We start from the raw sequence: 104,871 nt of genomic DNA, 5'->3' as shown, positions 1-104,871 counted from the left end.
ACTATCTCTGGCTACCTTATATGCCCTTGCCTTCAGCCGAATACTATCCTTTATAGTTTTACTGAGCCATGGCTGACTGTTCTTACCCATACCCCTTTTTTTCTTCATAGGAATACATTTTTCTTGAAGGTTATACAGTAGATCCTTAAACGTACACCACTGCTCATGTACCGTCTTATTCTTGAGTCTGCTATCCCAGTCAACTTTGATCAGCTCAGTCCTCATACCTTCATAATCCCCCTTATTTAGACTAAGCACCCTAGCCTGAGTTTCAACCTGCTCCCCTTCTATTTGAATATGGAATTCGACCATATTGTGGTCACTTGTTCCCAACGAGTCCCTAACTATGACATTTTTAATTAATCCTGCTTCATTACACAGGACCAGATCCAAGATTGCCTCCCCCCTTGTCGGTTCTGCGACATACTGTTCTAGGAACCCGTCTCTAATACATTCTATAAACTCTTCCTCTAGTCTACCCTGCCCAGTTTGGTTTGCCCAATTAATATGAAAATTGAAGTCCCCCATGATTACAGCAGTTCCCTTTTTACATGCGTCAACTATTTGCAGATTTATGTTCTGACTAACAGCGTCACAGCTATTTGGAGGTCTATAAATTACACCCACTAGTGTTTTTTTCCCCTTGTTATTCTCTATCTGTACCCAAGCTGTTTCACTATCCTGATCCTTCAACGCAATATCCTTCCTCTCTATTGCCGTTATTCCCTCCCTTATTAAAAGGGCCACCCCTCCTCCCTTTCTTTCCTGTCTATCTTTTCTAATTGTCGAGTACCCCTCTATATTTAACTCCCAGTCCTGATCCCCTTGCAGCCATGTCTCCGTAATGGCCACGATATCATAACTATATATACTTAATTGCACCGTTAATTCATTTATCTTATTTCGAATACTCCGTGCATTTAGATAAAGCACTTTCAGATGATTTTTACTACCCTTCCTTTCCGTTTTTGCCCCTTTTACATCTAGAGCTTTATCTTCACACATTCTGGATCCTCCTGTCACATTTTGATTTTCCGCTTCCCCACTGATACCCTGCTCTATTTCCTCTACCCCTGCCGTTATTACCCCCCTTGATACCTCCCCCCCGCTACTTAGTTTAAAGACCTCTCTACTGCCCTAGTTATATGATTTGCCAGGACCCCAGTCCCAGCACCGTTCAGGTGAAGTCCGTCCTTACAGAACAGATCCCCCCTGTCCCAGTACTGGTGCCAGTGGCCCAAGAAACCAAACCCATTTTTCCCACACCAGTCTTTGAGCCACGCATTCAGCTTTTTAATTTTACGTACCCTCGCCGATTTGGCCCGTGGCTCAGGTAGCAATCCGGAGATCAGTACCCTCGAGGTTCTGCTTTTTAATTTATTCCCTAACTGCTCAAACTCCTTCAGCAGATCCTCCTTCCTCGTCCTTCCTATGTCATTGGTCCCCACATGGACCACGACCACTGGATCCTCCCCCTCCTTCTGCAAATTTCTCTCCAGCACCGCAGAGATATCCTTAACCCTAGCACCGGGTAGGCAACACAGCCTTCGGGACATGTTCTGCTGGCCGCAGAGAACCTTATCTACCCCCCGAATAATACTATCCCCTATCACAACGGCATTTCTTCTAACTCCCCCCTCTTGAATGGCCCCCTGATCCACGGTGCTGCAGCCAGGTTGCTCATCCCTCCCACAGCCCCCGATCCCGTCCTCACATTGAGTAAGAGCTTCGGTCATGCTCGTCAGGGACAAGGGCTGTGGCTCCTGCCGCATCTCCTCCTGGTTCCCCCTACCTGCCTCGCTTATGGCCACACCTTCCTTTCCTTGCTCATTAACTACTGAATTAGTTAAACTGGTCGGTGTGACCATCCCCTGGCACCAAACATCCAGGTAATACTCCCCCTCCCTGATGTTCCGCAGCGTATGAAGTTGGGTCTCCAGCTCATCAATGCGGAGCTCGAGTTCCGCTAGCCTCAAACACTTACTGCAGCTGTAGGGATTATCTACATCAATGGTGTCGACAAATTCCCACATCTCACAGTATTGGCACATCTCCTGGCCGCCCATCTTATATAAGTAATTAACTGGTCCTATTTAAGAATCCCCTACCCGGATTACTGTATTGATACACCCCTTATTTATATAATCCTACCTCCTATAAATGGGAAAGTACTCACCCCAGCCGTAAATTACCTACTGGTTTGGCTGTCTGTAGTAATGCCGTGGTAATTCCGTCCGCTCTTCCTGTCTGGTCCACTGCTCCCTTGCAGTGCGTGGCAACCTGTGACCTGTGGCACCGCGGTCGTGACGTCCCTTCCGGCGGTCGTGACGCGTATGACAATTGGTCTTGCTCTCCTCATGGCATCGCGTCTCCTGTTTCCCGGGTTTTATTTCTTTTTCTGAGTTTTATTTATTTCTCTGAGTTTTGCCTTCACTGACCATGGCATCCTCGTGCCGAAAGCCTGCGCCCCTCATCTTTGATTCTGACATCGCAGAGCGCTGGGCTACCTTCGAGTTGGATTTCAGCCACTACATCAACATCGCACAACGAGCCCGATGCGGTCAAAGCCTCTCTACTTCTCAACCTTGCCGGCCCCGATGCCATGAGGAGAGCAAGAACCTTCACCTACGACCCGCCGGTTTTGGGTCCCGATGATCAGGTACAGATACCTCGAGACTGCTGACGACCCGGTATGCCTGCTGCGCAAGTTCAGGGAGATTTGCGACCTGCCCTCGAACCGAGGGCGCGGTTTTTCACCAGAAAGCAGCAGCCGGAGGAACCTGTTGAATGTTTCATTGCTGACCTGCGATACCTAGCCTATAGGTGCCGTTTCGGTGCAATGACAGACCAGCTTACCAGGGACATTTTAGTGACGGGGATGCTCGATCAGAGGTTAAGATCGGAGCTCCTCAGGAAACCAGATCTGACTTTGAGCGAAGCCATGCACGCCTGCAGAATGGCTGAGGTCGTTGACCCGCAGATTACGGAATTACCACGGCATTACTACAGACAGCCAAACCAGTAGGTAATTTACGGCCAGCGGGGGTCGGACACAAAATCGATCAATCTGACCGGGTTTAACAGACCGCGTCCTTGGATGGATAACACGAAATTTGTGCCACGGGCCAGCTACGGCCCCGGCGGGGTGCCCCCCAGTAAGTGCCCCATTGCAACTACATGCATCAAAAGCAGTCGCCGTGCCCAGCTTACGGCAAATCCTGCAACTTTTGTAAGGAGTTAAATCATTTCTTGCCGCTCCCGTGGGAAAGTTCCACAAGCTTCTAGACCTAACTTAAACATGCTGATGCAAATTGATAACCAGTATGGTTCCCAGTCCTCGCTAGACACGGCCCACAATTCTGATCCAATTAATTCTCAAGGGGAGGCGAGTGTGTTTTCACTCCTCCAAGCACCTGGCCGACTACCCGATCCGACTGTTCTGGTTACTGTCAACAATTGCAGTTTCCATGCTAAGCTCGACACGGGTGCCAAGGTCAACATAATGTCAACAAGCCTGTTCAAGAAGATTAGAAACAATGAGCTCCTAACTGCAGACCGCTCCACTCTGCATGCTTACGGGGGCGAAGTGCTGAGACCGATGGGAAAGGCAACCTTCAATTGCGTGCTGAAGAAAACATCGCGGGCCCTTACGTTTTATGTCTTGAACTCTGACTGTGTGACTCTGTTGGGCAACCAGACATGCCAGGACCTGGGACTGGTGTCGTTCGACCGAACGGTCCACAAAGTGCTGATTTCGCTGGATCCGATATCGGAATACCCCGACCTGTTTAACGATGAGCTGGGCAAGCTGCCCATCACCTACAAAATTGCCATTGACCCGAAGGTGGCGGCCGTGGTCCGCGCACCGCAGAGTGTCCCACGCCATGAAAGACAAAGTTGAGTCGATGTTGAATGACATGGTCGCCATGGGAGTGCTGGAGGCGGTCAGCGAGCCCACCGAGTGGGTCTCCACCATGGTTGCCACCCTGAAAAAGGACAGAAACAAAATATGGGTGTGCATCAAACCGAAGGATTTAAACCTCGCAATCAGGCGCCCCCACTACCCCATGAGGACCGTGGAAGACGTTGCAGCCCAAGTCGGACAGGCCACTGTTTTCTCAGTCCTCGACGCGAAGAGTTCCTTTTGGCAAATACCACTGGACAAGGGCTCCTCCGACCTGACGACGTTCTCGACACTGGCAGATTTAAGTTTCTGCGGATGCCATTCGGCATCAATTCTGCAAGCGAGGTGTTTCAGAGGGCAATGGAACAGTTGTTCTCCGGCCTGCCGTGCGCCATCATCGTGGATGACATCCTGGTTTATGGAAAGGATGTTGCCGAGCACGACATGAACCTCCGCTGCATCCTGAATCGGGCTCGGCGGATCAACCTGAAGCTGAACTCTAAAAAGTGCAGGTTCCGGGTCTCGGAGGTCACGTACGTCGGGCATGTCTTCACTTCGGACGGACTAAAGCCCGACCCATTGAAGGCTGCCGCAATCACCGAGATGCCGGCTCCCACCGATGTGCTCGGTCTGCAACGATTCCTGGGTATGGTGAACAGACACATTTATCTGTTTTGTAGTAAATGCCTACTATTTTCTGTGTGCTTAAGCAAAGCAAGAATTTCATTGTCCTATACAGGGACACATGACAATAAACTCACTTGAAGTTTATACCCAATCTCAGCGAGCTGAGCTCGTCCCAGCGGCAACTGACCAGAAAGGACACCGTTTGGTCCTGGTTCCCGCAACTCCAGCAGGCGTTCGACTGTCTGAAGTCCAAGCTGATCAGCACCCCGACACTAAGGTTTTTCGACCTACGGCGCCCGATCACTGTCACCTGCGACGCCTCCAGGTTCGGGCTCGGTGCGGCCTGCCTACAGTCCTCGGATGATGGATCGCTGTATCCTGTCTCATACGCCTCCCGCACCATGACCGACACCGAACAACGGTATGCTCAGATCGAAAAAGAGCTGACCGCGGTTGTGTTCGCCTGCTCCAAATTCAAGGACTTTCTTTTTGGCAGCCGTTTTACGGTCGAGACTGACCACCAGCCGCTAGTGACCATTTTAAACAAGCCGATCCATGTTGCTCCTGCCAGGCTGCAGCGCATGATGTTGCAGTTACAGCGCTTTGACTTTAAACTAGTCTACAAGAAGGGCACGGAGTTGCACGTTGCCGACACTCTCTCTCGCGCCCCACGGGCTTCCTGCGACCGCCATCCCTACGAACAAGAGGATCTACTTGTGCTCGGCGTTAACTTTGTTCCCGCTAAGCAGCTCCAGTGCCTGGCCGAGCACACCGCTGCTGATCCCGCTCTGCAGCGACTTTCTTCCGTGATCAAACGTGGCTGGCCAAGCAAGCGCGCCAGCTGAGGCTCAACCCTTCTTCCTGGTCCGCGACGAGCTGGTGATCCAGGACGGCATCATAGTTAAGGGTCACAAGGTCGTGGTCCCTTCCTCCCTGTACGACCAGTACTTCAACGTGGCCCACAGCGGGCACCCTGGGGCTGACGCGACGATTGCCCACGCTCAGTGCCAATTCTACTGGCCTGGCATGGCCAAGTACATCCGAGACCGCATCTCGTCCTGCTCTACCTGCAACAACCTTGCGCCCCACCAGCAACGGCAGCCACTTTTACAGCAACCGGCGCCTGCCATGGCCTGGACTTCGCTGGATGCTGACATCTTCGAATGGCGTGGCAAACAATATATCGTCCTGGCCGACTCATACTCGAACTGGTTTGAGGTGGACCTCCTTACTTCCCTCACGTCTGAGATGGTTATCCGCAAGCTGCGAAGACATTTCTCCACTTTCGGCTCCCCGGTCCGTTTGCAGACCGACAACGGCAGGCAGTTCACAAGCAACGAGTTCAAGGCATTCGCCAGCAAATGGAACTTCCACCATTTCACCAGTAGCCCGGAGTACCCACAGAGCAACGGTCTTGCGGAGCGGGCTGTCCGAAGTGCCAAACTTTTAATGGAGCAATCGTGCCTGACAAACTCCGATTTTTACCTGGACCTCCTGAACCTCAGAAATATCTCCAGAGACCCGACTATGGGTTCACCTGCCCAGCGCCTGATGTCCAGGACAACCAGGCCACCGATCCCGATTGCTCAACACAAGCTGCTGCCTCAAGTGTTGGAGCCTGCCTCCGTCCAGAAGCGCATACAGGAAAGACATGACGTCCAACGGCGGTCCCACGACAGGTCGTGCAAACCTCTTAAGCCTTTGCTGCCAGGACAGGTCGTTCGGCTGCAGACTGCCAGCGGCTATTCCCGTCTCGCAACAGTGGTTGGCGTGTCCGAGTCTCCCCGCTCCTACCTGGTTGACTTTGAAGGAACTGTTTATCGCAGGAGCCGTCAGCATCTGCTTGCCGTGAACCAGCCGAGACTGCCGCCTGAGGGTCCATACGCTCCGCCGCTGCTGTTCCAGCCACCGACAGCCGTCCCGGCTGACCCCTGCATGCCCCAGACCCCTCGCGTGCTGCGATCTCCTCCGCATGGGTCGCCCTGTGCCGACTGCGTTTTCACCCCTCCTGCATGTCGGTCCCCCCTACCGTTCTCGGTTTCCCCTTCGCCGTCTCCAGCTCTCGCTGATTCCTCTGTTCTTTCCGATGAAGGGGGGGGAAGGCATGGTCCGTACGCGCTCGGGTCGTGTTAGTAAGCCGCCTGTTCGTTACGCCAATTTTGTTTAACTCTGTTGCCATGGTTCCATGCCATGTTTGATTTTCTAAGGGGAAGGATGTAGATGGTTTATGCATGCAACCAATAATATAGCTACCTCAATACCACTAGCCACGCCTTAGTTACCAATTATAATAACGCCTTCTTCTCCTTCTGCGCGGTACAGTAGCAGACTGGAGACAGTGACTGCTGATGTGTGTTTAATCCTGTGTTCTCATTAAAGACTAGTGTAAAGTACAAGTGTGTTTGATCACCTATTTACACCATCCAAGTTGGGTTTTCGTAGCATACGGTCCATCCCCTTGGCTCCTAATAATCTGTACAGGTTCAAATGCTCTCAGAGCATTCTTTCCAATAAGTAAGTCAATATCAGAATTTATTTCAGATATCTTGACATCCTTCAGGTAAGGCCATTGATGTAAGTCTTCACATCTGGGTACATTTTGACGACCAACAGGCATTGTTTCATGTGTATAAACTTCTGAAATTGAAATTAAATTATCTTCATCCAAACTGGATATCTCCATACTCGTAATGCAATGACTCATGCTCTCTTCATCTTTATTCATGGTACGTAATCGAATTTTAGTCTCTTCTCTGATATTCAGCCTTCTCGTCAGGCTAAGGTAGTCGAACTTCCATGATCCAGAAAAGCATATGTCTGCAACACTGCATTCGTCTAGCTGTTCCTTACTTGCACTGGTAATATAGAAAAATTACAAGTTTCAACCCCGGCCCCAATATGAGCAGATAGTTGAGGCGAGGTGGTAGCATTTCTAGTAGTTGGCTTCTTCTTCTTCTTCTTGAGGAGGAGGAGGAGGAGGAGGAGGCGGAGGAGGAGGAGGCGGAGGAGGAGGAGGAGGAGGAGGAGGAGGAGGAGGAGGCAGGAGGAGGAGGAGGAGGAGGCGGAGGAGGAGGAGGAGGAGGAGGAGGAGGAGGATGGAGGAGGAGGAGGAGGTATGAGGAGGGAGGGAGGCGGAGGAGGAGGAGGAGGAGGAGGAGGAGAGGAGGAGGGAGGAGGAGGAGGAGGAGAGGAGGAGGAGGAGTAGGAGGAGGAGGGAGGAGGAGGAGGGGAGGAGGGAGGGAGGAGGAGGAGGAGGGAGGAGGAGGAGGAGGCGGAGGGAGGAGGAGGAGGAAGAGGAGGAGAGGAGGAGGAGGAGGAGGAGGAGTGAGGAGGAGGAGGAGGAGGAGGAGGAGGAGGCGGAGGAGGAGGAGGAGGAGGAGGAGGAGGAGGAGGAGGAGGAGGAGGAGGAGGAGGGAGGAGGGAGGAGGAGGAGGAGGAGGATGGGAGGAGGAGGAGGAGGAGGCGGAGGAGGAGGAGGAGGAGGAGGAGGGAGGAGGAGGAGGAGGAGGAGGAGGAGGAGGAGGAGGAGGAGGAGGAGGAGGAGGAGGAGGAGGAGGAGGAGGAGGAGGAGGAGGAGGAGGAGGAGGAGGAGGAGGAGGAGGAGGAGGAGGAGGCGGAGGAGGAGGAGGAGGAGGAGGAGGAGGCGGAGGAGGAGGAGGAGGAGGAGGAGGAGGAGGAGGAGGAGGAGGAGGAGGAGGAGGAGGAGGAGGAGGAGGAGGAGGAGGAGGAGGAGGAGGAGGAGGAGGAGGAGGAGGAGGAGGAGGAGGAGGAGGAGGAGGAGGAGGAGGAGGAGGAGGAGGAGGAGGAGGAGGAGGAGGAGGAGGAGGAGGAGGAGGAGGAGGAGGAGGAGGAGGAGGCGGAGGAGGAGGAGGAGGAGGAGGAGGAGGAGGAGGAGGAGGAGGAGGAGGAGGAGGAGGAGGAGGAGGAGGAGGAGGAGGAGGAGGAGGAGGAGGAGGAGGAGGAGGAGGAGGAGGAGGAGGAGGAGGAGGAGGAGGAGGAGGAGGAGGAGGCGGAGGAGGAGGAGGCGGAGGAGGCGGAGGAGGAGGAGGAGGAGGAGGCGGAGGAGGAGGTGGAGGAGGAGGAGGCGGAGGCGGAGGAGGAGGAGGAGGAGGAGGAGGAGGAGGAGGAGGAGGCGGAGGAGGATGGAGGAGGAGGAGGAGGAGGCGGAGGAGGAGGAGGAGGAGGAGGAGGAGGAGGAGGAGGAGGAGGAGGAGGAGGAGGAGGAGGAGGAGGAGGAGGAGGAGGAGGAGGAGGCGGAGGAGGAGGAGGAGGCGGAGGAGGAGGAGGAGGAGGAGGAGGCGGAGGAGGAGGAGGAGGAGGAGGAGGAGGAGGAGGAGGAGGCGGAGGAGAGGAGGGGAGGAGGAGGAGGAGGAGGCGGAGGAGGAGGAGGAGGAGGCGGAGGAGGAGGAGGAGGAGGAGGAGGAGGAGGAGGAGGAGGAGGAGGAGGAGGAGGCGGAGGAGGAGGAGGAGGCTGAGGAGGGGGAGGCGGAGGAGGAGGAGGAGGAGGAGGAGGAGGAGGAGGAGGAGGAGGAGGAGGAGGAGGAGGAGGAGGAGGAGGAGGAGGAGGAGGAGGCGGAGGAGGAGGAGGAGGAGGAGGAGGAGGAGGAGGAGGAGGAGGAGGAGGAGGAGGAGGAGGAGGAGGAGGAGAGGAGGCGGAGGAGGAGGAGGAGGGGAGGAGGAGGAGGCGGAGGAGGAGGGGAGGAGGAGGAGGAGGAGGAGGCGGAGGAGGAGGAGGAGGAGGAGAGAGGAGGAGGGGAGGAGGAGGGGAGGAGGAGGAGGAGGAGGAGGAGGAGGAGGAGGCGGAGGAGGAGGAGGGATGGGAGGAGGAGGAGGAGGAGGCGGGAGAGGAGCTGAGGAGGAGGAGTGAGGAGGCGGCTGAGGAGCTGGATTATGAGGAGGAGGATCGGAGGATTAGGCGTCTTGGTCTTCTTCTTCTTCTGCTCGCTTCTTCGTCTTCTTCTTATTAGTCTATTCTATTATTCTTCTTCTTCTTCTTCTTCTTCTTCTTCTTCTTCTTCTTCTTCTTCTTCTTCTTCTTCTTCTTCTTCTTCTTCTTCTTCTTCTTCTTCTTTCCAAAACAGATTCCCTTCTCTTTTAAGAAATCCATCTTGTCTTCATATTCTTTCATCTTGAATCTACGACACCATCTTATGGTGTGACCAACTTCATCACATAACAAACAAAATACTATTTGCTTGCTAGTAGACACCTTTCTTTTTCTTTCATCTGTCTTTTCCACAGACACGGCCGTGATAGCAAAACTACTTGGCTTAGGTTGAGATCTTTCTTCGGCTTTGGTAAAAGTAGAACCTTTATAAGTTGCAAGTGCTTTGAGATCTTCAATAATCCCGTTGCATGAGTCTGACATGTACCGTACTGCTCTTTCTAAATATTCCACCAGGTCTGGTAGCCTGGCTACTTGTTTGCTCTTATCTCGTATTTCACCTGCCTTATCTCTCCACTTTTCTCTCATTCTTCTGGGCAACTTGTTAATGATGATTCTCATATTACTTGCAAGATTCATTTCCTCCATGTAGCCAAGATTTTTCATCGAGCTGCAACATCTTCTCAGAAATATTGCATATTCACTCAATTTTTCCACATCTTCTGGCTTGATTTCTTTCCAAGCATGGGCCTTTTCAATGTATGCATTCGCTATCCTCTGTTCATCACCAAAACGTTCCTTTCTTGCCTTTTTATAGCCCTGGTTGCTTGGCTCCATCTGACAACTTTCTACAAGCACCTTCACACTTCCTTTTGTGTACTTCACCAGAAATCGTAAGTGCTCTTTTTCATCCTTAACCTTCGTCTCTAATACCTCCTTTAGTACCCTTACGGAAGTTTCATACCCCAAAGGATCTCCACCATACGTAGGAATTTCAACTGGTGGCAGAATGAGAGAGTTATTTTGTCGAGCTATAATCTCGTTGAATTCAGATTGCCTATTCAACAGTGCCAATAATCCATCCTGAAAACTCTGTCTTGGCTCCACCTGTCCATAAACAGGTCTTGGCTCAAACAGACTTGTTCGAGCCCGTGCCCTAGGCCTTGGAAATGCGTGATCCACTGGTCCATCACGAATTTGTACGGATGCTCCCATAGTAGCTAGTTTCGTTCTAGCACTCATTTGCTGAGATTAAGTTTTACCCATCTTCCTCTGTTCCAATGGGTTTACAAAGCCTAGAAATCCGATGGACCTCGATTGTGGAATTGATCCAACTGCCAATTCATTTGGCTCAGTTTTTCTTCTTGGTCCAGAGCTCATCGTCCTTGACGATCTAGAGCTGCATCTAGACCCTTGACTTTCCAGTATGTCCTTCCTGGCTTTGGCCACCGCCATCTTTGTATCTAATTCCAGTTTACCTGACATTGCGCCATCTCTTCTTGCTGTCGCTTTATCTGTCGCATCTTCTCTTCTTGCTGTCGGGCCATCTCATCTTGCTGTCGGGCCATCTGTTGCATCATCTCTTCTTGCTGTCGGGCTATCTCATGTTTTTTCTTCATGGCATCCGCTTCTATTGAGAGCGCAGCTAAATCAGCTTCTGCTCCCAATTGAGCAGAAGCCCTCGAAACCGAACTGGCTGAGCAACCAGATTTACGGCCTGATCTTCGTGAAGATACATTTGAGATACTATCTCCCGGTTCTATATCATCACCTTCTTCTTCTTCTTCTTGCTTAGTATCTTCTTTTCTGCTACATTTACTTTTGTCAAGTTGCGCTAACCATGCTTCTGCAACATCCATGGATTCATCATAATACTCCGTATTTTCTGAATCCCACTTATAATGTCTTTCACGTTCCTCTTGAGAACGCTCTGCTTCCAGCAGTGTGTCCTGCTTCTCTTTCAGCTCCTGGCTAAGGCTACATATCAGGCGTAATTTATCCTTTACCTTCTCCTGGTTAGCTTCTGATTCCATGAGTATCTTCACACTTTCAAATAGCCTTCTAATCCTCTTCCACAACTTGTTCCTATCCAATTCAGTCTCCTTGAGAACATGAATTTGACTTTTCTCAGTGAGTTTAACTTATCTGGCTGGTCTTTCTCCACCATGTGCTTCAAGCACCAAGCTATCTCGTTGTCTAAATTCATCTTCCATTCTGGCACCTTGTTGCTTCGCACTTCCAGCTACTAAGCTCGTCACTTGTGACATAATTTCAGATAACCACTTCTCTGCCTTTTTCTTGAAACCATTGAATATCTTCTTCGTGTATTCATCCCACTGGGTATGTCTTCTGCGTTCTTCCCAAGACAGCACTGAACACAGCAGTACATTCTGTTTCTTGCCAACCTCCTGGTAGAGGTTCCATAGTTGGCTCATATTAGATTTCACCTTGATCACGTTCTGTTCTGATTCCATTAGTTTTTTCTGTGTATCAATTAATCTGGTCATCTGCAACCATAATTCATTTCTCTTTCTCGGTTTCTTTCTTCACCACCACGTGGTTCTTCTGGCATAGCTCTGCCTTCATCTTTTTCTAAATTCATGATTTAAAAGAGGTCTTGGCAGATTGCCAAGTCTTTAAATTAGTCGAAAAAGTCTCTGCTTCTCAGTGGCTTTGTTTTTATCAACAATTTCTTCCAAAACTAAAAACATACTGGTAATGTAAAGAACATCTCTCTAACACCAGGTGCAAAATGAATGATGCTAATTCAAATGGAATGCTGGCTTATCACAAGAGATTCAAAACAATCCAAGGTCGGTCTGCTTTCCCCAGACACGCTGGAGAAACAGCTTCTGAGTTCTGTTACAGAAGTCTTTTAATTAAAGCCGTGCATTTAATTCAAAGAGTAATAATCGATTCGTACTCACAAATCCAGTGATACGTCTTCAGATACGTCCCGATGCTGTTGATAGACCTGAAGGCTTTATCTAGCCGAGATCTTTATCTTCTGTTCCACGACTGGAACCAATCTTCTTTGGCTATGCCTCTCCGAGGTCTTAGCCTTGACGTCCTTCTCTGGCTGTGCCTCTCCGAGGTCTTAGCCTGGTTGTCCTCTCTGGCTGTGCCTCTCCGAGGTCTTAGCCTTCTTATCTTCGATTAAATCTTCTGTCCCACTCTCTGGGACTGGTATTTCTTCTTCAGTTCCACAACTGGAACCAGTCTTCTTTGGCTGTGCCTCTCCGAGGTCTTAGCCTCTCCGAGGTCTTAGCTTGGTCGTCCTTCTATGGCTGTGCCTCTCCGAGGTCTTAGCCTTTTTATCTTCAATTAAATCTTCTGTCCCTATCTCAGGGACTGGTATTTACCCCCGCCGGAGGTTCGCTTCTATTATCTCCTCTGTCCCACTCTCTGGGACTGGTATTTAACCCCCCTGCCGGAGGTATCCTTCGACTTAATGTAGCGGAAGATTTTTCATATATTTCAGGTAATTAGCACCCTAGCCACTAATTGGATGAGAATGGATAAGATCTTCGGTACGCATGCAAGCTGCCTCAGAGACCTTCAGAGCTTCTCCATTCATAAAGCTTCAGCACACAGTCTTTTAATTAATATTTTCTTTATTGTAGATAGAAAACAGTAAGACACATCCAAGGTTTTTCTGACTTGTTACGGCAATCTTCTTCGAACTCCAGCTTATTACTTCAGATATTAGAAAGCTCCTCATGTCTCCGTAACAATGACATGCCGTGACATGCTCGACATGGTCGAAGGGTTAACCTTCTCCATTGTCTCTCCAAAACGAATCTAAAAACTAAACTTCTGCGCAAGCAGTTAAGCTGCAAAAACGCCCAAAGACACGTCATAAATCCCACCCACATTATAACGGGCAGTCTAAAATTTAAAGGCACATGCCATCCACAATGACATGCAAAACAGGCCAAATGGCCACTACACTGTGTTCTTGTTTTCTGCAATGAACATTAACATTCAACTGAAATGACAGTACAGTAGTTGGAAGAGATGTTCTTTAATATCTCCCAAAGACTTTATTGAACATATTAATGGTCCTTGACAACCAAGTCAGTTCATTACTAGATTTTACTGGTGCTTAATGTATGCATTCAACATTAGATTCACCAATGCTACAGTTATGTACCAAGGGTAATTGGATTAGTATTAATCTACCCAGCTATTTCTGTGTAGGAAGGAACTGGTTTAAATCAAAGATAGAGACAAAATGCTGGAGTAACGCAGTGGAACAGGCAGCATCTCTGGAGAGAAGGAATGGGTGATATTTTTAGTCGAGACCCTTCTTCACTGATATCAGGGGAGAGGGGGAGACATAAATAATGAAGTGTAAGTTGTGAAAACAGGACAAAGGGAATGGAGATCAAGGAGAATGTAGAATAGATCCTTCTTTGCTGGGAAAAGGTAACAACAAAGCAACCAAGAGAAAATGTGGTCAGAGACAGCAAGACTGGTGGGAGACCTGGGAAGAGGGATGGAGAGGGAAAGCAAGACTTACTTGAAGTTAGAGAAGTCAATGTTCATACCACTGGGGTGTTAGCTGCCCAAGCGAAATATGAGGTGCTGTTCCTCCAATTTGTGCTGGGCCTCACTCTGACAATGGAGGCCCAGGACAAAGGCCAGTGTGGGAATGGGAGGGAGAGTTAAAGTGTTTAACAACCGGGAGACACGTCATAGGTTTAGGTGTTCAGTGAAACAATCGCCGTGTCTGCGCTTGCTCTTATCAGGTCTCTTCCCAACTATGCATCCTGATGTTTTGGGTTTTTCCAGCATTTTCTGTTTTTATTTTGGATTTCCAGCATCTGCATTTATTATTTTCATTTGAAGTTTAAAACCATCTCCTAGAACAATGAACAAGGCTTCTGAATGCAATGCCAGTAACTTGAGCAATATGATAACAGACCGTACGCAAATGCATTTGTTCACATTGCATCTTTGGGTATAAACCTTTAAGTCTTGAGTTGAATACTTTTCAACAAGCAACATTCGTTCATGCAGTTGTGATATCCATGTTTTTGCCCATCTCTCTTGTCTTGCCCATTCTTATGACCTTTCCATGACCACACCATGATCATGTAGAAAGTCATTTTAATTCTTATTTACCTCACCAAATTGTGTGTTCTTATGCAGCTTGACGTTTTTAATTTAAGTCCTCCACTGTGTTCACTCTGTGGCTGTGTGGATTTCTGAGCAAGATTGAAGATGGGAACCCTTGTTCGTTCTATATTTCCAGTGCAGTTAGTCAGATAAATTCCTCTAAGGGTCTGTCCTGCCTATGTGACTTAGGCACTTTCCTTTGATTTCCTTATATTCTCATCCATAATCATTCACTCTGAACAATTTGAAGTCACGGGTAGGATGCCTGTTTTATTGCTTTCCTATTTCTGTTGGTACTGCATAGTTTACATTTATTTTAAAGGTTGCTCCCTTCCTCATCTGCAAAGTCTGCTGTTCCTTTTTTCCCCACATGGTAATAGAGAAGTTACATTATTTCTTCAGACTATGATCAATGTGAGCTGGCTCGAAGGGCCGAATGGCCTACTTCTGCACCTATTGTCTACTGACATTTGTTAGAAATGTTAATTGCTTCTATAACTGCTGTAATAAGTAAAGAATTTAAAGAGCATTCAAGATCAAAAGGGTGGGAGCTTAAAAAATACATTTCCAGCAAAATTGTGGCTCATGGTAAAAAATATTCTTTATTGTGCTTCAAGCTATAATCTATGACTTTTCCATGCTTAATTGTTTTCTTAAATGGGCCCAAGATTTTGGCAGAACTAATAATCATAAAAATGCTTGTAATAAGTGTGCTTTATTTAATTAATTATTGTAAGTCATTTTAAAATAAGTAGTAAATTTCCATTAGATAACTTTTCTACAATTTGCAATTTTAACAATGCAATTGAAAAATATTGCACTTTGTTTCAGTCTAATTTGTACAACTTAACAGCAATGACAATGGACTTCACAGTTTACAGTTAAATAAAGTTACATGCATTAGAAAGGACATGTAAACACTATCTCCTGAGTACATTAAATGCCCAATTACATAATCAAATTTATGCTGCCATAAAGCAGTTTACTACATATGGCCTTTAAATAAAAGTAAAACAATTGACAAGACATCCAACAAATAATTCAAATAAACTGATAATTGATTCAGCAATTACAAAAATCCACATCACCAGTACTGCTTATCTAGCAACTGTTTTTGATCTGAGAACTGATCATAAAAAGGAAAGAAAGTACTTGGTTTTATGATATACCTGTTTGCACCTCATGTCCAAAGTTGCTTAATATAATATTTCATTGTTTAAGTAGCATTGCAATATCTCAAATACTAATGGATGGGACTGGGGAAATGTTTGGAAGTGGGGGTTGAGGGAACATTGAAGAATGTTAGCTCAGTAGGCAAGTCAAAGACTTGGCATTTACTTCTTAGCTCATTAATGACATAGATCAAGAACTCTGTTGATGTACTGTAATTTTTATTGACTGGCCTCTAGCTACAAACATTGGAAAATTATTTTTTTATAATTTAAACTCCATTTTAGTTATACCTCAAGCAGTTAAATGGTCAGTCGATACAGTGTTTATTATGCCAGCAAAAATCAAAATACAACAATTATTAAATTCATCCACAATTAATGTAATTATTTGGTTCAAGTATCAGTAGTACCAAAAGATTTGGTTATATATCGTATCCATTCATGGTAGTATTAAAGCAAAATGAAGATTAAATACTGCTGAATGCATAGGTGGTTTGTTTAGATGGTTTCCACGTGTTTGTAGTGTTAAAGAGCATCTTTGCGTTCCCAGGTGAATACCTATTTCGGTTTTCTGCAATGTACAACAGAAATTAGAAAAGTTAATTCCACTTGCAGTCATTTCTATGGCAGGCATAGACCAAATAAACTTATTTTAAATTACCTCTTCCTCCTTTGAAAATAAAAGTGGACCAAGAGCTGCACAATGAAAGGCCAAAGAATTGCAAAAGCTATAGTGCGACCGGACACATCGAAAGGCCACCAGACTGGACGCTGGATTGGAACAACAAACACATTGCATTTTTAAGCATGAAACAATTCCAGCTCTCCATTTCGAAACAGAAATGTATTAATATTTAATTTAAATAAAATGTATTTGTAAACATATTTACAAATAATGCCCAACCTTTGAAATAATCTGACCAGTTTAACTTAAAAAATGAAAAATTAAGCAAAGATCCTTCATGGTTATGAAAAACATGTCTTGGAACAAAATAATTGCGTCGTCAAAAAACTACAAACCTAGCAGTACCACTTCAAAAAGTTCTCATTAATCTCATCACCTTAAAATCATGATAATTGAACATATTAATTACCTTAGCATTTCTACATTGGGCAGAATCTGGCTGGGCATTTTCTGACTTGGCCTGCAATAAGAGCAAACTTAGTTCCTCTAAATGATCACAGTAAAGTAAAGGTTGTACAAATAAATTAACAGCTGCCAATTGTTGTAACATTTCTGATAATTCTTCTTACATCATGTCAAATTTGGCCCAAGTCAGTTGATAATCAAAGAAATTCCCTTGACCTTTTTCCATTCATCACATTTTCAGTAACATTTTACATTTCTACCCAAACATCACTGCAGCTTCTGCCATTGCTGTTATTGTAATTCACCTATACTTTTCCCCCCATTCCAAATAGAAAAACATTTCCACAGGCATCAGTTCCACTGAAAGCTGATTAGATTTTCAGTTGAAGCCTGTTGCTTCAAATTCATGCCCTACCATCTTTCCCTTAGTTCACCAGAATACAGTATGAACATCTAGAGGGCTGCACCATAAGATCCTGCAATATGTGACCCTAAATCATGAATAGTGGACACATGATCAGCACAGTTTGTAGGGTACTATTATTACCTATTCGGTTTACCAATTAATTCTTACCCTAGCAGCTGCTGCTGTTTCCAAAATATGAAGGCGTTCCAACACATTCTGCATATCTTCCTGCAGCCTGACGACCGCTACTGCAATCTGTTCGTTTACATTGCCTTTTTCTATCTGCTCCGACCCTTTTCGCTCCTGGTCACCGCCGTTGCCGAACTGTGAGAGCCGAAAACCCTCCCCCAATTGTTGACTTCTGTTTCCTGCAAGGTGAAATGGAATGTCATTTATGTCTCAAGTTGAAACAAGGAACTGCAAATGCTGGCTTACAAAAAGAGACAGAAAGGCTGGAGTAACTCAGCAGGTCAAATAGCATCTCTAAAGAACATGGATAGGTACATTCTGAAACCATAACATCCTGCTCACCAGACTCAAAGACCTCGGCATTGAAGGCTCTGCACTCAGCTGGCTCCGTTCCTACCTTTCCAACAGATCCCACTTCATCTCTCTCCACAACCACACCTCTGCTACAGCCACAGTCACTCAAGGCGTTCCCCAAGGCTCCGTACTCGGCCCCCTCCTCTTCATCATCTACATCCTCCCCCCTTGGTCAGATACTCCGCCACTTCAACCTGGACTTCCACTGTTACGCCGATGACACCCAGATCTACCTCGGCACCAAATCCTCTCCCATATCAACTCCTGTTTGTCAGCTATAAAAACCTGGATGCAACATAACTTCCTCAAACTCAACAGCGATAAGACAGAATTCCTCCTCATAGGCTCCAAAGCCACACTCAGCAAAATCAATAACCCCACTCTCACCATCGACAGCACCACTGTCTCCCCATCTCCCCAGGCACTTCTGTCCATAAATGCTGCCTCACCCGCTGAGTTTCTCCAGCATTTTTGTCTACCTTTGATTTTTCCAGCATCTGCAGTTCTTTCTTAAACAATTTTTTAACTAAGATCACTGGTGACAAATACTTAAGAAATGTCAATTCAATGGTAAAGTATCAGACCCAAAGATGTTCACGAGCCGACTTGCACGTTGTCAATAAGATTAGGGAGAATTATGATAGAAAAAAAATCACAATTTAGTTTACCAGTCATATTTATATTTGCAGAGTTTAAAAGGAATGGAGGGTTATGGTCTGAGTGCAGGTAGATGGGACTAGGGGAAAATAAGTGTTTGGCATGGACTAGAAGGGCCGAGATGGCCTGTTTCCGTGCTGTAATTATTATATGGTTATTATATGGTTAATAAGGTAATCAGGAAATAAATTGTTATGGACAGCAGGTAAAATGTGCTATGAACAGTTGTTGAAGCTTCTTGTCCCAACTTCTATACTCAAAACTGACTGATGAAGGCCAATGTGCCAAATGCCTTTTTGACCACCCTATTTTAAGAATAAGGGGTAAGCCATTTAGGACGGAGATGAGGAAACACTTTTTCTCAGAGTTGTCAGTCTGTGGAATTCGCAGCCTCAGAGGACGGTGGAGGCCGGTCTCTGGATACTTTCAAGAGAGAGCTAGATAGGGCTCTTAAAGATGGCGGAGTCAGGGGATATGGGGAGAAGACAGGAACGGGGTACTGATTGGGGCTCAAAGGGCCAACTCCTGAACCTATTGTCTATTGTCTATCTACCTGCGACTCCATTTTCAATGAACCATGCACCTGCACTCCTAGATCCCTCTGCTCCACAACATTCCCCAGAGCCCTACCATTCACTGTGTGGGTCCAGCCCATGTTAGACTTCCCAAAATGCAACACCTCACATTTCACTGTATTTCCTCAAGAAAACAAAATCCTTGATATATTTTTGGGGGAAACACTTCAAGCAAAGTAAATGAAACACATACCTCGACCTCTGCTGGACATATGAAACTCAGGTCTTTTGCTAGTTACTTTGTCTCTCTGATGACCACTTCCACTTGATTTTGTATCTTCACCCCCGTGGGTAACACCACCTTTTCCCAAATCTTGTGGCATTTTTACTCCAGGATTCCTGTGAGATTTTACAGAACATTCCAAATCTGTTTTGCAACTGCTTTGGTTGTTTAAAAACTGACTCTGTTCAAATGTTGAGATAATCTGAGAATTGTTCAAATTTTCATGGACTCTGCAGTCAACTCCCAAAATCTAAAAAAAGTAAAATCATGCTTTTATTTAATTATTACTTATGCAATATTCATAGTGGAGTCAAAGTGAAATGATACTGTAATATAAAACCAAGATTCTAATTAAAATATACATTTTTTCATTCAAATGATGCGGGACCTGTTGACTGAGTCAGCATTCGATTAAACCAAGTGTCCTGCTTACCTGTTTCAGACAGCATCCAAAAGGCATCAACATCATTATGGATCTGTGATCACATGTGGGCCAAACCAAGGAATTATGCATTTCCTTCCCTCAAGAATATTGGTGAACATGAAACTTTCTTCCTGAAATCAGTGATGCAGAACATCTGACCCACTGCCCATACTCACAGCCCCAATAATGTCCCATTGGGCTGATTACTCTAGCTATTACCCCATGGACCTGCCAGAAGTCTTCACTAATCCTTAGAGCAGCCTTAAAAAGGAATGCCCAATGATGAGTGAAGACCCGAAGGAGCACATTGAAGGAAGGTTGCAGCTGAAAACCTAATGTAGGACACAGCTCCCTCCCCTTTGCCAACCAACCCCCACCTCACCACCACTTTTGAACACTGGGATGAAAATATCCAGGGACTAAAGATGGAGGAACCATATCAGACCACAGGACTGGACCCAGAGTCTTGAGCCAGACAGCACTCGGCTCTTAACCCATATCAAAGTAATTGTTACCAAAGTAATCGGTGCCACATTAGCTGCTTCAAAAGCTGATTACAAATTTCTATCTCTCAAAGGAACCAAAAGTCACAAGGCCAATGAAAGGTCATATATTGTATGTCTCTAATACTCCATTGTTACTTTGATTACTACAATGGCACCTGGCCAATGTAAAGGTATATTCATTATGTTATCAATTAACACAATTCCATTTGAATTGCACCTTCTCCAAAGCAAAGATCATAGAGGAGCAAGATAGACCACTCCTCGAAAAACGCGTAGTATGACGCGTGTGATTGTCGACGCCATTTTTTGAGGCATTTTGTTGGGCTTCCCCCCACACTGTCATGGCGTCCTTATCTAAATCTTCACATCACTGCTCTGCTATCAATTGTTCTAATCGTAAATCTAAACGACCCGACCTGTCAATCTTTAGGTTCCCCAATAAAAAAGAAAGGTGAGAAAATATTATTATTATTTTCAGTCGATATTCTGTCGTGAAAATGTTATTTTCTGTTCTCCCATCAACGGCCATTGGGAAACTAGGTTTGTCGGTACATTAGAAAGTTATTAGACTTATTTTTAATAGATCTTTACTTACCATAATAATAAAGACAATTTTAACACTTCTGTACGTTTTTGGTTTTGTTCTTGTAAGGGATTGGTCTCCAAAATATGGCCCGCGGGACACATTGGGTGCAATGGTGGGCCGGGGGGTTCGGCGGCGGCCGCATTCAAAGATAGGAGAGGAGATCTGCTCTATAATCTTTGGTCGGAATGGGATGCTGCGCGTTATAATGTGTTATCGTTCCACTCCCTCTTCCCCTTCTCCCTGTCCCCCTTCTCCCTCTCCCCCCTTTTCCCCTTCTCCCTCACCCCCTTCTTCCTCTCCCCCCATCTCCCTCTCCCCCTTCTCCCTCTCTTCTCTCGATCTCTCTCTCCCCTCTCTTCTCTCGATCTCTCTCTCTCTCCCTCTCTTCTCTCTCCCTCTCTTCTCCTTCTCTCCCTCCCTCCCTTCCCTCTCTCCCTCCATTACCTCTTCGTGAGAGTTGGCAGCTCTGCTATGCCTTGGGTCCAAAAGAGGATAGAAAGAAAATACTTAATGGTCTTTGTAAGAAGATTTTAATAAGCTCTTCTACATTTAAGATAAATTGACATATTAGAGGCAAAAAGCATCTTCAACATACAGGTCTCTCCACACAACTGAAAACAATTGCATTTAAGTGACATATCATCCATTGTTCAGGCATGTAGTTATGATCATCTTTTTTCTTATTAGTTAATCCAAATGATATCTCCTGTAATTTCAGATGTCAACAGTGGGTCCAGAATATTCGTCGACAAGATCTCCTGCACCGAACTGCAGAGTATTTGTCAAATAACTGCTGTCTTATGTACATTGTGTGAAATTATGATTTGTTAACTGCACAAAACTAATGCAAATGGCGATATATTTATTATTGTATCTACGTTGGACATTTTGCTCTTTGGTGTCAGAACGCGGGGTGGGAGATTGCAACCTTCACGTGGTCCGCCCTGTTTCGACAAATCCAATCAACCTGGTGTGCACAGTCAAATAAGATCAAATAGAACAAGTTGTCCTACAACTTTAGGCTGTGCACGCTATACGCAAGAAGAAGAAGTGTCAGAACGCAGTATGAAGAAGGCTTCCGACCTACAACGTCACCTATTCCTTTTCTCCAGAGATGCTGCCTGACCCACTGAGTTACTCCAGCATTTTGTGTCTATCTCTGTTTAGATTGGGCTCGTGGGTGGAGATTGCGGTTGGTCTGGTGATCTAGAACGAGGGCCAAAGTCTCAGAATATGGGTCATGATATTTAGTAATGAGACAAGGAGCAGTTTCTTCACTCAAGGGCTGGGAATCTTGGAATTCTTTGTCGCGTGAGATGGTGGAAGTCGAGTCCTTGAAAGGAGAGATATTTTTTTTCAAATACGAAAAGGATGAAGGATAATGGAGAGAATGTGGGAATAAGGTGTTGAGTTGCAGGATCAACAATAATCTTACTGATGGTGGTGTGAACTTAGATGGCTTATCCTTGCTTCTATTTCTTAGAGATACAGCGCGGAAACAGGCCCTTTGGCCCACCGCGTCCGCATTGACCAGCGATCCCCGCACACTAACACCATCCTACACACACTAGGGACAATTTACACTTATACCAAGCCTACAAACCTGTATGTATTTGGAGTGTGGGAAGAAACCGAAGATCTCGGAGAACACCCATTCAGTACAGACAGCACCCACTGTAAGGCAGCAACTTTACCGCTGCACCACCATTCCGCCCTTAATCCACTAGGGCACTAGGTTACAATAAACTTCCTACATATTCCAGGAATGCATCTCATAAAAATGGGAGAGGTTTAAATGCATTGTAAAATCTGCTCTCAGTTTCCTAGATCGGTATTGCTCTAATGGCCTCTTTGTATCATTTTCTTTGATTTAAACCATCCATTATTCTGCATTTAGATTTTATTTTTTCCCCTGTGGATCACAAGGCACTGTTTGTTTCAGGGGTGACTAATCTCCAGCGTAATTTGACAAGACAGCCAAGAGGGCAAACACAGGCAGTTCAGAGCTGCTGCCTGTATCGCATGAGAGAACAAGAATGAGACCAACTTGTTTTTTGCAGATCATCAACCCCTGACTGATGTTATCAATGCCGATGGTGACTCAAGGAGACTCAACCAGGTGGTGGTTTACAAAGGTCCATGCCCATTGTTCCTCATGGCATACCACCAGCCTCAACAGATCACCTAGTCATAGAGTCTCACAGCGTAGAAGCAGGCCCTTCAGCTCAACTTGCCCACGCTGGCCAACATGTCCCATCTACACTAGTCCCACATGCCTGCATTTGGCCCATACCCCTCTAAACCTGTCCTAACCATCAAATAACCTAAAAGAACTGTCATATGAGGAAAGATTTAAAAGACTAGGCTTGTATTCACTGGAGTTTAGAAGGATGAGGGGGATCTTATCATATTGTTTACAGTGTACTATGTTTACAGATTCTGTTGTGCTGCTGAAAGTAAGAATTTAATTGTTCTATCTGGGACAAGCTAGATGCAGGAAATTGTTCTACATGACGATAAAACACTCTTGTTAGATGCAAGGGGATCTTATAGAAACATATAAATGAATAAAAAGACTGAACAAGCTAGATACAGGAAAAATGTTCCCAATGTTGGGCGAGTCCAGAACCAGGGGCCACAGTCTTAGAACAAAGGGGAGGCCATTTAAGACACGTGAGAAAAAACTTTTTCACCCAGAGAGTTGTGAATTTGTGGAATTCCCTGCCACAGAGGGCAGTGGAGGCCAAATCACTGGGTGGATTTAAGAGAGAGTTAGATAGATCTCTAGGGGCTAGTGGAATCAAGGGATATGGGGAGAAGGCAGGCACGGGTTATCGATTACGGCTGATCAGCCATGATCACAATGAATGGCGGTGCTGGCTCGAAGGGCCAAATGGCCTCCTCCTGCACCTATTTTCTATGTTTCTAGAACACTCATCCAGCAATCCTCGAGCCCACCAGCTCATCCCGTAGTCAATTCATCAGTTTTTCCATAAGAACTTCCATCAGTTCTTCCAAAAGAATGACAATCATACAATCTCGATTACCCTCAGCCCATCAAGCAGCCCCTTAATTCACCCAGAAGTCTGAACTATTGAATGCTCACTGCATCTCTTTCCATGTCGGCAAGTTAATATCCAGCTGCATGAACCATGTGAAAAGGGAATAAATAGATGCATGTGGTGCAGTGATTTGTGCAGCACTATAGGCCTGGAGACCAAGAGGAGTTCACCATTGAACGGGGGGCTTGAGGCCCCTGACCGAGGAAGAACAAAAGGAAGGGACTTGAACTTTATTTTGCCTTCCATCACAGTGAGGAATGTGGAGGAGTCACTGGTGAATGTCCGTATTAAAATGTGTTTTTGAGTGCTGTTGCTTTTAATTGTATGACTGACCTGGCCAATGAAATTCCTCGTATGTTGCAAAACATACTTGGCAAATAAAATCTGATTATGATTCTGAAAAGCCTTTCCCTTCCATACTCTTTCCTCTCTTTGATCTTTTTGCAGTTGACTGCCTTTCTGTACTTGTTGCAAGAGATTGTTGCGGCATCCAGCATCCTCGGAGAATGTAGAATTAAAGGCAGAGGCAATGCCAGTTTTAAAGATGGTTATTTGCCTCAAGATTGGATTATTGTATCTCCAGAACCTCCCCAGAGGCTCTGGGAGACACAAAGTTCAAGAGGGAACACAAAAAGCCTAATTAGGAAGAATATTAAGAGTAAGATTTTCAATTAAAATACTGTAATTGATGGAACCTTGCCTTTAAATTGGTTCTTGGATGAAACCCTGATGGGTCTCACATTGTCTCTAAATTTACTCTCCTTTTCACACTTGCATTAAAACACACAGCCACCGCCATTCACAGTGATACTGCCCGGCAGTCTCATAATTACAGTCAACACAGCCACCTTGACAGCCACACAAAATGATGTAAATAAAAATTGTTTTCCTTGTTTAAGAAGTTCAATTTAGAATTATTTGAAATTGTGGGGTTTGGTACAAAATACTGCTGACCCACAAATGTGTTGCTATGAGACATTCACATTTAAAAAATCCATGTCTCAAAAAAAGCAAGAAGGTGCCCATGTTATTTGACCAACTTATCAGATGAATTTAAATATGTAGGTATGTATGCATTAGTTTTGCTCCTAATTCCCTTTTCCAAATCATTAATATATATGGTAAACAGTTGTGGCCCCAACACCAAGCCTTGCGGCAAAAAAATCCAGAAGATTAGTCAAACATGATTTCCCTTTCATAAATCCATGTTGACTTGGACTAATTCTTTTACTGCTATCCAAATGCCCCATTATTACATCTTTAATAATTGACTCCAGCATCTTTCACACCACCAAAGTCGGGCTAACTGGTCTGTAATTCCCTGTTTTCTCTCACGCTCCTTTCTTGAAAAGTGGGATAGCATTAGCTATCCTCCAATCCACAGGAACTGATCGTAAATCTATTGATCGTTGGAAAATTATCATATGTATAAATATATATGTATGTGTATATATGCATGTATGTGTATATATGCATGTATATGTATATGTGTGTATATATGTATGTATATATATGTTTATATGTGTGTATGTATGCATATAAATGTATCCATATGTATGTGTGCATATGTATGTGTATACGTATGTATGTGTATATATGTATGTGTATATATATGTATGTGTATAAATATATATATATGCATATATTTATTATTACTATATAATTATATATATAATTGCCTTTATGGTTTATGTATATCATCTTACAAGACAAATGAATTAATAGTGATTATTTAAATCAAAGTTGCTTCTGATCCATGAGAATAAACTTTATTATCTCTAACTTGCCTCTCACACACAGACACGCATTCATATAAATATATAAAATATAGATACGTTAAATTTAATTTTGTGCAGTGTGTGTTAAAGCAATACAAGGGAAACTGCGCAATACAATGCAAGGGAAACTACGCAAAGGAGGGGGCTGTTCCCGCTACAAGATACTCGAGGATCTTTGCTTTGGATCAAAGATTACAGAGGAGCTCTATAATCTTTGCTTTGGATCTCAGCGGGTGGCATACCGGAAGTCGCGTGTCGCATTAAGAAATGGCGGCCGTGACGTTCCGTCACGTACTACACGTCAGTCCATTGGATTTCGGAGGAGTGGTCTATCTTGCTCCTCTATGATCTTTGATCCAAAGGACAACATTCCACATGCAAAGCAACATGTGTAAGAAGGAACTGCAGATATTGATTTAAACCGAAGATGGCAATATAAATGCTATACAACAGCAAGGCTATACACATTGTTGCTTTCTATTCTCAATGTTGCGATTTACCTCATCAATGCCCAGCTGTTCCATTGAATCACAAAAAACCTCACTATCTGAATCACTTGCCAGGTGCTGAGTTCCTGAATGCTCATCACATTGGTCCTCCACACCATCTGCAATAAAACAACAAATGAAGTGTGATCAACAGCAGTCAATATGATCTAATTGAACCAGGCAAGCAATACATGTTAGTAAACACAAACCAAACACTAGCAATAAAGTTGAAACTGCAGGCCAGTATTTGTATTTACATTTGTATTGAGAAAACCAGTAGAAACATCAATTGGGGTCAAAACTAATTCCATTGCATGGATCATTAAAATACAACCCAAAGAGACTAATCAAAGACAACCTTGCAGCCCCGAGTTCCTTTGATGGTGGCAACACAAGTAAATAGGGTGGCAAATAAGATGTATAATATGCTTGCCTTGATTGCTAGGGGCACTGAGTATAAGTCAGGAAGTTATGCAGCTCAAAAAGACTTTAGTTTGGCCACATTTTAGTATTGAGTGCAGTTCTAGTTGCCTCATTATAGGAAAGATGTGGAGCTCAGGAGAAGGTACAGAGGGGGTTTACCAGAATGCTGCCTGGATTAGAGGGTTTCAGCTACAGGGAGAGGTTGGATAGGCATTGTTTTCTTTGCAACGTCGGAGGTTGAGGGAAGACTTAATAGAGGTATATAAAATGATGAGAGGCATAGATAGGATAGACAGTCAGAACCTTTTCCCAGGGTGGAATGTCCAACTCTAGAGGGCACAGCTACAAGTTGAGAAGGGGAAAGTTTAATGGAAAGGTGAGGGGCAATTAAAAAATATATAAACACAGAGAGTGGTGGGGGCCTGGACTGCGTTGCCAAGAGTGGTGGTGTAGACATTTAAAAGGCACATGGAAGAACAAGGAATAGAGGAATATAGATAATTTACAGGCAGACAAGATCAGTTTACCTAGGCATCATGTTCTGCACATTGTGGGCCGAACAGCCTGTCCTTCTGCTGTAATGTCCTGTGTTCTATATCAAAATATTGTGGATTATATCGGAAACGGTAAAGTGGGATGGAGAGACAAGGAAACCAAATTAAGTAAATAAATGTATAGTACAAAGGATGTGGAGAAAAAATATTTAGAAAAATAATTAGAAAAAATGTATTTAGAATTTAATATTTGAAGGCAAAGGCAACTGGAATACTGTACACTAAAAACTAGCAAAGAGAAAGATGGAAGAATCATAGTAAATCACTGAAGAAAAAAAGGCTGTAATAAATAAGTATGATGATAAGAGAAGCAGCAAACAGCTGACCATTTTAATCATTTCCTCTCCATGAAAAGAGATTGAAAAAAAGTTACCTTTTTTGTACTTGGAACTTTACAGAGGGACTAGTGTTTTTATCTTATTATCTCTTTTAACTTAGTTCTGTGGGTTTGCATGCCAACCTATGTTTAAGGCAAGGTTTATATAAGCAAAAATACAGCTACGCAAACACTGCATCTCGGTACGCATATCAATAATAATCCAATATATTTAACTTGTCAAGATCAATTAAGGTGGAAAGAGCCATTTCATCAATCCAACAAGTAACAGATACAAAACCAAATGAAACTGAGATGCTAGACAAAGCTTCACCCAATATTCATGATGAAATATAATAACTCTATGAATTTGTGGAATGCAAAAGGACAAAGGGCAAAGGATATTTATTGTCACAAACACCAATTGGTGCAATGAAATTTGAGTTACCATGCAGCACACAAATAAGATAAACACAACACTTTAGAATTTAACATAAAACATAAAAAGCATCCCCCCACAGTGGAATCAACGTTTCCCACTGTGGGGGAAGGCACCAAAGTTCAGTCCTCTTCCTCTGTTCACCCGTGGTCCGGGCCTATTGAGGCCTCCGCATTCACCCCAACAACGGCCTGATGTTTCAGGCCCTCGAACGGAAGAACGCTCTCAGAGGCCCGGAGCCTCCGAATCGGCCGCTTCCTACTGTACACCGCGGCATCCGAAGTCCACAGGCTGAGCTGGGTGGAGATTCAATGCTGGCAACCTCGGCGAGAGGTCCCAGGCTCCGTGATGTCAAAGTCAGCGCCGCCAGCGGCTGGAAGCTCCGCAGACCACAGCTCCACGGTGTTCAAAGTCGGCAGTCCCAGCACTCTGGAGCTCCAACATGGCGATTCCCGGTACGGTATCGCTCGCTCCACGATGGAATCCAGTGCTGAAGCTGAAGCTCTGGCCGGTCTCCGGCAGGAAAGGTCGCGCCAATCCAGATGGTAGGCCGCGAGGTGGGGGCGAAGATGCAGCTCGGAGAATAGTCGCATCCTCGACCAGGAAGTGACTAAGAAAAATAGTTTCCCCTTCCCCCGCTCCCTTCACATAAAAAAAGACTAAAAGACCTCCAAAAACAAACTTGAAAACAGACTAAAAATAACAAAAAAAGAATGAAAGTACAGACAGCTGCAGGCGAGGCAGCCACACTCGATGGCGCCAACACTCACCACTTCATTAAGGATAGAATGGGAAATTCTTTAGAGGAAAATGGTGGAGCTTAGAATTCTAAGGATGCTTAATAAGCGTTAGTGGAGAATATACAAATAATGTAGCATTGATAAAGAAAGAGACACATTCCAATACAATTTATTATGTTCACAAATGGCTCACATAGAAAATAGGTGCAGGAGTAGGCCATTCGGCCCTTCGAGCCTGCACCGCCATTCAATATGATCATGGCTGATCATCCAACTCAGTATCCTGTACCTGCCTTCTCTCCATACCCCCTGATCCCTTTAGCCACAAGGGCTACATCTAACTCCCTCTTAAATATAGCCAATGAACTGGCCTCAACTACCTTCTGTGGCAGAGAATTTCAGAGATTCGTCACTCTCTGTGTGAAAAATGTTTTCCTCATCTCGGTCCAAAAAGATTTCCCCCTTATCCTGAAACTGTGACCCCTTGTTCTGGACTTCCCCAACATCGGGAACAATCTTCCTGCATCTAGCCTGTCCAAACCCTTAAGAATTTTGTAAGTTTCTATAAGATCTCACGATCAGGCATGAGCTGGCATTCACATCCAATAATACTTCCCTTCAAACATTTGTCAGTCGGATGAATCACCTGATTAATAGCTAGTGCCTGTGGATTTCCTTTGTTATCAAACAGGACATAAAAAGAAAAAACACTCAAGTTTATATTTCCTGAAATTAAATTGGTTAAATATTCAGTTCAAAACCATGTGTCAGAAACATGTGAACATCTGATATTAGGTTAGCATAATTTATCCAATTGATATTATCAAAAAGGTAATGGACTATTTAAAAATAAATATAAATGTAATGGGCTTTGAGAATTTTAATGTTTTCATGATTGAGGAAGTAGATTATATTTCTTTCTCCATTGAAACGCAAATTAAACCATATATTCCACATAAAATATCAACAAATGTTATGTACAATAGGCATGAAAAACATACAATTCACTCTTTTTCGATCAGTTATGTCAAATAACAACGTTTCAGAACAAACTGCTTTCTTGGTGCAACAAATAAACCTGTGTACTAATTTGATCGTTTCATATGGGGAGAAGGCAGGCACGGGTTATTGATAGGGGACGATCAGCCATGATCACAATGAATGGCGGTGCTGGCTCGAAGGGCCGAATGGCCTCCTCCTGCACCTATTTTCTATGTTTCTATAATGCACAGAAAAACACAATTGTTTTGAGTCACCTATTTCGCCATTCATTGCCAGCTGTTGTATGCTATCAACTATTATTTCCTTTTCTTCCTCTCCATCCTCTGGTTTTAGAGTAGACTTGGGATCTGGAAACCCATTTTGGACACACACATTTGCTAGCTCGATGTTTTGGAAGGTTACAGGTTCTGGTTTCACATCTTCTAATTTCACATCTGCTGTTTCCTGTGTTATGGTTGTCAGTTTCACCACTTCATTTACCACTACAAGAAAACAACAGAAACAAAAAAATAGTATTTTAACCAGTGGATTTAAATGAACAATTTTAAAACAATATCTGTCAACAGCTAAAAACAAGTAAGGGATCCACATGAGATGCCACGCAACCTTCTCCCATTTATATATCAACCCATTTCCATAAAATGTGGAGCAGTAGCAACATCTCATTTGATATCCAACAAAAATCAGAGGCGTTGTGACACACATAGCAATATCTGAAGACAAAAGCTGGCAACTAGAAGAGTAAGATATTGTTATTTGTCTTTCTGTCAAAAATATAAATTAAAGTAGAAACTAAAGAGACAAGCAAGAAAAACATTTATATATTTAGTCCAAAAATGTGTCAGGCAGCATCAATGGAGGACATAGATACACTGCCCTCCATAATGTTTGGGACAAAGAACCATCATTTATTTATTTACCTCTCTCTGTACTACACGATTTGAGATTTGTAATAGAAAAAAAAATCACATGTGGTTAAAGTGCACATTGTCAGATTTTATTCATTGTGGTATTTTTATACATTTTGGTTTCAGCATGTAGAAATTACAGCAGTGTTTATACATAGTCCCCTCATTTCAGGGCACCATAATGTTTGGGACACATGGCTTCACAGGCATTTATAATTGCTCAGCTGTGTTTAATTGCCTCCTTAATACAGGTATAAGAGAGCTCTCAACACCGAGTCTTTCCTCCAGTCTTTCCATCACCTTCGGAAACTTTTATTGCTGTTTATCAACATGAGGACCAAAGTTTGTCAATGAAAGTCAAAGAAGCCATTATGAGACTGAGAAACAAGAATAAAACTGTTCGAGACATCAGCCAAACCTCAGGTTTACCAAAATCAACTGTTTGGAACATAATTAAGAAGAAAGAGCATTGGTGAGCTTACTAATCGCAAACGGTCTGATTAGTAAGATCAAAGCTAAAAAATTGTAAATTCTTCAGTGGCCAAGTCAATCACCCGATCTGAAGCATGCCTTTTGTATGCTGAAGAGAAGCTTGAAGGGGACTAGCCCCCAAAACAAGTATAAGCTAAGGATGGCTGGCCTGGCACAGCATCACCAGAGAAGTCTCCCGACAACTGGTGATGTCCATGAATCACAGACTTCAAGCAGTCATTGCATGCAAAGGACATGCAACAAAATACTAAACGATGACTTTAATTTACATGACATTGCTGTGTCCCAAACATTATGATGCCCTGAAATGGGGGGGGACAATGTACAAACACTGCTGTAATTTCTTCATGGTGAAACCAAAATGTATAAAAATGGTCTTTATTAAAATCTGACAATGTGCACTTTAACCACTTTAATCAGCGGGTGAGGCAGCATCTATGGAGCGAAGGAAATAGGCAAATTTTCGGGCCAAAACCCTTCTTCAGAATAAATAAATAAATAAATAAATAAATGGCGGGTCTTTGTCCCAAACATGATGGAGGGCACTGTAGCAGGTCAAGATTCTTCTTCAGACTAATTATAGGAAGGAGGAGAAAGCTGGAAAAGATGTGGGGCTGGACAAAGTTTACCAAGTGATTGGTGGATACACTGGAGAGAGGGTTTTACTTGGCACATGTGTGGGCAAAGGTTAGAAATAAAAGAGAGACAAAAGGACTCTGCAGCTTCCCAACCAAACCACCCCCTACTCAGATACGTTTTCCATCCAACTGCTGATGTTTCACCTGTCCCGACACTACCTCCCTCACATCCGTCCACGGACCCCAGCAGCCCTTCAAGGTGTGGCAGAAATACACCTGCATCTCCTTCAATTTCATCTACTGCATTTGGTGCTCCCAACGTGACCTTATTTACATCTGCAAGATAAAGCAAAGACAAGGCGACCGTTTTGCCGAACACTGTGTTCAGTCCACCTAGGCCTGCTAGATCTTCCAGTTGTGAACCATTTTAGCTCCTGGTCCCATTCCTAAAGTGACCTTTCTGTCTTGCGCCCCCTCCATTGCCCGAGTGAGACCACACACAAACTGGAAGAACACAACGTCATATTCCACCTGGGTAGCCTGCATGAACATTGAATTAACCAATTTTACATATCACATCCCTTCCCATTTTCTCTCTCCCCTTTCTTCCCTGTGCCCCATCAGGGTGCACACTCATGTCTCCTACTATCCCTCCCACCTATATCCCTTCCTCTGGCTTCACATTTCATTCATCTTCGCTCATTATCTTAGCCACGTTTATCTCCTTTTTATCTCTAGCCTTTGCTCATGTACCTGCCAATCCAAACCCCCTTCACCTGTCACTTGCCAGGCTTGTCCCGCCTCCAGCTCTTTTCTAGTTTTTTTCCCCGTACTACAATCTGTCTGAAGAAGAGTCCCGACCCAAAATGTCACTTCTCCCTGCTCTCCAGAGATGCTGCCTGCCCCGCTGAGTTACTCCAGCACTTAGTGTTGTTTTTTTGTAAATCAGTATCTACAGTTCTTTGTCTTTATATTTAATCAGGTGGGTGAAGTAACCAGATGGATATTTATAGTTTACATACTGTACCTATTCATATTGTGGATTTGATGTTTAATGTTTAAATCATGCAGATGAACATTTTCTATTGTATCTAATAATCTGTATTATTTATAATCATTTTATTACCACCATGTCATATATTTTAATTATTTCAAATTAATGGAACCTCATTATTAAAAATCCATTCTGCCCATGTTTGAAACAACAACGACATTCGTAGGATTTCATTAAGGTCCTTTCTGAACTTCAACAAATTTAATTTCCTCAAGGGGGAGCAATTACTTCATTTAAAAAACAGCTTATGAAAAGCCATTGGATTGAAAATTAATTCAGGATATGTTGCAGCTATAGCTGATGAGCCTTTACTCTGGACAATCAAGTGGATCATCAAATCTTGCAAACTATTTGACTTTATTTGGAAAAAAAAATGTTCTGGAAAAGTACTAGTAAATACATCCATTTTGTCTATCAAGGATCATGCCTTCACAAACATAATATCCCATTCCTTTTAAGTGATTCTAAAATTCCACACCTGAAATACAGTTTTTGCTACTAAGTTTGTCTCTTGAATCTAACTTTGTGTTTAACTTGATGCAATCTAATTGACTTGATGCAATCTAATTAAGATAGTTATGGATCGGGACGGAGATGGTCCACGTGTTAAAATGCTCAACTGGGGTAAGGCCAACTTTGAGGGTATGAGAGAAGGTCTGACTCAAATTGACTGGAGCAGGTTACTTGAGGGAAAAGGAACATCGGCCAAGTGGGATGTTTTTTTAAAAAGTGTACCGAAGAGAGGTCAGGATGTGTACGTCCCCGTTAGATTGAAAGGCAAAGCATGCAAGCGTAAGGAAGCTTGGCCGACGAGGGAAATTGAGACGTTAGTCAAAAACAAGAAGTATTCATGGGACAGGTATAGGCAGCTGGAATCTAGTGCATCCCTGGAGGAGTTTCGGGAACTAGGGAGCAAACTAAAAAAGGAAATCGGAAGGGCAAAAAGGGGCCAGGAGATAGCTCTGGCGGGTAGCATAAAAGACAATCCTAAAAGATTTTATAAATACATTAGGGGGAAAAGGGCAACTAGAGAGATAGTGGGACCTCTCAGGTATAAAAGGGGTCACCTCTGTGTGGAGCCACTGGAGATGGGGAATGAGTATTTCTCCTCTGTATTTACCAAGGAGAAAGACAGTAGGTCGGAGGAAATTGGAGCAGTCACTGGAAGTGTCATGAGAGCAGTCAGGGTTACCGTCGAGGAAGTACTGAAGGTACTGTCATGTTTGAAGGTAGACAAATCTCCGGGGCCTGATCAGACATATCCGAGGACATTGCAGGAAGCTAGAGAGGAAATTGCGGGAGCACTGGTTGAAATTTATGAGTCATCCTTAAATACAGGAGAGGTGCCAGATGATTGGAGGATGGCAAATGTGGCGACCAGAACTCACACAATATTCCAAATGCGTCCTCACCAAATTTCGATTAAGTTGCAATATGAATTCCGGACTCTTCATGTTCAATGCCCGACCGATGAAGGCAAGCATACACCTTGCATGCATATGCCTTCATTACCACTCTATCTACTTGTGTTGCCACTTTCAGGGAGTTAAGTATGGACCCCAAGATCCCTCTGTACATCAATGCTGTTAAGGCTCATGCAACAACAAATTTAGTTAAATATCATGACATTTGCATATATAGGTCTAATAGGCTTGAGGCAATCAGTTTAAAAGGTCAAACCACAAGGTGTAAAATAACAGCTTGCCAGCTTGAATTGGCATGCAAATATCTAACAATTGCAAATGGAGGTTCGATGAGCATCTTCTACTCCACACAGGCATAATGATGTCAACCAGAAACCTTCATGCCTCTCAGGCAATAGGTTTCCGATAACGTTCGTAATAACAACTTGATTAGTCAACATTTGCTTGACTAATATTTGGGCATCTGAGTCACCTATATTTTTGTGTAATCTTTGGCGAGAATTCATCTGGTAGAATTAACCAATTGTGCGAACTGAGTTTCAAATGAAAATTGACAAAGAGGATATAGGAGTGTATAAGAATTGGATATGCTGGAGATACTAGCTATAAACAAAAATAAATTGGAAAATTGTTTAACATTGAGCATATCAGGTCACATTTCTGGAGAAAACAGGAGGCCTAAAGATGAGGGAGGTGGAGAAAAGCAGAGCTTTTTAAAAGTATGCAATTAAAAAAGTCTGTTCTTAAAACATGAGCTCTGGTAAATTTACCATTTCGGAAAGATGAGACTGTTGTTTTGTGTATATACATAACATAGGAATCATGTGGTGAAGAATTTCACACACTCAAAACAATTACCCTCGCCAAACATGAACTGCAAAAAGTAAAAAAATCCCAAATTTGATTAAAAGCCTTCTTATAAAATTAGTTCTGCGATCCAATGTAAAATATTAAAGACAAGTAAACAACTTAGAATCCACCCCATAATATTGTCTTGTCTATTATGTTACTCAACACCAAATTATATGTACAGTAATTTTGTTAACAAGTGGTTATTAATCTCATGAACTCTTTGTAGTTTGGATTTGGGACAGACGGGTGGAGGTAAAAAAAAAAATCCTGGCAAGGACACATGATAAGCGATTACTTCCTCCCCACCCCATCCAATTCAACACACACTTTGCTTCTATCTCCATTTCAATGGTCTTTTACTCAGAAGGCATTTTCCATGTTTATCACATTCATTCACATGTAATTCTAAAAAGGACAAACAGCCTCATCACTCATTTCAAACATTTCTATTTTGGGTGTTTTTCCTTTCTTCTCTCGAGATAGTGTTTCTACATAAAGTATCTGTGCTGCACAGCAGTTTCGCTTCTGTACAAATTATTTGCCAAACTTTTTTTTTTGTTGCACATCATAAAATATCGTTTTCAAACAGACTGAAAGCAGGAAACAGATGTGTCCAAATCTTGCCACCAAATGAAGTCATGTATAAGGAGTCAACAACAAATGTATTTATAGAAGTCCTGAATCTTATGTCCATTGTGAAGATTTCATCTTACTGCTTTCATTTCCTGCATTTGAAAATCAATCATGAAGGAAAAAAAAAAAACTTTGGGATATTAAGATCTTCAAAAATGACCGGAAAATTACAAAAATAATGGAATGTTTTTAAATAGACACAATTACTGCATCTCAAAGGAGGTGATTGACCATCTAAAGCACAATGGGTTAAATTCAGGAAGAACAAAGGATGCAAGACTCTGTTTGTAGCTGTTTACATGTCTCTAGAAGCATTGTTTACATGTCTCTCAAAGAGAACAAGGAAATTTGTCCTAATGGGAGACTACATTTGCACGAGTTTGGGAAAAGCAACTAATGCTAGCAATAAACCCAATGAGTTTGTTCTAATGTGTTCCGCACCGTTTGTAACAATGGAAAGTGGACAAGCATACTGGACTGAGAAATGAATTTCCCTAACAATCTGACATTTAAGGGAGTATCTTTCAAATTATGATTGATTTGGATATATGGCTCGCAAGAAAGGAAAAACAAACATGAGATTCAAAAGGGACTAGAAATTAAATGAAAATAGTAAACTGAGCTGAATAATGTGCGAAGTATTGCATATAAAATAAAACCAGCACACAACTAATTACAAAGAGAATGTTGAAACATAACCCACAAATAAGGCAAGAGATTAAAAAATAATCAAGGTTCAAATGTAAATTTTCAGAAACGGAAAAGTAAAAATCCAATTATGAGGAAGAGCCTTAAAAAAAGTTGCTTGGCACACCAAAACTAACAGATCTTTTCTAAATATATAGAGGGTGATAAAGAAGAATGTTGATCTAATAAAAAATGAAGCAACCAAAACTTTGCAAGCCTTCTTAAACAGCGAAGAAACACATATATAGACATTGCTGAAGAAATAGTCAAGAGTCTTACAGCATGGAAACAGGCCGTTCGGTCCAACATGCCCACACCGGCCATCATGCCTCATCTACACTAATCCCACCTGCCTGCATTTGGCCCATATCCCTCTAAACCTGTCCTATTCATGTACCTGTCTAAATGTTTCTTAAACGTTGTGATAGTACCTGCCTCTACTACCTCCTCTGGCAGCTCGTTCCATACACTTACCACACTTTGCATGAAAAACTTACCCCTCAGGTTCCTATTCAATCTTCCCCCCCTCACCTTAAACCTGTGTCCTCTGGTTCTCGATTCCTCTACTCTGGGCAAGAGACTGTGCGTCTAGCCGACCTATTACTTGCATGATTTTGTACCTCTATAAGATCCGAAAAATGTCTAGAAAAGGAATAGTGGGTCTCGACCCGAAACATCACCTATCCATGTTCTCCAGTGATGCTGCCTGACCTGCCGAGTTACTCCAGCACATTATGTTGTTTTGTGTATTAACCAGCATCTGCAGTTCTTTGTTTCTACTCAAAATAGTGTATTTAATGCAAATTTTAAATAAATATCTGGAAAAAGTTAATGGGACATGATGGTTAAAAAACTGATATATCTCAAAAATATCCAAAACTCATGTTAGATTGGGGAGCTGCAAATGTCATTGCCATGCTTTTGAGAAGGACATATCTTAATAACCACAAGCCTATCAGTTTAACATGAATTAGGGGAAGATGCTGGAATTGATCAGTGGCAAGTGTAACAAAGCTTGAAAATACATCAGATGATCAAAGAGAGTTGGCAAGTATATGGACATTATTGCTTGGGCCTAATTCTGCTCCTATGTCTAATGGCCTTATAGATTGTTGTAGTAACTGCATGCTGTATGTCCCAGGAATTCTGTTGCATTGATTGTCCATGAAACATCATTTTGTAAGAGGAATAGGTTTAAGGTGAAGGGGAAAATATTTAATAGGAATCTGAGGGGTAACCTTTTCACACAAAGGGTGGTGGGCATATGGAACAAGCTGCCAGAGGAGGTAGTTGAGGCTGGGACTATCCCAACATTTAAGAAACAGTTAGACAGGTACATGGATATGACAGATTTGGAGGGATATGGACCAAATGCTGGCAGGTGGGACTAGTGTAGCTGGGACATGTTGGCCGGTGTAATCAAGTTAGGCCGAAGGCCCTGTTTCCACGCTGTATCACTCTAGGACTCCATGAATATAAACGTTTGTATAGCACATAACTGAGAATAGCTTTCTACTTCTCCGGGTCCAGTTCCCTATATTTATGGTCAATTAAAAGTAAATGTAGGAATTCCCTTGTTACTTAGTATGTCAACTCTAATTCGTTGTCATCTAAATTCCATTTCTGTAAAAGATAACTCAAATGTATGGGCAAATGTGACCTACCCTTGACATATCCTTGCCAACTCTCTTTGATCACCGGATATATTTTCCCGCTTTGTCATTCTTGCTTCAGATCAATTTCAGCATCTCCCTCTAATTCATGTTAAACTGATGGGTTAGTAGTTATTAAGATATATCCCTTGTTCTCAAAAGCATGGGGATGAAATTTGCAGTTTCCCTGTCTAACATGGGCATTTAGGATTTTGACAAATATATCGACTTTTTAAATCTTAGTGTGTAAACAATGTTTTGACCATCTGTGTCCCATTAATGTTTACTTACATCTTATTTATTCACAACGTATTAAATCCATTATTCATGGAGGAAATGGTGTAAAACCTGTAGTATTTTATAATTATAAATAAATTGTAAGTGTATGGGAGATGGGAATAGTGGAGGGGGTGTAGATGATTGGCAGGTGGAATGAGTGGGCAGATGCTCTGGGTGTTGGTGGGAAAGATGGGCAGATCAGGGTAGATTTGTGGGAGGATCAGGGTAGATTTAATAAAAGGAGGGAGAAAGGGACTGAGGGGAAAGCAGGTTAATTGAAATGAGAGAATGCAATGTTCATGCTGTTGCATTGTTGACTAACCAGCATAATACAAGATAATGCTTCTCCAGTTTGCGTCTGGCCTCACACTGGCAGTGGAGGCAGCCAAGGACAGACAAGTTAGTGTGGGAACGGAAATGGATAGCGACAGAGAACTGCATGTGTTTGGCAAAGCAATTGACCAGTTTGTGCTTGGTCTCAGTGATGAAGCAGCCACACTGAGAGGCAGGGTGACAGCAGGAATGCAGGGTGGAATGGGGCAGGAATGGGGGGGGGGGGGGGGGGGGGGGGATGGGGAGGGAAGCTCAGTTTCCTGAAAAAGGCCAACTCCGATGTCCTAGAATGGATGGTCACATCTCAGGAACAGATGGGGTAAAGTGGAGATACTGAGAGAACGGTATAACGTCCTTACAATAGACAGAGTTACAATAGATAGAGCATAGTCTAGGTGGCTGTGGGAGTCGGTGGGTTTGTAGTAAAAAATGCCAGTGGATAGTTTGTATACCGAGATGGAAACAGAGATCGAGAAAGGGGAGCAAAGTGTCAGAAATGGTCCACGTGATTCTGAGGGCAGTGATGAAATTGACAAGTTCTGCCCGGGTGCAGGAGGTAGTACCTATGTAGTTGTCAATTCAATTCAATGACAAATAAAGGATTCAATTCAATGTAGCAGAGAAAGAATTAATTTGCAGCACCAGCGTAGGTTTGGAACAAATTACGCACAATGTAACCAACAAAGAGGCGGGTGTGGCTGGGGTCCAGGTGATTGCCCATGGCTACGCCGTTAATTTGTGTATGTCATGAGCGGTCGTTACAGGTAAGCACAAGTTCCACCAGATGGAGAAGAATGTTAGTAGAAAGAACGTTTCTAGTTCCCCTTTGTACTGTGTTCTAGAAAGAAATGGAAAGCCCCAGGGCCTTCCTTATGAAGAGTGGAAGTTTATAGGGACATCCATGGTAAAGGTGAGGTTGTGAGATCTAGGGAATTGGAAGTTGTTGAAAGAGTGGAGAGCATGCAAGGTGACCCAAATGTATGTGGGAAGAGACTGGGCAAGCAGGAGAAGACAATCAAGACATAAGATGTACACAAAATGCAGGAATAACTCAACGTGACCGGCAGCATCTTTGGAGAGAGGGAATGGGTGATGTTTCGGATCAAGACACTTTTTCACTGATGTCAGGGGAGAGGGAAATACATAGATAAGGAGGTGTAAGGTGTGAAAATAGGTCAAGGGAATGGAGATCAAGGAAAATGTAGAATAATAATAATAATAATAAATTTTATTTATGGGCGCCTTTCAAGAGTCTCAAGGACACCTTACAAAAATTGAGCATGTAGAGGAAAAACATGTAAGGGGAATGAAATAAATAGTAGAGACATGACTAGTACACAAAGTAAAGACAGAATTCAATCCAAAACACAGTATGAGGCAATTAATGCACAGATGAAAAGGGACATTGTTAGCTGAGAGAAATAGATCATTGTTAGCTGAGAGAAGGCAACAACAAAGCAAACAGAGATAAAATGTAGTTGGAGACAGTAAGACTGATCGGTGAACTGGGAAGGGGGAAGAATGGAGAGGGAAAGCAAGGGTTACTTGAAGTTAGAGAAGACAATGTTTATACCACTGGGGTGTAAGCTGCCCAAGTGAAATGTGAGGTGCTGTTCCTCCAATTTGCGCTGGGCTTCACTCTGACAATGGAGGAGGCCCAGGATATACAGTGCAAGAGCAGATGGAAACAATGGCAGGGGAAAGGGTCAAAGGGAGTAAGAACATTGCCAAAGAAAGTGGTATGGAGGCAGAGGCGATAGATGGGCTCAACAACATGGAGGGCCAGGAACTCGGTGAGGACTGGGTGCAGGGTTGGGTTACAAAGGTAATAGCCCTGTCCCACGGTACGAGTTCATTCCAAGAGCTCTCCCGAGTTTAAAAAAAATCAAACTCGTGGTAAGCACGGAGAATGAACGTAGCGGGTACGTCAGATCTCGGGGATGTCTCTTAGCGGCTCTTAATGCTAACGGCAGGTACTCGGGAAGACTCGCTAACGGCAGGTAAGCACAGGAAGACTCGTGAAGATTTTTCAACATGTTGAAAAATGTCCACGAGAGCCCCGAGTACCGACGAGTGGCCATTACCGTAAATCTCAGAGTTCGAATCAGGGCAAACTCGGAAGAGCTCTTGGAATGAACTCGTACCGTGACACAGGGCTTTAAGGCCTCTGCTGAGGGCAGATTGCTCAGTATCAGAGAGGTGGAGGTCAGGGGTTGGTGAAGACACAACAGCTTTTGGAGCTAGGACCAGATGCTGGTTCAGAGAGGGCAGTCAGGGGAGTGTGGTTGGGGAGAGAAGGGGACGCAGAGGACAGAGGACAGGTAGAGGATCCAGGATGGGGTATGAGGTGACGTGGACGGAGGGTCTGGTGTGTTCAGTGGCAGAGGATGAGAGGCAGGATCCAGCGACATTGGCATCAGGGACCCCTGTGTGAAAGTGGCAGGGGAGCGGCAGGATCCAGCGGCTTTGACGTCAGCGACTCTGTCCGGAGGCGGCGAGCTTATGATCCTTGTGGACGTCAGGAAAGATAAATAACACTGGCTGAAAATGTGAATCCGGTGAGGATGAAGAGTTGTGGTCCATGGCACTTTTGGGAGATCGGGACAAGGAAAACACATTAAGTTGTGTGGATGAGAAAAGGGATAGCGACAGACTAAATGAATTAAGATGGAGCCCAATGGACAATCTGGGAAAAATGCAAGATAATCAAATGGTGTGAGATTTTGGTTTCATTTTGTCTACATTATTCAAACAATTAAAGCACCAGGAAAAAACTTAAAAGGGCTAAATTATTAAAAAAAGATGTATTGCAAGGGCAGATGGCCTAATCTTAGTTTGCATTCTGTGTTCAGAAGAATGGAGATTTTAATTTATCAAAGTACTTCACAATTATTGAGAACGATCCAATTAGATACCTTTAGAGAGACTACTTCCTCTTATTGGAGTATGCAAATCAAGACATTTTGGCATTTGGAAGTTAAATTATTCTGCAAATTTTTCACACAAGGGCGTGGAGAGCTGTAAGATAAATTCCTAAAAGACTAATTACCAAATTAACTAGGTTTACAAGACAAGGATTTTGCATAGGTTGGGTTCCCAAGGACTTTGGAATAAGGAGATAAGAGTTGTGATACTGAGCAAACATGTGCTAAGGAGTTTGCAGTCATGACGGACATGTTCTATTATAACATGGATAAACTTGTGATCCGCTTTCTGCCGAGAGGATATGAGTCATTCTTAACACTTGCTCAATTAACTCATCCGGCTCTTTACTATGAGAAGAGTTTAAAGTGTTAGAGGCCATTTGAGACTTTTGTTAATATTTAATAAATGATGCATTCCACTGAGATTTAATGAAAATAATTACATTATTTCTTCAGTTCCTCCCAACTGTACCACCAATCACTGAGATCGGAGCTGAGAAACTAATGCCATACAGGAAAGAAAAAAAAAACAAGACTATCTTTAGTTTTATCTGCAGCAGGCAAGAAAAATATGCTGCAATCATTTGGTATCAATACAGATGACTCCAGCCTATGATTAAAAACAGCTGATAAAAGGATAAAACTATTAAAAAGATATCTGGATTGAATGTTGAAACAATTGACATTTTGTTCAGTTTTCAATGTGACAATAGCTAGTGATGGAGTTAGATTTTTCAATGACTGGAAATATTATTCACAATTTTATTTTGATTTTATGGTAGTCATGGTTCAGTGTTAGTGTTTGACACAAGTGAATATGATTGTGCTGTTTGACAATTTAACTAAAAGAATATGTACAGGGATGCATTAACAAAGTAAATGTATGTACAATAAACACATTAATTTCAGGCAATGTTAATCACAAGCCCATAAACAAAACTTTAATTATGCATCAATTGCAAATTAAATTATATTAATGCTACATAAATTGCTTTTAGCAAACAAGTTATTTTACACAGATATTAACCTTGTAGTTCACGACCCCATGTTAGAATTCACAATTCCACTAAAAAATATATTCAGATGCTACAATATCCGGCTGTAGCACACTGAGTATTCAACTTCAGCTGGCTTTGGTATGCACCATATCACAGACATTTCCTCCATAGTCTGCTACTCCTCCCACATCCTGCAATTTAAAACACATTTATTTTCTCACTTTTTAGTACTGACAAAGTCATTGACTGGAAAAGCTGATTCTGTCGCTTTTTTCGTGGAGCTGCCCAGCCTATGAATGCTTATAGCATTTTGTTTTGCTTCCATAATACTAGTCAATGTGCCAAACTGGACACGATTTTGAACAAACAGCAAGGAATATCCTAATAGACTAAACCTCTGCCTTGGGCCATAGTTACTAAAAACTGTTATGGATGAGTAGATAGATCATCTGTGCTACTTTGAATTTAATATAAGTTTTTGAATAAGCGAATTCCCAATTTTAAACGGACGCTAAATATCATATATTTCTGTCTTTAGTCAGAGGGTGGTGAATCTGTGGTATTCTTTGCCACATAAGGCTGCCACAGGAGGCCAAGTCAATTGATATTTTTAAGGCAGAGATAGATTTTTCATTAGTACGGGTGTCAGGGATGATGGGGAGAGGGCAGGAGAATGGGGTTTCGGAGGGAGAGATAGATCAGCCATCATTGAATAGTGTAGACGTGATGGGCCGAATGGCCTAATTCTGTTCCTATCACTTCTGACCTTATGATTTCACACAATTCATTTCAGACTGTGAAGTTGCTTTTAACTGCAGGATATTTTTAATGGGATAATGAAAAAAAATGATATACCACCATATTTACCATTGTCAGCTTCAAGATCATTATCTGTTTCATCTTCATCATCTTCCCCCTGTTCCGATTCTGCGCCACTATCATTGCCTTCAACTTTTCCATTCATTTTATTACAATTCTTTGGTGAACTAAGAACATTGCCAAGATCTAAATATTTAAAGGAAAAAGTAGAATAGTCAAAACCTCAACATCACTAATTGGCCTGAGAACAAATTATTCAGGCTATATTTACAACAACAAAAAATCCAACTTTTAGATTATACACCATTCCTAAACAAAAAGATTTAAAACATTCAATTTGTAAATCACAGCAATCTTCCATAATATTTAAATGGCAGAAGTGTAAATCCTTAAATTAGAGAAATGCTATTGATCTTTGTTGACACAGTGGTGACATACTCCCTTCAAGCACAGAATAGACAATAGACAATAGGTGCAGGGGTAGGCCATTCTATGTTTCTATTTGGCCATTCAATGTGATCATGGCTGACCATCCACAATCAGTACCCCATTCCTGCCTTCTCCCCATATCCCCTGACTCCGCAATCTTTAAGAGCCCTATCTAGCTCTCTCTTGAAAGTATCCAGAGAACTGGCCTCCACCGCCCTCTCAGGCAGAGAATTCCACAGACTCACAACTCTCTGTGAGAAAAAGTATTTCCTCGCCTCCGTTCTAAATGGCTTACCCCTTATTCTTAAACTGTGGCCCCTGGTTCTGGACTCCCCCTGCATCGGGAACATGTTTCCTGCCTCTAGCGTGTTCAAATCTTAAGGGGCTGTCCCACTTGGGCGACCTAATTGGCGACCTTAGAAGAGTTTAAAAAAATGACATGTTGAAGACCTCCTTCGACCTCCTTCGACTATGTTGAAGACCAGCTTCGACTAGCTAGGACTAACTTCGGGAAAATTGGACACCTAATAGTGGAGAGTGAAGACGACCTCCTTCGATCTCCTTTCGACCTCCCTTCGACTATGATGAAGACTATCTACGACTACCTTCGATTACCCTAGATTACCTACAACTAACATGCCGACCTACATCCCAGGGTCTTCAGGGAGGTGGCTCTAGAAATAGTGGACGCTTCGGTGATCATTTTCCAATGTTCAATAGATTCAGGATCAGTTCCTGTGGATTGGAGGATAGCTAATGTTATCCCACTTTTCAAAAAAGGAGCGAGAGAGAAAACAGGGAATTACAGACCAGTTAGCCTGACTTCGGTGGTGGGAAAGATGCTGGAGTCAATTATTAAAGAGGTTATAATGGGGCATTTGGATAGCAGTAAAAGGATTAGTCCAAGTCAACATGGATTTATGAAAGGTAAATCATGCGTGACTAATCTTCTGGAATTTTTTGAGGATGTGACAAGTAAAATGGCGGCCAAAACAAGGGGGCAGATTATTATCTCAATGGGGTTAGGTTAGGTAAGGGGGAGGTACAGCGAGACCTGGGTGTCCTTGTATACCGGTCACTAAAAGTTGGCGTGCAGGTACAGCAGGCAGTGAAGAAAGCTAATGGAATGTTGGCCTTCATAACAAGAAGATTTCAGTATAGGAGTAAAGAGGTTCTTCTGCAGTTGTATAGGGCTCCGGTGAGACCACATCTGGACTATTGTGTACAGTTTTGGTCTCCTAATTTGAGGAAGGACATCCTTGCGATTGAAGCAGTACAGCGTAGGTTCACGAGATTGATCCCTGGGATGGCGGGACTGTCAAGGAAAGATTGAAAAGACTAGGCTTGTATTCACTGGAGTGTAGAAGGATGAGGGGGCATCTTATAGAAACATAAAATTATAAAAGGACTGGACAAGCTAGATGCAGGAAAAATGTTCCCAATGTTGGGTGAGTCCAGAACTAGGGGCCACAGTCTTAGAATAAAGACATTTAAGACAGAGGTGAGAAAAAAAAATTTCACCCAGGGAGTTGTGAATTTATGGAATCCCCATGCCACAGAGGGCAGTGGAGGCAATTGGATTTAAGAGAGAGTTAGATAGAGCTCTAGGGGCTAGTGGAGTCAAGGGATATGGGGAGAAGGCAGGCACGGGTTATCGATAGGGGATGATCAGCCATGATCACAATGAATGGCGGTGCTGGCTCGAAGGGCCGAATGACCTCCTCCTGCACCTATTTTCTATGTAACTCAAGAGTTGCCAGGACTAGAGGGACTGTGCTATAGGGAGAAGCTGGGTAGGATAGGACTTTATTCCTTGCAGCGCCAAAGGCTGAGGAGTGATTTTAGAGGTGTTTGAGATCATGAATGGAATGATAGGATGAATGCCCAGTCTTTTACCCAAGGAAGGAGACCAAAAAACAGAGGACAAAGGTTTACGGTGAGAGGGCAAGATTCAATATGAACCCAAGGGGCAACTTCCTCCACTCAGACAGTGATGAATATATGTAGCGAACAGCCAGGGAAAATAGTTGAGGCAGGTACTTGAACAACATTTAAAAGGCTCTTGCACAGGTACATGGTAGGAAAGGTTCAGAGGGATATGGGCCAAATACAAGCAAATGGGAATAGCTTAGATGGGGCATCTTGGTCAGTAAGGACGAGTTAGGCCAATGGGTCTTATTCCGTGCTCTATGACTATGAATGTGCTACCAAAGCACTATCGATACATCTCCTGTCCCACTCGAGGCCCCAACACCTTCGACCACTGTTACACAACCCACTAGAGGCCCCAATACCTTTAACTATTACAACCTCTCTAAACATCTCCATATCCCACATACATTTTGGAAATCTGATCATCAGGCGGTGCTCCTGCTCACAGACATAAACTGAAGCGCAAGGATCTAGTACAGAAAACCGTGTAGTGCTGATCAGAGGAAACAGACAAGTTCTGACGTGACTGCTTTCAATCAGTGGACTGGTCCATATTAAATGACTCCACTGCCAGCACAGACTTCATAAGTACAGAGGACTCAGAATGATCCCTAACCAGAAAAGATGGATAAACGGTGAGGACCTTCCCAGGCAAAGTCCAAGAGTACAGCATTCAAGTTGCAAGCACGTCCAGTCCAAGTACAGATTTTGTAGCCTTTGCAAAGCCATCGGAATGCCAAGAGGGAATTTTATAATCGCATGTACACCCATTATTGTGGCAAGACTTGTATGCTATAACTGGCTACAAAGTGAAGTCGGGCAATAAGGCTGTCAATTACATGTCCCTCCGAAAAGTTAAATGAATTCTATGCTTGCTTTGAATAAAAGGTCAGGGCAATGCTGTCGTCCAAGGTACACAAAAATGGTGGAGAAACTCAGCGGGTGCAGCAGCATCTATGGAGCAAAGGAAATAGGCAACGTTTCGGGCCGAAACCCTTCTTCAGACTGATAGGGGGTGGCGGGGAGAAGGAAGGAAAAAGGAGGAGGAGGAGCCCGAGGGCTGAGGGATGGGAGGAGACAGCCGAGGGCTGAGGAAAGGGAGGAGACAGCAAGGGCTAACAAAATTGGGAGAATTCAATGTTCATGCCCGCAGGACGCAGACTCCCCAAGTGGAATATGAGGTGCTGTTCCTCCAATTTCCGGTGTTGCTCACTCTGGCCATGGAGGAGTCCCAGGACAGAGAGGTCGGACGGGGAATGGGAGGGGGAGTTGAAGTGCTGAGCCACCGGGAGGTCAGGCGGACCGAGCAGAGGTGTTCGGCGAAACGATCGCCCAGCCTCTGCTTAGTCTCACCGATGTAGATCAACTGACATCTAGAGCAGCGGATGCAATAGATGAGGTTGGAGGAGATACAGGTGAACCTCTGTCGCACCTGGAACGACTGCTTGGGTCTTTGAATGGAGTCGAGGGGGAAGGTAAAGGGACAGGTGTTGCATCTCTTGCGGTTTCAACGGAAAGTGCCCGGGGAGGGGGTGCTACGGGAGGGAAGGGAAGAATTGACAAGGAAGTTACGGAGAGAGCGGTCTTTGCGGAAGGCAGACATGGGGGGAGATGGGAAGATGTGGCGAGTGGTGGGGTCACGTTGGAGGTGGCGAAACTGACGGAGGATTATTTGTTGTATGTGACGGCTGGTGGGGTGAAAGGTGAGGACTAGGGGGACTCTGCCCTTGTTGCGAGTGCGGGGATGGGGAGAGAGAGCAGTGTTGCGGGGTATGGAAGAGACCCTGGTGCGAGCCAGTTGTGTGTGGGTGCAGGAGGTAGCACCAAAGCAGTCGTCGATGTAACGGAGGTAGAGGTCGGGGATGGGGCCCTGGTACGTATTGAACAAGGATTGTTCGACGTACCCGACAAAGAGAGTTGGCGCGTGGCCTCAGCTTTGTAGAGATCGACGGCCTGACTGTCTCGGCACTTGTATTTGGAGGAAATGGGAGGAGTCAAACGCGAAGTTATTGAGGGTAAGGACCAGCTCCGCTAGGCGGAGGAGAGTGTCAGTGGCCGGGTATAGGTTGCTTCTCTGGTCGAGGAAGAACCGGAGGGCTTTGAGACCATCCTGGTGGGGGATGGATGTGTAGAGTGACTGGACGTCCATGGTGAAGATGAGGGGGTGAGGGCCTAGAGAATGGAATGCGCGGAGACGGCGGAGAGTGTCTGAGGTGTCTTGAACATAGGTAGGAAGGGATTTAACCAAGGGGGATAGGATGGAGTCAAAGTATGTGGAGATGAGTTCGGTGGGGCCCGAACAGGCAGAGACAATGGGTCTACCAGGGCAGTCAGGGTTGTGGATTTTGGGGAGAAGGTAAAATCGGGCCGTGCGGGGCTGGGGAATGATGAGGTCGGAGGCTCGGTCGGGCAGGGCGTGGGAGTTGATGAAGTCGGTGATGGTGCTAGAGATGGTGGCCTGGTGCTCGTCAGTGGGGTCATGGTCCAGGGGTAAGTAGGAGGAGGTGTCCGAGAGTTGGCGCGTGGCCTCAGCTTTGTACAGATCGACGGCCTGACTGTCTCGGCACTGTAGCCAGAGTCACTGTTGCCGACGTCACATCGGCCTCACGGGGAACGATTCTGTGGAAAGCAACTGGACTGGACAGATTCCCCATCAAGTCCATCCACACTTTATGCCGCCAAAGCAAAGCAGCCAACATAATCAAAGATCACCAACACCCCAGTCATTGTCTCTGCTTCCCTCTCACATCCAGCTGAAGATGGGCTTACAGACACGCACCCCAGGATACGAGAACAGCTTCTTCCCTGCTGTTATCATACACTTGAAATTACCTCTCATATGCTAGGGATGAATTTCCGATCATCCAATCTACCACAATGTGGTCTTAGCAATTTTTTTTAACCTGGATTTCTCTGTGTCTGTAACACTATATGCTGCACTACCTGTTGTAACGTGTATGACGAGTTTCCTGGATAGCAGACAAAATAAAGTTTATCATTGCATCTTGGTGCAAGTAACAATAATAAACTAATACTTATGTCTCTTACCAATGAAAGGTTTTCACAAAATAATACTACTAGTTTTATTGCAGTGCACAAAACCGACATTTTTTAATATGAAGGTCATTTGCAAGCAATGATTTCAGTGTTGATTTTTGAACAAATATCCAAGCATCAACACATACTTCTGACATTAAAACTAAATAATCAACAGTAAAGCTACGCATACATGGATTTGAATTCATTCCTACCTTCAAGTGACTTAACCACTTTTTCCAAACGGCCTGCAAATCAGCACAGGATGCAAAAGGCAGAATAGCAAGACACATTATTTAAATAACTTTCATGTAAAGGTACAGTGATGGGCATAAATAAGGTGCTCAAAAGAGTTAAATAAAAAATATCATGGATATACCACTTGACTTTCAGTAAGTTCTAACCTGCCGAGATTGCATATGGTGATTGTGATTTTTTCTTGTCATCCACAAGTTCATAGAAAGGTCCAATAACGCAAAGTAGTTCTTCTACTTCCTCAGTCATCGGCATAGATTCAAGTATCTACAAAACAAAAATAAATCTCAAAACCAATATTTAAAAGCACAGATGTAAGCTCTGTTCCTACCATAAGAGATTACTCTGATTTGACCAAAAGGAAATAGATTGACATAGGGGGCTTTTTGAACTAGTCATTAACTTGTTTATGACCAATCCAAGTGACATGACTGAAATGATCATAATGGTAAACATCATGAAAGCCTGTATAAACCATCTTGTTGCAAAGGATGCAATTCATCTTTTATTACATTTTATCAAATTCTTTTTAGAAATTCTTTTGAGAATCCTCAAATTAAATTTTACAGGTTCAGTAATTTGCAGTTCATGCTTAATTCAAGTGACTTCCTTAGATAAGAATTAATCCCAGTAGGAAACAAGTACTATTGAAATAATCTATAATTCAGCATATTAAAATAAAAATGCATTAAAATGTATTTTAGGTGCTATTGTAGCGTGACGATAATCCCGAAAAGAAGGCAAGAAGCCAGGTGTTTTGGGAGGTATTTTTAAATCGCTGTTCTTCTCCTGACCGGACTCATCCATTCCCGTGCCAAGGGGTTTGATAGTGGGGATGGCCCGATCCTCGGGAGTTGCCACAGGACCTCCCTCCTCCCCCCCCCCCCCCCCGAGAACAGGAGGCATGAAACGCACCGGCGAGCGTACAACCCAAGCAGAAGTCGGCCGACCGAGGGACAGGTGGAGGGAGCCGCAAAGGGGGGGCGACCTCGCGACCAAGGCTGGTCAATGTCCAAATGAGCCAGCTACAACCGGTCAATCGACACGGCGTCCGGCTGGCCCCACATGTCCAACAACAGGTTGTCTGTCCATGCGCCAACACCCAGAACAGGCCCTCTGGAGCTGCATCCGGTGCACAGGAAAACACAGGGGCAGTCCCAGAGGGTCGATGGCATGTGCTGGTGGAATGTCCCATGGCGGGATGTCGGCACGGGCGAGAGCCTGCCAACTCGCTCGTGAAGGCGCTGTAGAGTGGACGAGGGCGTTCCCGGCTGCCCCGGTGCCGACGGCACGAACTCCCTGGGCACCGTGAGTGGCGACCCGTAAACAAGCTCCGATGAAGATAAGGCCAAGTCCTCCTTAGGCGCAGTTCAGATGCCCAGCAAGACCCACGGCAGTTCGTCCATCCAGTCCGGGCCGGAGAGTCGCGCCTTCAGCGCTGCCTTGAGCTGCCAGTGGAACCTCTCCACCAGGCAGTTTGCCTGCGAGTGATAGGCTGTGGTGTGGTGCAGCTGCACACCCAACAAGTGAGCCATGGCAGACCACAGCTCGGAGGTGAACTGTGGCCCTCGGTCTGAGGAGATGTCTGCCGGCACCCCAAAGCGAGCAATCCAGTGGGCGGACAACGCACAAGCGCACGTAGCCGTTGAAGTATCGGCCAGTGGTATGGCCTCCAGCCACCGAGTGAAGCGTCCATCATCGTGAGGAGCAAACTCGAGGGTGCGACACACCTCGTCCATCAATCGTTGGAATGCCTGCGCGGCGTTCTTAAGGCCGAACGGCATCCGCACGAATTCATACAGCCCGAACGGCGTGAGGATTGCAGTCTTGGGCACATCCTCCGGGTGGACCGGGATCTGTTTATAACCCCGAACCAGATCCACTTTGGAGAAAATAGCAGCCCCGGCCAAATGACCATTGAAGTCCTGGATGTGGGGTACGGGGTATCGGTCTGCGGTGGTAGCGGCATTCAGCCGCCGATAATCCCCGCAAGGTCATCAGCCCCCGCTTGCCTTAGGGACCATGTGGAGTGGGGACGCCCATGGGCTGTTCGAAGGGCGGACGATCCCCAAGGACTCCATCGTGCGGAACTCTTGCCGTGCCAGACGTAGCTTATCTGGCGGCAGTCGGCGTGCTCGTGCTTGGAGAGGTGGGCCGGTAGTCGGTATGAAATGAACCACCCTGTGCTTGGGGGTCGACGACCGGAACTGAGGGGTCAGGATGTCTAGGAACGTGGCCAAGACCCAAGCAAAGCAGGAATCCACGGATGACAGGAGGCGTCCAACCGGCTCACCCAAACGCAGCGTGATCGGCTCCATCGTGGCGGCGTGGACCAAGCGCTGATGCCTGACGTCCACCAGCAACGAGTGAGCCCGGAGGAAGTTGGCACCGAGCAGCAGTTGGGAGACATCAGCGATGGTAAACCGAGAAATGGCAGGTGCCGAACATGATCGGGTCCGTGCGAACCCCATACGTGCGGATGGAGCTGCCATTCGCCGCGGTGAGGACGGGCCCCCGTTTACCGGAACGAATATCCGCCAGTGAAGGGGGCAGGACGCTCAGCTCTGCCCCGGTATCCACAAGAAACAGACTCCCGGAATGCCGATCCCAGAAGAGGCGGTGAATCTGGCCGGCCGTGCGGGGACTGTTGGCAGCCGACCCTGGCATTTCCCGGGAACGCGCAAGGCTGACGGCATTGCCGTGCTGCAGCACCCCAGCGCTGGTGGTAATAGCACCAGCGCCTCCTGCTGGAGCCGCATGGAGCTCCTTAAGGCCGAGGTATTTGTCGGTGGCCGGGGGGGGTCTGCGAGGAACTGTGTGACCTCTCCGGCCCTGTCCTGGTTGAGGGCCCCCACCAGGTAGTAGTAGCGGGTGTCATCCGCTGTAACACCCCGCAGCTGGAATTGGGCCTCCGCCTGCTGAAACCAGATGTGAGACCGGGTGGTCCAGAAGGTGGGTAACTTCACAGAGACCGCGTCGAGAGACAGGGTCGGCCTGTGAGGTGGACAGACGGGCAGTTCTGTCTTCTGCCTCCACCATGACAACAATGGAGCGTCAGGGGTCACCAATGTAGCGCTACGTCGATCCCAAAATGAAGGCGAGGAGCCAGGCGTTTTGGGAGTTATTTTTTAAATCGCTGCCCTTCTCCTCGACCAGATGAGTCTGCAAGAGAAAGATGGCACCTAAACCCCTGCCCTTTAAGCTAAGGGCTGCCCCCGGATTCATCCATTCCTGTGCCGAGCGGTTTGATAATGGAGATGGCGCGATCCTTGGGAGCCGCCACACTATCGTGGATAGTTAAAAGGGTTGTCTAGGATTATAACAGAATTTGGATGAACTGGAGAAGTGGGTCAAAGAATGGTAGATGGAATTTAACTCAAACAAGTGCGAGGTGTTACATTTTAGTAAGTTAAACCAGGGCAGGACTTGCACAGTTAATGGTAGGGCCCTGGAGAATGTTTTTTTGAACAGAGACACCAAGGTGTACAAGGCCATAGTTCCTGAAAAGTTGCAACACAGGTCGGCAGGGTGGTTGAGAAAGTGTTTGGCAAACTTGGACAAGGTAGAGGAGTTGAGACATCATGTTACAAATGTACATTCATTGGTGCGACCGCACTTGCAATATTATTTCCAGTTGTGGTTGCCCAGCTATAGCTGGATGTCATAAATCTGGAAAGGGTACAGAAAAGATTCATGAGGATGCCATCAGAATTGGAGGGCTTTAGTTGCAAGGAGAGGCTTGATAGGCATTATACCACCTCATTGATTTATATAAAATAAATTTAATAAGGGACATCATATCAAAAATAATGCACAAAACATGCACTAAATATTGACAATTTGCAGTTCACTTTACGAAGGAAATTATTCCGAAGAAGTTTGTGGCAAAATGATCAAATCAAACTAATCAGACATTCATATATATTAAGAGCATGTTATTAAGAGCTAGCCTGACGTCCTATTGGAAAGTAAGGCTAGGTAGGTAGGTGACTGAAGTGATAGTGGGGAGCACTGAGGAACCAGCGACCATAATTCTTTTAGCTTTAAAATAGTTATGAAAAGGATAGGACCCATAAATTAAACTTCTAAATTGGGCCGTCAATTTTGATGGTATTAGGCATGGACATTTGGAAATGATTTGGGTGAAGTAAGGGATGTCCTTTAAGTCAGAGGCTTCTATACATGAGATAGCAAGAATTGAGAGCTATTCCTGGTAGAGTGAAGGGCAAGGTTGACAGGAGTAAGGCACAATGGACAAGAAATATTGAGGCTCTGGTCAAGAAAAAGTAGGATGCATATGTCAGATATAGGCAGCTGGGACCAAATTAATCCTCTGAAGATTATAGGGATGTGGAGATTTTTTTTTTCCTTTTAAATGGCGTGGCCCTGTCCAGTCGCCGTCGTGGCAGCTCCGCGAAAACTGTGCGTATTTTTAACTTTCAAGTTCCTTTTTAACGTATTTCTAAGTTCCAACTCCCTAGTACTAATGAAGTATGGCAGGGAAACCCTCTTAAATCTAAACTCTAGCGTAAACGGAGACTTTTTAAATGCCGTACTTACTGATCCAACGTGGCCAGCAGAGATCAACAGAGAGCGCCGCGGCAACAACAATGGGAGCGCGGCTGCGAGGAAAACCCGGAGAAAACATCGGGTTCCCAAGCCTTTCGTCCCCCTCTGCCCAGCATTCTTCTGGCGAACATCCAGTCCCTGGAAAACGAGCTGGATGACCTCAGGGCAAGGGTCAGATTCCAGCGGGACATAAGGGACTATGGCCGATAAATCCCCAGGGCCAGATAGGCTGCATCCCAGAGTACTTAAGGAAGTAGCTCCAGAAATAGTGGATGCATTAGTAATAATCTTTCAAAACTCTTTAGATTCTGGAGTAGTTCCTGAGGATTGGTGGGTAGCAAACGTAACCCCACTTTTTAAGAAGGGAGGGAGAGAGAAAACGGGGAATTACAGACCAGTTAGTCTAACATCGGTAGTGGGGAAACTGCTAGAGTCAGTTATTAAAGATGGGATAGCAGCACATTTGGAAAGTGGTGAAATCATTGGACAAAGTCAGCATGGATTTACAAAAGGTAAATCATGTCTGACGAATCTTATAGAATTTTTCGAGGATGTAACTAGTAGCGTGGATAGGGGAGAACCAGTGGATGTGGTGTATCTGGACTTCCAGAAGGCTTTCGACAAGGTCCCACATAAGAGATTAGTTCACAAACTTAAAGCATACGGCATTGGGGGTTCAGTATTGATGTGGATAGAGAACTGGCTGGCAAACAGGAAGCAAAGAGTAGGAGTAAACGGGTCCTTTTCACAATGGCAGGCAGTGACCAGTGGGGTACCGCAAGGCTCAGTGCTGGGACCCCAGCTATTTACAATATATATTAATGATCTGGATGAGGGAATTGAAGGCAATATCTCCAAGTTTGCGGATGACATTAAGCTGGGGGGCAGTGTTAGCTGTGAGGAGGATGCTAGGAGACTGCAAGGTGACTTGGATACGCTAGGTGAGTGGGCAAATGTTTGGCTGATGCAGTATAATGTGGATAAATGTGAGGTTATCCATTTTGGTGGCAAAAACAGGAAAGCAGACTATTATCTAAATGGTGGCCGACTAGGAAAAGGGGAGATGCAGCGAGACCTGGGTGTCTTGGTACACCAGTCATTGAAAGTGGGCATGCAGGTGCAGCAGGCAGTGAAGAAAGCGAATGGTATGTTAGCTTTCATAGCAAAAGGATTTGAGTATAGGAGCAGGGAGGTTCTACTGCAGTTGTACAGGGTCTTGGTGAGACCACACCTGGAGTATTGCGTACAGTTTTGGTCTCCAAATCTGAGGAAGGACATTATTGCCATAGAGGGAGTGCAGAGAAGGTTCACCAGACTGATTCCTGGTGAACCTTCGCTAGAATTTAGAAGATTGAGGGGGGATCTTATAGAAACTTACAAAATTCTTAAGGGGTTGGACAGGCTAGATGCAGGAAGATTGCTCCCGATGTTGGGGAAGTCCAGGACAAGGGGTCACAGCTTAAGGATAAGGGGGAAATCCTTTAAAACCGAGATGAGAAGAACTTTTTTCACACAGAGAGTGGTGAATCTCTGGAACTCCCTGCCACAGAGGGTAGTCGAGGCCAGTTCATTGGCTATATTTAAGAGGGAGTTAGATGTGGCCCTTGTGGCTAAGGGGATCAGAGGGTATGGAGAGAAGGCAGGTACGGGATACTGAGTTGGATGATCAGCCATGATCATATTGAATGGCGGTGCAGGATCGAAGGGCCGAATGGCCTACTCCTGCACCTAATTTCTATGTTTCTATGTTTCTATCCTCTGCCTGACTGAAACATGGCTGACCTCGCTGGTAATCTGCCCAACCGAGCCCTTCACTGTTCACCGTGCTGACAGACAGAAGAATCTGGGAAATCCAAGGGTGGAGGATTCTGCTTCATAACCAATAACAACTGGTGCAACCCTGGAAATATCAAGATGCTTTCCCGTTCCTGCTCGCCGGACCTGGAACACCTGACGATCTCGTGCCGCCCATTCTAACTTCCCCGGGAGTTCGGCTCAGTGATCGTCACAGCCGTCTACATTCCACCGCATGCGGACACCGACGTGGTACTATCGGCCCTACACGATGTGCTATGTCGACATGAATACAAGAACCCGGATGCGGCTATGGTGGTGGCTGGAGATTTTAATAAATCAAATCTCAAGAAGGTCATGCCGAACTTCTACCAACACATCACGTGTGCCACCAGGGGGGAAAGAACATTGGACCATCGCTATAGGCCGTTCCGGAAGGGCTACAAGGCCGTTTCACTCCCTCCCTTAGCAAAATATGGACGTCTACAAGGTAGAGTCCTACCGACTGTGAAGGGCGGTGAAGGACGCAAAAAGGAGGTACAGGGACAAGATAGAGTCACAGATGGAGCAGCAGGACTCCAGACGCCTGTGGCAGGGGCTACGGACCGTAACCAACTACCGGAGCACCCCCTCCCCCCCCTCAACCGGAAGTGCTGACACCTCCCTAGCTGATGATCTGAACTCCTTTTACGCTCATTTCGAGACGGGCAACATCACCCCAGGTCTGCCGACAAACGACAATACCACCAGCGTGCTGGCTATCGAAGCTGAGGGGAGGAATGTGCACACATTCTTGTTGTCCGAGCACGATGTGAGGAGGGCTCTGACACGGGTGAAACCGAGGAAAGCTGCAGGCCCAGATGGCATCTCGGGGCGAGTACTTCAGTCCTGTGCTACGCAGCTAGCTCCGGTGCTCACTATTCAACCTCTCCCTGGACAAGTCCGTGGTCCCTGCCTACTTCAAAAGATCCATCATTGTACCAGTACCTAAAAATGCCTCCCCAGCCTGTCTGAATGACTACCGTCCGGTGGCCCTCACCTTGATAGTCATGAAATGCTTTGACAGGCTGGTCAAGAAACACATCTGCGCCTTCCTCCCTCGCAACATGGACCCACTAAAATTCGCATATCGTCCGAACAGATCCATGGACGATGTGGTCTCCCAGGTTCTGCACACCATTCTCTCTCATCTTGACAGCCAGAAGGGGGGCTACGTGAGGATGCTGTTCATAGACTTCAGTTCAGCCTTCAACACGGTAGTCCCCACCAGACTGGCCGAGTAGCTGCTGGAATTGGGGCTCAACACCCCCCTGTGTGCCTGGGTCCTGGACTTTCTCTCCACGAGGCCTCAGGTAGTCAAGATGGGGGGAAATACATCAAAGTCCCTCACCCTGAGCACAGGATCTCCCCAGGGTTGCGTCCTCAGCCCCCTACTGTACTCCCTGTACACACATGACTGTGTGGCTAGGTTTAGCTCCAACTCGATGATCAAGTTTGCTGATGACACTGTGGTGGTGGGCCTGATCTCAGACAACGATGAGAAGGCCTACCGGGTGGAGGTGGCTGATCTGGCACTCTGGTGTCAGGACAACAGCCTCCTCTTGAACATCAGAAAAACTAAGGAGCTGATCGTGGACTTTAGGAGGGCACATCATCCGAGGACGCACACACCATTGAAGATAAATGGGGATCCTGTGGATAGGGTGAGCTGTTTTAAATATCTGGGAGTCCACATCTCTGAGGATATGACATAGACATCACACGCCGCAGCACTCGTGAGTAAGGCAAGGCAGTGCCTTTACCACCTCAGGCAATTGAGGAAATTCAGAGTGTCTCTGAGGATCCTCCAGTGCTTCTACTCAGCGGCTGTGGAAAGCATCTTGTCCAGAAATATCACGATTTGGTTTGGGAGCTGCTCTGCCCAGGACAAGAAGGCTCTGCAGAGGGTAGTGCGTTCAGCCGAACGCACTATGGAAACTTCACTCGCCCCTCTGCAGGAACTATACATCAGAAGGTGTAACTCCAGAGCCAACAAGATCATGGGAGACCCCTTCCACCCCAGCAACGGACTGTTCCAGCTGCTACGGTCAGGCAAACGCCTCCGTTGCCATGCTGTGACAACGGAGAGGAAGAGAAGGAGTTTCTTCCCAGAGGCCATTCGGACTGTAAACTCCTATCTCACCAGGGACTAACTTTACTGTACCATTTTGCTGGTTTTTTCCCTTTTTCTTCCCTCCCACAAATATGTAATATGTGAATATGTCATTCTGTTCCATTCTGTTTGTTGTTTGTTGTTTGTTTGTCTTTTTACACAAAGTCCGCGAGCATTGCCACTCTTCATTTCACTGCACATCTCGTATGTGTATGTGACGAATAAACTCGACTTGGAGGTACACAATAGTGAAATCTGAGGACATGAGATAGTTTTGGCAGTTAAAATAAAAAATAATCCATAAAGATTCTACGTATGCAAAAGAGTAACACGGCAGTGGACAAGGCTATTTAAAGATCAACGAGGTGATACATATGTTGAGTCACAGAAGATGGCCGAGGTAATGATTATTTCCTATCTATATTTACTGTGGAAAAAGATGTGGTTGCCATGGTTTTCACAGAGACAGAGCACAAAAACAGGCCATTTGGCCCAATTTGGCCAAGATCCCCCATCCTACCTAGTCCCCTTTGCCCATGTTTGGCGCATATCTCTACAAACCTTTCCTATCAATATTATGTCCAAATACAATTTAAATGTTGTTATTGTACCTGCCTCAACAACGTCGTCTGGCAGTTTGTTCATATACCCACCACTCTCTATGTGCAAACCCTCAGGTTCATATTAAATCTTTCCCCTTCCACTTTAAAGCAATGCCCTCTAGATTTAGATTCCCTTACCCCGAGATAAATACACTGTCCATTCATCGGATGCCCCTCATAATTTTATACATCATGCGCTCCAAGGCATAAAGTCCTGCCTGCCCAACAGCACCCTAAAGCTTAGGCCCTCGAGCTCTTGCAACATCCTTGTAAATCATCTCTGAACTCTTTCCAGCTTAATGGTATCTTTCCTATTGCATGGCACTCAGAAAGCTAATAATCATGTCTTAAAGATAGTCCACATAACAGAATAAGTGGTGCTGGAGATCTTAAACATTTCTGGCAATTTGCATCCTTCTTCGTGAAGAACCAATCAATTGGCCTGTCATTGTTCCCCATTATAAATTTCTCTATTTCTGACTATAAGGAGGATTCATTTCCGAAAATAACAACGTTTTTTTGAGGTGCATAGAAACATAGAAAATACATGCAACAGTAGGCCATTCGGCCCTTCGAGCCTGCACCGCTATTCAATATGATCATGGCTGATCATCCAACTCAGTATCGTGTACCTGCCTTCTCTCCATACCCCATGATCCCTTTAGCCACAAGGGCCACATCTAACTCCCTCTTAAATATAGCCAATGAACTGGCCTCAACTACCTTCTGTGGCAGAGAATTCCAGAGATTCACCACTCTGTGTGAAAAATGTTTTTCTCATCTCAGTCCTAAAAGATTTCCCCTTAAACTATGACCCCTTGTTCTGTGTGCATTAACAAAAAGTACTTCATAAATAAAAGTTGGTAAATCACAATTGTAAACTAATCACTGAAATGGGGTGCAGTTTCAAACAGAAATTGTTTATATTACCTGTTTCATTTCATCAACATAAGCAATCATGGCTGCTTCTTTGGGCATGTCCCCCAGTGAATTCCAGGCATCCCTGTTAAACACAGGAAGGCTTTCCTGTTAATGACATGCAACAAAATACAAACTGATTTTCATGCACATGCTATTTTCAATCACAATCTTCAAAGTCAAGAAGAAATTGCTATGATAAAGTCAGGCAAACAAAGTTTTATCACTAAAAGGAAACACCCAACTATTAAACGTAATTTGTTGCAATGTATTCTTCCACCAGTCCCAGATCTCAATTGCACCGATTACAGTCAACAAAAGCGTTGCAGAATGCCATTACGTTGTAATTAACTATATACTTCAAACACGACTATAGCCAAAGCTTAAATAAATCATGAAGACACAATATTTGGATGTTGGAATTTGGACTAAAAAACAAGCTGCTGGAGAACATATTGGCCAAACAGCATCTGTGGAGGATAGTAGACATTTCGGGCCAAAAGGGTATTAATCTGAAACTTTGACTATCCATTTCTCTCCACAGATACCGCTTGATCTGTTGAGTTCCTTCAACAACTTAAACAAATCATGTTTTAGAATGAGCACTTTTTGATCCCTCAACTAAATACTATAATCCATGGAGTTGCAATTCCGTTGAATGCTGATTTCCACCTATCAGCCCACGTCTGAATGCTAGCCAGGTTTTATTGCATGTAGGCACAGGCTATTTTATTTGCCAAGGAGTTGTGAATATAATGGAGTATTATATAATCGTCCGAGAATATCCGCAATTGTGTCCTTGAGACTGAAGAAAGGTCATTGACTAAATAGCTGGTTGGGTCTGCGAAACGGTCTGTCAGCATCATTTGGGGGCTGGGGTGATGCACCTCCAACATATATCTTCCTTTGTATCTGTAATATCTTCATTTGTATGAGATATTGCCAGCCAGTGGAGTGTTTTGCATTATGTATTTTCATGCCTTATCTCTGGTTAGGTCTGTCTGAACAAGCAAATGAGCTTGCCTGACAAATGATGATTATGTGTAGCAAATACAAGCTGCAACTTTGCTTCAATAAAATGTTGTTTATAGCATTTCTCAACAGAAACAAGCCAGGCAAATAAAATTGAAATGTAATGAACTTGCATTAAGAAAGTACTTTCATGACCGATTTCACAATCTTAGATTACATGAATGTTAATATCCAGAAATTGTTGTACAAAGCAAGGTGCCAGAGACATTGAACATAATTTGACTTGCTGATACAGGTTGGCGGCTAAACATTATCTAATTCATCAGAAAAACTCCTTAGTTCTATTTTTAAATATATTTTGGGAATGCTTATGTTCAATTAAGAAAGTTGACATGGCAGATGAAAGTCAAAATATTGAACTTTCATATGAAGAAAGACTGGATAGACTCGGCTTGTACTCGCTAGAATTTAGAAGATTGAGGGGGGATCTTATAGAAACTTACAAAATTCTTAAGGGGTTGGACAGGCTAGATGCAGGAAGATTGTTCCCGATGTTGGCGAATTCCAGAACAAGGGGTCACAGTTTAAGGATAAGGGGTAAATCTTTTAGGACCGAGATGAGGAAAACATTTTTCACACAGAGAGTGGTGAATCTCTGGAATTCTCTGCCACAGAAGGTAGTTGAGGCCAGTTCATTGGCTATATTTAAGAGGGAGTTAGATGTGGCCCTTGTGGCTAAAGGGATCAGGGGGTATGGAGAGAAGGCAGGTACAGGATACTGAGTTGGATGATCAGCCATGATCACATTGAATGGTGGTGCAGGCTCGAAGGGCCAAATGGCCTACTCCTGCACCTATTTTCTATGTTTCTATGAAATAATTATCGTAGCACATACACGATGTAGTGCTAAATGTTTCCTTAGATCATGTACTCAAGTCTTTGAAGCGAGCCAGAAATGATCTTGTGCCCCAAGGAAGTTACTGCGCTAACTTTATTACAAAATCAAGTGTTGTAAATATAGAGAGTTTGAAAATCATGAAGGAAAATGCTGAAAATATTTAGCAGTGACAGTGGAGAAAAAAAAAGTTAATATTTAATGTCATTAACCAGTCAGCTGAAACTTAAATTTCTTCCTCTATAGACACTGCCAAATGAATTGGACATTTTGAGCATGTTCTATTTTTTTTTTTTTTTTTTAAAGTCCCATTTTATTCCCTTCCCTCCAAACACACCCACAGCAGCATCCACCGCTTATCTGAATGCAATTCCTCTGCCACTTGACACCTCGGATAATAAGTATTCAGTTCAGCTTAGTTTAATGTCACGTGTACTGAGGTACATTGAAAAGCTTTTGTCCGTGCTAACCAGTCAGCAGAAAGGCAATACATGATTACAATCGATCCTGAACAAGACATTCATACAGGAAAACGTGGTTAGGTGATGTTTCGGGTTAAGACCCTTCTCTGCATACCTTGAGTAGATGTCACAGTGGAGCAGCAAGATATAGAAACACGGAATGGCTGGTGTCAGGTTACAAAGAAAAACACACCAAGTGCTAGAGTAGCGGGTCGGGCAGCATCTCTGTAGAATACGGTTAAGTGACATTTCGAGTCGGGATCCTTCATACAGGCCCTGATATGAACATTCATATGGGTACACTGATGAATAACAGTGATACTATGGCAAATCTCCTCCCCAACCTTTACACCCATCTCCAAATAACCTTACTCCAATTCCAGTTAATAATGATTATTTCGGTGATGACAGAACACAAGAAAATAGGGACAATAAGCCATCATGCAAATCAAACACGCACAACCATGCTATATGATCATGATGATCTGCCCAAGACCTCAATTCCTCTAATGTGTCAATTCCACATAGCCTTCAATTCTCATCTTTTAAAAATGTACTTCCCTGTAAATACCTTCAGTGAACAGCCTCCACAACCCCCAGAATTTCAACAATCCACCACCTGTGAGAAAAAATTCTTACGCATTTCAGTTTTTTTAATGAACCCCTTTATCTTATGATTTTCCTTCAAGAGTCTCCATCCAGTGGAAATATCTCAACATCTACTTTGTCATGCACCCGTAATATTTTTTATGTTCGAATATGATCATCCATCATCCTTTTAATCTCCCAAGTAGAAAAATCCAATTTTTTTCTAGTCATTTGTGATTGCACAATGCTATCCATCCCATGAATTAGCCTAATGAATCTCCGCGATTGCCTCCAATGCTAGCATATCCTTGCTTAAATGAGGGAAAACAAGACCGGTTTCCAGGTGCAACCTCACCAACACCCTGTACAATTGTGACAGATCTACAGCATACACCAACACAATTTTTAAAATAGGAAGATATATCTGATCAATAGTTAACAGGATCAGAAATTCTTGCCAATATTTGTCCAGCAACCAAACATCACTCTAATATCTGAGGTACACAAAAATGCTGGAGAAACTCAGCGGGTGCAGCAGCATCTATGGAGCAAAGGGAATAGGCAACGTTTCGGGCCGAAACCCTTCTTTGAGACTCCAGAAGCAGTATCGCTGTCACTTTTCTATGTTACAACAATAACTTCAAGACCCTTATTTAATATCTTCAGGTTGTTAAAGATGCTACAGGGAATTAAAATTATATTTTTTTCTTTTCTGTGAAGTTAGAAATGCAGAGCTAGTGATTGTTCAACAATTTGTAATCCAATATTATTTTTTGGTAGGGGGAAGAAGAAGTGGTCCGGGTGAAGCAAAAAGATTTAAAGTATTCAATTGAATTAAAGCTCATTGAAGTAAGCCAAATTTCTCTTGAATTATCAGCAGTAGCCATTTTTCTGGTTTTGACAATTTGAGGAACTGCAGTTTCCCCTTTCTAATTTTATTTAGAAGAAGTATTACTTGAATGTTTTCTGGTTAGTCTGGTCAGAGAAATTTAAGGCAAAATATTTTAAAATATAGCAAGCAGAATGTGAATACTTAAAATATGTCAATTGTCACAAAATTGACACAGCTCTTGAGATGGGTCACGGTTAGTCAGTCAGGTAAAGAGAAGTTGTAACATCATACCTAAAGGATGCAAGAGTTCTTGCAACAATAAGGGATTGTAGAGGGGGGAGGTTATAAGAAGCACATCAATATTAAATCTGTGTGTACCTTTTACCAGTGCTAAATATAGAAAATACAGATGTGTTTCAGATTTTGTTCATTCCTGCAATGTTGGATAATGCTCTTCAAACAAAGCAAATTATGAAGGTCTCCACATTGACGAGCACTTGCTTAGAGCTTCCTGTCAATTTCTGCATTACTGGACTGCAATGCTACTGAAATGGAAATCAGCAGGAAACATTGCAACCACAAAAAGTAAATGACCAGAGACTTTAAGAACCTAGGCAAATTATAAATAGCTACTTCCAAAAATCTACTTCTGTTTGCTCTGTAGAAATGCAGCTGCTCTATTGCTCACAATAAAAAGTAGACTTTTGAACGGAAAAGCTAGAACTAAATCACATAAAAACCATGACAAAAATAAATTTTAATCAGCTCTAAATCAAGAATTGGGTGGCACAATTGGGCACATTTTCGCATTTTCTCTCCTTCTGATACCTTATCTTCTGTCATTTTAGAAAAAAATATATAAATGATCTGAATAAAAAATAAATCACATGAACCATAGTTCATACCTTTAATTTTATGTTTACTCTTAAGCCTTTAAAGCTAGGCAGATCTCAAACAATGACAAGCTAGAGTACAGGAAGGAGATAGTAAGCTTGGTAGCATGGTGTCAAGCTAACAGCTTCTCCTTCACTTTCAGCAAAATGAAGGAGCTTATCATCAACTTCTGGAAGTCAGGTGAAGTATACACCCCAGTGTATACAGTATGTTACACTAAACATTATATCTTCATCTGTACACGGCTTGATTGTAATCATGTTTAGTCTTTCCGCTGACTGGATAGCATGCAACAACATACTGGATGTTACCATACACGTCACTGGATAGCATACACGTGACAATAAAGTAAATTAAAACCAAAAAAAAGTGCTTTAAGTTGCAGAATGGTAGAAAGGGGATGGTAGGGAAAACTGAGCATCTGAGATATGCTGCAGACAAAGTTGGCAAAGTAATAATTACTTTAAAATCCAGCAACAAAAAGAAAATAAACAAATTGAAACAGGTCTGTCATACAAGAGAGAAACAAGGGAGCAGTCGCTTCAAATAACTAACACAACACCTCAATGTCTGGGTATGTTGCAGCCAAATGAACTTGAATGCAATAATCGCAGGCAACTATTCCCTTGTTTAATCTCTCTTCATAAATGTGGCTTTAACTTTCTTTTTCAGTTAAATTCATTTTCTTCCTGTCTCCAACTGCTCATTTTTACAGAAATTATTACTTTGATAAATTTGTAAGCTCACATAGAAACAAAGAACATTCGGCCCTTTGAGCCTGCACCGCCATTCAATATGATCATGGCTGATCATCCAACTCAGTATCCTGTACCTGCCTTCTCTCCATACCCCCTGATCCCTTTAGCCACAAGGGCCACATCTAACTCCCTCTTAAATATAGCCAATGAACTGGCCTCAACTACCTTCTGTGGCAGAGAATTCCACAGATTCACCACTCTTTGCGTAAAAAATGATTTTCTCATCTCGGTCCTAAAATACTTCCCTCTTATCCTTAAACTGTGACCCCTTGTTCTGGACTTCCCTCACGATTCCAGGTATTCCTTTTGTTCTCTTCCTCATAACTATTTTGGAACTGAAGACACTTATTTTTCCTCGCTTAACCTGTTCACGTGAAGTGACTTTGACCTGAAACATCACTTCTATATCTCCCTCATTGATGCTGTTTGACTTGCAGGGCAAGAACAGTTTGAAAAAGAGGGACCGCGCTCAAAAGAGAATCATTTGCAATATCAAGCCAGCTAAAGACTTGATATTGAAACAAAGACCTTTACTGGCAAAAGGACTAAAGAAGCAAAATAATATGTGAACTTGAAGGGCACAAGTTGAAACTGGAAGAAAAAGTGGGGGGAAAAAGTGTGTTTTCAGATTTAGGGGAGGATGGAACTGTAGAAAAAAATTGTTTGGTGAACAAGGAAAAAGATCTAACCAAGGTAGCTGAACACAAAATCTGCCCAGCACAGTTTTTAAAAATTTTTTAAAGGCATCCTTTAATTCATTACACTTGTTCAAGGAGAGATTGGAAGGGTATTGTACCAAGTCTATACCAGAATACAAAAAAAACACCTAAATTCTAAGGTAATATCCAGTCATCAACTTGGTACAAGTTTTTGACTTCCCTCTGAACGTATATTCTGAACTGAACATATATTTCCAACTTTAAGCAGTAACCGATACATCACAAAAATAACTCATCAGTTTCCAAACTGATTTCATAGTTCAGCTGGCCCTACTACATTTTAGGTAACATTTTGATAGAAAACCTATTCAACCAGGGGAGATCGATTTTCAATCCATCTATCTATCTAGTTTGAATGTGCTGATCTCACTGTTCTGACAACAATAGTTCACTGTTCACAACAACAATAGAATTAGAACTAGGATCTTCGGGGTGATGTCATGATGCACTTCATGCTAAACTGATTTGGCATATTCTTTTTCTTGAATACACCAAAGAACAAGCAGCAAATGTCACAGCTGGAAATACATTCAGTGTGTGTTCCAATTTAAAAGACTAACCAAGGTAGCTGAACACAAAATCTGCCCAGCAGAGTTTTTTTTTAAAGGCATCCTTTAATTCATTACACTTGTTCAAGGAGAGATTGGAAGGGGATTGTACCAAGTCTATACCAGAATACAATTTTGCATTTTGCTGGATATTGTTGTCCTATATTGGAAATATCAAGCTCAGGTTGACAAGTGGGTGCACAAAATGGCATGACGACAATTTTACACATTCAGTAAATTAAGTCAATAAATGAAATATCATTACCATTTGTACTTGCCAATGGGATCCCAGAACCCCGGCCTAGTGGTGTTGCAAGGTCCCAAGGTTGCTTGCTTGTAATAACTGTAGAACTTCAGCATAAGCTCATTTGATGGTTGAAATGAACCTATAAAACATTTCAAAAATTGATGCCTAATATTTACACTTATAAAAAATAATTATATTAGAATAGCTGCAACTTACAATACAAATGGAAGATTGCAACAATGCTATCAACAAGCCTCAATAAGAACAAATAGTAACAGTCATGAGGTTTCCAATCTATTGGTAAATTAGCTGTTTCTGGTAAATGTTATGGTACTGATCAATGTAGCCATGCTGTGAGAATATGGACGGAGTAGATGAATTTTTGATTAATTAATATTTAGCTAATACTTCAGGCATATACTTCAATATTCCTGCTCAGAAAACACATGCATGTGCACTTTTATCATGTATTATTGGTTAAATTGAGAAAGGGAGCAATGACAGAGATATATTAAATTTAATTTAGATTAAAGCCAGGTGTTGCAATTTGGCAACGAAAACCAGGGTAGCAAATAGTAGGGCCCTGGGTTGTGCTGTAAAACAGAACAACCCAAGGATACAAGTACCTGGTTCAATGAAGGTGGTAACATGAGTGGACACAGTGTTGATGAAACTGTCTGGCACGCTGGCTTTTATCGGTCAGGGTATTGAGTACAGATGATGGGCTGTCATTTTACTTCGGAGTCACGTGAGTGACTACGTGAAGAAGCCCGCCAGGACGCATGCGTGTCAGTTCTGGGCTGACCTGGAAGAGGGGTCCGCAGAAGGAAAGACAAGTGTGCAAGGGGTGCAGGAACGAAAGAACCTACTGGACATGGTGTCCAATTTCATACAGCCAGACCAGACTGGTAAAAATCTGGAGCCAAAGCTAGCTGCCAGTATAGACTATATGTCTCTAAACCAGTTACAAGAACAGGCTGTACTGGACACATCAAGACACCTAGCACCCCTACGCACCCACCAGCAGAACAAGAATGACTGGTGAAAGCTCGAAGACCCGGTACTCAAAACACGAGTCTTTTTTAGGCCATGGCCCAGGCCGGCCTTCTTGTAAGATGCGCGGACCTCCAACGCCAACCAAACCACAAATCCAGACACCAGCGCAACAACAGCAGCGAAGAACCTACAAAAAGAAGCAAACCTGCCACTGGTAACTATGGAGGTAGGTGGGTCTGGTTCCCTACAAAATACAGGGAGCATGGAGGTTGGTGGGAGATTACACTCTTTTCTGAATGCATGGAGCATGTTAACAACCCATACTTACATCTTAAGCAGTATCCAGGGATATACAATAGAGTTTATACACAAGTACAGCCCTCCAGTTCAACATATACCGAACCGAATGTTCGTGCTTTCTGATAAAGAAAAATCAGAAGCGCAAGCTGAACTGGAGCGGCTTTACGTAAAAGGTGTAATTGAGCAAACTCAACACGAACCATTAGAATTCGTGTCCAATATATTTACCAAAAACAAAAAAGATGGTGGTTGTCGCATCATCATAGATCTGACAAAATTGAATACATTTGTACAATATATTCACTTCAAAATGGAAACCTTTGTTACTGTTAAACAATTAATTTCCAAAGGTTACTTCATGGCCAGCATCGATTTAAAAGATGCTTACTATTCAGTGCCTATACGAGGTGACCACAGATGTTACTTAAAATTCAACTGGATGGGACAACACTGGCAGTATAAAGTATTGCCAAATGGCTTATCATCAGCCCCCAGGCTGTTTACAAAAATTTTGAAACCAGCCCTAGCGTTTCTACGGAAACGAAAACACATGGTCATGGCATATTTAGATGACATACTCATTGTGGGCAAAACTTTGGAATTGGCCAAACAAACCGTAACAGCCACAAAACAGTTATTTGAAAAACTGGGATTTATTATCCATCCAGTTAAATCTAAACTAACGCCTTCCACTACTATGGACTATTTGGGGTTCACCATTGACTCAGTTCACATGTCGGTGACTCTGCCTAAGGGAAAGGCTAGAGATTTAATAGAGGCTTGCAATAACCTCATTGACATCAGCAAACCATCCATCAGATTGGTAGCAAAAGTAATTGGCAAAATGGTGGCTGCCTTTCCAGCCACACAATTTGTTTTATTTTTATTTTTTATTTATTTATTACAAGTAGACATATTATAAAATGTAGTTACATATTATAGTAAAAATAAAAAAAACTTTTCATATACATCAGTCATACATTATTAAAATTTTCCATTATCAATTACTTCTGCTTCTAGTATTTTTATTTTTTATAGAAAGCGAGAAAAAGAGAGGGTAGAAAGTTACAAATAAAAATGAAAGCAAAAAAAACAAGAAACAACACAACAGAAAAACAAGGGAGGTGGAATGGGTTACCTGTAATACATCAATGGAGATAGGTTCGTAGGTTATAAAGTATAGAGTATAGTTTTTCATCTGTTCCTGAGTTCAAGTTTCAGCTGGGTCCTCGTGCTGTGCCAATCTATCCCTTCAGATAGTTAATGAATGGAGCCCAAATTTTATGGAAAAGATCTTGTTTGTCCATTAAGACAAGTCTAATTCTTTCTAAGTATAGGGTTTCCGACATTTCCGTAATCCACATTTTAATTGTGGGGGTTGTAGGGCCTTTCCAAAATTTTAATATTAATTTTTTTCCGGTTATTATACTGTAATTGAGGAAGTTTCTTTGGTTTGTTGTGAGTGTTAAGCTTTGTTCTGATATTCCAAGTATTATTAATTTTGTGTCTGGGTCCAGTTTTGTATTAATGACTTCTGAAGTTATTTCAAAAATATCTGTCCAGAAATGTTTAAGTTTTATACAGTTTGCAAACGTATGTGTTAAATTAGCCTCTAAATGTAGACATTTATCACAAATAGGAGAGATTTGTGGGAAGATTCTATTTAGTTTTATTTTAGAGAAGTGTAGTCTATGTAAGACCTTGAATTGTATTAAAGTATGTCTGGCATTTAATGAACATTGATGTATTTGTTGTAAACTTTCGTCCCACATATCTTTCGTGATAGGGTGACCTATTTCATTTTCCCATTTGTATCTATATGGTTCGGTCGGTGGTACCTCGTTATTTAGTAAGGTGTTATAAATATAAGCTATTAGTTTTTCAGTATTAGGATGCTTGTTCAGACATTCATTAAGAATTTCTGATTCCCTATTCCTGTAAACTTGTGTATTAGATTTAACATAATCTCTAATTTGTAGATATCTGAAGAAATTATTTGAGTGCAGTCCATAATTCAGTTGTAACTCTTGAAATGAAAGAAAAGTACCTTTCCCATAAAGATGTCCTATATTTTTGATTCCATGATTTTTCCATTGTGTGAAACCTTTGTCCATAAAGGATGATTTGAATAAAGGATTATTTACAATGGGAAGGCAGAGTGGTATATTATTCAATTTTAAATCTTTTTTTATTTGTTTCCAAATTCGTATTCCACTATGTATTATGGGGTTTTCTTTATAGGTTTTTTTGTGCAGTTTTGTGGGGGCAAATATGATCGGTCCAATTTCAAAAGGTAGACAGTCTTCCTTTTCCATCATTAGCCAATCTGGTTGTTGGTCCATTTCTTCCAGCCAAAAATTCATGTTTTTAATATGGACTGCCCAAAAATAAAATAAGAAATTTGGCAAAGCCAGACCTCCATTTATCTTTGATTTACATAAATGTTTTTTACTTATTCTATGATTCGTATAATCCCAGACAAAACTTGGAACAATGGAGTCGACTTTTTTGAAAAAAGTTTTTGGGATATATATCGGAATTAATTGAAGTAGGTACAGCAGTTGTGGTAAAAAAAATCATTTTTATAGCATTAATTCTCCCAAGCATTGAAATGGGGAGTGTTTTCCAGTATTGAATATTCTTATGTAGTTTATTCAGTAAGGGTGGGAAATTTAGTTTAAATAAAGAGGTATATGTCTTAGTTACATAGATTCCTAAGTATTTAAATTTATCTTTAACTATTTTAAAAGGGGATTGTTGTATTGTATGTAAATTGAATTTTGTTATTGGCATGATTTCGCTTTTATTCCAATTGATTCTATATCCCGAAAACTGACCAAATTGAGTTATTAGATTTAATAGGTTTGGAATACTAGTTTCTAATTTTGTAATATATATTAATATATCATCTGCATATAAGGAGATTTTATTCCTTGTGTCTCTAGTATTGTATCCAAATATTCCTGGATGGTTTCTAACGCTTTCTGCTAGGGGTTCGATTGCAAGAGCAAATAATAGTGGGGATAGTGAGCATCCTTGTCTACAGCCTCTAGAGAGATTAAATTTAGTTGATAACATTTTGTTTGTTAATATTCTAGCTGTTGGGTTAGAATATAACAATTTAACCCATGTACAGTACTTCTCTCCTAGTTGAAATTTTTCCATCACCGAAAATAAATATGGCCATTCTACCTGGTCAAATGCTTTTTCAGCATCTAACGAGATAATTGCTAGCTCTGCGTTAGGGATTCTATTGGAGTATATAATATTAAATAATCTTCTCAGATTAAAAAATGAATACCGTTTGGGGATAAACCCTGTTTGGTCAGGATGTATTAATTTACTGATCACTAAGCTCAATCTATTAGATAGAATCTTAGTTAATATTTTCTGATCAGTATTTAAGAGGGCTATAGCTCTGTATGAACCTGGGTCTTCAAGATCCTTGTCCGTTTTTGGTATAAGTATGATTGTTGATTCATTTAGAGTTTCTGGGAGTTTCTGTTGAGTATAAGCATATTTGTACATTGTCTGTAGGCGTGGGGAAAGCAAATCATAAATTTTTTTATAAAATTCCGAATTTAGACCATCGGGTCCTGCCGACTTTCCGTTTTTTAAGGACTTTATTGATTCTTCAATGTCTTTTATCGTAATTTCAGCCCCTAGCAATTCTCTCTCTTTCTGATCTAGACCCGCAAACTTACAATTCTGTAAAAATGTTTCCATTCCCGTTGATTGTTCTGTTATTTTAGATGAATACAATTTTTGGTAGTATTGTAGAAATCTATCATTAATATCTTTAGGCAGTGTTAATGTTTCTCCCTTATCTGTTCTAATTTTGTATATTGTTTTTTCCCCGTCCAATTTGCGAAGTTGACGCGCTAATAGTTTTTGTGGTTTGTCACCAAATTCAAAATTTAATTGTTTTGTATGTTGATAAAGTTTTATAACTTGGTCTGAATAAATCTTGTTTAATTTATATTTCAATACTGCAATTTTATTGTGTTTTATCGTGGATGGTGCTGCTGCATTTTCTGTGTCTAATTGCTTTATTTCCATTTCCAGTTTCTGTTGTTTGGCCCTATTCTCTTTATTAAAAAATGATTGGGAAGAAATTAATGCTCCTCGTACAAATGCTTTAAATGTCTCCCAAAGAAGGGAGGCAGAGATTTCAGGGCTATCGTTAGCCTCAAAAAACATTTTAATCTGTTTTACTAGATATTCATTACATGACTTATCTTTTAAGATTTGGGGATTAAATCTCCATTGTGACTGTGTCTCTGCCATTCCGTTTACTTTGATCATAAATGTTAATGGGGCGTGGTCTGAGATTATGATGTTATGATATTGTGAGTTATAGGTGAATGGGATAAGTTTTGAATCTACTAAAAAATAGTCTATCCTTGAGTAAGTTTTATGTACTGGTGAGTAAAATGAATATTCTCGGCCCGATGGATTTTCAATTCTCCAAACGTCCTTAATATTTGTGGTATTAATGTATGAATTTAAAAATTCACTTGATCGAGATTTTAGTTTTCTTTGAGTTGATGATCTATCCAAACAAGCATCCAATGTACAATTTAAATCTCCACCGATTATTAAGTTTTGTTGTGTACCTTCCGGGATATTGTTAAGAATTCTCTTAAAAAACAGAGGGCTATCAAAATTTGGTCCATACACATTGAGGAGAGTCACCTTTTTTAAGTATAACTCCCCTATTATTATAATATATCTGCCTTCAATGTCTTCTATCGTTGATATATGTTTAAAGGGTATACCTTTACGAATTAATATTGCAACACCTCTTGATTTATGTGAGAATGAAGAATGGTACGCTTTAGCAATCCATTTTGCTTTCAGTCTATGTTGTGCTTCCTTTTTAAGATGTGTCTCCTGGAGAAATATTATATCTGTTTTCAATGATTTTAAATGTGCTAACACTTTGCCTCTCTTGATAGGTTCATTAATTCCCTTAACATTCCAACTACAGAATTTAATTCCCTCAACCCCAATTTTTATATTCATGTCTTGCATCTTGTGATTAAGTGGTAGAGCAGATGATTCAGCACACTCAACCCTACCTTATACTTGAACTTCAGGTAGATGAATTTTAGGTCACGTCTGTTTTCCATCCGAACGTATCTCCTTAAATAAAATATGCAATTCCATTCCAAATACAAAATATAATGTGATATAAGATAAAAAAGGTGATAGCTAATAGGGTTAGTAAAGTGTGGAAAGTAAAAAAGAAAAGCAACTACAACTACAATTAGTGCAGTTAGTGATAGCCACCCTAATGTGGCTAAGCATCTATGGACTTCCGTAGCTTTTGGTTTATAAAAATACTAGCTCCGTGCTTTCCTTGAAAGGAAAGTTTCCAATTCGATGCATACAATTTGTGGGGGGGAAAGAAATATTGATTATATTCCATTAATGGTATAATTAGTAGTCTCAAATTGAAATATTAGTTTTGTATAATATAAACATTTATCTAAGAATAATCAAAAACGAAAACATCAGAGAGAGGGCCATCAAACATTTCTCATTATAAAATACCTGAATCATACTTTACTTATATTTCATACTTTTAATTAATTCTTAAATAATCTAAATAATCTTGTTATCATTAGTTAGTGTTAGTTAATATTCTTGATTATTAATAGTTGTTAGAGGTTAGAGGTTAGTACTAGAATGTTAGTATTATATATCCGTTGCAGGAAATATACCCAGTTCTTATTGCGAATTTTAGGCAACTCTTAAATATAATAGTTTAAAGTTTAGAGTTCCATATCTTCTCTGCGAGATAGCAGTGTCCGAGTAGGTGTTAAGAGTTGAATATTTTTCAATCTTTGATCTTGTCTTCGACTTTCTTGGCAAATTCAAATGCTTCCGTGTGCTTGTTGAAGAAGTATTCCTTCTTCTCGTAACTGACTCTCAGTGTTGCGGGGTATAACAGTCCATATCTCAGATTCTTTATGTTCTTCAGTATTCTTCTTGTTTCTGTGAACAACGCTCTTTTCTTAGCAACTTCCACGGGGTAATCTCTGAATACGCTAATCTTGTCTCCTTCATATACAAGATTTCTGCTTTTGCCAATTTTCCTCATCATGTCATACAATACATGGTCATATTGGACCTTTACTATCATTATTCTTGGTCGGTCGCCCACCTTTGGGCGACCCACTCTGTGCGCTCGGGCAAGTAATGGCGCCTGATCCAGGTTCAAAATTGTTTTCAGTACTTCTGCAGCAAATTCACGGGGGTCACGAGTCCCCTCTCTGCCTTCCTGGATGCCCACGATTCTTAAGTTCTGACGCCTCTGTCGTCCCTTCAAGTCTGTACATTTTTCAGTTATTTGATACAATAACTTTGATAGGCGTTGGTTCTCAGTGATGAGTTGTTTTGTAGTTGCGGTGCTTGTCTCAGCAAGTTCCTCAAGTTCTTTTACAATCTTGTAGTGTTGGTCTAATGTCAGGAGAATAGGTTCAAGTTTAGACTCAAATCTGGATTCCATCTTATTCAGTTTTCCATTTACTTCTTCAGCGTTTTGAGTCATATTTCTTTCAATTTCTAATTTCCAGTCCTCAAGGACTTCGTGTACAATCTCTGTGACCTCTTCTTTAATTTGTTCTTGCATTTCTTTTTTTAAAGATGCTAGCTCCTTTTTAACCTCTTGAAAGTTCTGTCTGAGATTTTTAAGTTCCTCCTTAAGGAATGTTTTTAATTCTTCTTTTAATTCTTGCATCTCAGTCTTATACTTCTTCTTTGAGATGTCTTCTCGGGATGCTGTTAAACCTGAGGCCGAGGCTCCAGTTGGGCCTACCTCTTTAGACTTGCCGTTTTTTGCCTTGTGGGGGGGAGTATGTTGAGTCGACATACTGCCGGTGTCGCGCGCCTGATGACGTCACGGGCTTAGTACAAAACAATCGGTCCCGGTTTCTGCAGGTAGGATCTGTCTTTTCCTCCCGTTTTTTCGTTTTTTTCACGGAGCTAGTTGGCGCGAGTCTCTCCTACTCCATAGCGCCACCATAGCGCCACCAGCCACACAATTTGGACCTCTACATTACCAAAACTTACAGAGAGCAAAAATACAAGCACTCAAAATCAATGCAGGTCACTTTGACAGACCTATGAAACTACCAATCAAAGCTAAAATGGAACTAAAATGATAACATCTGGCTTTGTTCCAATCTAATCATTGTCAGTAACCCTTCCATGGTACTACAAACTGATGCCAGTGCACTTGGGTGGGGAGCCACCAATACCATCACCAGCTGTGGCGGTAGATGGACTGCTCAGGAGGCATCATTATTACTCACACTGGGCATAAACTACCTGGAAATGTTGGGTGCATTCCATGGCCTAAAGTCATATTGTACTGGGTCATATCACCAGCATGTTAGACTACAGATAGACAATACCACCGTGGTAGCATACATTAACCACATGGGTGGAAACAAATCGACATCATGTGACAATCTGGCTAATACAATTTGGCAATGGTGTATCCAGAGAGATATTTGGATATCAGCCACTTACCTACCAGGAAGACTAAATTTAGTGGCAGACACCAGGTCACGCAAATTTAATGAAAACACCGAATGGATGTTGAATAAAAAAGTATTTGCTGATATTGCAGCAAGATATGGAACACCAGATATCGATCTATTCGCATCCAGACTTAACCACCAGTTAGCAAATTATGTTTCATGGGAACAAGACCTGGGGCAGCGACGACAGATGCATTTTCGCTGCATTGGGGGGAAATTGTTTATTTACGCATTCCCTCCTTTCTGCCTCATCAGTCGGGTATTAAGGAAAATACAACAAGACTCTGCGTCTGGTATTTTGGTAGTACCCGATTGGCCTACTCAACCATGGTTCCCAGTGGTACTAAACATGGTATTAGAACCATGTATCACCATCCCACATAGACCAGATTTATTGCTACATCCCGTAACAAGGGATAGCCACCCATGCCATAACCATTTGAACTTATTAATTTGTAGAGTTTAAAAACACCTCTACTACAACTGGGACTGACGGACCGAACAGTGAACATGATCTCGGCGGCCCAAAGACAGTCAACCAAAAAACAGTATCTGGTCTATATCAGGAAGTGGGAGATGCATTGTCACAAAAACAACATCACCCACAGAGACATGAACATCCCGTCTGTTCTGGAATATCTGGCAGGCCTCCACTATGATGAGGGGCGCAGTTACAGTGCCATCAACTGCGCCAGAAGTGCCCTATCGACTTACCTATGGCAGGGGACAGAGTGTTACTCTGTTGGGACTCACCCACTGGTAACAAAACTTATGAGGGGAATTTTTAATACTAATCCCCAAGAACCAGGTACTCCCAAATATGGGATGTAAGTATTGTCCTGAAGATACTCAGGAATTGGTCTCCAGCAACAGCTCTGTCCCTACAGACTGACATTAAAAACAGTCATGCTAATGGCATTGGTCACGGCACAGAGGGTACAGTCACTGCATAAACTAAGACTGGACAACATGACTTCCTCAACTGAAAATATTACGTTTCATATCTATGAATTAGTAAAGCAGAACAGACAGGGATCAGCAGGCCTCAATATACAATTTAGGTCATACCCAACAGATGACCGTCTTTGTATAGTAAGACATTTGTCGTTATACATGGAGAAAACGAAAATCATAAGAGGCAATGAGAAGGCACTTCTGGTCAGCCACAAGCAACCACACAAAAGAGTGACGGTCCAGACCATCTCAAGATGGCTGAAACAGGTGCTAACACAGGCTGGGGTGGATACTAATATTTTAAAATCTCATTCCACCAGGGCTGCAGCTACATCGGCAGCGATACAGTTGGATGTACCAATGGACCAAATCCTCAAGGCAGCAGGATGGTCAGTGGAAAAAACATTCCAACTATTTTACAACAAGCCAGTAATGAAACCTGGAATGTTTGCAGAAACAATTTTAAGTTTTGTAAATTAATTTAAACCCATAAAAAGGGGTTATAATTTTGTGTTAATAAATTTTATGATTTCAATGTCGAATTCATGTCCAAATTATGTTAACACAATTCCTCCTAGTCATCAAGGCAGACGTGATGCATGGACTCGTTTCCACGGCATGAAATCAGAGCTTTAAAATCTTCACGTAGTCACTCACGTGACTCCGAAGTAAAATAGTAAGATTAAACGAGAACTTACCAGTTTGAAGTTTGATCTGTATTTTATGAGGAGTTACGATGAGGGATTACGTGCCCTCCGCTCCCACCCTTGATCATATACTCAACTGGTATCTCTTCTCTAATCTTACTATGTTTAGTCATTACAGTTATCTGTGATTTCACACCGCTGCTTTGAAGAATGACACGCATGCGTCCTGGCGGGCTTCTTCACGTAATCCCTCATCGTAACTCCTCATAAAATACAGATCAAACTTCAAACTGGTAAGTTCTCATTTAATCTTACTATTTTACAGCTGTACAAGATATTGGTGAGTCCATTTTTGGTGTACTGTGTACAGTTCTGATCACCCTTTTGTAGGAAGGATATCATTAAACTGGAAAGGGTGAAAAAAACAAACAATTTGCAATGATATTACTGGGTCTATTCATAACCAAAGAGAAATCAGGGAATTATAGACCAGTTAGCCTGACATCGGTGGTGGGGAAGATGCTGGCGTCAATTATAAAAGATGAGATAGCCGAACATTTGGATAGCAGTAACAGGATCGGTCCGAGTCAGCATGGATTTACGAAGGGGAAATCATGCTTGACTAATCTTCTGGAATTTTTTGAAGATGTAACTAGGAAAATGGACAAGGGAGAGCCAGTGGATGTAATGTAACTGGACTTTCAGAAAGCATTTGATAAGGTCCCACATAGGAGAATAGTGGGCAAAATTAGGGCACATGGTATTGGGGGTAAAGTGCTGACATGGATAGAGTAGTGGTTGGCAGACAGGAAACAAAGAGTAGGTATTAACGGGTCCCTTTCAGAATGGAAGGCAGTGGCTAGTGGGGTACCCCAAGGCTTGGTGCTGGGACCTCAGCTATTTACAATATACATCAATGATTTGGATGAAGGGATTCAAAATAACATTAGCAAATTTGGTAGGTTTGAGTTACAAGGATAGACTTTGTTGAGTGGGAATTATTTTCCCTGAAGAAAAGGAAGTTGAAAGATAATCTTATAGAGGTACATAAAATCATGTGGGGTATGGATTGGGTGAACAGCCATAGTCTTTTCCCCAGGAAGGGGAGTCTGCAACTAGAGGGCATAGGTTTAAGGTAAAGATTTAAGGCACCCAACAAACAACCTTTTCCACAGAGGCTGTGGTGTGTTTATGGAATGTACTTCCAGAGGAATTGGTAGCGCCAGGCACAATTATATATATTTAAAAACTTGGAGAGGTACAAGGATAGGCAAGGATGGGAGGGATATGGGCCAGCCGAAGATGTGGGATTAGCTCAGTTATGCCCCTGTCCCACTGAGGAAACCTGAACGGAAACCTCTGGAGACTTTGCGCCCCACCCAAGGTTTCCGTGCGGTTCCCGGAGGTTGCAGGTAGTGGAAGCAGGTAGGAAGACTGACAAAAACCTCCGCGAACCGCACGGAAACCTTGGGTGGGGCGCAAAGTCTCCAGAGGTTTCCGTTAAGTTTTCCTAAGTGGGACATGGGCATTAGGTAACTTGGTCGGCATGGATGAATTGAACCGAGCGGCCTGTTTGCATGTTGCATAGCTCTACAATGATCAGTATACTTACTTGATGCTATGGTTTTTTGTTATCAATTGAAAACGTTACAACACAGGTTAAAGTACACTTAAACAACGTATTAATCCTTCTGTATTTCCTGAGAATACATTTTATGGCTAAACTCCAAGATATTGCTGCTTGAAATTTACCCTCATTAACTTTGCTACGGCAGCAACATCTTGAAATTAATTTGCAAGATATAATTTTTTAAAGCAACAGATGGTGGAATCTTAAATAAACATTCAAATTGTTGGTGACACTCGGCAGGTCAGACCCCGTTGAGCTTTTCCAGACTTTTGAGTTATTGATTTGGCGAGGTAGATGTTGTTGTATGGTCACAGGAAAGATTAGTATTTCATGCTCATCCCCATTTGCCCGCAGGAAGATGATGCTGAGCCACCTTTTGAACTACTGTGGACTATTTATTTAAAGTACAACCAAGCTAGTTTGGCAGAGGCTTCTGGGAATTTAACCCAGAAAAACATATTTTCCAGTAACATGCAAATGACCTACAGGGCAAATGGCAGGTGGTGACTCTGCCCTCACCAAAGGTCACCAGCTAGGGAACTGCTGTCAAAGTCTTGGGAAGTCGCTACAGTGTACCTTGTTAATGGAACAAACTGTTTAACCACCTCATCACAACTGGAGCAAGAATCGGAATTCATTAAGATTAAGCCGCAGTTCCATTTTCCTACCTATTTCTCATTGTTCAATTCTCCAGGAGGTCAAATGTCTGTTGATCTCAGCTTTGAATACACTCAGTCACAACTCCACCGCTCTATGGGGAGCTCCACCTTCCATCCCTTCTCCCACTGTAGCAACAGTGTGTGGCATCTACAAGATTATTAGTTACTCACCCAAGTTACTAACTCTAACTGACATTTCCAGTACAGAGAAGTAGAAGCGGCAAAGGTTAAGATATAAAAATGATGTTCGTCAGAATGAACAAGCTCACCGTAGAAAGAGCAGAAGTTGAGTGTGGCCAGAATGCGAGGTCACAAGCCCCTTTTCCAAAAGTGGGAGGAGTAAAAGGCACAGGCAAACTCTACCACCCTCGGACTTTCATCCTTGACCCATGCTGCCTTGACCTGGAAATACATTATTGTTTCTTCACATTCCTTGGTCTTAAATCCTGGAAATGTAGCTACACTGAAAGGACTGCAGCAATAAGCGAGTTCGGTATTCTGAAAAACGCAAGGAATCATGGGGTTTGTCAAAGGTTAGTCGCTAGAAAGAAAAAGTGAACAAAGCGCTGGCTGCTTAAACGGTGTATAAATTTGTATCTTTATTCATGATTTATGTGTAAAAAAATATTTATTCTGAGGAACGGAGGTGCCAGGTAGCGGGAGAGACGGGTGGAACAGCGAGAGGGGGCAGATGTGAGTGGGAGACAAGGGGAGACTGGGCCGGCGGAGAGACATTCTCGGCACACAGTCCTGCGCCTCATCAGCATGTAGGATCGAACACAAGTCCCTTGCGCCACAAGCGCTGCCGAACCACCAGCAGACTGTCCCCGTCCCCGCCCGGGGGGTGGCCGGAGACGTCCAGGGCGACCCCGTACCGACAGAACAGCAGCCCGGATAAGCTGCCCACATGCCCATAGCCAGCGCAGAGAAGAAGCGCCAACTCCAGCCCACTGACCTGTGACCTGGGCATGCGCAGTCAGAATACCGAACTCACTTATTCAAGAAGATGACTCACCATATCTTTAAAAAAGGTAGCAAAAGCAAAAGTCACTGGTCTCGCCAAGCATGCAGTCTTCCTGATAAAATAAAAAATAACAAAATAATCTCCTCCTTCTCAACTACACATGTCCAAATATTAACTTTGCAATGTAAACACGGACGTCCCCATCTTTCTACAAGAACATTCAATAGACTCTCCACTTAAACCAATATTTTTATTGTTCCTACCAAAGTGAGTAACTTCACATTTTCATCACATTATATTCCAATAGACAATAAGTGCATGGGTAGGCCATTCGGCCCCTCGAGCCAGCACCGCCACTCAATGTGATCATGGCTGATCATCCACAATCAGCACCCCGTTTCTGCGTTCTCCCCATATCCCTTGACTCCGCTATCTTTAAGTGCTCTGTCTAGCTCTCTCTTGAAAGCATCCAGAAAACCAGCCTCCACCACCCTCTGAGGCAGAGAATTCCACAGACTCACAACTCCCTGTGTGAAAAAGATTTTCCTCATATCCGTTCTAAATGGCTTACTCCTCATTCTTAAACTGTGGCCCCTGGTTCTGGATTCCCCCAACATCGGGAACATATTTCCTGCCTCTAGCGTGTCCAAACCCTTAATAAACTAATATGTTTCAATAAGGTTCCCTCTCATCCTGCTAAATTCCAGAGTATACAAGCCCAGCCGCTCCATTCTATCAACATATGACAGTCCCGCCATCCCTGGAATTTAACCTGGTGAACCTACGCTGCACTCCCTCAATAGCAAGAATGTCCTTCCTCACATGGGTGACCAAAACTGCACACAATACTGCAGGTGTGGTCTCACTAGGGCCCTGTACAACTGCAGAGGACCTATTTGCTCCTACACTCAACTCCTCTTGTCATGAAGGCCAACATGCCATTTGCATTCTTCACTGCCTACTGTACCTGCATGCTTACTTTCATTGACTGATGAATAAGGACCCCCCCAGATCCCATTGTACTTCCTCTTTTCGTAACTACTCCATTTAGATAATAATCTGCCTTCCTGTTTTTGCCACCAAAGTGGATAACCTCACATTTATCCACATGCATCTGCACATTATCCACATTACACTGCATCTGCCATGCATCTGCCCACTCACCCAACCTGTCCAAGTCACCCTGCATCCTCATAGCATCCTCTTCACAGTTCACACTGCCACCCAGCTTTGTGACATCTGCAAATTTGCTAATGTTACTTTTAATCCCTTCATCTAAATCATTAATGTATATTGTGTCCCAGCACCGAGCCTTGCGGTATCCCACTAGTCACTGCCTGCCATTCTGAAAGGGACCCGTTAATCCCTACTCTTTGTTTCCTGTCTGCCAACCAATTTTCTATCCATGTCAACACCCTTCCCCCAATACCATGTGCTCTAATTTTGCTCACTAATCTCCTATATCGGGCCTTATCAAATGATTTCTGAAAGTCCAGGTACACTACATCCACTGGCTTCCCTTGTCCACTTTCCTAGTTACATCCTCAAAAAATTCCAGAAGATTAGTCAAGCATGATTTTTCCTTCGTAAATCCATGCTGATTCGGACCGATCCTGCTACTGCTATCCAAATGTGCCACTATTTCATCTTTTACAATTGACTCCAGCAACTTCCCCACCACCGATGTCAGGCTAACTGGTCTATAATTACGTTTTCTCTCTCCTGCCTTTCTTAAAAAGTGGGATAACATTAGCTACCCTCCAATTCACAGGAACTGATCTTGAATCTATAGCACATTGGAAAATGACCACCAATGCATCTACAATTTCTAGAGCCACTTCCATAGGTACCCTGGGACGCAGACCATCAGGCCCTGCGGATTTATCTGCCTTCAGTCCCATCAGTCTACCCAACACCATTTCCTGTCTTATGTGAATTTCCTTCAGTTCCTCCGTCACCCTAGATTCCGTCTGTCATTCTTTGCCCACTCGCGTAATCTATTATCATTTGCAGACCCTTGTCGTTCAGATTTGTATAGGAATTCGTATTGCAACATTCCAAGGATGGGATAATTAGCCTTCCACAATCACAATCATTTTTGTCTGTGCTTAATATGACTATAGATAATGATTATAGTAAGTTTAAATGCTGCTTCAATGTTCAGGACAGTTGCCTTTTAAATTCAACTCTTCTGTCTGTATAAACATTGATAGCGTCATCAATTTATAGATTGGTCGGGTTCGTATATTCTGTGTACAGAGCACCACTGTCATCAACGTGGCCTCCTGGGACAAAACTAACATCAAGTGTTTGAGATGCTTCAACACCGCACTTAGTTTTTCAATGACTTGTGACAGAAGGACCATAGATTGCAGCCCTTCCCCAAAATTGAAAACGCACACCTCTAGATTCTGGGCCAGTTATCAGGCAACTGACCCATTTAAAAAAAGAGTTTCAGTTTAGTTTATTGTCACGTGTACCGAGGTACAGTGAAAAGCTTTTGTTGCGTGCTGACCAGTCAGCAAACAGACAGTTTTCAAAACTTGTGCAGACCAACCGGCTGAAGTTTTTGCTGACATTTTCAACCTCTCGCTACCGAGGTCTGAGGTTCCCACCTGCTTTAAGAGGGCATCAATAATATCGGTGCCCAAGAAGAGTAAGGTGATGTGCCTCATCGACTATTGACCAGTGGCACTAACGTCCGTGGTGATGAAGTGCTTTGAGAGGTTGGTTATGGCGCATATCAATTCCTACCTCAACAAGAGCCTCGACCCACTACAGTTTGCCTACCTTCACAACAGGTCAATGGAGGATGCGGTCTCACTGGCTCTCCACTCCGCACTGGACCACTTGGACAATAAAAACACTTACGCCAGGCTGTTGCTTATTAACTACAGCTCGGCGTTCAATACCATCATCCCCTCCTAGCTGGTTAGCAAGCTCACGGAACTGGGTCTCTGCGCATCCCTCTGCAATTGGATCCTCGACTTCCTCATCCACTGTCCACAGTCTGTTCGAATTGGCAGAAATACTTCACCCTCATTAACAATCGGGAGCACCTCAAGGCTGCTTGCTCAGCCCCTGCTCTACTCACTCTATATTCATGACTGTGTAGCCGGACATAGTGCAAGCTTCATCGTCAAATTCGCCAATGACACCATCGTTGTGGGACGAATTACAGATGGCGAGGAATCAGAGTATAGAAGTGAGATCGACCGATTGAACAAATGGTGCCAGCACAACAACCTGGCTCTCAATATCAGTAAAACCAAGGAACTGATTGTGGACTTTGGAAGAGGAAGGATGAGGACCCACAATTCTATTTATATCAATGGGATGATGGTGGAGAGAGTCAAAACTTCAAATTCCTGGGCGTGCAGATTTCCGAAGATCTTTCCTGGACCCAGCACACTGATGCAATTATAAGGAAAGCACATCAGCGCCTCTACTTCCTGAGAAGATTACGGAGATTTGATATGCCAAAGAGGATTCTCTTGAACTTCTACAGGTGCACAGTAGAGAGCATATTGAGTAGTTGCATCATAGTCTGGTTCGGCAACTTGAACGTCCAGGAGCGGAAAAGACTGCAAAAAGTTGTGAACACTGCCCAGTCAATCACCGGCTCTGACCTCCCCACCATCGAAGGGATTTATCGGAGTCGCTGCGTCAAAAAGGCAGCCATCATCAGAGACCCACACCATCCTGGCCTCACACTCATTTCACCACTACCATCGGGAAAAATGTACAGGAACCTGAAAACCGTACTGTCCAGGTTCAGGAACAGCTTCTTCCCTGCAGCCATCAGGCTAATAAACATTACATTCTCATATAGGCTCTAAACCACAATAGACTATTATTATTATTATTGTTGCACAGTTTAGTTTGTTTTGAGTATGTGTACATGTGTATATAGGTATGCTATGAGTATGTGTATATATACACACTGAGCTTTTTTTTCTCTCTCTCATTTGTCATATTATACAATGTTTGCATATTCTGTTGTGCTGCAGCAAGTAAGAATTTGATTGTTCTATCTGGGGCACACGACAATGAAAGACTCTCGACAATACATGATTACAATTGACCCATTACAGTGTAGAGATACAAGAAAAGGGAATAATGTTTAGTGCAAGGTAAAGCCAGCAAAGTCCAATCAAGGGTAGTCCGAGGGTCACCAAAGAGGTAGATAGTAGTTCAGCACAATCTCTGATTGTGGTCGGATGATTCAGTTGCTTGATAACAGATGGAAAGAAACTGTCCCTGAATCTGGTGGTGTGCATTTTCACACTTCTATAACTTTTGCCTGATGGGAAAAGGGAGAAGAGGGAGTGGCCAGGGTGTGACTCGTCCTTGATTATGCTACTGGCCTTGCCGAGGCAGTGTGACGTATAAATGGAGTCAATACAACAAATAATCCTCCGTCATTTTCGCACCTCCAACGTGACCCCACCACTTGCCACATCTTCCCATCTCCTCCCCTGTCTGCTTTCCACAGAGACCACACCCTCCGTAGCTCCCTGGTCAATTCGTCCCTTCCCACCCGAACCACCCCCTCTCCGGGAACATTCCCTTGCAACTGCAGGAAATGCTACACTTGTCGCTTTACCTCCCCCCTCGACTCCATTTAAGGACCCAAGCAGTCTTTCCAGGTGCGGCAGAGGTTCACCTGCACCTCCTCCAACCTCATCTATTGCATCCGCTGCTCTAGATGTCAGCTGCTCTACATCAGTGAGACCAAGCGTAGGCTTGGCGATCGCTTCGCCGAACACCTCCGCTCGGTTTGCAATAACCAACCTGATCTCCCGGTGGCTCAGCACTTCAACTCCCCCTCCCATTCCGAATCCGACCTTTCTGTCCTGGGCTTCCTCCATGGCCAGAGTGAGGACCACCGTAAATTGGAGGAGCAGCACCTCATATTTCGCTTGGGCAGTTTGCACCCCAGCGGTATGAACATTGGCTTCTCTAATTTCAGGTAGTCCTTACTTTCTCCGTCCCTTCTCAGCTCTCCCTCAGCCCACTAGCTCCACCTCTTCCTTTCTTCTTCCCCCCCATCAATCTGAAGAAGGGTTTCGGCCCAAAACGTTGCCTATTTCCTTCCCTCCGTAGATGCTGTCTCACCCGCTGAGTTTCTCCAGCACTTTTGTCTACCTTCAGGGTAGGGAGGTCGGTTTGTGTGATGGTCTGGGCTATGCCCACAAATCAGTGCAATTTCTTGCAGTCTTAGATGGAGCTGTGTCTAAACCAAGCTGTCATGCATCCTGATAAAATGCTTTACAGAGCAGTCCTGAACTATTATCTACCTCATCGGAGACCCTCGGACTACCGTTGATTGGACTCAACTGGCTTTATCTTGCATTAAACGTTATTCCCTTATCCTGTATCTGTACACTCGATTGTCATCATGTATTATTTTTCCGCTGACTGCTTAGCACGCAACAAACGCTTTTCACTGTACCTCGTTACACGTGACAATAAACTAAACTTTTGCACTGCTGTACTAAGCTTCAGTGAACACCTTAGCACATAGTCAGCAGCATTCCCATGTAGACATCTCATTACACTGGAAGACAAGTGTGCCTCTTTCACCAGGTTAATGACCTTGACTTTTCAGTTTACTCCCCAAAAACAGCCACAAGATCAGTCCTGTTACGCAGCTGCTCGGCATAAACATCAGTAAGGACCCTAACATTATTTTGTCTGTGTCTTAATCAAAGTCACAGTGAGACCCTGGGAAACACGGACACTTTTGTTCTTTTTTTCTTAATAGCTTGATTGGAGTAGTTTTATTTGAATTGTCTGTTTAGTTTATTTTATTGAATTTTGCATTTGTTAATGGTGAAGAATGGGGGTAGGACTTGACAAGCATAGGCTTCTTCCTATTCCTTTTCGAACGAGTCTAATGTGTATTATGTTGAAATTGGCTTTTGATTTTTTAATTTATGTATGTACATATATGTTATGTATATGTGTATGTGTGTATATGTGTATATGTATGTATATATGTACATGTATATGTATGTATGTGTGTATGTATTTATGTATATATATAACTTTCCTTTTATTTATTCATTTTCATCTTTTCTTTTCTTCTTTTTTTTTATTTTTTATAATCGTTCGAAATAAAGATATATCATATATCATACTTCCCAGCCACCTTACTGCAAAGGCAGACAATGTTAACAAAATTGACAATTGCACTCTATGTGTTAGCACAGCCTTTCAGCGATTAAAGGAAAGAGCTTTTGAAGATGCTGAACTCAACAGAGAATTCATGATCTACCAGGCAGTAGTTATCCTTGGTCTCCAATACAATTTTGAGATCTGGACTTTCTGCAGCAACCACCTCACGGATACATGGATTCACAGACAATAGGTGCAGGAGTAGGCCAATCAGCCCTTTGAGCCTGTAATGCCATTCAATGTGATCATGGCTGATCATCCACAATCAGTACCCTGTTCCTGCCTTCTCCTCATACCCTTGATTCCACTAGCCAATAAGAGTTCTATCTAACTCTCTTTTGAATGCATCCAGTGAATCAGCCTGCCTTCTGAGGCAGAGAATTCCACAACTCTCTGTGTGAAAAAGTTTTACCTCATCTCAGTTCTAAATGGCCAACCCCTTATTCTTAAATTGTGGCCCCTGGTTCTGGACTCCCCCAACATCTGGGACATGTTTCCTGCATCTAGCGTGTCTAATCCCTTAATAATTTTATATGTTTCTATAAGATCCCATCTCATCCTTCTAAATTCCAGTGCAATGGAAGACTTGCCCTAGCAGTTTTCCAGTGTTTTGCTCCAATGGAATAGTTAAATTATAGACAAATGCAAACACTGTCAGTTCTGAACCAGAACAAATTTAAAGTGGTTCATTGAATCTAAAGCTTTAGCTGCATCCAATGGACACAACCATTTTTGAAACTATATGGACTGAATCAAATTGGTATCTGAAAAGAAAAGCACCACAGGAGGAAGATGAAAAATATAATCCACTTGTCACGTTGCTGCACTCACGTTGGCTCTATTATTGTCGAGAAAGGGCGATGCTCATGGAGCCTCCTCATGCTATTAGCTGCTTAAATACTCACAACCATTCATGACTAATGTAGCAGAACCACAACCGTTGAACCAGCTCCATGCTTATAGGATTGTCTTGTTCTGTCTGTAGCATTTTACTTCTGCTGTTTTGCATACATTATATAGTTATGCAATCTAGCTTCACAGGGTTTTTATGGTTTTGTTATTTGCTATTCTTTCTAATGTTGTTCCACCCATTGAGTCAGGGAGGGATCTCTGGCTTAATAGTAATGGACAGGCTAGACAGCGACGAGACAGTCTAAATCTTGATCCTAGAAAATGCAATTGATACTGTTTTCCTGAGGATGACATCACTTTAAGGATGTTCAGTTTTAAGCAATGATATCCGTTATGAGCCTATACTGTGGAAAAACAAGTGTCCTTTGTCTCAACCAAAGCTGTCATAGACAGGGATATACAGCACAGGTAGCTCAGTAAGAACATTGGTTTCCCTCTCATATTCATTCATTCACCACCGGGTGGTCAAATTGACCTTCATCAGTCAGGGTATCGAGTGTAGAAGTTGGGATGCTATGTTACAGCTGTACAAGGAGCTGTTGAGGCCACAGTTGGAGTACTGTGTTGTGTTCAGTTTTGGTTCCCCTGCTATAGGAAAGATGGTGGTAAACTGCAAAGATTTACATATATATTGCCTGCGGTTTAGTGCCTGAGTTGTTGGAAGGGCTTGAGCAGGTTAGGACTGTACTCCTTGGAGCATAGGAGATTGAGCAGTGATTTTATAGAGGTGTATAAGATCATGAAGGGAATAGATACAGTAGATGCCCAGAGACTTCTACCCAGATTAGGGGAATCAAGAACCAGGAAATAGGTTTACAGTGAGAGGGGAAAGATTTATTAGGATACTGAGGGACATTTTTTATTCCCCTTGCAGAGGGTGGTGGGTATATGGAATGAGCTGCCAGAGAAGGGAGTTGAGGCAGATACCATAACAACATTTAAAAGACATTTGGACAGGTACATGGATAGGAAAGGTTTAGAGGGATAGGACCAAAACACGGGCAGAAGGGACTAGTGTACATGGGACATCTTGGTTGGCATGAGCAAGCTGGGCCAAAGGGCCAGTTGCCATGCTGTATGACTCTATGACCACCCGATCTGAAACTTATGTCTGTCAAGGAGACTCAGCTAGTCATACTTGGTTGGGCCCCTACTCAGAGTACACACTATGCCCTCGCTACTACCAGGAATTTGTCTAAGTTTGAGTCATCCGCCAATGAAGGATAGGGTAATCAGATGGGTTCCTTACCTTTATGTGACATGAAAATTTATGGCGCACTGTTAAATATTGAGAACCTCCTCTTGACTACGTATTACAGCCAAGCCAACTTTATGGGCCTGACCAATGAATAAAACAGGATGTCCCTGAGAAATACAAGGGAGAGGTCTGGTCTTTGACAAAACTGACACAGTGTATGATTATGGGTGGTCTGTTGGAGTGTTTGCCCAATACAGACAAAGATACTCAAATATTTGTGAGTAGAGTGTATTGATGGTGTATTCAATTCCAAGTCTTAGTGCCTGCAGCTCAACGAGCCTCACATGCTTTGATGCAAGTCTGATACACCGGCATGCAGGAAAGTACTGTAGATGCTGGTTTAAATCAAAGGTAGACACAAAATGCTGGAGTAACTCAGCAGAGAGAGACTGAAGCCCGAAACGTCACCCATTTCTTCTCACCAGAGTTGCTGCCTGTCCCGTTGAGTTACTCCAGCAATTTGTGTCTATCTCTATCGAAGGGCCGAATGGCCTACTCCTGCACCTATTTTCTATGTTTCCATGTTTCTGATACAGCAGATCACATGCAGGCAGAAAAGATTAGTTTAACTTGGCACTGTGTTCAACCCAGACAATCATGGGGTCGCAAGGCCTATTCCTGTGCTGAGCTGTACTACGTTCATGGTCATCATTTTTGTTACTCGTGTATCCAGATTATTTAACTGATTTATGTCAGATTTCACGTCACAAAATATCATTCTAAATGTTATTAAATGGTTTTATATCTTTTCTAGTTATACCTTCTACCCCCATCTCATTTCCATTTCTTCTAAAACTAACTCCTAGTTTTATTTTAACATACATCTGGCTCAGCCAGTGGCACCTAGGAATAGAGTGGGTGACAACCAAGAATAGTTTGATGACTACTGGAGAGACAGTTGAAGGCACGGAAAGACGGCACCTGGGAAAGGCTGGGTTAGCACCCCAGTCTGTGTCTTTCGTGAGAAAGTCACCCAATAAAGTTACGGAAAGGCCTAATGAACCAAAAATCCATCAGGTGAGAATGAAATGCTCGGAGAAGGAGAAAGAGGTGTAGCGCACAAGCCTTGAACCTGGTGAGACGCAGGAGGAGCCTGGTCAGGACTCACCCCACAAAGCCCAGTCCCTCCACGCACTAGAATCTCCCAACCCCTGCAGAGTAGTTATTAAGAAGGTTGATCCGTGGACGGTTGCTGCTGGGACGCAAGTCGGGGCCTGATCAACCACGGCTAGGTCGTCTGGGCGAGGGTGTCTGATGTTGTGAGACCCGAAACACCCGACGATCCCAGGCCACATCACTGAGGATGCGTTCCAGCGCATCTAGAAGATGTATATTTTTCACACCGAAATATGAATTTTATAGTTTCTGGTGATTTCTTAAAGTAAACAATAAATGTACATTAATGTGGAATCTTTCATGACCTTTGATTCCTTGAAGCATTCTACAGCTGACAGACTGTTACATTACCACAAATTTTGGATGATAAGCATCGCAAAAGAATTTCTGATGAATAATTGGGATAAGTTAGCACTGTCTCTATTTTTATGGTGGTTAGTTGAGAATTAAAAGTTGTGCAAAGCATCAGAAAAAAAATTTGAATAATGACAAACAATCTTTTAGATCCATTTGAGAGACCACAGCTATGGTTTAGCATCTTGCCTTCTTCGACTGTTCAATGTGCCCTTCATATTGCACTGAAATGATCGTGGATCAAACTCCTCAAATCTCTGAATTGGGGTTAAAGCCAACTCTTCCTAATATAGCACTGTGTGCAGAGGCAGACACACAAAATTGAACAAACAAGACGTATTGCATAAAGGCAACTGCTTGGAATGATCTGCTAGGCAACACTGAAGGAAAAATTACTAAGGCATTTTGTGAAACAATTGGGAAGCATTATACACCAAGCAGGATACTAGAGGAATGGACATATTTTCACATTTCCAAGAAGACTTTACAGCTCTACATTAATACTATGCCAGTATTTCTTGTCTACAACAGACCACCTTCAATATTGCAATAAAGGAAGACATTGGAATAAAAACCTATATAGTTTCCCCTTAAATTACATCCTGACTATGCACTGCATTTACTACACATTCTGACTACCCCGTATTTACCTTCAATTTACAAGATTTATTAATAATCATCATACATTCATGATCCCTCGTTTAGGATTCCCCTATGTCAAACAGAAAAAAAACATCCACCTCACCAAAGCTTTTCAGGCTTCGATTCAAAGGAAAATGGCTTAAAACATTATTTCAGTCATACAATCCTTGTAAATCTTCTTTTGCATTTTTTTTTCAGTGCCTCAATTATATTTCCAACAATATGCAGAGCAATGAAGAATAATTTCTCATCAAGCCCCTCAGAAATTTAGAAATAATTTCAAAATGAAAGGCCACATCTTACAAGAATATATTGTGTTACCAAGCCTACGGTAAATAACACCAGCTGTAATGGCTGGAGCTGAATGAATTCAAGTCAGTTTCCCATGTGACGAAATACATTGCATGATTGGCACATCGAGCCGGAGGACAGGACGAGCCATATTCACCAATGTTAAGCAAGTCCAACTCAGGATTCATTTGACATGTCAGGTAACAGAACAGATAAAGAATGAGAGATGCGGGAAAGGCAAAACAAAACCTAAAACCTGCTAGGGGAGTTTACATTCTGTTTCAGAATTGAGTTAAAACATTGCTAAACCCCCCACCCTCCCCTTGACAACGTGAAGGAAGAAAAATGTTTTCACCGTTTTTAGGCAAACTCTGAATAACACTGACAGCAGCTTCAAATCTTCTCTCGTAAATGGATTTGGTATCCGCCATCTTTTGCAGACGATGTGTCCAAAGTTCGAGTTTATTTCCCCCCCCCCAGCAAAACTTAACTTTAAATGAAAACCAAACGAACGGAATATAAACAACGTAGGCCCGAGCCCGAGCCCGAGCGGGTTCCGTGGTGGAAGCCGGGGTAATGACCTGACCCGGCCCGGCCCGGCTGCTACAATATTATCCGGCGGCAATAGGGAGGAGCGGACAGAATGTCAATGCCGGGCCGCGGACACTGACATGATTACAAGGCGCTGTCTTTAATCCGCCTTTAGATTATACGATCCGCAGGAGACATGTCTGGAGCCGCTCGCATCATCCAAAACACCGCGCAGCCCCCTGGGAGATGTGGTCCTGGGACCCTCCGCTACCCGGATATAACCTGGCGCCGTGAATCCATGCAGACTACAACTCCCAGCAAGCTCTGCGCGACAGTGGCACTCCAGCTGCCAAATGATCCTCAAACTCTTTGGTAATCTAAAAGGAAAACTAAACATTTTTTTTACACAGTATGGTCATAGACTCGACTATTTCGGGAAACCTTTTACCCAGGACTTTAACCACTTTTAAATTTATTTGTGGAAGACATGTTTCCCCTGAATTGAAACTATCTTTACATTCTGTTTTCAGATTAATTCTGCATAGAATTTGTAAGAACATGTATTTGAAAGAATATATGTATCTACATCACATCCTCTAATGCAGTGGTTCCCAACCTTTTTTAGCTCATGGCCCCCTTGGGATCTTTTAATTTTTCTGTGCCCCCCCACCCCCCCTGACATTATTAGCGGGAAAAAAGTACTTCAATATTATAATACCTTCCATAAAAATATCAGTGTCTATTAATTGCACATATATTCTCTTTTATTCTATTCCACAAACATCAAAAATATTTAAACTACATAGATTTAAATTTATTAGAACTGAAATTTAGGAGGCAACAGGGTGGTAGCTCTGTGGCCCCTTCATTGAATCTGTGGCCCCCTAAATCCCAACATTTTTTTGTGGCCCCCCCTGAAATTTGCCATGGCCCCTTTGCCCCAGTTTGGGAATCACTGCTCTAATGCAACAACCTACTTTACATTCAGTTAGGAAATCGTTCATAATCTATTTATATCAAACAAATTGTGAGGGTTTTCGATTAATTTTTAAATCCAAAGGTTTAAATTTATTATTATCTCTTGTGCGAGGTACAGTGGAAAGTTTTATTTTGCATGCTATCCAATCAAATCAGATAATACTATAGATAAACACAATCAAGCCAAACGGTACAACGGTAGCTTCTGCTTCCACTCGACCTATCATGCATTTAATTGATCATGCATTTTATATCATACAAATATTCAACATCGCTGCCAATACAGCACTCGCTTTGGAATGTGGGAGGAAACCGAAGCACCATGAGAAAACCTACGCGGTCAAAGGGAGAGCGTACAAATTCCGTACACACAACACCCATAGTCAGGATCCAACCCAGGTCTCTGATGCTGTAAGGCAGCAACTGTACTGCTGTGCCACCCTGCCAATCCTGACTACCTACAGGTGCTGTTGTTCGGAGTTTGTACATTCTCCCTTTGACCACGTGGGTTTTCTCCAGATGATCTGGTTTTTCCCACATATTAAAGACGTGCAGGTTTGTAGGTTAATTGGCTTCTGTAAATTGTCCATACTGTGTAGGATTAAACTAGTGAACAGATGATCATTCATCGGCATTGACTCTGTGGGCCGAAGGTCCTGGTTCCATGCTGTATCTCAAAACTAAACTAAAATTATATGATTTTTGATGTGGATGTAGCAGGCATGATAGTTCACAGGTAACCCAAAGATTGGTGCAGTTACTGATAGTGTGGTGGGTACTTAGGCTACAGGATGATGTGTTGGTAATATAATAGGGGGGAGGGGGAGAGGGGGGGGAAATCACATACCTAGTTTGATCGAGATAAATGTGAGGGAATGCATTTAGGCAAGTATTAATGCGGCTGGGACGTACAGTGCCCTCCATAATGTTTGGGACAAAGACCCATAATTTATTTATTTGCCTCTGTACTCCACAATTTGAGATTTGTAATAGAAAATATCACATGTGGTTAAAGTGCACATTGTCAGATTTTTAATAAAGGCCATTTCTATACATTTTGGTTTCACTATGTAGAATGTACAGCAGTGTTTATACATAGTCCCCCCATTTCAGGGCACCACAATGTTTGGAACACAGCAATGTCATGTAAATGAAAGTAGTCATGTTTAGTATTTTGTTGCATATACTTTACATGTAATGACTGCTTGAAGTCTGCATTTCATGGACATCACCAGTTGCTGGGTGTCTTCTTTGGTGATGCTCTGCCAGGCATTTATTGCAGCCATTTTTAGATTATGCTAGTTTTGGGGACTAGTCCCCCTCAGTTTTCTCTTCAGCATATAAAAGGCCTGCTCAATTGGGTTCAGATCAGGCGATTGAATTGACCACTCAAGAATTTACCATTTTTTAGCTTTGAAAAACTCCTTTGTTACTTTAGCAGTATGTTTGGGATCTTTATCGCTGTAGAATGAACCACCGGCCAATGAGTGTTGAGGCATTTGTTTGAACTTGAGCAGATAGGATGTGTCTATACACTTCTGAAGTCATTATACTACTACTATCAGCGGTTGTATCATCAATGAAGATGAGCCAGTACTTCAGCAGCCATACATGCCCAGGCCATAACACCCCCACAACTGTGTTTCACAGATGAGGTGGTATGCTTTGGATCTTGGGCAGTTCCTTCTCTCCTCCATACTTTGCTCTTGCTCTCCTCCATACTTCGCTCTGATATGTTAATCTTTGTCTCATCTGTCCGTAAGACCTTTTTCCAGAATTGTGGTTGCTTTTTTAAGTATTTCTTGGCAAACTATAACCTGGCCTCTGCATTTCTGTTTATTAAGTCTTCTGCAGAGAGTGGTCATTTACAAATCCACACCTGTTTAAGAAGGAACTGCAGATGCTAGAATATCGAAGGTAGACAAAAGTGCTGGAGAAACTCAGCGGGTGAGGCAGCATCTATGGAGCGAAGGAAATAGGCAATGTTTCGGGCCGAAACCCTTCTTCAGACTGATTTAGGGTGGGGGGGGGGGGGCGGGGGGGGGGGGGGGGGGGGGGCGGGGGGGGGGGGGGTGGTAGTGGACGGGCGGGAAGAAGAAAGGAAGAGGAGGAGCCAAAGGGCTGAGAGCAAGCTGAGAAGGGGAGGAGACAGCAAGGGGTACTGTAAATTGGAGAAGTTAATGTTCATGCCGCTGGGGTGCAAACTGCCCAAGCGGAATATGAGGTGCTGCTCCTCCAATTTCCGGTGGTGCTCACTCTGGCCATGGAGGAGGCCCAGGACAGAAAGGTCGGATTCGGAATGGGAGGGGGAGTTGAAGTGCTGAGCCACAGGGAGATCAGGTTGGTTAATGCGGACCGAGCGGAGGTGTTCGGCGAAACGATCGCCAAGCCCACGCTTGGTCTCACCGATGTAGATCAGCTTATCTTAAAAGTTAACTTTTAATTCAAACTAGACTAAGTGGGACCCGTTGGGTCCCTGTCACATGGGAGGCCTGTTTCCCCAATGCAACCCGTTCCCACAACGCAATATTCCACCACTCACCCGGTCCCCCATGCGACCCATCCCCCCAACGCAATATTGCACCACTCATGCATACCCCCCAACTGTGCAGGCACGGCTCATTTCCCCTCATCCCCCAGCACTCCCTTCCCCCTCCTCTTCACCCTCCCTCTTCTTTCCCCTCTCCTACTCCCCTCCCCCAATCCCTCCCTCACCTCTCTTTCCCTCTCCTTTCCCCTACCCTCAGTCACTCCCTCCCTCCCTCTCTCTCTCCTCCCTCCCTCCCTCCCTCCCTCCCTCCCTCCCTCCCTCCCTCCCTCCCTCCCTCCCTCTCTCTATCCATAAAAAGCAGCATCTGCAGTTCCTTCCTCCACAGGTCATTCATTGTTAGCTTTGGTTTAGAGCCAGTTGACTTGACGATTGGACCTGTTTGCATCGTGTGTGTGTGTGAGTTACACAAACTCCGCAGCAAACTGCTGGGCCACCCTGCAACCCGACTCTCCCTCCCTCTGCCCACTCCGGCTCAGCCGCCGCTCAGCCCGTCCCCGTCCTGTCCGACCACCCGCTGCTGCTGCTGCTGCTGATCGGCCCGTCCCCACCTTGCCCGCCCGATCTCCTCCGAGAAGGCCGTGAGTGTGAGTTACCACAACGGCGGCGGCGGAGGAGTTGGACCCGGGGGGATGGGTAGACGAGACCGCCATTGCCGCAGAGGGTGGGCAGGGGAGAGGGGTGAGTGATGAGGGAGAGAGAAATGGGATCTGGGCCTCCACTGGGCCTCCACCCCATCCTCCCACAGCCGCCGCCAATGGTGCAGGAGACGATAGACAAGTTACTGTGAGGAGGGGAGAGAGGAGTTTATGAGTGAGGTGGGAAGGCCTCTGCCGGTGGGGCAGGAAGGGGCGTTGCCATCCCGGCCATGGCATTGACTAACAGGAGAAGAGACCAATCTGCGTGGCGCTGACTGAAGGAATCTGCGCACACGCGGTATTTAAGATTTTTAAACCTTGATAACTTTTACAATATACCACCGATCGGAACAAAATTTGTTGCACTCGCAGCACAGGAGAACAGTCTTGCAGAACAGGAGCACAGGAGAACAGCTCTGGCGATAAATCTTAGCGCTATAGCGTACAGCTTTTGCACAAAAAGAAAAACCCCGCAAACCGGAAGAGCACAAGATTAGAGATAAAATATGTTAGTTCAGTCCATGTTGGCAGCACTTTTCGTATCAGCACTTTAACTTCATTTAAAAATTGCTTAGTTTAAAATGTTGTTGAGGTGTTGATAGTACGTGGATGCAAGTGACAATTTGACTCACACTAAATTGCAAAATCAAATTTGGATACAGAGCAAGAAGCTAAACTGTACATATGTGGTTCAAAAGTACACACCAAGACATATGAAACTGCAATCATTTACCCTAGGGACTGAAATATAAGTTTCTCTTTTTAAAGTTTGAAAGAGAAACTTGAAAAACAAAGTGTTTCAAACAAAGGGATATACTACGAAACAATATTGTAAAAACACTGCCAACGTATCTATTTAACTTTCCAACAGAAGTCATTGGCTGTTGAGAGCTGGATCTGCAATCCCAACCGATCCTCCCTTCAGCAATGAAAAACAGGCAGCGGCTCTGATCCGGTTGGTGTCATAGTGTTTAATGAGCAACTTTGAAAACCTCTTCAGCTGGATCAGACTGTGCATTTAAACATTGATGTTGAATGTTTTTATGACATAAAGAAAGTGTTTTGGTTGCCATTGATTGCACTGAGGATCTCCAAAAAATAATTTACAGTGCCTTTAAGGTGTAATGTATGAACTATGGCAATCTATTTGCACGAAAAGGTTCCATAAAAAGCTTATCTTCTTTTTCAGTGAACTTGTTCAAGGGATAATATTTACCAGGACAGTGCTTAACCAGAGATAATGCAACAGATTTCTTTCATTCATTTGAGAGAGCGCAATGTTTGGCTTATTGTCTCAGTCAAAATATAGAATCGCTGACAGTGGAGGACTTCCTCAGTATTTTCTGGTTTTCTCTGCATTTTCTCTCGAAATGCTGCAGTAGTATTTGAACCCACAAACATTCAAAAGCAGGCCATTGGTTTATATTTTTTCAGCAATGTGGGACTGATAGTGCATAGGTCTCTAGATAAAGCTAGGTTCTTTTGGACGTTTTATATGACTGATCAACTTTAAATGTAACTGTTGGCGTTGAATAGAGTCTATAAAAACTAATGCACTTTTGCAATTTATTTGAAATAATTGTTTGAAGGAACCAGACAAACAGGATTATGCATTCCATTGCGTGCCTCTGGTGAAGCAATATGGGAGCAAAACCTGTCTGAGCTTGAACTATTTTTACTGATATCAGCTAAGCAATGCAGTTGCACTGAAGACTATAGTTAGAATCTGTGCTTGAAGTCAAATGTTTCTTTTGTTGTGCAATATTGGATAATGCAATTTTTTATTTTGTGTTGCAATTCTCCTCTGTTTCCGAGAATGTACAAGACGAGTCTCAGATATCTGACCAGATTGACAAATTCGGTATTGGTATTGGTTTGCCATTACTGATATGATATGGTACGGTACAATATGACGCTTATCAAGAATTATTACGCTGAACAAAATAAAAGGCAGAACAGCGAGTGCCCAGGTGCATGTTTTTATCAAGGGGTATGAAGGCTGTTAAGCAATGCGCTTGGCTTCTGCATAAAATGGTCGAAAAGACCCTAAGGGATATGCAAAGAAATGCAGTCAATTGCAAATAATGGTCCTGAAAATTGTATGCGGCATTAATTTAAATAAATTATTTCATAATTTAAGATGTTCTTAATGTCCACGGCTGACGCAAGCTCATTTCCTTGAGGCAATAAATATATATGTATATGCTGATATATATGCTGTGCTTATTTTTATCATGGTAATTGCCAAGAAGTTGTTCTGGCACCTCTAACGAGACACATAATTGAATTAATTTTGCTTAGCTAGTGGATAATGTAAGTGAGTGAGTTTGAACATTTATTTGTTTAAATTTAGAGTTCAGTTATTATATTAAAAGTTAGTGTCCCCAATATTGCGTGGAAAGAATTTTTGCTAAATTTAGCTTAAATTTTAATTGATATGTAGAGCAACACCAGAACAAGGACAATGCATTGAGTCCACAGTAATGATATCTGGAAGGATTTTTGATATTGAAAGTATGAGCATTGCATTTCCAGATCAATGTCATTCTTATATAGCAATCTAGTACTGTAATATTCCCACAGGAAAGGCTGCAGATTATAAGAAATATTTATTTTGTTGATTGAGATTCACTAGAATGTATGATGGTGGAGTTAAACATCAAGATTCCTGGGATGGCAGGACTTTCATATGAAGAAAGACTGGATAGACTCGGCTTGTACTCGCTAGAATTTAGAAGATTGAGGGGGGATCTTATAGAAACTTACAACATTCTTAAGGGGTTGGACAGGCTAGATGCAGGAAGATTATTCCCGATGTTGGGGAAGTCTAGAACTAGGAGTCACAGTTTAAGGATAAGAGGGAAGTCTTTTAGGACTGAGATGAGAAAATCATTTTTTACACAGAGAGTGGTAAATCTGTGGAATTCTCTGCCACAGAAGGCAGTTGAGGCCAGTTCATTGGCTATATTTAAGAGGGAGTTAGATGTGGCCCTTGTGGCTAAAGGGATCAGGGGGTATGGAGAGAAGGCATGTACAGGATACTGAGTTGGATGATCAGCCATGATCATATTGAATGGCTGTGCAGGCTCGAAGGGCCGAATGGCCTACTCCTGCACCTATTTTCTATGTTTCTATGACTATGTTTCTAAGAATGTTCAGTTCAAGTACCAGCAAGAAAGAACGCTGTCCTGTTCTAAAGGCCCAATTTTTAATCTCTTAGGTGTTGGAACAAACAGTTTTCGGAACTTCTATAAGAGAAGATGCTGAAAATAAAACAGAGCAATACATTATGTATTTTACCGTGCTGCATACACCAGCCTTTATGTAAAAAGGGTAAATTACAATAAACAATCTGAAGAAAACCAAAGATAGAAATACATTTGGTTCTACTTCCATTTTATAATCATGAGACAATCTCAACTTTTTCTAAGAAAAGGCAACAGCCATTTGCCAGCTGATGGGAAATCCAATTAGCTTCCAAATGACCTTTATTTAGTTAACATTACAATGGGCAGCTCCCAATCCATGTTTTAAAACACAACATGGTAGATAAGCAGGCCATGATGAATTTCTATAGAAAGAAAAAATTCCTAAAGCAGGCCTTGGATACCTACGTATTTTAGAGGCATGCAAGACTGCAGACGCTGGAATCTGGAGCGAAAAGAAAGAGTTGCTGGTTCTTGCCTACCCCATCTCCTGCATGACGTTATACTGACTACTTCCCCTCTACTCTTTTGAGTCCAGATGAGGGTCTCAACCTCAAACAACTATCCACTTCCCTCCACAGACACTGCCTGACCTGCTGAGTTTCTCCATCAGCACTTCTTTTTTCCTATATATTTTATTTAGTTTCTTCTTTAACCGATACATGGTATACATCTACGGGTTTGGCCATAGAAGTATATGGCAGGAAATAGGGCCTTTGGCCCAATTGATCCAATGCTGACTGACAAAGGTGCCTACCCGGCTCTGTTGCCTGTTTTTGGCCCATATCCTTCTAAACATTTCCAATCCATGTACCTGTCCAAATATAATTGTACCTGCCTCAAATACTTCCTCTGGCGATTATAGAACAGTACAGCACAGGAATGGGCCTTTCTCAGCCCACAATTTTTGTGCTGAACAAGATGACGTTAAACTGATTTCATCTGTCTATACATGATCCATATCCCTCCATTCCCTGCACTTCTATGTGCCTATCTAAAAGCCCCTTAAATGCCACTACCGTATCGGCCTCCATCCCCCCTGACAATGTGTTCCAGGCCCCCACCACTCTTAGAGTACAAAATGGACCCTGCACATCTCAATTAAACTTTCCCCCTCTCACCTTAAGCTATGTTGGGCATTTCCACCCTGGGAAAAAGATTCTGACTGCCTTACCCTGTCTATGCCTATCATAATTTTATATACTTCTATGAAGTCTCCCCTCAACCTCCTACATTCAGACAAAACAATCTAAGTCTATCCAACTTCTCCTTATAACTGAAACCCTCTGATTCATGTACCTGTCCAAATATAATACCAGACTGATTCCTGGGATGGCAGGACTTTCATATGAAGAAAGACTGGATAGACTCGGCTAGTACATGCTAGAATTCAGAGGATTGAGGGGGGATCTTATAGAAACGTACAAAATTCTTAAGGGGTTGGACAGGCTGGATGCAGGAAGATTGTTCCCGATGTTGGGGAAGTCCAGAACTAGGGGTCACAGTTTAAGGATAAGAGGAAAGTCTTTTAGGACCGAGATGAGAAAATCATTTTTTACACAGAGAGTGGTGAATCTGTGGAATTCTCTGCCACAGAAGGTAGTTGAGGCCAGTCAATTGGCTATATTTAAGAGGGAGTTAGATGTGGCCCTTGTGGCTAAAGGGATCAGGGGGTATGGAGAGAAGGCAGGGATGGGATACTGAGTTGGATGATCAGCCATGATCATATCGAATGGCGGTGCAGGCTTGAAGGGCCGAATGGCCTACTCCTGCACCTATTTTCTATGTTTCTATGATCCAGGCGTCATTCTGGTAAACCTTCTCTGCACCCACTCCAAGGCTTTCACACCATTCCTGTAAATGGGCGACTAAAACTGCACACAATACTCCAAATACAGTCTAATCAAAGAGATTGTAGAGATTGTTTCAGCAATTGTTTTACATATATTTTTCAGTGCGCTGGGCTAGAGTTGAAAGGTGTGAAATTTACTCAGTACAACAGTTTCTCACTGGAGGCATGTTCCAAAGTTAAATATCCTCCGTGAAGACTTAGATAGACATATATTAACCAAACAATACTTCAGATTTTGCAATTAGATGTCAACAATGCCATGGATTCGTAGAAAGACCCATCTAATCTGCACCAATCTACATTAATCACACGCGTATCTCAATTTTTATTCTCCCTTCAACACTTTTCAACATTCCCTAGATTCTAACACTCACCTGCACAAAAAAGGGCAATTTACAGTGGCCAATTAATCTACCAACCAGCAAATCTTTGGTATATAGTGTAGCGGCGCCTGCTAGCGCACGCAGACATCGAATCCGGCGTTCGGAAGCCGCGGTCACGTGACTCAGGAGGGGCTGTTGTTTTCGCGCGGTTTTTCCTTTGCAGGTGTTAGTTCAGCGCTGACCACTGATGTGGGCAGACGTGTCTGATTAACCTGTATGCTGCAACTTGTGCTTTCGAATAAAGTTATGTTGAAAACTCCAGTAGTCGTTTCTCAGACCGCTAAAATAGGAGATATCAAGAGCATCCAGAGGAAACCCATGCTCATGGGAGAACGTGCATTCTAAACGAGCTATGGTCAAAAACAAACAAATGTCCGTAAAAAATTTATTTGATTTCTTATTTCTTTTCTTTTATAGGAATGGTTCGAATAATCAAAGGAATCTTGACTTGCAATTTATGATTTGGTTTTATCTCAATTTGGAAAGATTGGAGAAAAGCAAATCAGGACAAGAACAAAGGTCATAACATCTCATTCTTTGTAGGTCTGCTGACAGAGAAAGGAAATCATACACTCAGGAAATTTAATAGCATCATTAGTTATTGAGCAGTAATATAATCTAACAAAGACCTATGGTCAAACACATTGGGTAAACAAACAATCAATAATCAATAAGTAATAAACAAAGTATTGTAACAATTCAAAAAGTTATTTCTTTAAATAGATTAAGTATACGATCCCTAGATTTGGACGATCATAGAATAGTAAAATGGTTGCCATTCAGCCCATTAAATCCAATCCATCAAGCAACCTTGACTGACTGCAGTTCGCCCAGTACAACAACGGGTGCATGGCTGATGCCATCTCCCTGACCCTACACTGGGATAAGAGAGATGCCTCTGCTTTTGAGGGACACCAGCTCTACTTTTCACACCATCATCCCATCCAAGCTCATTTCCAAACACGTGGAACTTGGAGCCAGCACCCATCTCTGCCAAAGAATCTTCAACTTCCTGACCAACAGACCACAATCAGTGAGGATAGGTGACAAATCATCCTCGACGATAATTCTCAACAAGGATGCGTTCAAAGCTTTTCGCTGTACCTTGGTACATGTGACAGTAAATTAAATGGAACTGAACTCAGCCTCCTTCTTTATACCCTTAGACACTCACAAATGTGCAACCAAATACAATTCCAACACAATGTACAAATTCGCAAACACCATTGTAGAGGGCCGGATATCAAAGAAATGACGAGACGGAGTACAGGAAGATGATTCAAAACCTCGTACCCCGGTGTCAAGAGACCAACCTTTCCCTCAATGTCAGCAAGACATAGGAGATATTGTTCGACTTGCAGGAAGAGAAGTGTTACACATTCCCCATTGTACATTGACGGCGCTGAGGTAGAGGTTGTTGAAAGGTTCAAGTTCCGAGGAGTAAATATCACCAGCATCTGTATCCGTACACTGTGCATGGCTTGATTGTAATCATGTGTACTCTTTCCACTGACTGGATAGCACACAACATAAACACTTTTCACTGTACCTCATTGCACAGGACAATAATCTAAACTAAACTAAACTTTGTATCTACACAACTCACTGGTTCTACTCCTAGCCCCTTCTCCGTAGCCTGCCACATTTTCCCCAACCATATATTTATCCAGTGCCGTATTGAAGGCACATTGCAACCTGCCTCCATCACTTCTGCTGGCAGTGCACTCAAAGTACAACAACATGCTACATAAAAAAGTTTTCCTCATGCCTCCCACTATGCGCTCTGTTCAGCCCCCTTATCATTTTATATCCTTCTATTAGATCTCCTCTTAGCTTTCACATACAAAGAAAACACTCAGGCTCTCTAATATCTTCTTGAAATTATAGAACCTCATGGCAGGAAGCGTCTAGCAATGTTACAACATTTTGAGATTTTAAAAATCAAGTCTGCAATTTATCCCATCGGATAAGGCATAAAAATAAGTTTAATTTGACACCTAATTCACTTTCATATCTTCAGTATTAAAAAGGTTATGGTCATTTTCATACTCGGAAATTAGCATCTTGTTCCCTATTGCTTTTCCATTGACTTAACACAAAAGCTGTGATCGAGGACAGTCAAAAGCCCATAACTTTTTTAAAAATCAAGAGAACTAAATGAAATTTTCAGTTATTATAGATTGAAGCATTCTGAAACAAATATAAAACATCTTACTTGGATGACCTGAAATTAAAGCATATAATTAGTTAATTACCTAATTGTAGTTAATTACAAATTTGACCGTTTTGACGGAAATAGTAATAAACACCCAGACTGCTTTGAAAATTCAAAAATGTGATACTCTCAAGATCAGAACTTTAATATTATTGTATTATATGCTGTAAATCCGTAAGGGACCGTATTAGGATCCTGGAGCAGCAGCTCGATGACCTCTGTCTGGTCAGGGAGAGTGAGGAGGTCATAGAGGGGAGTTATAGGGAGGTGGTCACTCCAAAACCTCGGGAGAGAGACACGTGGGTCACGCTAAGGAAGGGCAAGGGGCAGAGGCAGGGACGAGAGAGTACTCCAATGTCGGTACGCCTTGCAAATAAGTACTCCTGTTTGAGTACGGATGGGGGTGACAGCCTGCCCGGGGGTAGCGACAGCGGACGGGCCTCCAGCACAGAGACCGGTCCTGTTGCTCCGAAAGGTAGGGACAAAAAGAAGAGGGCAATAGTAATTGGGGACTCTATTGTTAGGGGGTCGGATAGGTGATTCTGTGGACGCAGTCGGGAGACCAGGATGGTGGTCTGCCTCCCTGGTGCCAAGGTCTCGGACGTGTCTCAACGCGTCCAAGATATCCTGAAATCAGAGGGAGAGGAGCCTGAGGTCGTGGTACATATAGGTATCAATGACATAGGTAAAAAAAGGGAAGAGGTCCTGAAGGGAGGATTTAGGGAGTTGGGAGGAGAGTTAAGGAAAAGGACCAAAAAGGTAACAATCTCAGGATTACTGCCTGTGCCACGCGACAGTGAGAGTAGGAATGGAGCGAGGTGGAGGTTAAATGCGTGGCTGAAAGACTGGTGCAGAGGGCAGGGATTCAAGTTTCTGGATCATTGGGACTTCTTTTGGGGAAGGTGGGACCTGTACAGAAAGGATGGATTGCACTTGAACCCGAGGGGGACCAATATCCTGGCGGGGAAATTTGCAAAGGCTACTGGGGAGACTTTAAACTAGAATGGTTGGGGCGAGGGAGTCAAATAGAGAAAGCTAGTAGACAGAATGGGAGGCAGAAAGCAGAAAAGGGAAGCACTCGGGCACAAGAGGAGAAAGAAAAAAAAGGAAATAAACAGAGAATAAGAGGCGGGGGGTTTCTTAAATGTGCATATTTTAATGCTAGGAGCATTGTAAGAAAGGTGGATGAGCTTAGAGTCTGGATAGACACCTGGAAGTATGATGTTGTGGCGATCAGTGAAACATGGTTGCAGGAGGGCTGTGATTGGAAACTAAATATTCCAGGATTTCGTTGCTTCAGGTGTGATAGAATTGGAGGAGCAAGACGTGGAGGTGTTGCATTACTAGTCAGGGAAGATATTACAGCAGTGCTTTGGCAGGATAGATTGGAGGGCTCATCCAGGGAGGCTATTTGGGTGGAACTGAGAAGTGGGAAAGGGGTAGCAACACTTATAGGGGTGTATTATAGACCGCCAAATGGGGATCGAGAATTGGAAGAGCAAATATGTAAGGAGATAGCAGATATTAGTAGTAAGCTCAAAGTAGTGATTGTGGGAGATTTCAACTTTCCACACATAGATTGGGAAACACATTCGGTAAATGGGCTGGAGGGTTTGAAGTTTGTAAAATGTGTGCAGGATAGTTTTTTGCAGCAATACATAGAGGTACCTACTAGAGGAGGGGCAGTGTTGGACCTCCTGTTAGGAAATGAGACGGGACAGGTGGCGGAGTTATGCGTTGGGGAGCACTTCGGATCCAGTGATCACAATACCATTAGTTTCAATATAATTATGGAGAGGGTCAGAACTGGACCTAGGGTTGAGATTTTTGATTGGAGAAAGGCTAACTTTGATGAGATGCGAAATGATTTAAAAGGAGTGAACTGGGACATTTTGTTTTATGGGAAGGATGTAGAAGAGAAATGGAGGACATTTAAAGGGGAAATTTTAAGAGTACAGAATCTTTATGTTCCTGTTCGGTTGAAAGGAAACAGTAAAAATTGGAAAGAGCCCTGGTTTTCAAAGGAAATTGGACATCTTGTTTGGAAAAAGAGGGAGATCTACAATAATTATAGGCAGCATGAAGTAAATGAGGTGCTTGAGCAGTATAAGGAATGTAAAAAGAATCTTAAGAAAGCAATTAGAAAAGCTAAAAGAAGACATGAGGTTGCTTTGGCAAGTAAGGTGAAAGTAAATCCAAAGGGTTTCCACAGCTATATTAATAGCAAAAGGAAAACGAGGGATAAAATTGGTCCATTGGAGAGACAGAGTGGACAGCTATCTGCAGAGCCAAAAGAGATGGGGGAGATATTG

At 43.0% G+C, this 104,871-nt stretch overlaps 1 protein-coding gene across 5 annotated transcripts; it reads right to left on the bottom strand.

The window, feature by feature from the left end:
- Positions 1–15,118: 15,118 nt before the first annotated feature.
- acbd5 (acyl-CoA binding domain containing 5) lies at positions 15,119–90,990 on the bottom strand. Of its 5 annotated transcripts, none has more exons than XM_033016078.1 (14): positions 90,564–90,990; positions 65,774–65,894; positions 58,854–58,926; positions 48,956–49,073; positions 48,767–48,799; positions 43,203–43,340; positions 31,704–31,835; positions 29,776–30,003; positions 26,060–26,166; positions 19,174–19,453; positions 17,374–17,573; positions 16,804–16,854; positions 16,371–16,480; positions 15,119–16,280 (listed from the first exon to the last, which is right to left on the bottom strand). In XM_033016078.1, exons 1-14 carry the CDS (start codon positions 90,637–90,639, stop codon positions 16,268–16,270), a joined length of 1,680 nt encoding a protein of 559 aa, XP_032871969.1. In that variant the 5' UTR covers positions 90,640–90,990; the 3' UTR covers positions 15,119–16,267. The 5 variants fall into 5 exon arrangements, with proteins under 5 accessions (XP_032871969.1, XP_032871978.1, XP_032871971.1 ...); XM_033016087.1 differs by having other exon boundaries at positions 31,776–31,835; XM_033016080.1 differs by lacking the exon at positions 48,767–48,799 and having other exon boundaries at positions 90,564–90,989.
- Between the last annotated feature and the right edge of the window lie 13,881 nt (positions 90,991–104,871).

This window comes from Amblyraja radiata, chromosome 2 (assembly GCF_010909765.2).
Source record: "Amblyraja radiata isolate CabotCenter1 chromosome 2, sAmbRad1.1.pri, whole genome shotgun sequence".
Lineage (NCBI taxonomy): Eukaryota > Metazoa > Chordata > Chondrichthyes > Rajiformes > Rajidae > Amblyraja > Amblyraja radiata.
The sequence above is the reverse complement of the archived record's forward strand: the minus strand, read 5'-3'. Positions and strand labels throughout refer to the sequence as shown.

Coding starts and splice junctions, on each gene's coding strand:
- acbd5 (XM_033016078.1), bottom strand. CDS start 90,639: ATGGCGGATACCAAATCCATTTACGAGAGAAGATTTGAAGCTGCTGTC. Junction 17,574..19,173: donor TATGTCCAGCAGAGGTCGAG/GTATGTGTTTCA, acceptor TTCACCTTGCAG/GAAACAGAAGTCAACAATTG. Junction 16,855..17,373: donor AAACAGCAGCAGCTGCTAGG/GTAAGAATTAAT, acceptor CTCTTATTGCAG/GCCAAGTCAGAAAATGCCCA.